The sequence below is a fragment of the Rhineura floridana genome, chromosome 7 (genome assembly GCF_030035675.1).
Source record: "Rhineura floridana isolate rRhiFlo1 chromosome 7, rRhiFlo1.hap2, whole genome shotgun sequence".
NCBI classification, from domain to species: Eukaryota; Metazoa; Chordata; class Lepidosauria; order Squamata; family Rhineuridae; genus Rhineura; species Rhineura floridana.
The window spans coordinates 108,436,225-108,558,120 of record NC_084486.1 but is presented as its reverse complement, the minus strand read 5'-3'; the positions used below and the strand labels follow the sequence as shown (position 1 = coordinate 108,558,120).

The window sequence follows — 121,896 nt, the reverse complement described above, 5'->3', positions numbered from 1 at the left end:
CGGAAAGCCTTTTTTTCTAAAGATAAGCAAGTGATGACTGCTGCTTCACATATGGCAGAGGGAAGGGCATTCCACAGTACAGGGGCAACAGCAGAAAATCCCCATTTCAGGTCACTCCCACACTCATATCTTGGATGTTGCTGTACCTTGAGTAGAATTTCCCTAGATCTACGTGATCTTACAAATCTATACAGGGACAGGAGGTCTTTCAGATAACCTGGTCCTAAGTTGTTAAGGGCTCCTGCTGCTGCTGCTTTATTTATTGTTGTTGTTATTGTTGTTATTATTATTATTATATCCCACCCTTCGTCCCAGTAGGAGCCCAGGGCTCCTGTAAAAAATGATATGTTAATGATACCTTCAACACAGCCTAGTAGCTGATCAGCAGTAGGGTTGCCAGGTCTTGGAGGCCGGGCCTGGCAACCAAGAGGTCTTCTGTATCTTTAAAAGTTGTGCAGGGGGAAGGGAGGATTCCACCTTGTGGTTTTCCCCATTACAGAGTTGCAAGAACACCTGCACTTGGCTGACTTTCTCTTCTCCTAAAGATACAGGATCAGTCTCAGGCCATGAACCTGCCAACCCTAATCAGCAGCCAGTGAAATTACCTCAGTCAGCACAGGCATAATATGTGCATGTCCAAGTGCTCCACTCATCAACCTGGCCACAGCATTCTGCACCAGCTGCAGCTTCTGGACCAGAGATTACTAGCGGCAATAATGCTCTCTCCTTTCCCTGGTCTCCTTTTAACATGTAAGTTTTTACCTGGAAGTTTTGATTATTTATTTCCCCATCTTGATTCTTGTTTTACTGTTCTTTCTTGTTTTAATGTTTTATTTGCACTTTTACCCACTTTGTGGATGTTTATTTATTGCCTTGGGTGTGAATTGAGGGAGAGTTTAGACTCAGATACAACCCCCATAATTTACATGCCATTTTTGTGGTTATAGATGCCATTGCTAAGTCATCATTGCAATGCACTGATAACATCTAGATCACTTATGGGCACTGATAACATCTAGATCACTGCTCTCTGAGGCTCTTAACGCAGAGTTTATGGATGCCCAAGCTGCCCCTGTTGCCAAATTTCTCTCCTGCTGAATTTTGTTGTCTCCCTGTCGAGCATAATTGCAATGAGGGGTCATCCCCATATGCCATCACCTCCATGTAAACTGTGCTCGCCCAGCTGAGCCACTCCATTGATTGGGATGACTGTGTGTGAGAAGTATGTAAATGAGAGCAAATGTGTGTGTGAATAGCCCAGGCCCCAAGAATCACTGGCTCTGGCCACAACCAGCCCCAATAGTCCAACCCACCTGGTATGGATCGCATACATAGTCAGGATTATGTGGGCACTTGCCATGCCAGAATCAGTAATCCAGATGGAATAGGGAAACTGGTAGCACCACACAGTTAATGTACAAATAGATGTATGTGTTCCTCTGTGCCAACCTATATGCAACTTTTCAGTTATGCATAGTTTGACCCACATGTATCTTTCAAAATTGTTAGTAATTATGAACTGGGAACTTAAAAAATATATAAATAAAAGAACCTCTGTCTGTCCAGCCTTCTCTCTGTTCTCTATTGTTTCTCACATTCTCAAAATTTGAATTCTATACTGGAGGAAGAGTGTGCTTTGCTTTGTCTTACATGGCTCGTAAATTGCTATCTACATTGATGGCACTTTATACTTCACTTTCAGAATTCTGTCGAGCTCATGAACTGCACAAAAATACTGTTCTTATTTATTTATTTATACCCCACCTTATGGCCAAAAGGACCTCTTGACCATATGTTGCTCACTACCCTTTAAAGACTTGATGGTTAAATGCAGATTATGTCTACAAATATCAAAGTGTTTATCCTGGAACAGTCTCTCTGATTGTGTAGTAACACTACTCTGGAGTGAGAGGTGTGATTACTGCTGTTAGAAAAATCTTGCTATTATAGTTCAAGGATATGCAGAAGCCCCAAAATAGTTGTTCTGCTTTGACATAGGCTGAAAACTTCCTGTGAGTCATTTACGTTTAGTTTGGACAGGAGTCCACAATTTATAGTCACATTAGCTTGCAAAATTTGTTATTCACAAAAAGTTCTTATTATAGTGATAGGCATATTGGTGTGACCTGTACTCAACCTCTTAAAGTGAAGGGATTGCCTCTAGCAGCATCCTCATAATCAAGCATGCTTTTTGGCAGATTGAAAACAATTTTTTTTAAAAAAATTGAAAACTTGCAACATAAATCTTGCGAAAAGCAGAACATCTATTAGCATATAATTCACTGTGCCAGAAAGTCTCTGAAAAAGGTTGTGTGTTTAACGTGCACCAGCCTCCTGATTGTGCAAATTTCTCCTTCACCCTTTGGTCACCAGAAAGCCTTGTGTAAGCAGCCATGTTTGCGACTAGGTACACCACCAAAGTGTCAGGCTATGGTCTGAAGGCGTATGAGGTCACCACCTTGCTGAAGTTAAGCAGGTCTTGGTATGCTCAGTGTCTGGATAGGACACCACCTGGGAACCACAATGCATGCTGCCTTGAGTTCTATGATGAAAGAAAGGTGGGATATAAATACATGAAATAAATAATAAAATAGCAAAAATGAAGCTCTCTTTGTGGTCCCTATGCAAGATGAAGTTTGTGATGTGGCAGCTCCTTGCATGTAGAATTTCCCCGCTATTGAGGTACATCTGACCTCTTCTATTTATAGTTTTAGGCACCTTTTTTGGTGAGCGTTTGATCTCATAAATGGTTTAGTTGCTGTTGCTATTAGTAAATTGCTATTTAATGAATTGTTGAGTTGTTGTGTATTCTAAAGATACTTTATGTAGTCTTTTTATATTATTTGACTTTGTCCTACAAAGACCATCTTGTCTTACCTTTAATTAGGTCCAATGAACACACCCATCTATATATTTTATATATTACGCAGCTCCTTTATCAGTTTTTTTCTATTTTATTAAGTATGATAAATCAGGTGGATTTATAAGGCAGTATACAAATATCTTAAAGAACTGTAATAAAATAGACTTTCCTATTTTCGGGAACTTTGGGTTTTTGTTTCGTTACCAAACGTAGCTGTATTATGTCTCCTTTGGCCTGGGAAACAAGGGTGGGCAAACTGTGGACCTCCAGATGGTGCGTTTCTCATCATCCCTGACCATGCTGACTAAAGGTGACGGGAGTTGGGAGTCCAGGATGACTGAAAAACCTCAGCGACACACCCCTAATCTAAGACTGACACAGCAACAACCAAACATGTACGGGTCTGTGTGCGCGAAAGAACGAGCGTGTATTTTACAGGAGGGCTCAGTACAAGGTGTCTCATTTTCGTCCTCTGCCAACCGAACACCATTGGCCTGATCCTGAAGGAGAACGTCTGAGTCGTTTTTAAGAGATGCGTACTGGCAAAAGTGCACCTTCGAACACATGTTAACCACAAGCGGGTTTAACCGAAACAATTGACTAGAAGCGCTACGTGAGAACTTTTGTCGCTCTCGCTTCTACGCTTCTACCACGTGACAACGAAATTATCTCCTCCTCCTCCAATCACTAGCCCCCCTCGCCTGCCCCCCTCCCCTTCCTACCTCCCCCTAGAGGGTCAGCGGGAAGAAAGACAACACTCTTTCCCCCTTCCTTCTATTATCGCGGGAGCCGTTTGGAGCTCTCACGAGATTTGCGGACCCCCCTCCCCCCGCTAGCGTGTCGTCTCCTCTCCACTGCCCTCTCATCCCTCCTCCCCGCCGGCTGTGCTCCTCCCCTTTCCTCCTTCCTCCCCTTCTCTCTCGCGCTGCCGCCCCCGCCGGATCTGTCTGTGTGTGGGGAGGAGGAGAGGGGGGGCTGCTTGGCCCTGCGCACTGAGCGATGTTTGGCCGCCATCGCGGCGGAGGAGGAGGAGGCTGAGGGAGCCGCCGCCGCAACTGAGAACAGACCGCCGCCTGGGCCTGCCTCGCCTGGGCTCTTCGCCCGCCCTCGAAGTGAAGGTCGCCGCCGCCTGAGGGGGCTGCTCCCCGGGCCCTTTTCCCTTTCCCCGCCCCTCAGGAAGGGGGCTCCGCTCCCGCCTGGCCCGAAGATGTCGAACCTGAGCAAGGGGACGGGCAGCCGGAAGGACACCAAGATGAGGATCCGAGCTTTCCCGGTGAGTGAGCGAGCGAGAGTATGTTGCCGGGCCGGGCCTGGCGGGGAGACGGGACGCCAGCCTCGGCCTTGCCTAGAAGAAGCCCCGTCTCTTTCTCCCCCTATCTGGCGTGTCACAGGGTATAGGAAGCGGCGAAGGGAGGGGGAAGTCGGCACTGAGGAGAGGCCCGCTTGGGAGCCCCTCGAGAAGGGCTGTCACTGCTGGGAAGGGGGTGGGGAGCTCACGTTCCCGTCCCAGGAAAGGAAGTGGGTGGTTAAAGGGCCTGCCATTGGGCCCTCAGCGAAGGGGATGTGGGGAGATCTGGGTTGCTCTCAAAGCCTTTGGCAAAGGCCTGCCTAGTACTACTCTTGTTTTTAAACAATAATAAGATAACAGATTGTGTCACAGTCTTGAAGTGCGCGTACGCGTACTCGAAGAGTCCAGCGACGTAGTTGTTTAGGCTCGACCTGAAACTTGCTTTTTGGTCTGACCAGTGTCAATAAATTAAACTGTATATTGTAGGGATTTTGACATTAGAGATTTTGATTTTCTGACACTCTGAAAACACAGCAAATTTTCTCTCCCCGCCGCCCCCGACTGTTTTGAATGTTTCCCTGTGGGGTTAGTTGTCATGTTGGGGGCATTCTGTGGTGATTTTTACCTTAAGTTGCCTCATATCTTTTCTGACAGTTTTCAGCTGAAGATTGAAAACAAACAGATGCACAGCTCAAGACCTGGGGGGGGTGTTGTAGTATATGAAGGTTTTGTTTTAAAAAGATGTTTGAATCCATCTCACTGGTTGCTAAAGTTCTAGAGTGAATATACATATATATTTGCTTGGAAGGAGATGCTTAGTTGCACTTTTTTTAGGCCTGAGCAAAAGTTTTTCTTATGTTTGATACAGAAAACTAGTGGCAAATAATTGTTGCCTTCACAAAGAAACTGGCTATACCTGTTTATGTGAATGAATTAACAACTGTCACTGTCAGCATTTGATCAACCTGCAGCTCCATCCTTGAAATTAACTTTTCTTTATATCTGTAAGGTTTAAACTTATTACTGCCCAATCCTGTTTACTCAGAAGCCCAATTGAAACCATTAGTGTTTACTTCCAAGTAGGCATAGTTAAGATTAGGCAAATCAACTCTGCTTAAAGACAGCAACACCTCTCTATTGTATATATGTACCCTGCTTTTCAGCTAAGAGTGGCTATGGCATTTTAATAGATGCTGAAGACAATAAGCACTCCATATTTGAGTGATCTGTGTTTTTAAATAAAGTGGTGCATTCTTGGGAGCCGTTGAATATATTTAGTATTTAAATAAGCTAGTTAAGCTAATTTTGAAATGTCTAGTGGAGTTGACTGCCTGAACAGCAATGAAATGCTATCATAATGTATACTACAAGTGTTTCTTGGATAATTAGATCTATGCTTCAAACATTTCAGTATATGTGGGGCAGATGAGCCTATAAAATTTTAGTGTATGAAGAATCTTCACAGTCTTCTCACATAAAACATATCATTATTGTTCCCACCATAAAACTGGTTTTTGTTAGCAATTGTTATAGTTTTGTCCCTATTTATATAAATATGTTAAATATAACTATACTTAGAGTTTTTCATAGACTTACTTAGTGGGGAGGTTACATAGACAGCATAAACTGAAGATCACTAAATAACTATTATCACTGTAGGCTACCAGTAGTCCACCTTTTCAGACTTGGGACCCACCTTTAACCCAACTGTGCATTTGGGAACCCATTTCTTATTTTTCTACATTATATACAATACGGTGCAGTTGTAACTCACCTTAGATCAAGATGCAACCTGGTGTGGGCCCTGGGTTGTTTTCTGTATATATGCTGCCGTTTTTTACCCTCCGAGTTCTGCCTACATTTATACTATGTGTTTTTAAAGATTATTTTACGGTCTATGTCATAAATGCAACAAAAGAACATGGCTAGCATCTAAAACCGAAAATATGAGGGGGAGAAACCAAGATGCTAGAAAAATATGTTTTATTCGTGATTCAAACCCGACGCGTTTCAGCCATGTATATTTAGGCTTTCATCAGGGGCTGTAGGTAAAAAGGCAGGGACAAATTTCACTCAGTGAACATATGAACATATAAAATCACAACATACATATAAAATCTATCTATAAAACATCTTTTCACTATGTCATAAATGGCCAACTGGTAGGCCACTCTAATCCTGTCGTGATTCTTTGTGGCCAGTGCCAAGGAAGCAATATTTGGGAGCTCCTGATGTGGTAAGTACCTATGTGCAACAAAACAAACCCTTCATGTTTCAACCTGGGGGTGGAGGTGTCTTCCTAGTCTCAGAATATCATGGGGAAGGGATGCTCCTAAGTAATTTGACTGGTGAGGGCTGACCAGCAGGCAAAGGTTTCCTGTCATTGAGCTACATATTCAAGGAAAGATCTTCATGCACATGGTCAAATGAGCCATGGGCACCAAGTGTGGTGAAACTTAATCAGCAAAACAAACAAACAAACAAACCAGTGTTAGAAAACCAAGAGGAATAACAAAAGGATGTTCTAGATGCTCACTATTCAAAGGTGAATTATGGATATAATTAACCATGATCCACTAGTTTATACATAAAGTATGTACAATGTAGTACATGAAAAATGTAGTAGTTATGAAATAACCTTATTTATTCCATATTAATTATTCCTTGGATTGCGTTGATTAAAGTTTTGAATTTGTGCTATTGGGATGTAAAAGTTCTGTGGACAGAATTCAGCATTGCATTAGTAGACATTCATTTGTGCAGTGGAACTTCATATTTTTTCCCTTCCTCCTGCATACTCCCAAAGTCTGCTGTAGAGGGTCTTCCAGCCTTCTGTTCCACTTGTGTACAAACAGCATACAGTCCTGTGATACACATAATAAAGTTTGATGGATTCATAGAATAGTAGATTTGGAAGGAGCCTGTAAGGCCAACAAGTTAACCCAAGTTAAAAAATTAAATGTACTGCCTTCAAGTCGATTCTAGTTGATTCTGACTTATGGTGACCCTATCAATAGGGTTTTCATGAGGCTGAGAGGCAGTGACTGGCCCAAGGTCACCCAGTGAGCTTCATGGCTGTATGGGGATTCGAACCCTAGTCTCCCAGATCGTAGTCCAGCACCTTAACCACTACACCACACTGGCCCCACAACCCAAGTTAAAGCTAGGGTTACACCTAATGACTTATAAAGTGCTTTCAAATTGACTGTAGCATTCATACAGGAGTTCACTGGGAGAGCTAAGGGATCAACTGTTCCAAGTTCAATATGGTAATAAAGCCAGAAAGATTTCATTTTAAAATAATTTCCCCCCATATAATTTCTGTACATTTTTGGAACGGTTTGTGTGTCCTTGTACCGAACAATGTTGCAATTTTAAATTGGACAATTTGAGCATGAGATCATTGTTTTGACAAATGTGCGCCAAACTATGTTCTGAGTTAAGGGCCTCTAAGGCTGAGAGTCTAAATCTAGTTTAAGTGGACTTATGAACACCCAACTATGCATAGAATTGATTTGCAAGTCCTTATACAGTATTGATGACATACAGGTGTGTATTAACCCAATACCTGCTTATTAGTTCAGCGCCCATTATATAATCTAATGTCCATCACGTGTCAAATGAAGCAGATATAAATATAATGAATAAATGCTCTTCTGCTCCAACAGAAATTGGGTAGATGGTGAAAGTCTCTCTATCCCATAAAGCAAAGGAGTAAACAGTGCCGGCTCCAGGAATGCCAGGGCCCTTGGGCATCAGCTTGCCCTGGGCCCCAGTGTGTGTATGTGTGTGCGCACGCGGCCCCCCACGCCCCCTACCTGTCTGCTGTCTTTTACCATTGCCCTTAACGAAGATGGAGGCCGTGGTTTCCCTAAGGGGATGACGCCTCTGCCACCATCTGTGTTGATGGCACGCGTGCGTGCTACACATGCGCATCTCTGCCATCAACTAAGATGGTGGCAGGGGCTTCAGTACCTTAGGGAAACCGCGGCCGCCAACTTCGTTAAGGGCAATGGTAAAAGACAGCAGACAGGTAAGTGGGGGGGGCTGTGGATCACGGAAGGGGAGCAGAGGGGTGGCTGAGGGACCCCCTGTAGCTCCAGGGGCCGTCGGGCCAGTGCCCAACCTGGCTGCCCTTTAGAACCGGCCCTGGGAGTAAACCTCAGAAAGGATAAGTAATGGTTGGGGTGGCAGCAGAGATCCAACTTTGCTCCTATCCAGAATGATAATTGTGCCCCCTAGTGTTTCATTCCCAGTGTCCCAGCTGTGGTTAAGCCCAACCATACTTGCTTCTCTTTCCCCTTGCTTGATTCAGCATTGGGACTAGTACAGATAGCCAGGCATAGGCCTCCTGTGTTGTTCAATGACCTGGTGGGTACAAGCTTTTCTCCTCCTTCCTCCACCCCAGACAGGGATTCCAGGGACAAGGATAGCCTTTCTTTGTAGGGAGTGGCCAAGTCAAGCAACAATAGAAGATACACTGCTCCAGGCATATTGATCATTCCGGTATGTACCACAAGTAGACATGCACAGTGAAAGTTTAACATGTGAGAGAAATGGTAGTGCCACTCTGTCTCTAATTGCTTGGGATTGGAACACACACACGGCAAATGCACTTACATACATTGTGATAAATTTTCAGATTCTTTTGAATCGTACCTGATAAGAATTCTGTAGCTTGTCTTTCCATTTAGCTAGATTTGTAACCACATCAGTTGGCTGTATAATTCTTGTAGATCAAGAGGCCAAATGTTTAGGCTAGTTCATGTGTTTGAATAATCTTCACCACCCTCAGCAAAAAACAAGCAGGCAAACAAAAATCATAGAACTGCGACTGTGTGAGTGAGAGTGGGACAGATGAAGGATGAGAATTCCTTTTCTGTCATAGTGTAGTATAAAAAAGTCCACAGTGCCTTACAGTCTAGATAGTAAATTGTATCACAAAAAAGGAAGTGTTTTGGACTGGCTGGCTTTTCCAGTTCTTGTCATCCTAAAAATTCTAAAGTTTATATTTAGGAACCCATATCACCCAGTGCTGCATTCTATCATTGTTTAAGTTGAAGCCTGTCTGTGTCTTATTTAAATATTTTATCTATTAAAAGGTGAAATTTTTGTTCCTGGCTGTGACTCATTAGTTCAATTCCAAATCCTTTTCCGCTCTTACTTCATGAGGTGTCCTGCATCCCACTACAGGGATTAGTATACTTGATAGTTTCACTGTTTCAGTTTGAATGCAGAGAGCTAGGAAGGAATAGAGTTGTCTGTCCAGTAGCAAAAGAGCTTCGCCAGCTGAGAAGCTAGTCTGCCTTGGAGGAACCCCGCTATGGCTGTGGATAGCTCTGTGAGTATAGAAATACCACTGGTGGTTTTTCTACCAGTGGTAGCCAGCATTAGCCCCTGAAATGGAGTGTTCCTGGGGCAGGACAGAAGCAGTCCCTGGATCCAAGGTCCCATCATGCGTTGGAGAGGCTCTGGGATTGGGCCCTCCCTTTGTGTCTGGAGCTGGTGTAACTATCCCCCCCCCGATATTTGAATCACTGGGGGGATTAGAAAACAGGATCCACACAGCAAAAAAGAGGTAAATTTGTCTCCCTGCCGTTCTGTCCTGGTTGGCATGAGTTGACAGGGATTTTGAAGTGGTGATAAATCTGCCACTTTGCACACATGCCAATCTCACTTAGGGTTGCACTCTTTAGAACTTACCTCTCGCTTGATGTGGTGGGGGCAAGACTTGAGTGTGCAATATTCAGTGCTGAACTCAGCCTAGTGTTTTCCTCCAGTGTATTTTGTCCAATTAAATAATTTCCAATTTTGGCCTAAAAGAGCCTTGTCCTATATATAAAAATCTGTGAATTTGTTTCTGACAAAGGACCCAGCCAAAATGTAGTACCCAGTCAAAGTTTAGCTTCTTAATTACCACGTACAGTAGGGCCCCACTCATACGGCAGGTTAGGTTACAAACCCCTGCCGAAAAGCGAAAAATGCCAAAAAGTGGATCAACTGTAGCGTGGGGGTCTGGAACCTAACCCTCTGATCGTGCCAGAGGAGGAAATCTTCCTCTCCTCCGGCAGGATCAGTTGTAGTGCGGGGGTCTGATCACGCAGGAAGAGGAGAAGACCAGCTGGAGCGCACTACAGCTGATCTTCCCCTCCTCTGGTGAGATCAGCTGGAGCGTGGGAGTCTGATCACGCAGGAAGAGAAGATCAGCTGGAGCATGCTGCAGCTGAACTTCCCCTCCTCTGGGGAGGTTAGCTGGAGCACAGGGAGCTCCAGCCTGATTGCCCTGCTGGTGCCATATTAGCTGAACGCCGAAAAGCAGGGCACTGAGAAGTGGGGCCCTACTGTATGTATTGAGAAAATTAAGTTTTCTAATTTGTGTAAATTATACTTTATCCCCTACTAAAATGAAGTATGTATTTATTTATTTGCTTTTATCCCTTGTCTTTCCTTCCCTTCCCTTCCTTCCCTCTCTTTTCTCTTCCCTCTCCATAATCTAAATTTTAGTTTGTAAGCTCTTTGAGACAACAACCTGTGTTTTACTTATGAAGTTCTGTAAAGCACCAGGCATGCTGCTGATGCTGTAGAAATAATACAGTAATACCTCAGTAAACAAATCCTCCAGGAAAGAAGCTTCTTTTAACAAAGTCTTTTTGAGGTGTGGAGGGGGTGCGCACTCTGACATTGCATAGTCAGAATGTGGCTCCTTGTCTGTTGGATTGCAGCTGCTGCCCTCTCACACATGGCTGGAATTTATTTATTTATTTAGTTTAATTTATATACCGCCCTAAGCCCGAAGGCTCTCTGGGCGGTGTACAAAAAGATAAAAACAAGCACAATATATAAATACAATAAATAATAAAAACCAACAAACAAACAATAACGAACCAAACAACATCCAAAATACGGAAATGCTGTTTAAAATACACTTTAAAATGCCTGGGAGTATAAAAAGGTTTTCACCTGGCGCCGAAAAGATAGTAGCGTCGGCGCCAGGCGCACCTCATCAGGGAGACTGTTCCACAGTTCGGGGGCCACTACTGAAAAGGCCCTGGTTCTAGTCATCACCCTCCGAGCCTCTCGATGGGATGGTACTCGGAGGAGGGCCTTAGATGTTGAGCGTGGTGTACGGGTAGGTTCATATTGGGAGAGGCGTTCCATCAGGTATTGCGGTCCCATGCCATGTAGGGCTTTATAGGTCAAAACCAGCACTTTGAATCTAGCCCGGAAACAAATAGGAAGCCAGTGCAGACGGGCCAGAACAGGTGTTATATGAGCGGACCTTCTGGTCCGCGTCAACAATCTGGCCGCTGCATTCTGGACTAGCTGTAGTTTCCGAACAGTCTTCAAGGGCAGCCCCATGTAGAGCGCGTTGCAGTAGTCCAATCTAGAAGTTACCAGAGCATGAACAACTGAAGCGAGGTCGTCACTGTCCAGATAGGGACGTAGCTGGGCTACCAATCGAAGATGGTAAAAAGCATTCCGTGCCACCGAGGCCACCTGGGCCTCAAGAGACAGGGAAGGATCGAAAAGAACTCCCAAGCTACGAACCTGTTCCTTCAAGGGGAGTGTAACCCCATCAAGAACAGGATGAACATCCACCATCTGAGCAGAGAAGGCACTCACCAACAGCGTCTCAGTCTTGTCTGGATTGAGCTTCAGTCTGTTAGCTCCCATCCAGTCCATTATCGCGGCCAGGCAACGGTTTAGCACGTTAACAGCCTCACCTGAGGAGGATGAAAAGGAGAAATAGAGCTGCGTGTCATGGTGCTCCTTGCCAGGTGGCGAACACACCTCTGAAGTAAACAGTGCTTTGGGTGCCCTGAAAGTACTGTTTACTGCAGACATATGTGCTTGAGTGTAGGGGACAATGGCAGAGAGAGAGAGACCAAGCACAGGGTGGTGGGTGCACCTTTCTCCCTGCTCGAGTTTATAGAGAGAACTGTGCTCAAAGCTTTAGATTTATCATGTAGCACCTTGCAGTAGCAAAGTAAAAAAGTATCCCTGGATGCATTTTGGAAGAAGCTTTCAAGTGGTATGTATGCAAGGCTTACGTGTCCTGGTTGTTTCATTTAAGACATGTGTATTATTATTTTTGAATGAAAAGTTTGCTCAGATATGTTGAACTGCTCTTCTTTTTTGTGGTGTAGGAACCTATCCTATTTTTCCATATAATTCCTACCTCTGGTACCAAAGTTTCTGTTAAAGAAGAAATGTCCAGGAACGCATGTACTTTAAGTGAGATATTACTGTGCATCTATAATAAGGTTTGACAGAAGCCACTTTTCAGCTGCTTTCAAAAATCTCCATTATGATTCTATAAAAATCCATTACTGTTTTGTGTGAGACTTGTGTGTTTCTCAAGATTCTAAACTACTTCCTGTTTTTTAATTTTGAGACTACAAAATGCATTTTTTTGTTCTAAAATATACATGGTGAGGTAGCCAGGGATTGTTTGTTTGCATGTCTGCCCCATTCACAGGAAGGTCTACTTTTTACCCCCAAAGGCTGGGGCTTGTGGATGACAAGAGTTGAACTTCCTGCATCTCATCTCCTTGCTTCCTGCTGTTATAAGAATCTTTGTCCCTGGCCTAGCTCAGTTCTGGCATTAGAACCAAGCTTAGAGAAAAGAGCCTGAAGCAATGTAGAGTTTGGGATGTAAGATATAGGAGAAAGGAGGTTTCAGCTGCTTTCAGCCGTACACCCCCTTTTTTGCTGTAACATGTAGATTCTTACCACCACTTGATAAGTGAAGACAACAGATGTAAGAAAAACCGTGACTATCACTGCCATGTCTAGTTTGGCACTTAGCAGGAGCCCACAAATTCTGGTTCACCTTGGTAGATAAGGAAGTGGGGGTCTAAATCCTTGACATTGCACTCTACCCCTGAAACCAGGGCTGTGGAGTCGGTACGCCAAACCTTCGACTCCGACTCCTCTATTTTTCTACTGTCTGACTCTGACTCCACCCAAAATTGCTTCCGACTCCACGACTCCGACTCCACAGCCCTGGATACAGCTGACTTCATGGGATACTTCTTTGACATTGTGAATTTATATTTTTAAAAAATTGTCAAATCAAAATTACAAATATTTTTCCTGAAAAATAAAAAAGTATAAAATATAAGTATAAAATGATATATTTACCATATATTGTTATATTATTATAAGTTTTTATTTTAAAGTCGGAGTCGGTACATTTCTACTGACTTTGGCTCCACCCAAAATTGCTTCTGACTCCGACTCCACAACTCAGACTCTGACTCCACAGCCCTGCCTGAAACACACTTAGGTTGGGAACAATTCTCTGCTACCCAGTCAAGCTCAAAATATCTCACCATTAAGGAGGGAGTTATTCCCACTTTGGGGTCTGTGATGTCCCTGTATTTTAATATCTGTAAATATGGTAAGTGCGGGTTTATTAAGCGATATATGGTAAGTGACTGAGTGAGAGGGGGGAGTACATGGGCTAGAATGCTGGAGAATGATGTATGATGATTGGCTGAGTGTTTGAATGGCTGAAGGTATAAATGAGAGGATGACAGTTGAGTCGGGGGGAGTTGTTGGGGGGAGTTGTGAGTGTGGTTAGTGGAGAGTTATTTGGATGAGTTGGTTGGCAGAGTTCTGAGGGAGGCTTGGATTGTATTTGGCTGATATTTAGGCAAATTATATATGACCAGAAACAAAGAGTGACACTGTATGAAACCATACGCTTGTTAAATCTACCTTACATAATCTTGTTATTTCCTGGTGTTTATAAATAAATATTTTATTGGTTTACCAAAAACCTGATCCTTGGCTGGGGTTGATACAGACCAGAAGGGTGGGCAGCGTAATACCAAAGGCTGGAGAGAAACAGTATCAAATGGTGGCAGCGGTGAAGAGAGAGATATTGTAACATTGTCAAGCATATAGAGCAGTGTTTCCCAAAGTGTGGTACTCGTACCCCTGGTGGTACACGAAAGGGTTTCAAGGGGTATGCAGCTGAATGGGTTTTTTTGTACTTTATCATTGGGTTTTAGTGGCAAAAAATGTATGTGTGTGTTCTTTTAAGAGAAAATACAGTTCTTGTGATTCTTCCAGTTTCTCACACAATCATGTGAGGGAAGATCAATATAATAACAGTGATTTGTCCCGATGTTATTCAACGCACAGTCTCTTTCGCTCTCAATGCATTCCTTGTCTTTCCATGCACCCCTCCAGTTTCTCATAAGACTTGGACTCCCTCGCAATGACTTTGGCCACCAAAAAATGCTTCTACAAACAGACAGATGGCGCCACAAAGATATTTATGCGTATGCTTGACTACAAAAATGTTCACACCGGGAAGCGGGGAAGTGGGTTTTTTCTCTATCTTCAGCCCTGCAGCGGCCATCTCGCCAGCCACTTCCCTCTTGGGGAATCTCCTGCTCTTTGGCTGCAGAGTGGTTTTTCCCCCCATCCTGCCTGGCCTGCCCGCTCATCAGCTGTGAATTTTAGGCGGGAGGTTTGAATCCCCTGCCTGCTCTTGGGCTGCGTGCCTGAGTGGCTTCCCAGGCAGGATGGGGGGAAAACCGCTCTGCAGCCAAAGAGCGGGAGATTGAAACCTCCAGCCCAGGCAAGCGCTGCCTCTGTAAACCCGCTGCATGCTGCATGATTTTCGGCTGGAGTTTCCGGTTTTGGGGGGTCCCCTCCGAGTCTTTATTTCCAGAATGTTTTTTTTTTTGTTTGAATAATAGTTATTTTAATTATTAGTATATGAATTATTTCTATATTTTGAATATATATTTTTGTTATATAAATATTATTTCTATTATAAAAATGTTTAATACTTACTTTGTATTAATTTTTTTACAAACATTTCATATAAAATTATAGGAATTATGGATGTGTTATAATATCTTACCCCTCTCCCAATTATTTTTGTGAAAGTTGTGTACGCCGGTAAAATCAATGTCTCAAAAGGGGTACGCGCATGTTGAAAGTTTGGGAAACACTGATATAGAGCAACCCAGGGCTGTATACTTTATAGACAAAGTACAGGGGGGTTGTGGATGGCAAGGGCACTCAGACACATAGTAACAAGAAGCCAGAAGGAGACTAAAGGCGAAGTCTCAGGCAGTATTGTTTACAGGAAGTGGCTGGTAGTGCTGCCTAGCAGTGGGATCTTGTGAGATCTGTGCTAGAGTGTGTGAGAGAACAAATAAAAACCGAGATCCTGACAGGTGGTGGCCTTGGTGGGAGTATCACAGGTAGAGCCAGCTGTGGGATCGTCACAGGGTCCTTTGGTAGCACAATATAACAAGCATGAGTCCCAGCACTCCTCTTGAGATTGGAATTGGAATTGAATTGGGGATGTCCTTGCATTTTCATTGTGTTTCGGAGGGCTTGTGGCATAGAGCAAATGAGGAATTGACCCATCACCCCTCCCCTCCAAAAAAACAAGAGAAGGGCTGGGTCTTGTCTGTGTTGCATTGTGCTTTCAAGATCTCACAGTAGTAATTCTGGACTCTTGGTCCTTAGCAAGCCACAGATGTGAATATGGCTTGTTAGTTGTCATCACCACCATTATTAATCCATTATTAATAAACCTAAAACATTTGACAAAAATTAACAAAAATAGAATTGTGCTTTTTGGGTGGAAGAGGTTTTATGAAGTGTAACTTGGATAAGTTGTACTCAAACACACTCTTCCCGACTCCTGTTGTGGAAGTACAGATATTTCTTTTGCTCACATCCTAATGTTTGGTTTATATCTCTTGCTCTAGTGAGAAGCAGGAAAAGACTTTACATGTGTTTCTTTTAATCACAAATGTCAAAAGAGTGTACTTGCGAAGCCAAGATGCAAACTTTGCTTCCTGGAAATATTTCTTCTTGCTATGAGTTGTTCCCAGAGTGTGATTTGGAACCACCAGTGGTCCATAAGCTTCATCTAAATCGTCCATGGCAGTGTGACTCTGGAGCAGTGTAATTACTTGTGTTTGAAGAATGGTGTGTGTGTGTGTGTGTGTGTGTGTGTGTGAGAGAGAGAGAGAGAGAGAGAGAGAGAGAGAGAGAGAGAGAGAGAGAGAGAGGTAGAGGAATGGCAGACTCAGGGGTTATGTGTATATGAAGAACAATGGGCTCAGCGACTGCTTGTCATTCCTACAACCTAGTGGTCCACCTGGAGCATGAGCTACACAGACCGGAAATGATGGGGAAGAGGCTCTGCCTTCCTCAGAGGAATTAAGCCACGGCTGGCAGCAAGATGGGGGGAAGGCCCCAAATGAGGAAAAGAGACTTACAGGCACTTACAAGGAATGGAGAGTCAATACATCAGAATGTAGAAAGCAGCTAGAAAGGGGGTAGAGAAAGCACATGGAACAAAAAGAGTGACAGTGGGAGTTGTCAGTTTATATAAAAAGATGGACTCAAGCTGACAAATATTACACTGAACATCAAATAACAGACGCATCCATCAGTCATATTAAAATATTCATATTGATTTTTAATTGTATTTTTATTGCTGCTTTTTATTTATTTATTTTAAATTCCTGTGGGTTTTACACCTTCCCACATGGACTTGATGTTGACCTTGCCACTAGTGAATGCATAGTAAAGTGACATATGCACAGGGTCATGGTTTGGAGGCATTTGAGGGTGTCTGCCATTGAATTGTCACATGTTGGTCATGTTATGTTGGTCACAGGTCATTTGCCAGAAAACCTTCTTTTCAGTTTCCAATAAATATTACCATAAGTTTGACACGCCCATGAAACATAATGGAATTGGTTTTTTATTAATAATTTTAGAGAACATAGTTGTCTAAGTTGCATACAAATTCTTCAGGTTGCAAAACTGTTATGTTGGTCATATCTTTTAAAATACAATAAAAAGAAATATGTAAACTACCAATGGCATACTTCATGATTTCCTTCTGTAGGGAATCAATCAAGTTAACCAGTTTAATGTTAATTGGAGTTCAAATAATATTAGCTACAACACAAAATATTATGTAAAGAAGCTTATGAATGTTACGTTGGTCACTACAGGATTACTGTATTAGAGGAGTTCATCAGCAGTTTAGCAAGTTGCATTAAGAAGTTACAGAAGTTTCCTTCCATGAGGGTTTCAAAGGAAAAACCTAGGACCTGCAAAAATGTTACAATGTCGAGTGTTCCTGTTCAGAGTACCAGCTGTGTCTTCTAGGATGCTCCATTCTTCTCCCCCCCTCCAAGTTTCACATTCCTCCCCTCCACCACTAGTCAGTCTGCATTCTGTGTCCACTGATCATGCTCAGTCATGATTGGGCTATGTTGGGGGGTCCCCACCACCATAGAGGATTTTTTCCTAAGCATTTTTAGTATTTTTGCAAGCCACGGGGTTTCCCTAATCATGTGAGTGTGGATGCTGCCATTTTGAATACCTAAGGATTGGCACTTAGACAATAATATATTATTAGTAGGGCACTGTAACAAAATGTTGCAGTTTATCCCTAGGGTGTGTGTTACCTGAGCCTGTGACTGAGACGGTTGAAAAAGCAAAAGTTAACATCAAAGGTTGCTCTAGCTTGAATTGTGCAAATTGTATTTAATTTTTAAACAGTAAAATTATAACCATTCTGCATACATGTCAGTGGAGCTGGAGCATGAAAATTCTGTGTGCCACAGAGTGCTTGATTTTGGCCTGGGAGGAAATTGGAGGAGGAATTGAAGTAGATTCACCTTTGCTGCAACCTGAGAGGTTTAGGGAAATTTTTGACTGGGAATCCAGTTGCTTTTCAGCCTTACCTCTACATTGGACTACATTGCAGGGCTGCTGTAAGCTACTCTCAGCACAGCGATCTAATCTGCAATAGGCTATAATAGTGAACTACGTTGCAAACTACATTGTATATGACTCTTTCAAGCTTGGGGACCGGTGTGAATACAAAAGCAGAAGATAACCCTGCAGTGTTACTGTGCTGTCATGGCTTCAGCCCAACCTGCAATAGTGGTCTAATACTACTGAACAGCACTGTAGGGTTGTTGTAAATCACTCAGAACCTTACTTGCGGTATTCAGTATGAGCTATACTTCAGGCTGTCATAAGTCATTCTCTCCCTGCCACAGCCCTTTCCAACCTGCAATACAGACGTGATGAATACATTTCCTTTGGTAATTACATTAACAGGATTGTTTTTAAAAATGTTTTACACCAAGTAAGGAAGGAGTTATAAATGGCAGAAATGCATTTCTTTGCAGCTCTCTTTTTTTGGGGGGGGGGGAGTTGGTGAGAGGTGGACACACTGGCACCAATCCCTGCTACATTAAAATATTGGATTTCTGTGGGCCACTCCCACATGTGTTCCTGGGAACATTTTAAAAATAGCTTTGGGGGTGTGAAGTAGGAAATACTTAACCAGAAAAATTAAGTGGTCTCTCCCCTTTTTATCTATGTGACTTTTCCTCTGTCTTTGTTTTTTAGTCACTCCATTCCCCTTCCTCTCCCCCAACAGTCAGTCAGCATTCCATGCCCACTGATCTTTTTTTTTTTTTAGGGGAGTTAAGTTTTTTCTTAATATTATTTGTACTTCTACAAACTTCCAATGTTCCCCTGAGTCTGCCGATACCTTCCTCTAGTGCATGGTGCTGCAGGTTTCACTACATGAGTACTCTCCCCCAAAGATTAGAAATAAAACATAGGATGAAAGTGGTGGGCAGGATTCTGCTGGGAATGTTTTGAATTATACACAAGATTACAGTGTTTGAACAGATCTTACATCAGTTCTAGAAACAAGTGGTCTTCTCACAGCTGGGTTAATGTGTGTCTAAACTGGAGCCTGATACTGATAAAATCAAGACAAGGAAAAATCTCATGCTGTGGTTTAAACTGGTTCATCACTCTTTGATGCCATTTCTGTGTCGGAAGCTTAGTCAGTATCAACATAGAATCCAGTTGGTGTCCTTGCATGTGCAGATGGGCTTTTGATCCAGTGGATGCCTCTGCTAACAGAAGAAGAAAAAGTTGGTGATTTTTGCTGATTCCTCCTTACAACCACCAGTGCTCCCTGAATCAGCTCTGGAACAGCATGGAAGGTGGCAGGGGTGGAGGGGAATTGGAGAAAAACATCTCTCCTTCTCTTCTCTTAGTGGAGGTGTCCACTTATTCAATAGTCCATCTCGCCTAGGATTCTATCACCTGGATTGGAGAACTATGGATGTGCCACCTTGCATTCCATGATGGAGGAAAGGTGGGATATGATGGCAAAAAAGCAATAAAAAACAGTAGCAGTTTACTAGATATACCTCAGATGCTCAATTTCAAGACATGTTGGATGTAACATTTCTGTGTTTGTTCCTTGTATTTGTTACTCAGATCATACTGCCTCTAAATATGGAGGCAAATACTAACTTTGGCAATAGATAGAAAAACATTTAGTTTTTGACTGCCTTTGATCAGAATCATCTCCTACAAAAGTGGTTGAATTGTGAGGAGGCAAAACATAGTTCCTTGGCTGCGTACTAATTTACAGAATCCTGTATACTGCTTTGTATGAACTCTAGTGGTCTTTGTCTTTTTAATGCAGCCTTGCTGATGATGAATACACAAAAAATAACAATTGTGTTACAGGGTGTCCTGAACACTGAGTTGTGCAAATTATGTGCTCACAAGGATGTTTATTTTTGCCCTTGCAAAGTAGCCAATTGGATGTAGCTGTTGTGTGCTTTCTCTGTTTCACTCAAAGTAAAAGCATAAACTCCTCCAGTCAAATAGGAAAAAATAGTATTACATTGCATGCTGCATAACAAGCTGTCATATGATTATTTTGTATTTATATATTTACAAGTTTATAAACCACTTCACAGCCTAAAGCCATTAAAGCTGTGTACAACAAGATAAAAATGAGATAAACACATGCTTTAAAAAAAAAATTAAAACCATTTCTACAAACTCTAAAAACCTTGTTAGCATCAGAGCAATAAAATTCATGATGAAGTAAATGATAGCATGTTGGGGCAATTTGCAAGTAATAGATGAGAGAAATCTTTGAAGAGTAAGTATCTGAAATGCGAGTATTTCACACTAATATTAGTTGATTAGTTGTTGTTTATTATTCTTTTCAGCTGCTGAGACTTGGAAACATCCATTGTGGCTGATAAGGACTTAATTGTCCTGGCTTTTGACACCTGAGATATATGCTTTTAAGACCCACACTATTCCTGTGATTGCAATTTGTTTTAAACTGTTTTAAATACTGAATTTTAAATTGTTGTAACCTGCCCCAGGACCTTAGGTTGAAGGGTGGTATTAGGTGGAAAGGCAGCTGCCTGACTAGGGTGAGATTCCTTGTTGATAACTGGAGCTATAGGGCAGAGCTGTCACTGTCCATGACGCGAGAGCTTTCAGAGTCTGGTGTGCCTGTAGGCTCATCACTGGAACCTTAACCCCAATCAGAGTCTTCCACCTCCTAGTTCTTGCTGCTCCACCCCTGTTCTGTGGGGCTCATGACAGCATTTATGGAGCTGCTTACTTTACTCTGCTATGCTGAATATAACCCTATGGGTACAGTGTTCCAAACAGTGGGGAAGGGCCGTAGCTCAGTGGTAGAGCATCTACCTTGCATGCAGAAGGTCCTGAGTTCAGTCTCTGCTGTCTCTGTAGGGCTGGGAGAGACTCCCTGTCTGAAACCCTGGAGAGCCGCTGCCAGTCAGTATAGACAATACTGAGCTAGATGGACCAATGATCTGACTCAGTATAAGGCACCTTCCTATGTTCCAATTATGTAGAGCATTAATATATTGGCACTGAAACAAAGGCCTGCTAATTAGGAACTTTGGAAGCTACCTTATACTGAGTCAGACCATTTGTCTGTCCTGGGCTCAGTATTGCCCTCACTGATATGCAGCGGTTCTCTAGAATTTCAAACAGGGTTCTCTCCCAGCTTTAGCTGGAGATGTCAAAATTTGAACCTGGGGCCTTCTGCATGAAAGGCAGATGCTGTACCACTGAGCAAAAGCATAATGGTTATGAAACAAACTGAATCCTTAAAAATTGTAATAAATTATTATTATTAGCTGTGTTGTGCAAGTTAAATGCACATGAATGTTATTTGAGAATGAAAAGTTTTTGGCGTTTGTTGTCAAACCCCAAGGATAGTTCAAACAATTAGAAACTTTTGAAACAAACTAACATAGCAACTAGCAGAATCTTCTGGCACCTTAAAGACAAATTGATTTAATGTGCATAAGCTTTCAGGGACTAGAGCATACATGCATCTGACTGTGGTCTCTAATTCACAAAAGCTTATATCGCTATAAATCTGTTTAAGGTGCCACAAGAGTCTTTGTTGTGTGTTGCTTTTTCCACTGTGGAATAAAAGGGGGGGGACAACCAGTTTTTATGTTTCGTTTAATTTATAGTGCACAGCTTGGTTGCCTGTTCCTAAATGAAGTGAGTGTGTATGCAGTATATGGCTGTTCTGAACCTGGGGAGAAATACTTTCACTTGAGGCATTGCTATGATATAACATGATATAATACAAGTAAAAAGGCAGACTGCCAACCATGTAAGTGTATTCTTGGCTTCATGAAATAGCTGGCAGTATTTTTCTGTGGTTCAATAATAGATAATTCTGTTAGTGTATAAATTGTGTTCCAGTCCTAGTTTTATCTGTCACTTGGTTCAACCTTCAAATAGTTGTGGTGGTGTATCACTACCCAGATAAGCAAGCAAATCTTGGCCTTTTGCATTTCAGCAAGTAGTTGGGGAGTTCTGAAATCAATGCCACTGACTATAGAGGTGAACCCACCTGCTTTGGCAGCAAGCCACATTCCTTGTTGTAACATGGCAGTTTAGCCAATGTCAACAATGGGTTTGCATAATGTAGCTTTCATATGGGACTTTCTGGGCACCCCCTCCTTTAATTAGGTCAGTTTCCTATCAATTCAGCAGCAGTGTTTTTTATAAGGCACACAATGTTTGTTGATGATGATGAAATTATATTACCTTTTACATTAATGTGTTATAATACCTTTTTGCCTTGCGAGGAAGAAATAATTTTCATCTAGTGATTTCCCCCCTTTGTATTCCAAACTTTTTTTATCCATAAACTCATCATTGGGTGCTAGAGGCAATATTTCTTTTTTTATTATTTTTCTAGAATATGGAGCTACAGCCCCATTAAAATCAGTTCACATTTTAAAATGTGTTTCCCTTAAAAGCCTAACAAAGCAGCAGCATTGACAGGTTCTTACAATTAAAATATACTTCAAATTATAATATCAGACACAAACGTCAAATGTGCCAAAAATCTCTTCATTTAATCTCTAGTGCCTGTCAAGTCATAATCTAAACTTTCTACAAACACAAAGATGTATAATATCACTGTGCAATAACTTTGTAATTTTTTATAATATTAGCTGCTGGTGACCTATGCTTTAACAGGAGCAGGGAACATTTTTCAGCCTCATTCCCACATTGGAAAGCTCTCTGGTGCCACATTCCTGAGGTGGGCATGGCCAAAGTCAAAAGTCAATGGGGATAGTTTCCCCCCCTTCATTTTACACACGTACAGTGCATGTATGCAATCTCCCACCTGCCTGTTGCTCATTTAGTTTGATTGGTGAAGTTTTTTTGCTGGCACTCAGACAAATAGTGGGAATGTGAAAGTACTTTAACACCTATATTTTGTTTGGAATATTTTGTAAAATAGATCCATATTTTCACTTGTCAGTCCTGCCAGGTGATGAACATGATGAGTGACCAGCCTTCTTCCCAATCTTTGATTTGCAGAGGTGTGTGATAGTCATTACAGTTGCTCAGTGATCCCTATCCCCTCCTTAGCTTGGGGAAAAGGCTGAGGGTTGTGAAGTACCTATTGCCATGGATGAACCAAATTAGCAAGTGCCTTGTCAGCCTTTACTATAGTGAAGGCTAGCAGGGCACTATTGGGCAGGACCATCTAGGTCAGCCTTTCCCAACCAGTGTGCCTCCAGATGTTGTTGGACCACAATTCCCATTGTTCCTGACCATTGGCAATGCTGGCTGAGGCTGATGGGAGTTGTGGTCCAACAACATCTGGAGGCACACTGGTTGGGAAATGCTGGTCTAGGTCCTCGACCACAATTTTTGGCTTAACTGGCTGGCTAACCAAAAACTGTGAATCCTTGTTCTTGCATTAAGATAGGCGTCTTGTTCACAACTGGACCTACAAGTGATGGTAGTGCAAATGAGTTGGGGGGAGTCTGGCTAACTCAAAATGATGTATGACTAATATAAATATGATGGATATTAGGTCACAGTTAATACTTTGAATTTCTTACCTGCTTCTGTTTGTATAGTTTCATATTTGACTTTATAAGTGATAACTTGGGAATTTTTCAGAAAATAATGTTGATAGAAAATATTTTGAAAAATGTTGACCCCACCTTTCAGAAAAATGTCTTTGTGGTGTCTTTTAAAAATGTAAAAGGATGTTAACAGCTGCAAAATCAATCTAACCAGCAGTTAAAATTGTTAAAAACAATATTAAGTGACCAAGAGGATAGTGACAAATGATCACTGATCCTACTGACTCCCCCACCCCCAATGTGATCATAGAAAGCTGCCTCATAACAGGTTGGGGTAGGCCAGTATGTTCAGCTGTTTAGGTTCTCAGGCAGAAAGGTTTTCTCATCACTTGCTACCTGATCCCTTTTAATTGAAGGCATCAGGAATTGAATCTGGGATCTTTTGCATAAGCTATGATCCCTCCCCAAGAGGGCAGATTCCTCAAGAGTGTGCTTGGAGTTGAGATATTTTTTATTTCCTTCCATGCCATACAAAGTTATGTGAAGACTTTGTATGGCATGGAAGGAAATAAAAAATATCAGCATGAACTTAAAAAAAAATGAACATAACATTTGAGTGATGCTGGCACTTCCCTTGTTTGATCTTTATAACAGTAGTTATATTAGTTGCTGCCCTGGGGTCCTTCTGGGAGGAAGGGTGGGATATAAATTTAATAAATAAACAGTGTGTCCTTACATCAAGGTTCATCAGAGACTTGCTCAAATACAACAGCTGAAATGTTCAGACTTTGAGGAAAGCTGCCAAAATATGCAGGGTTTTGGAGGAGAGTTGTTTAGGTGCTTCACCCCCCCCTTTTTCCTTATTTGCCTGTCATTGAAGTCTCTTATTCAAAAATGGTATTTGGGGTTCTGAGGTTCTTTGTGTACTGGTATAAACTTTATTAACTAGCCATGTCCCAAGTAAATTACCCGTTGTCATGTTCTGGCATACTTAAAAGCCAATGATTCACAATACTAGCTTATTACAGAATAAGTAATAAACTATAGAGGGATTGAGATTAAGTCTTGCTTAAAATTTGGTAAAAAGAATATTTAGACTTTAGTCCTGCACCCACTTACCTGGGAGTAAACTGTATTGAACTTAATGGGACTTACGTCTTAGTAGACTTCTAGGAAGGCAGTGTTAAAAGCAACTTCTAAAATGCTGATAAGGATAAAATGATGCAGGGGTGGATAATTCTTACTGAAATAAATCCATAGGGTTGTATTCAACACTGCTGTTCCACTAGCACAGCAGACTTCCACTTGTGCAAGAGAACCTTTTCTGCTTCCTCTGCAGGCTGCTCTGCACTCTCATCTGCTCCAGAGGTTTGGAAGACCCTCCAGAGCAAAATATGGAAATGCATGGGAAGAGGAGAGGAGCTCCATGTACACAGCATTGCATACAACCATATATATTTGTTTTTTTATTTTTCAGTGGGGAAATAATAATAATAATAATAATTTATTAAATTTCCATGCTGCTCTTCATCCCAGAAGGAGCCCAGGGCAGCAAACAAGGGACAAAACACTTAACACATTCCAAAAAACAAAACATCTTAAAAATAAAACATCTTAAAAACATTTTTTTTAAAATCTTGAACATATTAAAAAGCAATTCCAATATAGACACAGACTGGGATAAGGTCTCTACTTAAAAGGCTTGTTAAAAGAGGAAGATCTTCAGTAGGTACCGAAAAGATAACAGAGATGACCTCAGGGGAAGGGCCTTAGCTCAGTGGTAGAGTGAGTTGCGTGCAGAAGGTCCCAGGCTCTATCTCCGGCATCTCCAGGTAGGACTGAGAGGGACTCCTGCCTGAAACCATGGAAAGCTGCTGCCAGTCAATACTGAGCCAGATGGACTACTGCTCTGACTCAGTATAAGGCATCTTCCTATATTCCTATGTCACCTGTCTAATATTTAAGGTAAGGGAATTCCAAAGGGTAGGTGCCACAATGTTAAAGGTCTGTTTCCTATGTTGTGCAGAATGGACCTGATAAGATGGTATCTGCAGGAGGCCCTCACCTGCAGAATGCAGTTATTGACTGGGTATATAAGGGGTAAGACAATCTTTCATGTTTCAATAAGGAATGCTTCCAAGTAAACTCAATATAAATTGTAGACACTTGCATTTTTAATGTCAGTTCAAGCCTCTTTGAAACAAACATATAAGCAATTATAAATTGTAAAAATCAAACGGATCAGAGTCTAAGCACCCAGTTTCTCTGCTGTCTTGGAGAAACAAAGTACAAGTTCTTTTCCCCCCATTTTCCCAACAATCTGTTGAGGTGGCTTAGACTGAGAAACAGTTAAACTGTTTGTAGTGGCTTTGTTGTGTTTGAAATTGTGACTAAATTGGCTGATCTTCCACTTCTATTACCTAAAACATTATTCTCCACAGTGCACTGAAATGAGCAGAGCGTGTGTGACAAAACCTTTTGGTACAATCTGATTGTGAGAAATAGCCATGTGTAATTTTTCTTTAAGAGATAGCTGAACATTCTAATGACATCACAGACTATTCTTGTACCCCCCTTGGTAACCATATTAGAATGTTGAGCTTGTATATATGTGGTGAATACATGTTTAATAAAGCTAGTTTTTGTAAAACTATCTAAAATACTTGAAAATAATCCTTTTAAAGGATTCATAGGAAAGCTTTATAAAGAAAATACTTCAGAGGTAACAGTTTATTGCAGATCTTTGACTACAGAAAGAAACTTGTAATTAATGTGTGAGGTGTTACATGTTGCCTACAGAGCTAAACAAAATTTTACAAAAGTGCCCCATGACTTGTTCACTGTTATGATGTATTCCCATTGTACCAGCATGCCTTGAGCTTTCTGAGATGGAGTTCCAGTTGAAGCCTTTGAACTTCGTTTTTGTGATGGTATTGTTTTCCAAGTTCCTTGCATGTTTTTCAGCAGTAGTGATGTTAGGATGTTCTGTATGTAGCTCCTGGGCTCCTGAAGGTAATGTTTGGCTATGGGAAGAATTCAGCTAAAAACTCGTATTTGGCAGGACTTGATGAGAATGCAGAGAGTGTAGGTTTAGTCATGATATGTAAGTGCTGATGTCAGACTGATAACAAACTCCACTTGTCAGTGGGGCAAGCCTCTGCATCTTTTTTCTCCTCCCTATTTCAGCCACCATCACTGTAGTAGCTAGGAAATTTGTACCAGGAAGTCCTAGCATACCTGTGGAAATCCTGCTTGTGGGCAGACTTGCTACTTACTGGACTTCGAATCTTTTTTTTTTTTTTTTTGTAAAAGGAATGATGGTTCCTGGAAAAACGTTGTCAGTAAAGCTTTTCCTATCCAAGTATTTTAAAGGTGAGTAGCTTATATCTATGCAGCTTCAGTCCCAGTTAGCACAAGCACCCCTCCTACCTTTCTACTGTTATTGTCTTATTGTCTGATTCCAAACAGCTGTCTACAGATGGGAATTTGTAAGTTAAACATTTGATCGGTCAAAACGGTCTTTCAGTTGGCTAGTTAAATATTGACCAAAGCTATTTCCTTGGCTTCTAATTTAGGATAGGCATGCATGCTGCTACTGAATTCTGAAATACTTGATATTTAACTCTAATCATGAAATAAAACTGGAAAAGTAGGGTTCAAATACAGTTGATGGACATGTGTCAAGTAATATGTTCGGTACTAGATGGAGCAGGTAATCTTTTGCTAGATTGTTATGAGAAGGAATTCTCTTCGTATTAGGGTGCATTATTCTGCTCTAGATCTCTTAAGAGGATGTAGGGAACAAAGTGTAGTTACAGGCAACATGACAGCAAACAAAGTATAATGACAGCTCTGATCTGAGGGAACATTTGGGGGGGGGATCCTATCCCCAACTTCCTGAGCTTGAACCCAGTGTATCTTAGGGAACAATTTTAGATTATAACTTACCTTCCTGTTAAAATCAGCCGGTGAAATTCTGCTGGATCTCATATCCTCCAGAAGTTAAATTGTGGATGTACAGAATAGGGCCTCTTTTGTGATAAGGTCACAACTATGGAACTTTTCTGTATAAAGATATGCTTAGACCCTTCATTGTGTACTTTTAGGCAAACTGAAAATATGTTTTCATTCTGACTCATTTGGAAGCTAGTATGATTTGCTTCTTTAGTTTTTGGTATGCATTTTAGTTTTTAGTTTTTGGTATGCATTTCATTGTAGGATTTTGATTTTGTCAATATAACTTTGTCGTGACTTGTAAACTTCCTTGAATTGGATTTTGGATTTTGAATGAATAACTAAAAAGGGGGGAAATGAAAACAAAACCTAAATCTATTCAGAATGATGATGTGGCCCAGTTTGGATTATTGTATTGCTGCTGAACAAGTTGTGATATAAAAAAGCCTTTTGCCCATTCAAGTAGTTACTATGTCCTAGTTTTCATGCAGTGGAAGCCATGGTTAATTGCTTCCTGGTTTGTTTACCCAGTTGTGCAAATGGAAGAGCAAAGCGGTGATGTGCAGGTGTATGAAACTCTTGCATATTCTGGCCTATTAAAGCCAGGATTTGATTGTGTGAACTAGGTCCACAGGTTGAGGTTAATCTAGAATTTTGCCTTGTTCTGAAGCTGGAAACGGCTCCCATTTTGCATAAAATGAGATTTATTAGACTTCTGGTTCAAACATAGCTTACACAAAGGGCCTGTGTATGCAGGCAAAAGGCTTGATTATATCTCAGCTTATTAAGATGAAATATAATTGTCCAAGCATGGCCTATATCTAGCTAAACTTTAAAAGTCTATAACTGAAACCTGTATTCTGCATGTTTTTAAAATCTGTTAGCCTTTTTGCAGTCCTAACACTTAACTGTAAGAGTCTTTTTGAGAATAGCATTATTTTTGCAAAATGATCAGGGATGTGGACTCATACTGGATTGTGGATTCATATTGGAGATTAAACTATTAGGCAACGCCATAATATAGCGATGAGACATCCATTGGGATATAGTTTTGAAGAGTCATGTTATGAGAAGATTGTCTATTAATCTTTTTTGTAACACAAAGTAATCAACTCCAGTAAAATTAATTGGAAGTATGCCCAAGAACAGCAGGCAAGGTAGTATTTCTCAAAAAGCATTTGAAATTCATTGTGGATATGGGTGATCACTAGCATACACATATTACTGGAGCATGAATGATTCCCATGATTGGAATATAGCCATTCAAAGATATAAACTCTACAGAAAGAATAGAAGCAACAGAAAAGGAGGGGGAGTAGCGTTATACGTCAAAGACAAATACACCTCTATGGAAATCCAAGAGAGTGAACAAAGTGGTCCGATAGAGACCATTTGGGTAAAAATAAATGGAGAAACAAATAAAACCGACATGGTAGTAGGTGTCTACTACAGACCCCCTGGCCAAGAAGAGGTGGTAGACGAGGCCTTTCTCAAACAAATCTCTGAAATCTCAAGGAGGCAAGAAGTAGTAGTGATGGGGGACTTCAACTACCCGGATATCTTCTGGGAGACAAACTCTGCAAAGCACAAAGCCTCCAACAAATTCCTGATGGGCCTTGCTGATAATTTCCTCTTTCAAAAAGTAGAAGAAGAAACAAGGGGATCGGCAATCCTGGACTTGATCTTAACTAACACGGACAAATTGGTCACGGGAATTAAAGCGGTCGGTACCTTGGGGGAAAGTGACCACGTAATGCTGGAATTCGAGATTCTGGGGAAAGCCAAAGAAGAATATAGTCAAACATGGACCTTGGATTTCAGGAAAGCCGATTTTAGCAAGCTCAGGGAAATGATGGGTAGGATCTCGTGGCTAGATAGACTAAAGAAAAAAGGAGCCCAAGAAGCGTGGGAGTTCATGAAGAACGTATTACAAAAAGCACAATCGCAAACAATTCCAAAGAGGAAGAAAAATGGAAGACATCGAAAAAAGCCAGTGTGGCTACACGGAAGACTGGTGGAGGAGGTAAAAGTAAAAAAGAGAATGTATAAAGAATGGAAGAAAGGACGCATCACCAAGGAAGAGTACCGACGAGCGGCTCGGGCTTGCAGGAATAGCGTAAGGAAAGCTAAAACCCAGAATGAGCTGAGGCTGGCGAGGGAAGCAAGGAACAACAAAAAGGGGTTTTTCAGATATGTTCGAAGCAAGAGAAAGACCAAGCAAACGGTGGGACTGCTGCTCAATGAGGATGGCAAAATGTTGACAGATAACGAGGAAAAGGCAGAACTGCTCAACACCTATTTTGCCTCCATTTTCTCCCAAAAAGGGAACAGTGTGCAACCTTGCATCGGTAGCAATCTTAGTAAGGGGTCGGGACTGCAGTTTGAGATTGATAAGGAGATAGTCAGGAAATACCTAGTTAACCTAAATGAGTTCAAATCTCCAGGGCCTGATGAACTGCATCCCAGAGTATTGAAGGAACTTGCGGATGTACTCTCGGAACCTCTTGCCATCATCTTTGAGAAATCCTGGAGAATGGGAGAGGTGCCGAAGGATTGGAGACGGGCAAACGTCGTCCCGCTCTTTAAAAAGGGTAAAAAAGAAGATCCGGGGAATTACAGGCCGGTCTGTCTGACTTCAATACCGGGAAAGATATTAGAACAGATAATAAAAGAGTCCATTGGCAACTATCTAGATGACAATGCTGTGATTAGAAGGAGCCAGCATGGGTTTGTCAAGAAAAAATCCTGTCAAATTAATCTCATCTCTTTTTTTGATCGGGTCACTAGCTTAGTAGATGGTGGAAATGCTGTAGATGTCATCTATCTAGATTTCAGCAAGGCGTTTGACAAAGTCCCCCACGACCTTTTGATTAGCAAACTCATCAAATGCGGACTACATGGAAATACTGTCAGGTGGATTCACAACTGGTTGGAAAACCGTACTCAAAGAGTGGTTGTCGGTGGCTCTGCTTCGGACTGGAAGGAGGTCTCGAGTGGAGTGCCACAGGGTTCTGTCGTGGGGCCGATACTCTTCAACATTTTTATCAATGACTTAGATGATGGGGTGGAGGGAAGCCTTATGAAGTTTGCAGATGATACGAAACTGGGAGGGATAGCTAACACAATGGAAGACAGGAATAAAATCCAAAGGGACCTGGATAGACTAGAAAATTGGGCTGAAATTAATACAATGACATTCAATAAAGACAAATGCAGGATTCTGCATGTAGGCCACATAAACAAAATGCACGGGTACAGGATGGGAAATACCCGGCTTAGCAGTAGTGCGTGTGAGAAGGACCTTGGAATTGTAGTGGATCGCAAGTTGAACATGACCCAGCAGTGTGATGCTGCAGCAAAAAAGGCAAATGCATGGGCTGCATAAACAGAGCTATAGTTTCCAGGTCGAGGGAAGTAATTGTCCCACTATATTCTGCATTGGTCAGGCCTCATCTGGAATACTGCGTTCAGTTCTGGGCGCCTCATTTTAAGAAAGATATAGACAAGTTAGAGCGGGTTCAGAAGAGGGCGACAAGGATGATAGCCGGTATGGAGAACAAGTCTTATGAGGAAACGTTGAAGGAACTTGGCATGTTCAGTCTGGTGAAGAGAAGGCTGAGGGGGGATATGATTGCACTCTTTAAGTACCTGAAGGGCTGTCACATAGAGGAGGGTACAGATTTGTTCTCTGCTGCCCCAGAGGGTAGGACTAGGTCTAATGGTTTTAAGTTGCAGGAGCGTAGATTCAGATTGGACATTAGAAGGAACTTCTTGACAGTAAGGGCGGTTCGGCAATGGAACCGACTGCCTAGGGAGGTGGTGGGATCCCCTTCACTGGATGTCTTCAAGCAGAGGCTGGACAGCTATCTGTGGGAGATGCTCTAGCTGTGGATTTCCTGCTGTGAGCAGGGGGTTGGACTCGATGGCCTACAAGGCCCCTTCCAACTCTATGATTCTATGATACTATTAATTGAGGTAGCTGAGGATTGCCATCTTAATCCTGGGGTTATCATTAAACAGGAAAGTGGGTTACTTTCATAGGATGAATAAACAAATTTCCCCCCTGTTGATTTTACTTACTAAAGTATCAGTACAGAATTACATTAACTATTTGACCAGGGTTGCACCTTTATGTCCAACACCAGATTTACTACTAGTTTTGCAATGTGCAACTTATTTAACATATCCTTTTTTTACTTGGATAATTTATTTATACTGTACTTCTCAGCTTACTCCCAGATGAATACAGTTGTTGAAACTGTAAAAGTGTTTCGTTTAGCTTCTCTTTAAGTGTATTTGAGACATTTCTATGGCCCATAGGCATGTTTCAGTAAACAAAAAACAAATGATTCACTCATGACTCAGATCAGTAGCTTTTGTTATACATTGGGCTGCAGTTAGAATATGCTGAACATTTGATAATATCAGTGAGCCTTACATTACTGCTGGTATGTATGATTGGGGGAGGGGGAATGGAGTGGTACCTAAATATATTTCTGGGATTCCAGTGAGAACCTACAGCAGTGATTCTCAAATGGTGCGCCGCGGGTGCGCCGCAAGAGGTGGCTAGGTGTGCCGCGAATATTATGAAAGTATATTTTAAAAATGAGGAAAAGCCCATTTGCATAGAGATTTATTACATCCATGATCAATTAATAGCTAGGCTAGGCCCTAAAATATATTAATATATTTTTAATTTTGTACACGAAGTGCGCCAGAATTTTTTTATATGTTTTACAGTGCGCCGCGAACCAAAACAGTTTGAGAACCACTGACCTACAGTCTGGAATTATATCTAGTGAAACAGGTGGCTTACACTTGGTTTTGCATCCTAATTGCTTGATAGCTTGCAGCTGAATATGTGAAGTGATTCCATTGGAAAGGGTTGTTTTTGAAGTAATTAAAAAATTATTGGTGGTGTTTTTGATGTGATGGCTTACTTCCAGGTGCAAGTCAACAACAGTCACCCGGTGATAACAAAGCACATGTGAATCAGTGTTGTGAAGAAGAAATGCCTGGTATCTCAGTAATTTTTGTGCAGTGTAAAAATCTGTGGGTACAAAATGCTGGAGTCATGTATATCAGGCTTGATTCCCTGTCAGTCTGCAGCACAGCTTCTGAAAATTAGGTAAAATTGGGGTTATGAGTGATGCAACAGTTTTGAAAGGGAAATGATTTTGAAATACCCTAATATAAGTGGTTTCTGAATTAGTATTTTTCTTTGCCTTTACAGATGACTATGGATGAAAAATACGTAAACAGCATTTGGGATCTTCTGAAAAATGCAATTCAAGAAATTCAGCGTAAAAACAACAGTGGTCTCAGCTTTGAGGAACTGTATAGGAATGCATATACTATGGTATTACATAAACATGGAGAGAAACTATACACTGGACTACGAGAAGTGGTTACTGAGCATCTCATAAACAAGGTATCTACATTCAATCAACATCATATGCAAGTTGGAAGCAAATAGCTAAGCTTATAGAAGGAACTCATATCTACTTAAGGCATATGCCTGCCCTTAGAGAATTATACACAAAGTTCTGGTTAATGTGAATTATGATCGCTTTTCAGCATGTTAGCAAGTGCTAGGGGAAAAAAGCAAAATTTAGCACTTCTCACTAGGACCTTCTTTTCACGCATGTTGAAACTGTTACTAGTACAAACTATCTATAAAGCACCTTTAATTTGCAGAGTATTTTTACAGTCTTTCTGGTATTTACATGCACAATTATGTTATTATCAAGGTAAGTAGTATTCCAGTTTTACAGGTGAAACTGAAACTGTGGTTTCATTCAGATGAAACACCACAAGTGGTCTCTGGCTTCAAATTCACATGCTTCTTCCTCCATGGACAAGAGAGGAAATTGAAAGCTTGTGTTTTCTGTTTTGTGGCAAATCATTGTTCGCCATTTCATCCAAATCCCCCAAAATGTAGTTTGCCCACAAACCAGGTTTGATCCTGGTTTGTGGGCAAACTATAGTTTGCCAGGTTTGTATGAAATGGTGAATGGTGATTTACTGCAAACCAGAAATGAATGCTTCTGATTTTGTTTCTTGTTTAAGGGAGTGCATCAGCCTGAGGCTTGCAACACCAAACAGTGATTTGGCATAATGTTTGAATGCAGCCATTGGCATGGTTCAGATGTCACAACAAACCATGGTTTGTTGTTGTGAAGGTGAGTGGTTGCAAACCTTTGGCTGGGGCTCACCCCCTCCCTTTCACTTCACATTCACATGCAAATGAGGAGTTTAAAGGTTGTCATAGTTTTCAACACATTTTTGGAAATATAAGGAATTGTGATTCATTCTAAATGCAATTACTGCAAACAATCAAGGATCTGAAACCTGGTTTAGTGTTCATATTAGTACTGGGCCATTGACTTGCTCAAGACCGCATACTGAGTTCATAGTTTTACCAACACCTACTTTACAAACTAACACTCACTTTAGAAAAAAATAATATAAGAACATAAGAAGAGCTCTGCTGCATTAGGCTAAAAGCCAGCTAATCAGTGTTCTGTACTCATAGTGGCCAACCAGATGACAGTGGGAAGCTCACAAACAAGGCCTGAGTGTAACAGCACTCTCCCAACTTTGATTCCCAGCTGCTGATATTCAGAGGCATACCACTTCTGATTATGGAGGAAGAACATAACCATTGCAACTAGTAGCAATTTGTCTTTATCACCTTTTAAAGCCTTCCAGGTTGGTGGACATCACTACATCTTGTGGGAGTGAATGCCATAGTTTAACTATGTGCTTTGTAAATAAGTGCTTCCTCTTGTCTGTCTAAATTTGCCAACATTCAGCTTCATTGGATGTCCCTGAGTTCTAGTTATTATGAGAGGCCTATCTACTTCTTTCACACCATGCATAATTTTATACACCTCTGTTGTCTCCTTTTACTCCCCTTGTCTCTTAACTGAGGCCACAAGTGTTATCTTTCCTAACGGGAGTGGTCTAAACCTTTCATTATTTTGAATGTTCTTTTTTGATCTTGTTCCAGCTGTACAATATCCTTTTTGAGGTGAGATGACTATAACTGTAGGCAGTATACATGCTTGATGATATTGGCAGTTTGATTTTATTTTCAATCCCTTTTCCTATTGGAAGTCACCTTTCTCACAACTGATGCATACTGAGATGACATACTCATCAAGCTGTATGCTGCAACCCAAGTTTTGATTCCTGATCAGTCACTGCCAGTTAAGACCTATGACTATTGTGCAGTCATAAGCACTTTTTGGTTGTTAAACACCAAAACAAGTAACAAGGGACAAATAATTAAATAGTAACAGGTTAACAGTAGCCCAATATGGGCCATTGATAGGTATCTTTTATGTTTAGAGCTGTTCTGTTGCAAACCCAGTTATTGTTCTGCTGGTGACACATGGAGACCAATGTTCTACTGTAATAAAAATCATATTTAGAAGTAAAGCCACAAACTAAATGCTGAGTATATCCTGCAATTGTGAATCTGGTGGTAGTTTTGCAGCAAAGGATGAATTGATCATTCAGTAGGACTTATGGCTTGATCATGAGACCTTCTTGGTCAGCAAGTTCATGAGCCTGACCAAGGTTGCTGTCAATATATAAGAGAGTGGGATGGAGAAAAAAAATGATTTACATTCCATCATAATCCTCAAATTACTTTGGGGAATTTGTTGCTGAATGTAGCTCCGTCAGGATTGTTATAATCTTTTCTTGGAACTGAAAGACGATGTGCCTCTAAGGGGCCATGCTACCCTTTAGGAGGCTGTCTACAGGAGGCTTCAGAAAGCAAATATCAAAGGGCACTGGCCTTTGTTGGTGGGTTAGGACAGTGATTTTGTGTATATATATATTTTTTGAACGGGGTGGTTTGCTTGACATGAAATGATAGAACCAGGTATCATAAGAACATAAGAAGAGCCTGGGGGATCAGGCCAGTGGCCCATCTAGTCCAGCATCCTGTTCACACAGTGGCCAACCAGATGCCAGTGGGTAGCCTACGAATAGGACCTGAGCATAAGAGCACTCTCCCCTCCTGTGGTTTCCAGCAGCTGATATTCAGAAGCATACTGCCTCCGACTCCAAGACAGAGCATACCCCTCATAGCTAGTAGTCACTGATAGCCTTATCCTCCATGAGTTTGTCTAATCTTTTAAAGACATCCAGGTTGGTGGCCATCACTGCCTCATCCCTCAGAAGGGAATCCCTCAGAAGGGAGAAGCTAAGGTCATGCCCCATATGTGTGGAGGATAGGCTGTGGACAAAGCTAAAGTTGGGTGCAAGAGATATCAGGAGGGTGGACATGGATGGATTGAGTTGGTTCTCTTTTGTCATGGAGACAAAAGGAGAAAGAAACATTGCAAGAAAGGGGTAAGATTTTACCTAGCCTTGATTTTTTTCCCCAGTTTATCTTTATCAATAGTGCTGTGGGAAATTAGGCAAACATCCAGCCCAGGGTGCATACATCTTTTGTTAGAGCTGGAAGGGAAGGGTAAGCAAAAGCGAATGGGAATCAAGAGGCTAGGGAGGTTGTAATGGAACTAGTGTAGAAGGAAGTGGCTGTGGGAGGATTCTGCTAGCGCACTGGGCAGGGTTGTGGTGACTGTTTTGTCTCCCATCTCAGAAGGTACTGAGTTCAGTGAAGCCAGTCATCTTTCATGAATGTTGGTTAACACCACAAAGGACTCCCAAAACTTTTGGTTCAGTGAGTACATTTTGGAATTATAAAATGGCCACCACATCTGAAAGAGCAAAAAATGAGACAGGACCACAGAATGATACAGGCATTGTCCTGCCGCCTCTGCCCCCCAGTCAATCTCCCTGTCAGTGAGGGAAAAAGGCACCTACGTCAGCCACTGACACGCAGGCTCATAGAAAGAAGCTATGTAAACCTTTGCTCTGTTCAGAACAGGTGAAAGGATGGGGGTCTAATCGTGTCATCTAATGAAATGTGGGCATGTTTAAGGAGATATATAGATGGGTGGAGAGGCCGAATCAGTGTGGATTTTTGAGGAGATATTTACTGAGACATACCATGGTTGCCCTACATGATACAGACACGCATACTAGTGCCCATGGATACTGTGTTGGTGTCCCTGGAATAAAGACTATGTCACAGAAGCAGCAATAGTGAAAAAATACGGTGTTCTGCCATTGGGTCTGAACAGTGTTATCTACTACAGTTGATTTTGTGGCCCATTTGAGCTGTCTTTGCCTGTGGTGATTGTGCTACCTATTGCTATTGACTCAACTTTGAGACTGCTGCTATTAGTGTGAACATAGCATTCAGGATTATGGGGGTCTTAAGTCCTGCTGCTGGAGAAGCATGGTTGATCTGGCTCCATATCTGGATCTCATGCCACTGTAACTGTGGTAGTAGGAAGCAAGCATGAAGAATGGATGGCTAACATAACTATTTCCTCTGCTAACATTGCAGCCATCAAAAACTGGCAAGCACACTTCACTTGTATTATTTGGACATTAGGGGTTTGCCTTGTTTGGGTTGATTTCATTCAGTCTTTCGAGCAAATGACAAAATTGTTTGAGGATACAGGAGTAGTTTTTGCGTGTGACCCAGATCATTGTGTATAAAATGCACACACTTCACATCAGTTGAGCATGATTCAAATGTGTTTAGGTTGCTGCTATTGTCAGCCAAAAATACACAGAATCAAGAACATGAGACAATTCAGAAGCACACCAGGCCGTCTCTTAGAAGCATTATAAACCTTTCTTGTTTAGGCCAACTTTCAGAGGTCAGGGCTAAACTGACAGTGGGTTAGATAGTTTTAACAAATTGTGTTTGAATTATAGTGCTTTCATCGCTTTAGATGCATCGTCTTGGATGAGACCGATGATCTGGATCCATTTCAGTCAGGTTTCAGGCCTAGTTTTGGCATGGAAACAGCCTTGGTAGCTCTGTATGATGCCCTCTGTCGGGAGAGAGACGGGGGGATGTGACTCGGTTGATTCTCGTTGATCTCTCAGAGGCTTTCAATACTATCGACCATGGTATCCTTCTGGGACGACTGGCTGAGTTGGGAGCGGGAGAGACTGCATGGCTGTGGTTCTGCTCCTACTTGGTGGGTTGGCTCCAGAAGGTGGTGCTTGGAGAGCATTGCTCGGCACCCTGACTCTCCAGTATGGGGTTCCGCAGGGGTCAGTTCTGTACCCCCTGCTGTTCAACATCTACATGAAACCGTTGGGCACGGTCATCCGGAGCTTTGGAATGCGTTGTCATCAGTATGCTGATGACACACAGCTTTATTTCTCCTTTTCATCTTCATCAGGTGAGGCTGTCAATGTGCTGAACCAGTGCCTGGCTACAACAATGGACTGGATGAAGGCTAATAAACTGAGGCTCAATCCAGACAAGACTGAGATATTGCTAGTGGGTGGTTCTTCTGACCGGATGGTGGATGTCCAACCTGTCCTGGATGGGGTTGCATTCCCTCTGAAGGAGCAGGTTCGTAGCTTGGGGGTTCTCCTAGAACCATCTCTGTCACCTGAGGCTCAGGTAGCCTCGGTGGCACGGAGTGCCTTCTACCAACTTTGGTTGGTGGCCCAGCTACGCCCCTATCTGGACAGGGATAACCTGGCTTCAGTTGTCCATGCTCTGGTAACCTCCGAGTTAGATTACTACAATGCACTCTGCCTTTGAAGACGGTTCAGAAACTGCAGCTTGTGCAAAATGCAGCAGCCAGAATGGTAACAGGGACCAGACGGTTCGAACATACAAAACTGATTCTGGCCCGCTCGATTCAAAGTGCTGGTTTTAACCTATAAAGCCTTACATGGCTTAGGACCACAATACCTGATGAAACGCCTCTCCCGACACGAATCCACCCATACACTACGCTCAACATCCAAGGCCCTCCTCCAAGTGCCTACTAGGAGGGAAGCTGGGAGTCTGGCAACAAGAGAGATGGCTTTCTCAGTGGTGGCCCCCAAATTATGGAATGATTTTGTTGACGAGGTGCGCCTAGCACCAACACTGTTATCTTTTCAGTGACAGGTCAACACTTTCCTCTTCTCCCAGGCATTTTAGGATGTGTTTTTAAATTGTTTTTTTTTTAGTGTTTTTAAGTTTGTATATTTGTATATTTGTTTTTAATGTTTTTAATTGTTGTAAACCACCCAGAGAGCTTCGGCTATGGGGTGGTATACAAATGTTAATAATAATAATGATAATGATAATAATAATAGTTTGGGCAGGTTATTTAAAAAATTACTTGGGTCTCTATCATAAACAGCTGCTGCTGTTGCCAGATGCAGTACAAATGTATTGCAGCCATGACACATAATTTGCCGGGGCGAAGGGCAGAAATATATTGGCGTGGGGATTTGGAGAGACTGTATGGTATCATAAGACTGTTTCAGGTGCTACAAAACAGACTATATTAATGCAGCCATATGCATTTAATATTTGCTGCTTTCCCCTTTATATTGGGATGGGTATGCCGGGCATAGAATGATCCTTTAGCTACATTGCTGTATCCTTGTCAGTCTAAATAATTGGTATACACATCACCCATGGGGAAATCATAAATATATTGTTACAAAGATATTGTACCTAAACAATTTTAAGTGTTCCAACTGTACTGGCAATATACTGTAACACAAGAGTTCAGTTAAGGATATTCAATTCAGGATATAGTCTGAAGATTAATAAACTGCTACATGCTAATATCTGTATACAATTTTAAATGGTGGCATTCATGTTTGGAATACCAAGTTATTGTTTGGGGTGGGATTTTTTTACACTGGCACAGATAGGAAGTATTCCTTTTAGTTTATCCTTGTTTGCTGAATGATGCTTTTCTCAGACACAAATTATGCAGCATAGTAAGAAACTGAGCCACTTTCCAAAAAACTTTTCTTTTTGCAAACTGGTTACCCGTTGTTAAAAACCATTCATGATTGTACCTGCTACTTGTAATCATCACCTGTAAGCAAGCTCAAAACTGAAATAAACAAATTAAAGCATGCATTTTTTAACAGAAGTATGAAGTATTGAAACACATTTTATGTTTCTTGAGTAGTCCAATTATATGAAGATAGAAGAGCTTCTAATGTATGACTGGTATCTAGTATGTGCAGGGGTATAGCCATCCAGGGTCTTAGGAGGTCTTAGAGCCTTTACTTTTTTGGGGAGCAGGGTCTCAGCAGGATCCCTGTGTCTCCAGTATCCTGTGAACCAATCAGCATGAAAAGGGAGTGTCTTAGCCACTGAGAAGAATCTTCTAACATGCTTCCTTTACCTTTCCTGCTGATTGGAGCCAATCAGAGTGAAAGGAGATGAGTCAGCCACTGAGAAAAGTCTTCTCATTAGCTAACACTCTCCTCTTCCATGCGTATTGGTGCCTAGAGATATCTATTATGGGAGAAGGCATTAACGAGAATCTCAGTCTCAACTCCGCAGTAAAAAAGGGGAAGGGGTGTGGCTATGGCTACTATGAAGGGACCCTGCGCTTCTCAATTTGCTATTACTGAGTATGTGCTAAGAATAGGAGTCATTTTTCTATTTCATATAATTTGCTATGTAATCTGTAGGGTGCTGTGTTAAACACTTGGTTTTCATGAAGCCTTTTTGCCTTGGAAAGAGGAATTGAAGAGGTGGTGTATGATATATGTGAAGTAGCTTGTGAGCAGGGTGATCACTTCATAGTCTCTTCCTGTTATTCCCTGCATACAGCAGGTTGCAGTATGTCCACAAGGATCAAATGCATGGTCAGAAATAGCTGCATCAAGTCAGTCCCTGTGTTTTATGAAGGAGAACCTAGACTTTTTACAGATGCAAAAGGAATGAAGCATACGAGGTCTTCCACACAAATGCCTGACTGATTCATTTTTTTTTGTCCCAAAGTGTGTTCTTGTGAATCAGGAGCAGAAAGACCTTTCCACTGGGCCTCCTGAACAGTACATATTCCCCAAGATATCCTGAACTGTTTGTTCAAGTGAATGTTGGGAGAAAGACTTGCTCTTCTCTTTCCCCAGATCAGATCTAGGGCTATTTGTACAGCAGGAAACGGGCAAGACGTACTCTGGGATAATACCATGTGATTTCACTAAATAATGAAGCTCTTGGTTGAAAAGTCATGTTAAATGTGCCTGTTCTTAAAACATTTATAAACAGGGTTGATTTGATTTAAATCACTTCTTTGAAGGACTCATTTTTAATAATTTAAATCACAGTTTAAATTACTAGTGAGAGAGATTCTATTTAATCATAATTTTTAGTAGAAGTACATTGGTTAATATAACCTTAATACATATTCAGAGATGTAGGTTTCATTAGAAGGTAGGTACACACTAAGCAATTATTCTGAATTGTTTTTCAGATTAATTTTCATCAAAAATGGGATTATAAATTGTTTTTAGTACTAAAGCAGAATGAATTTGTGAAGTCATTCAGGAGATAGGCCAGCTACAGTTGTTCATTTAAGATGTTCAGATGACTGGAGGAGACCTAATGTTGTCCCTATCTTCAAAAAGGGCAAAAAGGAGGAACCTGGGAATTACAGACCAGTCAGCCTGGCATCAATCCCTGGGAAAATTCTGGAGCACATTATAAAACAGTCAGACTGTGAGCACCTTGAAAGCAATGCAGTGTACTAGAAGCCAACGTGGGTTTATCAAGAACAAATCCTGCCAGACTAATTTTACCTAATTGTTTGATCAGGTAACCTCCCTGCTAGACTGTAGGAATGCTGTGGACATAATATATCTCATCTTCAGCAAAGCTTTTGACAAAGTTCCCCATGGTATTCTGATTAGCAGACTAACTAAATGTGGTCTGGATGGAACTTTTAGGTGGATCCACAGTTGGCTACAGAATTGTACTCAAAGAGTGCTTATCAATAGTTTCTTCTCAAACTGGGGGGAGGTAATGAGTGGGGTACCACAGGGCTCGGTCCTCGGCCCAGCGCTCTTCAGCTTAATGACTTGGATGAGGAGGTGCAGGAAACAGTAATTACATTTGTAGATGCTACAAAATTGGGAGAAGTAGCTAATACCTTGGAAGACAGAAACAAAATTCAAAGGGATCTGGAGCATTGGCCTGAAAACACAAAATGAAATTTAACAGGGGTAAGTTCTACACCTAGGAAAAAGAAACCAAATGCACAGATATAAGATGGGGAATGCTTGGCATAGCAATACTACATGCAAGAAAGATCTTGGAATTGTTGTTGATCACAAGCTGAATATGAGCCAGCAGTGTGATGTGGCTGCAAAAAAGGCAAATGCTATTTTAGGCAGCATTAACAGAAGCATAGTTCCCAAATTGCAGGAAGTAATAGTTTCCCTCTATTCAGCACTAGTTAGGCCTCATCTTGAGTACTGCATCTAGTTCTGGACACCACACTTTAAGAAGAATGCAGACAAACTGGAACAGGTTCAGAGGAGGGCAATGAGGATGATTGGGGGACTGGAAACAAGGAGAGATTGAAAGAACTGGGCATATTTAGCCTTGAGAAGAGAAGTACTTAAAAGGTTCTCATAAGAGGAAAGCCAGGATTTCTTCTCAAGCATCCTAGAGTGCAGGGCACGGAAGAATGGGCTCAAGTTACAGGAAGCCAGATTTTGTCTGAACATCAGGAAAACTTCTTAACTGTTAGAGCAGTGTGACAATGGAACCAATTACCTAGGGATGTGGTGGGCATTTCAACACTGGAAGCATTCAGGAGGCAGCTGGACAGCCACCTGTCGGGTATGCTTTAAATTGGATTTCTGCATTGAACAGGAGGTTGGACTAAATAGCCTTGTAGGCCCATTCCACCTCTACTATGATTCTAATCATAGTATTTTTGTCATGTGCCAGAAGCACCACCATCAAACAGGCTTTTAAATTGTACTAATACTGTAAGATTGTTTATTCTTCTGCTTAGTTTTTTCTTTAACAAACAACAACATTAACCAAGTATGCACATGGATTTTTGAATGGTTAAGTGTTTCTGTTTTTAGATAAATGTAAAGCTCTTAAAAGAATAAAATTTAGGCAATTTCAACCTGAGAAACTTAAAATATTGGGTGGTATAGTTAACTCAATCTTCTTTTTCACCTTTGTTTTCCTTGTACATTGTTTGGAAAAGAAATACAAGTTTTCCTGCTTTTTCAGTTCCCAACTTATTTCTCAATTTAGAATGAATTAGTCTTAAGGAAGAAAAAAGTGTGTCACCACCTGCAGAAGAGGCTACTGCTGTTAAGAGCTGGATTACCACTTCAGTGGTCTCCTCTTTATTCAGATCTGCTCCATCTCCCCAAATTCTCTATTCATTGACCTTCTCTATCTTTGCACAGAGAGAGAGAGAGAGTGTATGTCAACATATTCATGGAATATAATTAGAAGTTTTATAATTAGTATTCATGATGATTATCTTTGACCTAGGCTCTTTTTTTACTAATTGTTTAAAGAAAAGTTTGAAATCCAATTTAAAATTTTAAAAATCTGATTTAAAATTTAAGAAATCAGTTTTTTTTAAAAAAAATTGTTAATTTTTATCAACCCTGTTTGGAAATAGTACATTTTATTTTAGTGTGAATGCTGCCACCTGAGTATTTGAAGTTGAAACGCTGTAGAAACCCATTTTATCTCCCATACCCAATTTGTCTATATATTGTATAAACCTTGAACTTGAAGCCTGGTTGAAATGTAGTATCTAAGAGTTTCAGCTGTGATGAACTAGCAAGTGTTACATTTTTTGATTGGTGGAACAACTGAAAGGCGAAAACAGATTAAAACTACATGCTATTTTGTCCACGGCTAGAAATATACCAAATATGGCAAAGCCCAGAAAAGGTGTAGTGTGGCAATTAAGAGTGAAATGAGTTTGTCAGTTTTCCAAAGTCAAAACTTTCCCCAATACTAAATATGGATATACACAGCAACATTTAAGAATAGCCTGCTTGATCAGGCCAGTGACCTATCTAGTCCAGCAACCAGATGCCAGTGGGAAGCCTATAATCAGGAGTACCTGAGCATACCAGTGCTTGTGGCTTCTATCTAACAAAGGAACAAAGTACCTCATTCCTCACATTTCTTTTAAGATAAGAAAATGTGATCTTCAACTGCTACTCACAGCTACTTCTAAACAACAACAGCAACAACAAAAACCCAGTTATACCCTGAACCTTCCATAGACCACTGTAGAAATCCAAGAACTAACATGCTTCTAACACAAAAAAGTAAACTGCAGCAGAGATTTGAAGAATAATGAACAGCTTTAAAATATCTTGAACCTGATATCTTGTTAAAACTCCAAATGTTTACTACTTCACACAGACCATTGGCCATTGTTAAACTATAGAATTCACTCCCACAGGAGGCAGTGATGGCTACCAACTTGGATGGCTTTAAAAGAGGATAAAACTGTTCTTGTGCTCAGGTCCTGCTTGTGGGCTTCCCATGGGCATCTGGTTGGCCACTGTGAGAACAAGATGCTGGATTAGATGAGCCATTGGCTTGATCCAACAGGTAGTTCTTATGTTCTTACTAGCCTGCAAAGTGTTTTTGCTAGTCTGCTGGGGAGGGATGGAGAGCTTGGTCCCACCTCCAAGAGTTCACAGCATTTCCATGAGGGGCACAGAGAAGGGTTGGTGCACTCAATCGCTTCTCCAGCGAACTGCTCGCTCTTCTGCATGCTATTCCTTGTCGCCTATGGTTACCAGGCAAGTGCTTAAATACAAAGTTGTCATACTTTCTCTTGGTAGCTGGGACTTTGCTCAGTTTTCAGAAGGCAAGAGAAAGTGCCTATATATATATATAAACATATTAACATAATTGTGATTAACAAAACAGGTTTTTATTGTATTAACAAAATGTTTCAGCTTCTGCCTTCATCATTTGCTAACGTACAAATGCTGTTACCAAGGTGGCAGTTATAGAGCTTTGAGGATGGAATGCTCAGAGGGGCTTCATTTGCAGAAGCTAAGTAGTGGTGGTACTGTCCTCCAGGTTCAGGCCATGTGGTGCCAATGTGTCCAGAGAGTATATCCAAAGGTTCTCCCTTTTAGTCAGTGCTGCTGGATCTGTTGGCATCTCTATCGCTGTTACAGAAAAATCCAACAGGCTATGACCCTCAATGTTGAAATGTTTTGCAACTGGTTGCTCCACTTTTTTTGTTAAGATTGCCAATTTGTGGTTTCTGAAGCGAGTGTGTAGGTCAGTTGTGTTTTTCCTACGTATTGGATATGACATCCAATATGATTATATATATATATAATGCCATGCTCTACACACACCTAGCTCTAATGTTTTTATAAGGGCACTCCACCCTTTCTTAATCCAAGGAAATGACCCACCTCCACACACAAAAATACATTGTAGCTAATCCAAGGAAGGTGTTTAATTTGAATTAGGGCTTCCCAGTGTTTAGCACCTGAACCATGAATACCATGGCTTAGCCATAGAAATATTATTTATGAGCATGAGCAGTCTTCCTTACTTTCAGCACCAATGACCCATAAACAACCTCCATATTTTGATGATCAGGGAAAAGAGAGGTGATGGTGGAACAGAGCCATCAGAAACTGTGAGGCAGTACAAAAGAAGACACCATGTTATTATTCCCTTCCATTCCAGTTTTGTGATAAAATGCATGCAATTCTAGTTTAAACTCACAATTCCAGACAGGGAAGGTTGGGTGCCAATACAAAGGAATGTAGGAAGCTGCCTTATACTGGCTCACATAATCTAGTTTAGTTTTGTTTACGGTGACTGTCTGTGGCTCTCCAAACATGAGCCTTTTCCAGCCCTACCTGAGATGGAAGGGATTGAACCTGGGGTGTTTTAGACCAACATGGTCAGAACACAAGGTTAACAATGGGGATAGAAAGAGGAGAGAGAAATCCAGGACAGCCAGGCACAAAAAAATAAACAGAAGCAGGCTGCAAGAACCAGCCGAGAAGAATGCTACTCAAGAAATCCACAAGAAATGCATACGCCAAGGTAGCAGACAGTGTTGGATTGGTCAGTCACCTCTTAATAAGTACACGATTACTCTACATTTTGCAATGTAACATGCAAACATCGAGGCAGGTCTCCGAAGTGCAACTATACAGGTGATTGACCAGGGCTGTTTCCTGTAGGACAGCAGTGTAAATGGCTGGGAGTAATGCAACTCACTGTAAGCATAGGTAAGACAATTTGGGGATGCTTCTTCAGTTGAAAACTTTAATGAATATACCTTTTGAATTGTTAGGCTCCCAAGAACTGGAGATAAACTACCACATTGCAGGTACAATTTCAGTAACGATTCCTGGTAGATCTGATGAATTCTATGTGTCATATCTTTTGTCTGCTCAGATTTCCCAGGTTACAGTTAAAGTGGCGAGTTTCTGTGCAGCTACCATCATCTGCCTCAGAGTGTTGATAAAATAATATTTTAATGTTCTAGCAAGGTTTCTATATTGGGGGCTGCATATTTTTATACAACAGTATTGTACTGTATTTTATACTATTTTGGTCTGTATTTTCTATGTGGAGGTCCTTGAGTGAAATAAAGAAATTAAATTTCAACATATAGAGAGAAGCAGCACACACTGAGATATAGAGTGTAGCGCTTGTATATGTCAGCTTTATGCCAGATGAGGGCTGGAAGCCAATGGTCCCATGACATTCATACTTACTGGCCCAGACTTGTAGACGTTTGTTTTTGTACCCATGTGCAGTCGGTATATCTTGCTTCTGTAGGGCACTAGCCAATAATATTAAATTGTCCAAGTAGATATATATGGATTTGAATGAAGTCTACTTGGGCAATTTAATTATAAAATGTTATCATTAAAGGTTAAGTATGCATTCTAAGCTGCTATTTACCATTGCTTTGAGAGGGGTTTTGGGCACAGTAGTTCCGAAGTTTAAAAAGCTGCTGTATACAAATGCTATGCATGCATAGCACATTTTGGATCCTGGCTTATATGATTTCCTGAAGAAGAAGAAGAAGAAGAAAAGTCCCTGTACCTGAAACCTGCTAACAAAGCATTATAAACTAACAGGTTTCATTTATATATTTGATTTATATGCTCACAAGTCAGACTTCATCTGCTGATAATGCTAGTCAGTCTCCTTTTCTTTTAAAAATGTATTGAGCTTCTGAAACATGTATGATCTGAACTGGTAGTGTGGTTATTCACCAAGTCTTTTTTGGCATTCTTGTGATAGTAGCCAGAGCTTGGAAGATTACTTTTAAAAAGTAATAAATTACAGTTACAGTTACATGGCCAAAAAAGTAGTAATCACCGTTACAATTACAATTGCTCTGAAAGTAACTGATTACTTTACTTTTCCTCCAAAGTAATCACTACAATTACATTTCAGTTACTTTTAAAAAAAGCCTACAAGGTGCTGGCCTTGGCTGCTGCACATCTAAGTAGCCTAAAACAACATTAAAAATAAACAAACGCATACAGAGGTAGTAGAGTAATTCTTTTAATTCATAAGATAGCAATGGTGGTGGGGAGGGATCCCCTGAGATGCAAACAAGTTAAAATACTGCAAGTGCAGCACAGTAGCCAGAGAGGGTGGTGGAGGCCACTTTGTGTGCCAAGTGCAAACACAGTATTCACACACACACACACACACACAAACAAACACAAGTGTTGTCATCTTTCACCTCCACGGTTCTTTATCTCCATTCTGCTGCTGCCTCCTTCTCTTCCTTTATCCATGTTCTTGACCTCTGGATCCTTTTTCCCTCCACTCTATTCTTCACCACTACTATCTGTTTTTTAAAATAATTGTTTTTTCCACTCCACCCCGTCTCACTCTCTGCCTCCTCCCTCGTCGCCTCCTACCCATCCACAGAGCATGAGGAAAGAGCGACACTGCATAGAAGCCCAGTTTGAGGAACATGATTTTAATCCACAAATCAGAGGAGCAGAAGACTTCCCCTGCTCCCCCCAAGTAATGCCCAAAAGTAATTCTGGAAACATTACAATTACTCCACAAAAGTAGTAAAATTACTCCTAGTTCTATTACAATCAAAATGTAAAGGAATTACCCACTCGTTACCCAAAAAATTAATGAATTACAAGTAATTCGTTACTTGTGACTAGTTACTTCCTTCCAAGCTCTGATAGTAGCATAGCAGTGCATATGGAGTTACTTTCAATAACCCGTATTAAAGAATTTGACTTGGTGATATTGAAATGTTCTGTTCTGTTGCAGGTGCGAGAAGATGTGCTAAATTCATTAAATAACAACTTCCTCCAAACATTAAACCAAGCATGGAATGATCATCAGACAGCTATGGTGATGATTAGAGACATTCTGATGTATATGGTGGGTAATGTCTGATGTTCTATTTACTCTATAACTAGAAGTAGTTAGTCTTAAGAAAAAACGTCTACACCTTCATACCAATGGAAGAATTGGATATGTGAAGTTGAAATTATTAATTGATATGAATGTAGAACACACACACAAACTCTGAAGTCCACTTTTTCTCTTGGGAATTATTTTGTTGGGAAGCTGAGACTGGAAAAAAGGGTTACAAGATGTTCTTGAATATTGGATTCCTTCTTTCCTCAGAAAGAGAAAGGTTCATACATAGGCCTCTGCATGGGGTACCAGCATAATACGTTGTTTTAGATATGTGGTTATGGAGTGTCAACATCATTCGTCCTCCATGTGAAATTTGTTGCTGTCATCTCTTCTGAACTAGGCTGAAAACTATTAATGAAATATCAATCAGGATGCATGTTTCTTGTGTTGCTATTTGCCATTTATCTGGTGTGTGCTTTTTCTTTATTCAAATACTGTTTGAACTGCACACAAAGTTGTTCTGACTTCCTAGATTTCCTGTTTTCTATGAAAACATATATCTTCTGCCAGGCTTTTTGAGTGAACAGCATGGGCTATTCTGAAATGAGGCAGAAAAAGGATTGGTTTTACTGAACTGTAATTGTTATTGATTGGGGTTTTTATATTGTATTGTGACCTTATGATCATTTTACAATGAAGGGAAGGATATATATATTTGTTGAAAGCAATTGCACAAACCTGTCTATTGACCAGTGCACTTAGCTTTGAACGCTGAGGGATGATACTTTTATTCCCAAAATTGGGCCTTAATTCTGAAATGGTATAAATAATTGTATAACTCAGGTTGCTTTGAAATCATTTTTCTATAAAAACAGGAATAATGAGTGACAGCATCATTAACTTTCAGATGACACATTTAAAACTAAGCAAGATTATGTTGGAATAAGAACAATGAGTTTGTAAAAGACTGCCTATGTAGGAGGAGACACCTCAGCATTCTGTTTCAAGTGGCATGCTGGTGTGCCTTCTTGTAAGTAAATCTGTTTGGAAATAAGCACTTCAGATTGTCATATCCAGTGGCCAGCTTGAAAGTGTTTTACGATGTCCTCTATAGCCACTGGAAGGAAGGGTGCAAAAAAAGTTAATAGCTCTTTTAAAGTACAAATTTTTCTAGAACAAAATCAAGAAGTGGAGCCCTTAATTAGGAATACATCTCAAGATAAGGTGCAGATTGCATCATTGGGTCTTAATATGCCTTGGACTATATTCCATGAAAAGCAGCTAGTGATGTGTCTTAAATCACTGATGCTCCTCACACAACAAGGTAGGTCAAGAGTTGTTATAACTGGTGTTGAATGTTACAGTGTTAGAAAAACTTTGGCCAAGCAGTACATACTGCGGTAGAAGTGAAGACTGAAATGGTAGGAGCACAGACGCTGTTGTAATACTGGCATACCATCCTAACATTCATTGTCATCTCTCTATCCCCATGTAACTCTTCCTGGCTACTGTCAGCCATGACATTATTTGGTAGGTTCATCAGATTCCCCATGCCCTGAATCCTTTGGACTATAGTTTTGTGTTTTCTCTTGTTCCTTGTGATCCCCATTACATACAGTTTTGCTATTCATAAATGTTTTGGAGGTGGTTTTGTTTGTGTATAATTTTGTCATTGGGATTAAGGAACACCTGAAACATTATTCCAGCTGTGCCACTGACTTATTATGCAACTAGGACAATACTAGTGTTTCTACTTTTATCACTAAATCCCTCATCCATGATTTAATTATGGATGAGGCGGCCGATCTGGCATGTATTACCGAAACCTGGGTGAGCGATCTGGGAGGTATTAATCTCTCCCAGTTGTGCCCACCTGGATATTCGGTCCAGCATCTGGGTAGATCCGAGGGTCAGGGAGGGGGAATCGCTGTGGTCTATAGAAGTTCCATCCCTCTCGTTAGGCACCCTATCCAGGTGGCTAATGGCCTGGAGTGTCTGCACATTGCGTTGGGTCAGCGAGACAGACTGGGAATACTGTTGGTGTACCGTCCACCCTGCTGCCCAACAGCTTCCCTAACTGAGCTGACGGAGGTGGTCTCGGATTTGGTGTTGCGATCCCCCAAGCTTTTGGTATTGGGGGATCTCAACATCCATGCCGAGGCCGCTTTGTCTGGAGCGGCTCAGGACTTCATGACCTCCATGACAGCCATGGGGCTGTCTCAATTTGTTACTGGCCCTACGCATGTGTCAGGACATACTCTAGACTTGATTTTTGCCACTGGGTTAGGGGATGGTGATCTGGGAGTGAGGAATCTTACATCTATTCCTTTGTCATGGACAGATCACCGCCTATTGAGATTTAGACTCACATTGTCTTCTCCCCTCTGCAAGGGTGGAGGACTGATTAAGATGGTCCGTCCCCGGAGACTAATGAATCCTGAGGGATTTCAAAGGGCTCTAGGGAATTTTCCGGCTGATAAAACTGATGATTCTGTTGAAACCCTGGTCACTCTGTGGAATACGGAAATGACCCGGGCAGTTGACACAATCGCCCCGGTGTGCCCTCTCCGTTGCAGAGCTCAATTGGCTCCTTGGTTTACCTCAGAGCTAAGAGTGATGAAGCAAGAAAGGAGACGGCTTGAGTGCAAATGGAGGCGAACTCCCGACAGCTGTAATTATGCTCTTGTGAAGGCCTCTACCAGACGTTATGTGAAGGCGGTGAGGGCAGCAAAGAAGCAGTACTTTGCTGCCTCTATTCAGTCATCTTGTAACCGCCCAGCGGAACTTTATAAAGTTGTCCGGGGACTTCTACACTCTGGTCCTCCGGATGCAATACAACCATCGATAGCCCGCTGTAATGAGTTTGCGAGGCACTTCCAAGATAAGATCATTAACATCCGCCGGGACCTTGACTCCAATATTGTAGCAGTTGAATCTAATGAGGTGTCCAGAACACAGTCTTGTCCGGTTTTATTGGATGAGTTTCAGTTGGTACAGCTCGAGGATGTGGACAAGGTGCTCAGACAGGTGCGGGCGACCACTTCTGCTCTGGACCCTTGCCCCTCATGGCTAATAAAAGCTAGCAGGAATGGAACAGCCGGTTGGGCCAAGGAGGTGATTAATGCCTCTTTACAAGAGGGAGTGGTCCCACTCTGCCTGAAACAGGCAGTGGTGAGACCGCTCCTTAAAAAGCCCTCCTTGGACCCTGATAATTTTAACAACTATAGACCGGTAGCAAATGTTCCATTCCTGGGCAAGGTTCTAGAGCGCGTGGTCGCTCACCAACTCCAGGCTCTCTTGGATGAAACTGATTATCTGGACCCATTTCAATCGGGCTTTCGGCCGGGGTTTGGTACAGAAACGGCCTTGGTCGCCCTGTATGATGACCTCTGTCGGGAGAAAGACAGAGGGAGTGTAACTCTGTTGGTTCTCCTTGATCTCTCGGCGGCTTTTGATACCATCGACCATGGTATCCTTCTGGGGCGACTCACGGACTTGGGAATTGGAGGCACTGCTTGGCAGTGGCTGCACTCCTATCTTGGGAATCGCCTCCAGAAGGTGATGCTTGGGGAGCATTACTCGAGTCCCTGGGTACTCCAATATGGGGTCCCGCAGGGTTCAGTTCTGTCCCCCATGCTCTTTAATATCTATATGAAGCCGCTGGGTGAGGTCATCAGGAGTTTTGGAGTGCGTTCTCAGCAATATGCTGATGATACGCAGCTCTACTTCTCCTTTTCATCTTCTTCAGGTGAGGCTGTCAATGTACTGAACCGCTGCCTGGCCGTGATAATGGACTGGATGAGAGCTAATAAACTGAAACTCAATCCTGACAAGACTGAGATGCTGTTGGTGGGGGGGTACTCTGCCCAGGTGGTTGATGTCAGACCTGCTCTGGATGGGGTTACACTCCCCCTAAAGGAGCAGGTCCGTAGTTTGGGGGTCTTATTAGATCCGCTCCTGTCACTTGAGGCTCAGGTAGCCTCGGTGGCACGGAATGCGTTCTACCAGCTTCGGCTGGTAGCCCAACTACGACCCTATCTGGACAGGGAGAACCTCGCCTCAGTTATTCACGCTCTGGTAACCTCTAGATTGGATTACTGTAATGCACTCTACGTAGGGTTACCTTTGAAGACGATTCGGAAACTTCAGCTAGTGCAGAATGCTGCGGCCAGAGTTCTTACTGGGACGAAGAAATTCGACCATATAACACCTATTCTGGCCCAACTGCACTGGCTACCTATATGTTTCCGGGCCAGATTCAAAGTGTTGGTTCTTACATATAAAGCCCTTAACGGCATCGGACCGCAATATCTGATGGAACGCCTCTCTCGCTATATACCTACCCGTTCACTGCGCTCGACATCTAAGGCCCTTCTCCGGGTCCCAACCCATAGGGAGGCCCGGAGAACAACAATTAGATCTAGGGCCTTTTCAGTGGTGGCCCCCGAATTATGGAATGCCCTCCCAGATGAGATACGCCTGGCACCTTCTTTGTTATCTTTTTGGCGCCAGGTAAAAACCTACCTCTTCGCCCAGGCATTTTAAACTTAAATTTAATTTTATTTTAAACTTAACTGTAACTGTATTTTTATTTTATTCGTATTTTAATTTTGTTTTTAAATATGTTTTGTATTGTATGTTTTAATCCACACTTGTTTGTTTTTAAATGTGGTTTTATTTTGCTGTACACCGCCCTGAGAGCTTGTTGCTATAGGGCGGTTTAAAAGCGTAATTAAATAAATAAATAAATAAAATAAATAAATAAACATAAATAGTAACTTTTCCATAGGAGGACTGTCATCAAGCGGGTTATAGCTCCACCTATCGTCTGAAGGCAAGAATGTTTTGAAGTCAAGACTAGGGGCGTCAGGCCCCTCCCACTCTCCAGTTCATTCTTGCCTTCGTCCGTGCAAGTTCGAATTTATTGATAGCGTAGCTTCTAGATAAGTTTTTGTGTATCTGTGTGACAGGGTGGGAGGTTTGTGTGTGTATTCCTGTGCATTTCCTTCCCTCTGTCTTTACTTAGACTGTTTGTTTATTCTTCCTGGGGAATTTCTTTGGGGGGTTGTTCCTTCCCCGTGTTTTTCCTCAGTCCCTAGCTTAATGACGACTTAGGGAGACCACGGCTGCGGTTCTCCCTTCCTTAGGCAGCGGACGCAACCTTAAAGCAGGAGCTTGCGGCTGCAGCTTCCTGGTCTGCGCCGCCGCTTTTTTTGTGCCTTTACGGCTTGCCGCCTACCCCAGGAGCCTGCTGCTGTGGCTCCTTTTGTTTTCAACGTCCCTTTGTTGGGTTGCCGCCTTCCCAGCTCCTGTCGCAGCATTTGACTTCGCGGTGGTTCCTTTAAATTTTCCCCTCCAGGAGCCTGCGGCTGCGGCTCTCTCTCTTTTCCTCTCAGCGGCTCTTATTAGTTGGGCTGCTCTGCCTCCCCCAACTCGTTCCGCGGCATTAAAAACAAATCTTGCCGCGACGGTCTTCAGGAGCCTGCGGCTGCGTCTTCTCCCCACTGCAACGGTTCCAGCGGCTGCTGGGATTTTGCTGGCCATTCGGCCTCCTTGGCGGAGAATTTTTACCTGGCCTTTTAAGCTGCAATTGCGTCTCTCAGCCCCGCGGCTGTAGAGCTTATTTGCAGCCGTTTTTGAGGCCATTCTGTTGCACATAATTTTTTCTGGCCAGCCCCATTTCAGCTCACTGGTGCTCCTCAGTGTCCGCCAATGCTTCTTCTTCGTCTCTACGCCCTTTTTGATTGAATTTTTTCCCGCTCTTTTAACGGGCGCCATTTTGTTTGTCCCTCTTTTCCCGCTCTTTCTGTTTAGCCTGTTCTATACTGAAAAGGGGTCTAACTGACAAGGGCTGTGGATAACAGAGCCAAAGGCTGCAAGTCAGCTCCCACAACGAGATCTACTTTTTTGTGTGTGTGCTGCAAGATAGGATACCTATAATCCTACACAGGTTCCTCTACTCAATCCGCTACTGATGCTGACTACTGAAACTATTTGAACCTGTACATTCTGCCCCATCTGTGGCCGTGTACCAAGGCTATTGATACTGTACATTCTGCCCCATCCGTGGCCGTGTACCAAGGCTGTTCATACTGTACAAAGGCTGTTTGAACTGTACATTCTGCCCCATCTGTGGCCGTGTACCAAGGCTGTTCATACTGTACAAAGGCTGTTTGAACTGTACATTCTGCCCTATCCGTGGCCGTGTACCAAGGCTGTTGATACTGTACATTCTGCCCCATCCGTGGCCGTGTACCAAGGCTGTTCATACTGTACAAAGGCTGTTTGAACTGTACATTCTGCCCCATCTGTGGCCGTGTACCAAGGCTGTTCATACTGTACAAAGGCTGTTTGAACTGTACATTCTGCCCTATCCGTGGCCGTGTACCAAGGCTGTTGATACTGTACATTCTGCCCCATCCATGGCCGTGTACCAAGGCTGTTCATACTGTGCAAAGGCTGTTTGAACTGTACATTGTGCCCCATCCGTTGCCGTGTACCAAGGCTGTTTGAACTGTACATTGTGCCCCATCCGTTGCCGTGTACCAAGGCTGTTGATACTGTACATTCTGCCCCATCCGTGGCTGTGTACTTAGCCATCTGAGCCGGTGCATTCTGCCCCATCCGTGGCCATGTACTGAGCCTGTTTGGGTCTGTACATTCTGCCCCATCCGTGGCTGTGTACTGAACCCCCTCGAAAATATATGATGGCGGAACAGCCAGTGACAGCTCAGGCAACCAAGCCTAAACAGTCTAAGGCAACCAAGCACAAACACGTCAAAGCGGTTGCCAAAACCAAGCATATATCCAGCCACAACACAACCAAGCGGGCACGCTACGTTTCTGTACCGGTTTCTGAGGAGGCGGGCCAGGAACCATTAACAAATCTCTTTAATTCTCCGGCCGCATCCTCCGAGGAGGACTTTCCAGGGTTTCCTGACCAACCAGCAGCCAGCTATCCTCCTCCCATAGTACCACCTAGGGCTCATTCCTCTTCTCAGCCTGCTGAGCCGCCCATATCTTTGCCTTTACATGTGCAGCCATCTCCCACACCGGGGCTGCAGCTGTCTCAGGAGTTCATATCGCAACTACAAGACATGCTGTCATTCTTCTCTCAAACACAGTCACAGTCACAGGTCACTGCCATGCCTCAGCGGTGTGTTTGTAGACAACCCGATGATCTGGGCCACTATGTCCGCAATGAGGCAGATCCATCATGTTCTCCAAACCCTTTTGACATTGCCAGGGGCAGGTTTGTCGATGACGTCTCTTGTGGGGAGGACCTGCCATATGCTATGCAAGCCGAAGGTGACGACTGGAGTGACCAGTCGGAGCAAGAGGAGGATACATCTTATCGTCTGTTTGATGCCTCCGATTATCAGTCCCTTGCTCGCAGAGTACTGAACACCCTTGGTCTACAATCTACACAACCTGCCGCTGCCACTCCTGCTATTAAAGGGTCCAGGGTTCTGAAATCCCCCACGCCAGCAGAGCACTACCTTCCTGTGCCAGATCCTATTGCTAAGCTGGCCAAGGACGAATGGTCTCACCCATTACAAACACGCCGTTTTAACGCCCTTGCGGACAAGCTTTACTCTTTGGCTCCGGAATTTGCAAGCAGACTGGCCGTCCCTGGCATAGACGAGCCGATTTCTAGTCTAGTCTCTAGATCCCTTTTGCCGAGGGAAGGAGATTCACATTTAAAGGACGCCACTGAGAGGAGGCTGGACTTTGCCTTACGCAAAAACCATGAGGCCACCGCTTTCTCCATGCGAGCCTCTGCATCAGCTTCCATCTTTTCCAGGGCAGCAATGATGTGGTTGGATGACCTCTTAGATGATCCTAATCCCGATCCTGTCTCTCTGAGGAGGTCACTGATGAAATTGCGCAAGACAGCGGTGTTTGTGGCTGATGCCACCTTGGACGCAAATCAGCTGGGAGCAAGAGCTATGGCAGCTCAGGTACTCGCTCGGCGGACCCTCTGGCTTCGTCACTGGCAAGCGGACTCTACAGCCAGAGTTAATTTATCAAGGGCACCTTATTCCGGCTCATTACTCTTCGGCGAGGAAGCCCTAAAGGCAGTGCTTGTTGACCCCAAGGATGCTCGAAAGCCTGTCTTGGCCACTGTCAGGAACGTTGATCGCAGGCCCTCAGACGTTTCACCTCATACCGCACGACCCAGCCCTTTCGAGAAACGCGGGCCGAGGGACGAGGCCGCGATTTCTGAACCTATGATTTCCGTCCCTCCAGGGGAGTCTGGAACAGACGTTTCCCAGGCAGAGGTCAGTACCAGGGGTGCAGAGGTACCTCAATGTCCTCATATAGGGGAGGGTCTTGCCAGCACAGACAGTACTGACGCAATACTGGTTGGGGGGAGACTGCTTCTGTTTGGAGACCATTGGCTGCGTCTAACTCAGGTCGCCTGGATCAGAGATCTTTTTTGTTATGGCTATGCACTAGAGTTTTCGGCAATCCCTCTGGATAGATTTCATCCCTCCCCTTGTCCCAGGGCACCAGCCAGGCACTGCATCATGCAGACAGCCATACATCACCTCTTGGACACAGCGGTGATAGAGCCAGTCCCTACAACAGAGAGGTCGGAAGGGGTGTATTCCCTCCTATTTGCTGTGCCCAAATGAGATCTGTCATGGAGGGCGGTGTTGGACCTCAAGTTCATCAACCGTTTCGTAAAGTATCACAGGTTCAAAATGGAATCCCTCCACTCCATTACAGAAAGCCTTCACGAAGGAGACTTCCTGGCTTCTATCGACCTAAAGGAAGCATATCTCCATGTGCCTATTTGCATAGCCCACAGAAAATTTCTTCGGTTTGCTTTCGGCCCCCAGCATTTTCAATATCGAGCAATGCCGTTCGGCCTGTCATCTGCCCCAAGAGTATTTACCAAGGTGCTACTCATACTAGTGGCTTACCTCCGGCTTCAAGGGGTGCATATCTACCCCTACTTGGACAATCTTTTAATACGGGCAAGTTCCAGGGAGCTGGCTCATCACCATCTAACGCTCACGCTCCATGTCTTGCAGGCCTACGGCTGGCTAGTCAGTTTCGACAAAAGCCATCTCCAACCAACCCAATGCCTACAACATCTAGGGGCGATATTGGACACCCTGCAGGCGACGGTGTTCCTGTCTCCAGACCGCATAACTGCTATCACAGACATCGCACGGTCTCTGATTCACCACGCAACCGCAGACGTCATGCTTCTAGCCAGGGCTCTCGGAATGTTGGTGTCCACCATCCATATTGTGCCATGGGCTCGAGCTCATACTCACCAACTCCAGTGGGCCTTGTTGCCGTTTCAGCAGGACATTGCCAGGTCAAATCATCGAGCAATTCCCTTGAGCCCTGCGCTGCGTCTTTCATTCCGCTGGTGGACGAGGGTCCAACATCTCACCCAGGGCACTCCGTTCAGAGAACCCCGCAGGACTGTTATCACCACAGATGCCAGTCTCCTCGGCTGGGGAGCCCACTGCAACTCCCAGTACGTTCAAGGGGTTTGGACCACAGCAGAGCAGACTCAGAGCATCAATTGGCTGGAACTGAAGGATGTCCACTTAGCTCTGCTCCATTTTCAGTCTCTGTTCCACTTGGACCATGTTCTCATTCGAACGGACAACACGTGTGCCAAATCTCATTTAAACAGACAAGGGGGGACCAGGTCCCGTCCTCTGCAGAACCTAGCTTCCCTTATATTTGACTGGGCAGAGCAACATCGGCAATCCTTAAAAGCAGAACATCTCAGAGGAATTTGGAATGTGACAGCAGACTGGCTCAGCAGACAACAGGTCTTTCCGGGAGAATGGAAACTTCATCCGACCATTTTCCATCTTCTCCAGTGTCGGTTCGGCGTCTTCTCAGTCGATCTGGACACGACAGCGGAAGCGGTGGATGCCCTGTCGCTACTGTGGTCGGATGGCCTATTGTACGCCTTCCCTCCAATACCACTGTTAGCCAGAACCTTGAGGAAGGCGCGACGCGAGAGGGCCAAACTGGTTCTGATAGCTCCATATTGGCCCCGTCAACAGTGGTTCTCGGATCTCCTTGCCATGTCAGTGACGGACCCTTGGACGCTCCCAGTCAGGCCAGACCTCTTATCCCAGGGCCCAATATTGCATCAGGATCCCAATTGGCTCAAACTAACAGCGTGGCTTTTGAACGGGGACATTTAAGGTCTGCTGGCCTGTCTGATGCTGTTATTGACATTATTTTGGCCTTGAGACAACCATCCACCACCCGTATATATCAACATACTTGGGTGGCATTCTCCAGGTGGTGTCAGTCCCAGCACCTCGATCCTTCCCAGGCCACAATACAACAGGTGCTGCAATTCCTTCATAGGGGCCTCCTGATGGGACTGAGACCCGACACCTTACGTAGACATGCATCCACTCTGTCGTCCATTCTCTCAGTGTCCTCCGCTGGTGCTCCTATTGCCTTGCACCCGTTCATCAAACATTTTCTGAGGGGAACCGCGCTACGCTCGCTAGCTGTATTCCACCGTTTTCCCACATGGAGTTTGTCGAAGGTCCTACAGGCTTTACAACGCCCTCCGTTCGAGCCCCTTAGGACTGTGCCTTTACGTCTGTTGTCATTCAAGGTCCTGTTGCTGATCGCGATCACCTCTGCGAGACGAGTTTCGGAACTGGGCGCATTGTCTTCTGCCCACCATCTCTGTGTCTTTCACAAGGACTCTGTTGTGCTGAAGACTGATCCTTCCTTCCGTCCCAAGGTCAATTCAGTTTTCCATTGCAACCAGGACATTGTTCTTCATTTTGTCCGAATCCTACCCATCCTCTAGAGAAGGCTTGGCATTCATGGGATGTTCGGAGGGCTCTCAAGACCTACCTGTCTAGGACCCAGGATATACGACGAACTGAGTCTTTGTTTGTATCCTTTCATCCACGTTCTATGGGGCATAAAGTAGCTAATTCCACCTTATCCCGCTGGTTGCGTGCATGTATTACCTTAGCTTATGAGTCCCTTAAGCTTCCAGTTCCAGCTAGTATAACAGCTCATTCCACTAGGTCAGCGGCCACTACGGCTGCTTTTGCTACCAACGCTCCTGTTGCTGATATTTGCAGAGCTGCTGTTTGGTCTACCCCACACTTGTTTATAAGGCATTACAAAATAGATCATTATGCCTCTGCCGATGCCTCTTTTGGCAGATGAGTGTTGCAACAGGTTCTTAATGATGATTAGGATGTGGGTGGTCCCTCCCTGTTATGGGCTGCTTTGGTACATCCCGCTTGATGGCAGTCCTCCTATGGAAAATAGACCATTGGTCTCACCTGAAGGGTGATTTTCATAGGAGGACTGCCATCATGACCCTCCCTGTTGGAAGATACCTAGATATTTTTTGGGGTTTTTCATATATTCCTGTTACGCTATTATATTTTGATTTACTAGTGAAGTCAAGACTGCTATTACTGTTATATCTCTATGTTAGAGTCATATTATTATGAATATTGCTATTGTGTTATGTTCTTGCTGGTAGGCCCATTGGCCTTTTTTCCTGCATTTTTAGATATCTCTCTTTGGACTCGCTGCAAATGAACTGGAGAGTGGGAGGGGCCTGATGCCCCTAGTCTTGACTTCAAAACATTCTTGCCTTCGGACGATAGGTGGAGCTATAACCCGCTTGATGGCAGTTCTCCTATGAAAATCACCCTTCAGGTGAGACCAATGGTCCAATTTGTGCCACTTGGTCTGTCTGACTATATAGCAAACGTGTGCCACCCAGTTTAATTATTCATGTCTTCGAAGGTCTAAAGTATTAGGATATGTGAAGTATTGCTTTCATTATTCATCTAATAATATATTGGATTATTAAATGTAGTTAATATAATTAGCATGCAGCATTACTTTATGGAGTGTTCCTTGCATAGTTTGTGTCTGCTCAGTGCAGGTTGTGTCTAATATTTATTTAAAGCATATTTATGCCATTTGTAGGCAAAAATTATCCTAGAGTGGTCTACAGATCAGTAAAAAAACAAGACAGGTCTTGCTCCCAAGCTTTTACAATCTAAAACACACAAGAGAAAAGGGATGAGGAGGGAGGATGAAAAAAATTAACTCTGGCACCAGTTATTAAAAGTTTCAGTTGGGATAGAAACAGTTCAGGTATCCTGATGGAATGACTGCTGCTAAGTGACAGACAAGGGGGGAAGCAGAGCTGATGGATAATACTTACTTGTTGTGATTTTATGCCAACTTTCATTCAAAGAGCAGTGAGCGTTTCTATATTGACTTATGGTCATTCCTATTTAGCATCAGGTACCCTGAAGCCATTTGTGCTCTCCATTTCCCTGTAATAAGTGTTCTCTACAACATGAGTACATAGAGATGTAAAATTTTTGGACATTTTGGACTGGTTTTTCCCCATCTTTTTTCAGGGAAAAAATGGAACTTTTTGGAAAAATTGAAAAAATGCAATATTAGCACTTTACAGATTGAAAGTCACTTTGTTACTTTAGGAACATCGAATGTAATTATGTACAAGTTGATTTGGCATACAATTATCACATTTGGTATATTAAAAGTACATTTTATTCAAACAATTATTACAAATTGAATTTACTTTTTTAAATATTTACTTTTTTTGTAACAAATGGATCTACAAGATCCTGAACTGTAAGGAACCTCTTTATGAGGAACCAGTTTATGAGGAGTAGGCAAAAGCAATTAAAAAAAAAAACACAGAGGAAACCATCAGCATTAATAAGAAAGAACATTACTCATGTCTCCGCTAGTCCTCCACAGTGTCAAGCAGACATAAAGCATCCATTCCCACAAAAAGAACTAAGAAAAAGGGGGGGACCAAGATTCAATGAAATATTTTATTTACCATGCTAAAATAAAATATTCCATAATCCGTTTTTTTCTTTTGTTTCCAATTTTTCAGGAAAAAAAGGGCTTTGGGAAAAAATAGAAAAAATAAGTTTTTCTCTTATTTTTTCTGGGGGGTTTCCGGGCTTTCACATCTCTGAGTATATCTGTCATAACTCACAAAATAGTTTTTATGGTATGGAGTCTGAGCTCTGTTGTATCTGTCAGGTCTACTGTCTTTCAAATTGTAAAGTTAGATTGTATATATTTAGGGGCATGTGTGATCAATGATAGTGTGTTCTGATCTATTAATTTTGCCTTAATTTTAAGACAATTGTTTTATGTAAACAGTAACCATTTATACAGTTATTGTGATACCAATTTGATAAAAATGTTGGCAGGGAAAGTGCATTGAAGGTTGTTTTGGGGAGTGGTGTCTTTCTCAGAAGCAGCTCTAAGAACAAAAAGGGGTGTGTTCATGTACTTCTAAGCACTCCCTTTGGATAAACTGTATAGTAGTTGTATTGAATATAAATCTTTGCATTCATTTTAATTTTAGGACCGTGTATATGTACAACAAAATAATGTGGAAAATGTCTACAATTTGGGATTAATCATTTTTCGAGATCAAGTTGTACGTTATGGATGTATTAGAGATCATCTGCGACAGACTTTGTTGGACATGATTGCAAGGGAACGGAAAGGAGAAGTTGTAGACAGGTACACCTGCAAAAAAGTGCTATCTTTGAGATTATTCTTGTGAGATCTCTGGGTTTTGTGTGCCTGAATTAAGTTTGCTGCTATTGTGCTTTTGTTTGCATTTTCTAAATATCATGTTTTTTATTAATAAATTTATGTGTAGCATGCCATCAATAAATATTCCATGGATTACTAAAAAGTAAAATAGATAATCAGATTCAATATTATAGTTGAAACATTTGTTTAAAAAAGTCATCAATATATTCACTATCCATTTCTTCTCTGCCATTTTAATTATTTGCCAATTTTCATTCCTTACCATTTTCAAACCAAATTGAAACTCGATTCTTTTTTGGCTACAGGTTGCCTATTGATAGCTTATGGAAAGGCAGCAGGCATTAGTTACACTTTGGTTTCTTCCTTGGAGCGCTTGGGAACTTCATTCTCAAAAGCCCTTTGCTTCTAAACAAATTGTCTTTCTTTAAACAAATTGTCCTCCTATTTGCAGAGTGTTACTGTGTCAGAGCACTAGTAGCTATTGCAATTTCATTAGTAATTTACACAATATTTTAACTTGTCCAACTCCACATTGCAACATAACGCTGAGTGCATATCAACATGTTGGTATCTATCAGTTTATATGGATAAGTTATTGTGTAGTTCCTATTCAAGTTTCCTGTTTTATAATTCACATCGTTCCTGAGCAGAATTGCACACTACTTGGTTGCTATGGCTATTAAATTATTGTGGAGAAGTTGTGAAATTAGTGGATTGTTGTGTGTACCTGGGTGCACTTGAGGGGCACTAAGCAAGATCAGTGACTTAAAGATGAAGTGCCTGAAATTTTCCAGAAGAGCCAGTAGCCACTGAACAGATCAGTTTTTTTCTGAGATAAAAATTACATCTCAGCTGCCTGCCTGGTATGTCACATCATTTCATAAATATCCATAATTGAACCTGAGCACATTGCAAACCTCAGGTCATTATAAGGCATAAAATAGGAATATAAGATCACCCAGTTGTGTTCAGTGAGCAATCTTGATACATTACAGGATAATGCCTTTGGACTCAAAGTCTGTGATTATTTACTAGGCTCTTTGATGAAAACCATGACAATGAATATAGCACTTGACCTCAAAAGTCAGATCCCCTCACTCCTCAATACTTTACATGGGAGTGGATGAAATTTGTAGGCATAGGAGCTCCTTTAGGGTGGATATAGTATGCTTTTATGCAGGGCAATTTAATATGTCCTTTTTTAAAAAAAGAAAGTGTCTAACATTTATTTTAGAGCAGAAGTGGATGAAATTTGCACGCAAGGTCATCCTGTCTGAGTGCATGAATCCTGCCAAAGTTCAGAAGGATAGCTACAGTGGTTTCCCTGCAAGGGCTTCTATTACAGTGGGTAAAAAAGGATCACTTAATCTCCCCCTAGTGTTTTTTTAATTCATTTGATAATGCAAAAATGAGAAAGATGTTCCAGGTTGTCAAACTGCAGACAAATATTACAGGGGCTTTTGTGCTAGGTACCTTTTAAAAAGTTGATATGATAGGGAAGGAGGCTAAAAGAGATTTGCTTTCTGGGCACTCATTCTCTCAGACTACATGCTTGATCTGTCAGTCACAATGGGGCTCTTCCTCCACCCTCTCCCCACTCTGGCGTTTGCCCTTGGCATTTTTCCTTATATGATTAGCTTAAAGGATTGCTTTTGCTTTTAGAAGATGCTTGTCTGCAGCATTTTTTTGATATTTAAATCATTGAAGTGCCATGAAATGCTTCATGGCTCTTTCTTACCTGTGTTGCCTCATATAGATTGTACTGTACCTCTGACAAGCCCAAAATCCCTCCAAGACACCCCAATTTGCTTTGGAATTCATCCAGTGTACACCCCCTAATGATATTGTGACATAGATGCTCATCTGCTTCTTTGTTAGCTGCATACATGAAAGCCTGCTTCTCTCTCACTGGATCAGGGTTCTGTGTTTCTGGATAATTACACCTCTTGGAAATACAGATTTGTATGATCGTTGCTAGAACCCTTCCCTCAGTTTTGGTCCAATTTGATTTATGTAGAGTGAAACTTCTATAGCAACAATACATCAAGATTATGGATTCACTTTTAATAATTTATAAATATAGGTATTATGTTTTATATTAAATTTCAGTTTCATTTTGAATGAGATTTTTAGAAAAAAAGACACAGCTTTTAAAATCTGATTTAAAATAACTGATTTTTAAAAAATCTGATTCATAATAATACTTAGCACTTTCTGAAAGTACACAGCATTTTGCATTCATGCTCCGTAATTCTCTTACTGTGTAAGACAGGCCAGTATTATTACCCCCATATCGCTGATTTCTTTTGGGGGTGGGGGTGGTAAGGAATGGTAACTTATCTCTAATGCCACCTAAAGAATTAATGGCAGCTGGAATGATTGAACTGAGAGCTTCAAAGTTCATAGTTCATCTTCTTCAGCTGCTATAATGGTGACAACCAGAAATCGCTATAGCCATGAAATCCAGTTTAGTAGCCAGCACTATATAGTCTTCACATTGTGTTACAACAATCTCGAAAACGCCCACCCAAAGAGCCTTGCCTTAAAATGCCTCCTGAAGAACAGCAGCAATGCACATTTTTTAAATCTCAGCATAGGTTATATACTATAGTCTCAAAATAAGATCAGAAAAGTCTCTTCTTTGTGCTATTCTAGCTCTTCTTTCATCAATTTATTTATTTATTAAATTTATTAGGCGTCCATCTGGCTGGCTGTTCAGCCACTCTGGGCGACGTACAAAATAAAAACATATAAATACATTAAAACATTAAAAAATCTCAACAATAATAATAAAACCTAACCCACCCCAAAAGCCTGCCTGAAGAGCCAGTTGAAAGCACCTTGTCCACTTCATCGGAGGGAAGAAGTTGGAACCGATCCCACACTACCGGAGCACCACAGGCTGCCTCTGGCTCGCTCACTGTGTCCACAGTGCACGGAATAGCACTCTTAATACAATCAATTTTCTCTGTAAAGTGCTTTGCAAACTCATCACAGGAGGCCTTAGCATGTTCCATCGGTTCCGGGGCAACTGGACTGACCAGGCTCCGGACCACTTGGAACAGCCTCCTGGGACAGCACTCTGTGGACGCAATAGAGGCAGCATAAAAATCCACATGGTAGGCTGCTGCAGCCGCTCTAACCCGTATGTGATCGTCGTCAGAGTGAGATTTCCACACCGGCGCTCTAGCCGTCTCACCTCCCGCCTCAGAGTTTGCAACCGTGAAGTATACCACGGTGCTGTCTGAGCTCTATTCAGGGGGAGAGTGAGTTTCAGAGCCACCCGGTCTAATGCCCCGGTGATTGCAACATTCCACCCCTCCACCAGGGTCTCAACCGAGTGCCCGTGTGCATGCGCCAAAGAATCCCCAAGCGCATTCAGGAATCCATCTGGATCCATCAGACGTCTGGGGCGGACCATCCTAATGGGTCCTCCATCCCAACAGAGAGTTTGTGGCACCAAGAAGTCCACCCTCACCAAGTAGTGATCTGACCATGACGAGGCGATGGATGTATCCCCAATTTTCTGATCACTTCCCTCCTCTCCCGAGACAAACACAAGGTCGAGTGCATGGCCAGCTACATGGGTGGGCCCTGTTGGAATAAGGTGCAGCTCCCAGGAAGCCATGGTATCCATGAAGTCCTATGGTGCCTCTGTGAGGATGGCCTCCGAATGTACATTAAAGTCTCCCAATACTAACAAGTTTGGGGACTGCACACGCACATCCGAGACCACCTCCAGTACCTCGGCCAGGGAGTCTGTCGTGCAGCGGGGTGGACGGTACAAGAGCAGAATCCCTAGACTGCCCTTTGGGCCCAACCTCCAGTACATGCAGTCAACAACCTTGGTCTCATGGAGAGGAGGCCTGGTGAGAACCAGGGACCTTCAGTAAATCGAAGGCCAGAGTATGGAGTCAAGCATCCCCCAGCTATCTTTCAGCTCTGGACAGACCCAGAACAGGAGACAGATATTACGCATCTCTCCTTAGTTCCTCTTACTTGACGTGGCCTGCCCCTAGCACTCCACCACCATCTGTCTCCCAGCTTCGTTAGATATTGGCCTCCCACCCTCCCCCAATCACTCCCCTCTGATTGACACATGCCCCTGACACTAGCTTCCACAACTCAGGCAGGCCACCCACCCTTAAAACCACCAAAAAACCCTCAAAAAACCCACCAAAAAAACCCCCTCCTTCCCCCCACCAACAATTAATTTAAAATCATTACTTATCGACCAGGCCCCCACACCTCTGTGGGTCTGCAGCCTCCTTCCCTCTTCTGGGTAGCAGGACAAGCCCTTGCCCTTGTGTTCCCCCGACGTGGATCCCCCAAAGGGGCGACCCCACCGGCGGCGGACCCGCCCTACAGGAGTCCTGCTTTTATCTGCCAGCCCCTCTCAACTGCTGCAGCTGGGGTAGGTGGTACTTGCTGGCAGAAACTGCTGAGTCACAGCTGATGGGGCCTGGGTCTGCAAGGAGGCAGGTCTCTCACAGAAGTCCCACAAGTGGAGTCAACCCAGCAAGAGCAGCAACAGCAGCTAGATGGTACACTTGCCTGGCGTCGTCTCTCCTGTAGAGATGTTCTTGGGGGGACTTCCTCTCCCTGTAGAGTATGCTGGAATGATGAGGGTCACTTGTGTTGATCTGGGAATGGGGTGGAAATTATATGAGGATGTGCTGAATGGTTTTGAAAATTCTGTTTCTGCTAAAATTAATCTGTATTAATATTTTCACAGAGGAGCAATAAGAAATGCTTGTCAGATGTTAATGATTCTAGGCCTTGAGGGAAGATCAGTCTATGAAGAAGACTTTGAAGCTCCATTTTTAGAGATGTCAGCAGAATTCTTTCAGGTACAATACAGTTTTCAAGTGTATGTGGGATGTTAACTTCACTGTTTTCTATTGTATTTATCTGATTAATGAATTTGTTTGACAGTACTTGCAACTGTACATTGCAAAAATCTCTCCAGTTAAATTTTTCCAGTTAAGGTTTATAATTGTACTGGTAGATACTGACTTATTTATATTGCTTAAAGATTTACTGTCCCAAAGACCAAAATAAAACGATTCCCTCCCCCGCCCTGAAAATGTGAACATGCTTGGTTGTTTCCAGTGATGCTTATGAGCAGAACAGACTTCCACTCGTGCAATGCAACTTTGCCTTCCTCTCCTCCCTGAGACCTCTGTGTTTTTTCAAAATCTGCTCTGGATGGTTGGGGGACACTCAGGAGCAGAATTTGGGCTGCAGAGGGAAAGAGAGGGATGTGACATTTTATTGTGCGAGTGGAAATTCTCTCGTACAACATTGGATTCCACTCTTTATATAAATTGTACAAGCAGCGTTCTGCTCATGTGTGGGGTCTTTTCACTTCCATCCCTTTATCGTGGGAGCCCTTCCTCTCCATGCATGTACTCAGATTCAGTAGATCCACATAAAGTGCAAGATGCTGCCACTAGATAGAAATACCTGTTTATCCTCTCCCCCGCCCCACCGCCAATTCATGTACACACTAGTTTACAGATGGTGTAGACATTTATCCCAGCAAATATGTGCAAGTCTATATTGTTGGGTTCTAAATTAGCAGGTATCACTGCTACACTATGCCAGCTCTGAACATCCCCTTAAATTAGCAGTTAGCAGTTTTTCAGAGCTGGTGTAGTATTGCAGCTGAGAGACTGAGTTACAAACTGGGAAGTTTCTACTTTGATTTGTGCTTGTTTTGTGTGCATGAGGCGAGCCCCAGCCTCTCAGCCCCACCCATATAGTGTAATATGTGAATAATAATAAAGGGCTGTATGGGTTACAACAAGGTAAAGGTTATAGAGACTGATTAGGTGTATAGGAAGGGAGGAAGTGTGTTTGTAATAATTCTGTCATAAGGTTTTAATATCACATGGTGTGCCTCTGCTTTGTTCTGTTCAGATGGAAAGCCAGAAGTTTTTAGCAGAAAATAGTGCTTCAGTTTATATAAAGAAAGTAGAAGCTAGAATTAATGAAGAAATAGAACGTGTGATGCACTGCCTTGATAAATCAACTGAAGAGCCAATTGTAAAAGTTGTTGAGAGAGAGCTTATTTCCAAACATATGAAGACTATAGTGGAAATGGAGAATTCTGGTCTAGTTCATATGCTGAAAAATGGAAAAACAGAAGGTAAGTCCAGGATTATGCCACTTACAGACACTTCACTAGGTTGTTTCGATTGTGTACAGAGACTATTAGCAAGTATATAAGTATAATGTTATGTATTTCTTAACATTGATTCCTTTTTGTTAGGATATGTAAACTGCTTAGAGATTTCTATTGAAATATGAAGTGATATGTAAACTAAATTAACTAACTGAGAACCAGAAGAACTATGGATTGAAGTCAGAGACATTATCAGGGAAGAATGCAAAAATACCTCTAGTTAAAAAGAGAGAAAGACCTCAATGGATGACTGACGAAACTCTTAAAATGGTTAAAGAAAGAAGGGAAGCAAAAGCAAAAGGAGATAGAAACACGGTTAGAACCCTAAATGCAATAATACAGTAACTAGTACGTAGGGACAAAGAGAACTATTCAAATAGTTATTGTACAGAAATAGAAGAGGACAACAAAAAAGGTAGAATAAGAATCCTATTCCAAAAGATTAGCTAAATTAAAGCAGAATTCAAACCAAGAGTAGGGATGTTAAATAATCAACAGGGGCACACACTGACTGACAGAAATAAAATAAAAGGAAAATGGAAGCAGAACTGTATAAAAGAGATGCAAGGTTGACATTCATTCACGGAGGAACCATATGATGAAGAACCAGAAATTTTAGAATGTGAGGTGGAAGCTGCTCTTAAAATACTAGGAAGAAACAAATCACCAGGAACAGATGGCATACCAATAGAGTTGCTACAAGTTACTGAGACTGAATCTGTCCAAATTTTGACAAAAATTCATCAAGAAATATGGAAAACTAAACAATGACTCACAGCCTTTAAGCATTCAGTATACATCCCAATTCCAAAGAAAGGGGATCCCAGGGAATGCAGTAATTATCGAACTATTGCCTTAATATCCCATGCAAGTAAAGTAATGCTCAAGATTCTACAACAAAGGCTCTTACCATATATGGAGCGAGAAATGTCAGATGTCCAAGCTGGATTTAGAAAAGGAAGAGGTACCAGAGATCATATCGCAAACATACGTTGGATAATGGAAGGGACCAAGGAATTTCAGAAGAAAATCACCCTGTGCTTTATAGATTACAGCTAATCTTTGATTGTGTAGATCATGAAAAAATGTGGAATGCTTTAAAAGCAATGGGAGTGCCACAGCATCTGATTGTCCTGATGCGCAACCTATACTCTGGACAAAAGGCTACTGTAAGGACAGAATATGGAGAAACCGATTGGCTCCCAATCGGAAAGGGTGTGAGACGGGTGTATTTTATCACCCTATTTGTTTAATTTATACACTGAACATATCATACAGAAAGCAGGATTGGACCAAGATGAAGGAGGTGTGAAAATTGGAGAGAGAAATATCAATAATTTAAGATATGCAGATGATAGCATTCTACTAGCAGAGATCAGTAATAATTTGAAATGAATGCTGTTGAAAGTGAAAGAGGAAAGTACAAAAGCAGGACTACAGCGGAACGTCAAGAAGACTAAAGTAATGACAACAGAAGACTTATGTAGCTTTAAAGTTGACAATGAGGACATTGAACTTGCAAGGATGATCAATACCTTGGCATAGTCATTAACCAAAATGGAGACAACAGTCAAGAAATTAGAAGAAGGCTAGGACTGGGGAGGGCAGCTACGAGGGAACTAGAAAAGGTCCTCAAATGCAAAGATGTATCACTGAACACTAAAGTCAGGATCATTCAGACCATGGAATTCCCGATCTCTATTTATGGATGTGAAAGTTGGACAGTGAAAAAAGTGGATAAGAGAAAAATCAACTCATTTGAAATAGGTGATGGAGAAGAGCTTTACACATGGTATCATGGAGTGCGAAAAAGACAAATAATTGGGTCGTAGATCAAACCAGAACTATCACTAGAAGCTAAAATGATGAAACTGAGGTTATCGTACTTTGGACACATAATAAGACATGATTCACTAGAAAAGACCATAATGCTGGGAAAAACAGAAGGGAATAGAAAAAGAGGAAGACCAAACAAGAGATGGATTAATTCCATAAAGGAAGCCACAGACCTGAACTTACAAGATATGAACACGATGGTTTATAACAGATACTATTGGAGTTTGCCGATTCATAGGGTCGTCATAAGTCGTAATTGACTTGAAGGCACATAACAGCAAAAAGTGTGTGTGTAAATTTTATTTATTTATTGCATTTGTATACCACCCCATAGGCCAAAGCTCTCTGGGTGGTTTACAACAATTAAAAACAAATATGGAAATTAAAAAAAAACACTTTTAAAAAAAAGCAATTTGAAAACACATGCTAAAATGCCTGGGAGAAGAGGAAAGTCTTGACCAGGCGCTGAAAAGATAACAGTGTTGGCACCAGACGCACCTTGTCACAAACATCATTCCATAATTTGGGGCCACCACTGAGAAGGCCCTCTCCCTTGTGCTATCCTCCAAGCTTCCCTCAGAGTAGGTACCCAGAAGAGGGCCTTTGATGTTGAGCGTAGTGTACGGGTGGGTTCGTGTCGGGAGAGGCGTTCCATCAGGTATTGTGGTCCTAAGCTGTGTAAGGGTTTATAGGTTAAAACCAGCATCTTGAATCGAGCTCGGAAACATACAGGCAGCCAATGCAAGCAGGCCAGAATAGGTTTTATATGTTTGAACCATCTGGTCCCTGTTACCAATCTGGCCGCTGCATTTTGCACAAGCTGCAGTTTCCGAACCATCTTCAAAGGCAGCTCCACGTAGAGTGCATTGCAGTAATCCAACTTGGGGGTTACCAGAGCATGGACAACTGAATTTGTAACCTTGCCCTCAATTTTATGGTAATTTGGTCTTTAAGTGGACACTTCACATTGACAATTCTTAAAAATGTTTTTATTGTAAACTTTTCTATCCTATTCACCAAAGAGACTCAAGGGTGCATACTACTCTAGCATACCTAATTATTATGTTGTGATAGAAATACCATATTGTTGGTAGTTAATAAGCTTTCTACCTTGTTGCAGATCTTGCTTGTATGTACAAGTTGTTCAGTCGTGTGCCGAATGGTCTTAAGACGATGTGCGAGTGTATGAGCTCTTACCTGCGGGAGCAAGGTAAAGCACTTGTATCTGAAGAAGGAGAAGGAAAGAATCCAGTTGACTATATTCAGGTAACTAAAATTCTTAAATTTCATTATACTGAGAGCAGTTCAAGTGCTGTTCTAAATGTTCCATACCAGGACGGAACAAAGAGAAATTGCTGAGAATCTTGTTCCCTGAAGTGTTTTTTAAACTTATTTCAAATGTGTTGATCATCTCACTTAACAGTGTCATTTAACAGACTTTTTCAAACAAACTGATTTTTTTTTCTTCAAGTGGAAAAGGACAGCTAGAATAGGAAAAGGCACCTCCTTCATGGTCAGGAATGCAATATCCTGATCTTGTTTCTAGATAAGGAAGCACCTCTCCGATCAGTCCCCAGATAAATTCCTGCTTTTGTTTTCAAGTAGGCCCCCTAACATGCTCCCCTAACATGACCAGTGTTGTCAGGTCACTGCCCAAATCTACACACTCCCAACAAAACATTTTTCTTATCTACCACAGGCACTGCTTCACCAGGGAGTGGTACTCAAACACTGATACGCAGGAGGGAGTGCAGACTACTGCGCACACACATTGAAAGATTTTATGAGGGGGCTTGTGGAGCCATGCAGGCTAGCCCTGCTCCTACCAGTGCATCTGGCAGCCATGTCCCCACATCTGGCAGCCATGTCCCCACCTTCTGCACATTCGGAGCCACCTTTCAAGCCCTTAGCTATTTGTCTCCTTCAAAAGTATCTCGATCAGTTTCCATGGCTTCCCTAGTCTTGCTGAGATGGTATACTACAGCTCAAGAAACGTTCAAATCCTTGAAGAGGGGCCACCACTATAGCAACTTTCTGGAAAAGATGTCTTTGAAGGAGATACATAGTGCAGCTACATGATCGTTGCTGGATAGTTTCAGTAAGCTGTAAGATAAACACTTCTCACCTCATATGAAGGTACCTTTGTTTTGCATCCTTAGAGAGTCAACTCTGGAAGGTTGTTAGCCTTGGGTTTACTGTCCAGGGATGCACAGCTTTTTGATACCCGCATGCTAGCTGTCCTCTGCACTTGAGGAGTGAAACAGAATCTGTACTTAACAGTAAATTTGTCTTCCTCTTAAGCAGGGGTGGGAAACCTTTCTGGTTACACAGGCTAGATCCTTATCTCTCTCCCACCCCTACAGGCCAGCTTTTACAGGTGAGCTGGACAACCCACCTGTCATCTGATGTTACAACAATGTCAGGGGATTGACCACTTTCAAAGTCCCTTCCACAGAGCTTTCCAGCAAATCCCCTTTCAGCCAGGCCCTGCCTTTATGTGTGCCACACCTGGCATCATATATGACATCAAGTGTCAGGCAAGTGCATGTGGCTTGCCCAAAACAGCTTCACAGGCCAAATGGGGAGGCCTGGAAAGCTAGAGGTTCCCCACCCTGCTCTTAAGGGAGAGAAGATAACTTGACCTGTGCTTTGTAGGGGAGTTATATTCTTTTTCTCTTCCCGTTTAACGGGAGGAGTTGTCTGCTTAAAGAATTGAGAGCAATAGACTTTCTCTGTTCTTTTTTATGTTCTTTGCTGTCCCACAAGTACCGTTGGTGCCTCCCCTGACCTCAGGAAAAGGGGAGTTCAAACTGCTTTGTCCCTTTTTCCATTCCTGGATAATTTCTGTTAGAAGCTCCTATTCAATTCTGGTTAGAGTGTCTGTGGATTACATGTTCTTGGGTTATTTCAGTTTTCTTTTTATGCCACTTTGGATTGAAGTGTCTAAAAGTGAAGGGAGAGGCTTCTCCTCCAGAAATAAGCTTGCCTCCCTGGCCCTGAAGATGGGGCCCTTTTCCCATGCTAACTGAGATCCTCTTCTTGAAAAACAGAAAATCACAATTAAATACAGAATTTCTAGAATCTGTTTTTCTTACCTTAACCAGATGTTAAATAGTGTTCTAAATATTTTACGGCAATTTTATTTATCATTAATTATTATTTATTTATTAAATTTATATCCCACCCCTCTTCCCAAAATGAGCCCAGGGCAGCAAACAGGCAATAAAAGACTAAAAACATTTATAAAACATCTTAAAAACAAAACACTTTAAAAAAAGACTATAAAAACATCTTAAACATGCAGTGTGTGAAGATGTCCTTTTTTCTGTCCAGAATCTCCGATCATTCAGCTTTACTGGATGACCCCAGGCAAACCTTTTCCCCATATTATCCCCGCTTACTTGCCTTTTTTAAAAAAAAAGAATTAAAAGCCCCAAATGTTGTAACCTTTGCTCATGTGGGAATCACTCCAGCCCCTTGATCATTTTGGTCACCCTTTTCTGTACCTTTCCCAGCTCTACAATAGCCTTCTTGAGGTTTGGTGACTAGAACTCCACCTGCTGAAATCTTCTTTTTCTACACAACCATTAAAGGTGCAGGAGCCCAATCCTCTTTGCACCTGGCCACCAAACCTGTTCCCCAGCCCTTATACCAGCAGCAGCAACAACATGATAAGGCCTTCTGCTGGCTACTTCCTGTACTCCACAAAGCAGCCTGCATGCTCTCCTCCTTCTGTTAACAACATGGAAATGGACTGCCTTCAAGTCGATTCCGACTTATGGCAACCCTATGAATAGGGTTTTCAAGGTAAGCGGTATTCAAAGGTGGTTTACCATTGCTATCCTTTGAGGCTGAGAGGCAGTGACTGGCCCAAGGTCACCCAGTGAGCTTCATGGCTGTATGGGGATTCAAACCCTGGTCTCCCAGGTGAAAAATACAATGCAAAACCAGGTGGTACAAAGTCTTTTTTAAAAGGAGCACAGTTCTTTACATTCTTCCTGCTGAGGCTGAGCTCGAGCAACCACCACCCACTTTTCTTCAAATACACTTCAGTTGCCAGAAAAAAAGCACCCTGAAAATGTCTTGAATATCCACCATGTGATGCCATCAGTTTGGATTTTAGAGATTCTTCCTTATAGAGCAAGTAGTTGTCAGTCCTATAACCTCACAATCGATGTGATTTTCATACAGCATATAGTAGAAAAAATAAAAATAGGCTTTGTTTTTCTAAGGGTTTACTGGATTTGAAGAGTAGGTTTGACCGCTTCCTTCAAGAATCTTTCAATAACGACAGGCTCTTCAAGCAAACCATTGCGGGTGACTTTGAGTATTTCCTCAACCTTAACTCTAGATCTCCAGAGTATCTCTCATTATTTATTGATGACAAATTAAAAAAAGGAGTCAAGGGGGTAAGTATATTTTCAGTTACATCTATGCTAATTTGTGGCAAAACAGCAGTTTAAGCTTGTTTTTCTGTGAACTATTGTGCTCTTATAAAGCATTTTAATGTAGCTGTTTTAACTTTCAAAATGCAATAAATAGTGCAGTTGAATGAACAAATTCTATATACTTATCATAAATTTGTTTGCAGTCTCATAAACTGTATGTGTGTAAATAAAAACAGAAAAGATTGGAAATTGTCAAACAATTAAAAATGCTATGGGATTTTTAAATGTTTCTGATGTCTTGAGACTTCTGCAAGAAACAAGAAATAGTTATATGTTAGTCCAATTTGTATTAGATGGCAAATGTCAGTCTCCAACCAAGTACATTTTTGAGCTATATATACATATGACATCACACAGCATGATGTTGGGGGCAGGGCAGCAAGGACAGCTGGGCAAATTGATGGGCTACGTAGTGGTGGCCTCAGCAGGTGAGTGGGTGGGAGGCAAGCAGTTTAAGTGGGGAGTGTGGGTCTCTGGGGGATGGCGGCAGGGAGGGGGAGGTTTTGGGCAGTGTGTGTACCTGTTCCAGCTTCCTGTCCGTTGTGTAAAGTGGTTCTCTGGTGTTGCTCAAAGCCAAACGAAATGAGCTACAAGGTTGACCAAATAGTCTTTGGTCACTTTTTGGTTCCTTAGAGGCATTTAACACTTTGCAAGGAAGAGAACCAGCTTTCTGATCTGAGCCTTGTGTCCAAATATGATATAGGCAATAGTATCACATAAAGCCCTTAGAAAACGGTTCATATGAAGCAGTTACTGCAGTTAAACTTTTAGTATTGTAAATGAAGTATTTAATACCTCTGACTTGCTCTTCATTTGTCATCCTGTTAGTCTTCACATTTTGAGAAGCAGTTTAGACAGCAGCCATGTTTGACGCTCCACTGCCCATAGTAACATGAAATATAGAATAGAGACACCCTCCAAACATTTGGAGTTATGTGAGATAAGTGAACTAAGGATCTGTGGCTGCAGCTCCATCCCATGTATCCACTGTATTTTTGAAGACGTGTCTCCTTTTAACATGGAATGTTTTTATCACAGTGGATCACAGAAAATGGGGTGGTTGCATAAAGTGTGAAGCTGTCTTAAGAATGCTGTGGCTGCTATTCTACACATTACCTAGGAGTAAGCCCCAATGGGACTTATTTCTGAGTAAACATGGATGGATTGTGCTGTCATTGTTATTTCTTAATTATAGTATTTTGTGGGCACAATCTAGCAATAAAGATTGGCAGCATCTGATTAAAAATAATGTTGTTTTTGTCTTTACAGCTAACTGAACAAGAAGTAGAGACTATATTGGACAAGGCAATGGTTTTGTTTCGGTTTATGCAAGAGAAAGATGTATTTGAACGATACTATAAACAGCACTTGGCGAGGAGGCTTCTGACAAACAAAAGTGTTTCAGATGACTCTGAGAAAAACATGATATCTAAGTTAAAGGTAAAGTCAGTCCCCACAATCTTCTACTTCATAGTGACCAAAGTTTCCCTTTGTTTCTGGTTTCAGCCCAACATTCAGGTGTAATAATTACAGCTATGGTGGGATCATTGTGGTGTGCTACTTGCCAGTGTACTTCAATTCTTTTTAAATTCTGAAAAATGCTAACTTTCTGTATTTTTAAATATTAAAGGCAAGGCACTAAATTTTTATTTATTATTAACAAAAATTGTTTTCTAGGTCTGTCTATACCATTTTAAAACATAAAATTGCAATGTTTGGAACAGCAGTTGGCTTCCTGCCAGAAAGCTCAGTAAGTGAGGGTGGGAAATAGAAGGGGAGAGGAAAGCAGGCCTTGTCATTCTTCCATATCTTCATAGAAAGTGAATAAGTAATGCTTTCTCTGTTTGTTCTTGGAGAAGGATTATGGCTTATGAGAAGTGTCTGGATGCATGTGGCTCAGCATCTTAATGGTTCTCACAAAGATATTGTCAGACCGGAAAGCACCCCACCTTGTCCTTCCAAGTGGTTATCTCTTCCTCTTTTTCTCCACCTCCCCCCCCCCAAAAAAAAACCTTCATAGAATTTTTGGATCATTGAAAAGGAATCTTTCTTTTCATTTTTGCAGACTGAATGTGGATGTCAATTCACATCGAAACTGGAAGGAATGTTCAGGGATATGAGCATCTCAAACACAACAATGGATGAATTTAGGCAACATCTACAGGCAACAGGGGTAAGAAGCAAACTGCTGAGTCTGAACACTACTTTCAGTTCTTCTGATTGTTTTTGAGTAAAACATTCTGAATGAAAGATTGCTGTTTTATTAATTTTTTTAAAAAAAATTGTGTCGCTTTTTTGAAAACCAGCACACACAGCAGCTTAACAATAAAAAAAAATTCAACATTGTAGAATGTAAAGCAGCAACAAGAGAAAAAACTGAACACCAATATTTCTAGAATGAAGTTTGAGATAAAAGGAATAGCAAATGAGAAAGGGCAGAGTCATTTGAGAGAGCAAGAGGTTATTGGACAGCTAGTGGTGGGGGAATAAAAGTAATGTGAAGGGATATATCTAGATATGATGGCAGAAAGATAAGGAATGGGGGAAACCACAGAAACTTTGAAGCAGACAGGAAGCTGGTGTAGGAATTTGAAGCGGCATTATGTGGTCTGTACAATGAGAGAGAAGAATGCTTGGGCAACAGAGTTCTAGACAGAAATGAAAGGGGTCAGTTTTGACAGTGGAAGATCAGTGAGAAGAAAATTGCAGTAGTCAAGACTGAAGATGGACAAACTATGGATTTTGTTGAGAGGGCAGTGAGAAAGGTGTGTATTGTTATAGTGTTGTAAAAAGAGAAGAGCCATGACTTGGCAACACACTACTTTTGCGGAGCAAAGGAAAGGGAAGAATCAAAGATAAACCATAGCTTTATGCCTGATTCACAGGGTGGATGTTGATGTTGTCAGCTGATAAGAGAAGATTGGAAAAAGAAGTTTAGTCTTGGACACACTGAGTTTGAAATTGTTATTAAATATCTAAGTAAATATATCAGTCAGGAGTTAGAGGAGGAACATCTGGAGCACAGAGTGGGACAGAGCTGCCTGTCATCAGCACATAGATACTACTAAAAGTTGTAGGATTTTGAGGTTATCCAAAATAGCAGAGGGCTGAGAACAGATCCCTATGAGCCCGTGGAGAGAGGGAAGGCAGAGGAAAAGCCTTCCATCCCTGGAAATGTTGTATAAGCTGTTGGGTAGGGAGAGAACTATTTGTTTATTTATTATTTGATTTATATCCCACCCTTCCTCCCAGCAGGAGCCCAGCTAAGCACTAGCTTAAGACAGATGGTATTTAGAGAAGCAGGGAATGTGGGTAATGGTAGCATGTTTCCAGAGGAGAGGCCAAAGTTGATTTATGTGATGATGAAGAATCAGTGGCAGGCCAGAAGGGATGTGATAGCATCAAGGGGACCTGTGGAGGGATTATTTTAATCTGAATTTTTTTTTAGATCACTTAGCATTAAAAATATCCAATCAGTGTACAAGGAAGAGGATGCATATTATAAAAACAATAACACATCATAAAGCAGAATGAAACATGTTACGACATGATCACAGTGCCAGTTGTGGACAATTTACGAATAACAATCCTAAACTAGGAAAGACTGAGTGAATAAAAAGGAATTCGGTATACATTGAAAACCCAAGATTGAGAGGGAGTTCCAGAAAATGACTAGGCAAGAACAACACAAATATAGGCTGGGGAAAAGGAAAGGTTTGGGGAGGGAGGGAGATAAGGGAGATCAAGTTAAGGGAGGAATAGTTTATTGGGAGAGCAGGAGAAACTCATTAAGAATTCATAGCATGAGTGAATTAAATTGAATTTAAAGAATTAACCAAAGAGAAGCCATAGTATCAGTTGACCGCATACCACAGAAAGGAGCAAGAGGGAGGGCATGGGCATGGTGCATGATAAGTATGAATGGTGGGGAGTGTGTGTCTGTGTGTGTGTGGGGGGGGGAGAATTGAGATAAGCTGAGAGAGAACAGATGGGATGGAATAATGTTAGGTAGCCACCAAAAGACTGAGCATAATACACAACTAAATAGGATGGAATATGAGATAATTCGGAACCCAAATTCTGCGGCCAGTCCTTTATTCTGCTTCCCACTGAATCATGGTGCATCCAGTTTGAAGCTTACTAGCTTGTTAAGGCAAAAGGCAAACTGAAACACAGTGCACAGGGCTTTCTCCCATCACCACCATGACCCTGCACCTTGTAACTTTGGGGGCCTTGTATACTGAAAGGGAGAAGAAGATGTTCTGATCCCAGCAAGAGAAGCACCCTTCAGCACAGTTGCGTTTTCATTGTGCAGTGCTAGTGGGAGTGTTGCCTTCTAAGCTACACAAGAGAAGTAAATAGTTTTAGCATTGCATGGTAGTAATTATAATATTTATTAAGGCAGGAAATTGGTGGGCAGTTAGGTCCTATTCCAGAGTAAGTGTTCACTTTTGGATTGAATGAGCATTTTAGATCTTAAAAACGAAATCTTCTAAATGAACTGCTTCACCAGCAGGTGGCACACACTTACTTTATGTGATTGGCAATAATAAAATATAGTTAAGCATCTGGCAGTATTTTAGTGAGTACTGTGCACCATTTAAATCCTTTTGTGTTATGTGCATGTAAAAAAAGAATCAAAGTCTCTAGGTTATCAGAGTTGCATTTGTAGGACTCATAACTGATTAGTTCATTTTATCAAATGGACTTTTAAGCTTTTGATACTTTACTTTAGGACCTATTGAGACCTAAGGCTACTTGGCTAAATCCCAAAATAAATGAGACCTGTATAATGGAGCAAATAGCTGAGGGGGCATATTGACATTGGAAAAATGGTACTGGGGGAAAGGTTGAACTGCCTCCGCTCCTCCAGCACCAGGATCGTGATGAAGTTCCCGTCTCTATCCCCATATCTTATTTCTATAGTAATTGAAGATTGATTACATTTCCTGCCTTTAAATGTCTCATTTCCTTTGACCTTCAACTGACAGTTTTGTAGTGTATCAAACAAATACTGGAATTGTTCCCTCTACATTTTGTTACATGTTTCATATAAGAATGTGATCCAGGTTTGTTTGTTTTTTGTTCCTTGATAGCTTTGATGAGAATGTATTGTTAATTACAATTTGGCTATGTGTAGATTAGAATTGTGACAGAATACTGACATTCTTACATTAGCAAAAGCTTAATATAAAGAACCCTACTGGATCAGACTACGGATTCAGCTGGTCTAGCAAGCTGTTTCCAATAGTGGCCACCCAAATGTTTCCAAAGGGGCCCTCAAGCATGAAGGCATTAGACTTCCTCTGTTATTTATCCTCAGCTTCTTGAGTTCAAATGTCTACTGTCTAAGTTTAACTATCCTGGCTAATAAGTTTTGATAGAGCTATCTAATGCACTACAAGCAGTTGGGGTTTAGCACGTGGTGCTGTTGTCAGCTCTGGATCTGGGTGAAGTACAAAGCTAAAGTATGCACTTGAGACAAGAGCAAGGAAATGCGACATTGAGAAATGCAGTGAAAACACAGAAGCATCAGGTCTTTTATGATAACCAATATTAGAAGTCAGTATCTCTACCAAATTATAGATCTCTATTAAAATCAAATGTCATGCATGGAAAATCGGGGAGGAAGAATGTAAAATACACTGCCTTTTTGAATGCAAAAAATTTTTTCACTTAAAATTGTTGCATGATAAAGAAAATTCAACAAAATGAAATAGCAAGTTAGTCCTCTCTTTCATCCCATGTTCAGTTTGTGCTTTGGTAGTAGTATATAATTCAAAGATTTATACTGTCACCTTGACTATTCAACTTGCATATATTTCTGGCCTCTGACTGTTTTAAGACTTGTTTGAGAATTGTTCACTTTGGATCTATAGAGGGTAGTTGATACCTTTACTGAACTGCTGAAATTAAACTCTTACCTAAGATTGAAAGTGCAAATGGCTTAACTCCAATTAGTGGTTTGACTTTCTAGATCGTCATCTTTTAATCAACATTGTTTAATTTGGATGCTGTTTTTTTCACATACAAAAAATAGTACCCAAAGCAGTTTACAATACGTAAGAATGAAGCAATAATAAACAGCAACACATAGCAAAAGTGACATTGGTGTATCAAACAATTAACTAATTTAAGTAACTATTTCAGGAATATTTCATTTCAATAGTATTTCAAACACTCAACAATGAGCCAGAAGCTGAAAGCGACTGCAGAAAGAGTTCATAGGTGTAAACAGTAAATAAAATTAGTCAGTCTTCAGAAATGGCAGAAGTAATATAAAATACATAAATATTGAAGGGCAGACATGCGAAAATACGATTCTGGTAACTCCAGCCAACATAGGACCAGCATAAGATACCCTCAGATCATCTTCCCGTGCAAACAGTCCATGTCAAGAGTTTCTATATGCTTAATAAATAATTGTCCAAAAGTCCACCTCTCACATAAGTGAACTTGCAGACTCTCACATAGGGCATGCTTCTTAATGGTCTCTTCCTTGTTTTGGGTGGAAGGCCCCAAGAACTTCCCTCCTCAAACATGGGTCAAGTGGAGTTGCACTCTCCTCTTTCTATCTCCTGCTCTCGGCTTGATGTTCCAAGTGACTACAGTGATCGTTGCTGCTGGCTTTGAGTCTCTCGACTGCTCTATGAGGCTACACTGAGTTTGGGGAAGTTAGATGGCAACAGGCAGATACTCTGTACTCTCCAGTTCTCCTAGAATTCTCTCAATCTGCTGCTGTTGCAATTCAAAATAGCCACTTCTTTTTTATCCTTCCACCCATTGGCAGGGATGCTCCTTCAGATAGGCAGTCTCTTTCTGTTTTGGCCCTTCAGCCTAGCCCAGTTAAATTCTATAGTTAAATACCTATGCAATGTTGGAAAAGAATCCATAGTAGCTTCTGCAATTTCAATCACTGTGCTCCCCAGCAGGACAGACAGTACTTCCACATTTCCTGTGCTGTGCTAAGGTGACTTGCACAAGTGCTCTCTACCGAAAGTTGTACTAGGAACTACCACCAGAATTTTCCAGAGAGTTCTGAGTTGCCATGGATTTTAGATTTATTAAAGCTTGCACCTTCATTTTATTCTCTCATCTAGTCCGGCCCTTTTGGGGATTATTTATTTATTTATTTTATTACATTTCTAGACCGCCCTATAGCAACAAGCTCTCAGGGCAGTGTACAACAGGGTAAAAACAGATTAAAATACATGTGGGTATGAGTACAATACAATAGAAAACATTTTTAAAAACAAAATTAAGACAAAAGATTAAAATTAAAATAAATGAAAATTAAATTTAAAATGCCTGGGCAAAGAGGTAGGTCTTTACCTGGCGCCGAAAAGATAACAAAGAAGGCGCCAGGCGTATCTCGTCAAGGAGGGCGTTCCATAATTCGGGGGCCACCACTGAGAAGGCCCTAGCTCTAGTTATTGCTCTCCGGGCCTCCCTATGCGTTGGAACCCGGAGAAGGGCCTTCGACGTCGAGCGCAGTGACCGGGTAGGTACATAGCGGGAGAGGCGTTCCGCCAGGTATTGCGGTCCGATGCCGTTAAGGGCTTTATAGGTAAGAACCAACACTTTAAATCTGGCCCAGAAACATATTGGTAGCCAGTGCAGCTGGGCCAGGACAGGTGTTATATGATCAGATTTTTTAGTCCAAGTAAGAACTCTGGCCGCAGCATTCTGCACCAGCTGAAGTTTCCGAACCGTCTTCAAAGGTAACCCCACGTAGAGTGCATTACAGTAGTCCAATCTAGAGGTTACCAGAGCATGGATAACTGTGGCGAGGTTCTCCCTGTCCAGATAGGGTCGTAGTTGGGCTACCAGCCGAAGCTGGTAGAACGCATTCCGTGCCACCGAGGCTACTTGAGCCTCCAGTGACAGGAGCGGATCTAATAAGCCCCCCAAACTACGGACCTGCTCGTTTAGGGGGAGTGTAACCCCATCTAGGGCAGGTCGGATAGATTCATTGGGATAGATAACACGTCCTCTTTTTTTCAGGGCTGTACCATACATTTGTTTTTGCTTTCTCTCCCCCCTCCTATGTTAGTTAGTTATTTAGTTCATTCATACCATGTTTACAAAGGTCATCAAATTCATATCACCAGCAATAATAAAACAGTACAACACCTATACACACTTGAGGTCACCGTGTTGCTTGGCTTTGTTAGTCCATCTCTTAACATTCCATTACATGTTGTACATGTCTTTGCCACCCTCCTCCCACCAGAAAACCTGTCTCTCTAAATCTCCACATGTCTGAATTTGTGCTGCTACACACTCCTGTTTTGTTTACATACTTGATGAAGCTAGCCCACATTTCATAGAAAGTATCTATACTCCTGCTTCCACTTAAGGTTCTCTTGGCACATGTACATTTTTCTGTCAGTGATGTACTCTACACCCTTGGATACTAGCCTTCTAATGATTTTGCTTTAATGAAGTTAAGGCAGCCATGTCTGTCCTGAATAGCAAGCTATATATTTCCTGGTATGTGGAAGACATAAACATAAAAGGTTTGTTTGTTTGGTATTTGTTACTGTTGCTTTCTTTGTATATGTGTGAAACCCAATGATTTTTTTTAAAATAAAAAAGTGAATGACAAGGGTACACAGAATATTTCTCTTTATATTTCTGCAGGTCTCATTAGGTGGTGTTGATCTGACAGTGCGGGTTCTCACAACAGGCTACTGGCCCACTCAGTCAGCCACACCAAAATGCAACATTCCCCCAGCTCCCAGGCATGCTTTTGAAATATTTAGGAGGTGAGGAATTGTTAAAATTTCTTTGTGTGAATACTTAGTGGAATGTTTTTTAAAAATAAGCTATGTATGCATATAGCTAATGGACAGAAAATGTGCATTTATTAAATGCTTCTGTATGTGCACCCAACTGATGCTTGCTTGCCATGTTATCAGTCACAAAATAATAAACCTGTGTTGACATGTAAGAAGTTCTTGCATCTGTATTTTAAAATATAGATGGTCAAATGGCAATTCAACTTCTTGTGTTTTGTAGATTTTATTTAGCCAAGCATAGTGGAAGGCAGTTGACACTCCAGCATCACATGGGTTCTGCAGATCTCAATGCCACCTTCTATGGTCCTGTTAAAAAGGTATGTGGTGTGCCCATAAATTTATTATTACTTTGAATTGTGCCTTCAGTTATTATGAACATAGAAATAGAATTTATTTGCACATATATTTCAGTTCTTCATATATAAGCTGATTATAACAATATGTATCAATGTTCAGCAGTGTTAAACATTTTAATATATTTATACACACACACACACATACTCAGAGTGACACTCTGGGAACAGTACAATGCTATAAAGTATTGTACAGGTGAATATGATGTATTCAGTGTTGTAATGCAGGGGTCTGAAATCTTTTTGCCAAGTATTTCCCTCTTCTTAAAGTTCAGGGTCTATGCAGATTTGTTTCTCATTTCCCTGTCCTACCTATTCCCCTTCACAATACCATTGATTGAAATTCTATACCTATAGTCTGTCCAGGATCTTCTCATGGCCTTTGCTTTCTGTATCTGCTATTCTGGTTTGTCACACTCATACCTTCAGCCAAGGCTGGAAGTAATGCCGCCGTGGGCTCCTACTGGAAGGAATGGTGGGATATAAATAAAATAATAAATAAAATAAATAAATAATACCTCTTGGCTACTATGAGAGAACTGAACATCTGTCTGTCAACCTGTCTTTGTGTCTCATGCTTCTGGCAGGCTTCCTCTACTTCTGGCGCTCAGTGGGATTATAGCTACTTTGAGAACTTGTGGGGTAATGCAAGCTGTGATTGTCATGTGTAAAGTTTGACATTTAAAAAGTCTCCAATTTATCTATGCTGAAAAACAGTGCAGTCTTCTCTCAGTAATGTGAAAGCCTGATTTTTTAGATACAGTGGTACCTTGGGTCATCAGTTGTCTTATTAAAAAGCAAAATTGAGGCTTCAATAAGCTGATTTGCTTTTTAATAGCAAAACTAAGTATTTAAACTCTGGGATAAGAAAATGATACAAATACATCGAAATAAAAAGCTTTGTTTTGAATTTATGAGTCAGATGACGACTTACACTTTATAGTAAGTACATAGAAAACTTAAACAAGGAGCATAACTTGATGTTCCCAAAATGATTTTTGAGGGTTTTTTTTTTTAATTTAAAACAGGAAGATGGCTCAGAGGTTGGTGTAGGAGGTGCCCAAGTAACTGGCTCTAACACACGGAAGCACATATTGCAAGTTTCCACTTTCCAGATGACGATATTGATGCTCTTTAACAACAGAGAAAAATACACTTTTGAGGTATGAGCTGTGACTTTCTGTGCTAGCTATAAAAACTGCAACTATTTCCTGAATATGTGTTTATCTTCTTCTGCCGTATAGAGAAGAGGAATTACTCATTCCTTTGAGGCATTCATACAGGAAGTTCCTGAACTTTTGATATAAAAGGCTGCTAACACTTTCGGAATCTTACTGGTCCTCATCCAGGGAGCTTGAAAATATATTATCCATTATATACTTAAATATATAATGGGTTCACCTTTAAAAATATGTTATATGATTCAACGTCCTTTGATTCAAGGACGATTTTAAAATTCCATTGAACTGTCTTGGGTGAAATTAAAGTGCTGTAAATCAAAATAAATATTTTTATTTATTATACTTATTGTTGGTGGTAACCATATCTTTTTCATGATGTTTATTTTTCCTAATGAACATTTATTTTTACTTGCTGTGTAGTGATATGGTAAATAGATATAGGTGTCACCTGTGTATATAGTACTTTAGTGTAGAATATATGGTGAAATGATACTGGAATTCAATGTGAAATTAAACAAAATCAAGCCTGTATGTTCACTTTGTCATGCCATATAATGTTGTGGAATATAGATGCTTAGTTACCATCTTGATAATATGTGTGACACAGTAGTACTTAAGTGTAGAATATTACCTTTAAGTGTCACCGCATATGGTGAAATGGTATTGGAATTCAATGTGAAATTAAACAGGATCAAGCAGCCTGAATGTTAGCAGTTTGTGGATAGGTAATCTAGTTGCTACTTCCCCTTAAAAATTATATTTAAATCAAAGGAAATCCAATCCTGTAATCAAGCAATTACAATACTTTTCTAGTTTGATGTTTTAATATATTTTGTAAAAAATCTTGTTCTTATATAGACACTAATTGCTGAGCACCATGTTCAAGTGACAAGAGTATTTCCTGGACGGGAACGCTTGAGTCTGCAGGTGCAGGAATTGCATTTTTGAATGCTCCCCCACATTTTTTTAAAAAATCCTTACATGTAGAGAATGAGGGAATCTGGGAAGGGTTTCTAGCAGCTTTCTCTGAGTGATTTTTATACTAAGGAAGGTCTTTGAGGAATTCTGTCCACTTCCTGCCTCCCACCTTGGGTCTGAAGTGGTATAGTCCAGAGGGACAATCTAGCCAAACTGTGCTGAGAGAGAAAGGCCATGGCTCAGTGGTAGAGCATGTGTTTTTCATGCAAAAGGTCCCCGGTTCAATCCCCAGTATCTCCTGATAGGGTTGGGAGTGACCCTTGTCCTAAACCCTGGAGAACCATTGCCAGTTAGTGTAGACAGTACTGAGCCAGATGGACCACTAGTTTCAATTGGTATAAGTAAATTTTCCTATGTTTTTGTGCTGAACATATAGATCATCCAACTCCTGTACAGATTTGTGAAAAGGGTCCTGTGCTACAGTAATGTGCACAGTTGATGTTTATATACGTTACTATGTTAAGTCATAAGATTAAGTACTAAAACACACTGCTGTCAACTTACACAGTCTAGATTCACTTTCATTTTTTTTTTTGGTAAATAGTCTTTTCAACTATGAAACACATATAGAGTTACCACCAGATGTTTTCTGAACTTCTCAACAAAACAATTGATAGTCTTGGACTAGTTTGATTAGAGGGGGAAGACATCTTCAGAGCTGTTCAGAATTTTGTTTTCTTCAGAACCTCCTTGCTATATAAAAATCAAATGTTAAACTTAATATAGGAAATTCAACAAGAGACGGATATCCCTGAACGAGAGCTTGTACGAGCGCTACAGTCCCTTGCATGTGGAAAACCAACACAACGGGTTCTCACGAAAGAGCCGAAATCAAAAGAAATAGAAAATGGACATATATTTACAGTGAATGACCAGTTCACATCCAAACTACACAGAGTCAAGATTCAAACAGGTACATTCCCTTTCATTTTTAACTATCCAGTATGGATCGTATCCGACTCCTGAATGTTGTCTGCCCCTTATTATTATCCCTCATCTCCATCATATAATCGACCTCTCCCCTCCCTCCTTCTCTGTTGTTTTCAAACATGCCACTGTCTCTTCAAACATCCATCCTTTGACCCATCTTCCCTCTCCAACTACCACCCAGTCTCCCTTCTGTGGCTTGCTTCCAAACTCCTGGAGCAGACTATACGCTACCACTGTCTCAACTTTCTCTCCCTCAACTCTGTTTTTGAGTCCCTATCAGGTTTCTACCCCCTGCAATCCACTGCAACTGCCTTTGCAAAAATCCCTTCCTCACTGTCAAATCTCACAGTCTCTTCAGTCCTCATTCTTCTTGATATCTCTGCTATCTTTGATACTGGCTGGCTGGACTTCCTCCACGTGACCTAGGTCTCTGTTATTTTGCCCTAAGATAATTCTCTTCGTACTTGTCTTAATTGTTCCATTGGGGGGGGGACGCTTTCCCCCCCTCTCTCCTGGTGTCCCCTTGGACTCTCTGTTCTTGGTACTCTGCTCTTCTTTTTCTACACGCTGTCCTTGGATGACCTCATCAAATCCCATACCTTTGTGGTGCCTGTACAGTGAGGACACCTACCCTCTGCCTTTCTACCCCAAGACTTGCTTTCGCCAAGCACACATCTCCAACTGCCTCCCTGATATTTCTGCTTGGATGCTGCCTCATCATTAACTAACTGAGCCTAAGCAAGTCTGACTGAAACAAACATTCTTCTCCTGTTTACCCTGCCTCCACTTCCTGTTTTTCTCTTTGTGGAATGAGATATAAGCAGGGGTCTGACCTCTGATATTCGGCAAGATTTACTAATGGAACTTGCTTGCTTAATAGTTAGGGCTATGCCTGAATGCATTCCCCCCTATCAGCACTTTGGATTGACCAGGATCTGGCCCTGAATCATTTGGGGGGGAGGGGGGACAGTTTAAATCTAAAGTTTAATTAGGGCTTTGAACCCTAAACAAACATGCAGTCGGGAGGGTGGTGGGGGAAGAAGGAGATGATGCATTCAGTCCTGATGGATGCTGCTTTGCCAGCGCATTCTCTGTGGGGAAGCACAGGCAAAGCAGAGGTTGCCTGCCTCTCCTCCTTCCCCCCACCACCCAACTGTCCCACTTATTTGACAGGCCCATATCACTCCAGGCGGACCAAACCAACGTGAGGCTATCCAGGGCTGTCTCAGCCTGATCCAGCCAAAGCCTGGATTGAGCCAATTTGGTTTGGGATCCAGCCTTGGGCTGGAGACCTGGTGCACAGCCCTCATGATAATGAAGATAATAGATGTGCTACAATATAGGAATCATACACTCTAGTACAGAAATCAAACAGATAACTAGTGCAAACTAGCTGAGATCCTGTGATTTATCTTCCATTTGTTGTCATTTCATGCCAGGTACTGTGGATAATAAAATATTTATAAATCCATATTATCATTCCAGATAGGTGTTTAACTTAAAATAAACCATGCATATGTTTTATAAGCTTTACATCAGTACCTGCTTAAAGGCTTTATTCACTTAAAACATAAGAGCCCTGCTGAATCAGACCAGAGGCCTCTCTAGGCCAACATCCTGTTCTCCCAGTGGCCAACTAGATGCCTACAGGACGCCTGCAAGCAGGACCTGAGTACAACAGTGCTCTCCCCACTTGTCAGTCCCAGACACTGGCATTCAGAGGCATATTGCCTCTGACAGTGAAGGGAGAACATAACAAGTGTGGCTGGTAGACATTCATAGCCTTATCCTTCATTCTTGAAAGTAAATGCTTAAACTGACACCCAGGATATCCGTACAAAGTGAAAATGGAGGTGGATCAGGATTGGGAATGGGAAAGAGAAGCTAAGGTGAAAAGGTAGGGAAAAGATCCACAAGAGCAATGACAGAGATATGTGAATACAAGAAATGTGTTTTGACAGAAAATGCTGCAATTTTAGATTTTGTGAACTACCTAGGTAAGTAAAGCTTTGAGGACTGTAGCAAATAAGACCCAATTTTAACCTAGTAGAAAGCAGAATTTTGACAAAGCAAAAAAACTTGCCCCAAAGCTTGTATTATATAATTCTTTATATTCATATGTGACTGAATATATGAAATGCCATGTTATCCAGAATTGCAGTTTAACAAATATGTAGCAGCTTTCTAAATATATTTGATTATACTCTAAACAGTACTAACTCCTACAAGAAGTGTCCGTTTTGGTTTAAAAGTTGTTGTTTTAAGTTTAATAAATGAAAGTGAAACATGTTCCATTCTTGCACTTTGGTTGGTTATCCTTTTGTACCATATTATATTTCCAGCATTTCTTGAGCTTGCCAAAGAAAAACCTTTTGGCTGTATTTCCAAACAGCCAAAAGGTTAGCATCTTTAGAATTAAATAATTAAGGTATTTCTAACTTGAGGCATTTCTCCTATTCTTTCAGTTGCTGCCAAACAAGGAGAATCGGACCCTGAAAGAAAAGAAACAAGACAGAAAGTAGATGATGACAGAAAACATGAGATAGAGGCTGCTATAGTCCGGATAATGAAATCTAGGAAGAAGATGCAGCATAATGTTCTAGTAGCAGAGGTAATCTCACTCACTTAATGGAAATGGGTTAAGGGAATAAATTCTGTCATCTTACAGGAACAGAGGAAGCTATCTTATACTGAGTCACATCACTGGTTCATCTAGCTCAGTATTGTCTACACTGACTGACAGCAGCTTTCCAGGATTTCAGACTGTCTCCAGCACTGCTTGGAGATACTGAGGACTGAACCTGCAACTTTTTGCACACAACGCATATGCTCTGCCACTGAGACAGGGCTCCCAAGTCTTCATGTAGGATTGCTTTGACTAACTGCCTTAGTTGGACTACTTTTAATAGTCATTTTTTTTTCTCCAGAGGTTCCTTTGAACCGTAGTAATGCAATCCTTAGTACCCTCATTAGAATACAGTTCCTAGGATTATTTGGGAGAAGCCATGAGAGTTAAACTTCTGTAAGATCAATATACATTTTGTAGTATAGGTATGTTTTCAGTTCTTCAGAATTTTGAGTATGTGATGGCATCCACTACAGTGATATGCAGAAGGTAAAGGAAATGCCCATCTCTAAATTAGGATGTTTTTCACAACATAGCTATGTCCATTGGTTAAATGTTAACTAGGTGAATCATCTCAAAGAAACAGATAAGAAACTTAGTGATAATTTTAGAGCCAGGTGGCTAATCCCCAGCTCAGTTACTTGATTCAGCCTTCCAAGCAAATTTTTCTGGTCCCTGATTTTGGTGGAAGCAAAAAGAAAAAAAAAGACATAGTGCTGGAGTGGATGGAAAAGTTTAAACATCTCCACTCAGTCTCCTGGCTGGGCTGCAAGTCATTCCCTTCCCACTGATCATTTTGATAAGTCTTCATGGATTATCTGAAGGTAGGGGGCTACGTATGTGTATGCATGTGCGGGAATATGGGGTGGCCATACCCACTACTGGCAGGTGGCCCTTAGAGGGTTGGCCAAAGGTGAATGTAGCCCTCAGACCAAAAAGACCTCTGTTTTAGAGCAGTGCCAGCGGTGTAATAAAAATAAATTGCTGGTAAATTCTGAGGATGCTAGTTGTACCTTTTGGTATTGATGGTTGGTTGCTCTATAGAATTTTGATCAAATTTCAGTGGCCTTTTGTGGCATAATACATTCACCGTTGTTGCTTTAAAGCCAGTGTTAAGTCTGGTGTGTGCAGTCTTGATGTGCTAGTATCATAAACAATATTTAAATAAATTTTCTTACATTCCAGGTAACTCAACAACTGAAGGCACGATTCCTACCAAGTCCAGTTGTTATTAAAAAGCGTATTGAAGGACTTATTGAGCGAGAATATTTGGCACGAACACCTGAGGACCGCAAAGTATACACTTACGTAGCATAAAATGTGTTCCGCAAATATGATTTATTCTTGGACTATACTCTTCGCATGAACTGGGAAGTTCTTTTAAATCATTAAATATTAAGACGACCATCTCTTCTATTAAATTACAATACATGTTCTAGACCATTCAGATCAAGCCTTTTCTCCTCCGGAGAGTTTTTCAACATCAAAATGATTGAGCTTCAAGCTTCTCAGGGTTTATCCCTGTAGAGATCATCCTTACAGTTCCTCGGGAAAATGTGAATGTGGTGCGTTTTTCTTTTCAATACTGTATGAAAACAGGAAAAAAATAAAAACAAATTTAGAAAATACAGCTCATTTAAAAAATAAAATTGTTGGAATTTCATTTCCCCGGATCTTCAGTGTTGATGTAAATGTGTTTTTTGTAGTGTTGCTTAGCACTTTGCGCATTGTATACGTTGGGTTACAAGAAAAACACAGCTGGTAAGACTGAATTTCCAAAAATATTGCTCTGCTTTGGACATTTCTTTAAAGAGCCATGTTTAATTTAAATATTTGGTGAATTTATAAAGATTTGAGAACACAGTTTTAGCATGCTTTACTTCTCCACCTGCATTCATTCATGTTCTAGTTAATATGATCAGGAATCTTCTTTATTTTTGGGCACAGTTATGGGCTGTAATTTTTGGCCTTCCCTTTTGTAATTTGAATTCTACCAAATTAAATTACATGCTGATTAGGTTTGCTCTGGTTCCTTTATAGGAGAAATGGGAAAAATTTAGTGTGTATAAACTGTATGATACTTTTGCTGTTGTACTCACTGCTCATAGTGGACTGTACAGAGCGATGTTTTTATTTCACTCAATGTAGACAAAACAAATTTAAAATAAATGGATTTAGTGTACATGGAGCACTAATTCAAATGTATTAGAGCACAGGGATGGCAATTTATTAAACTAAATACTGCCCCTTGGAGAAGCACATTAGCCTACAATCTATTCATGAGGTAGAGAGGGGGTTAGGGCTTTTGATCTCCCACTTTTCAGAAGGTTCAAGTGAAGCCATTGTGCACTATTAATTTACTGTTTTAAAATGCAATCTAAAATGCAATAAATATTGTTACTTTGATCTTAATGAAATCTCCAGTTCTTATAGCAAATATTTTCTCCCTTCTCAGCATCGTGTTTGCTCCAGTGCTTTCAAAAGCAGGGTATTTCTTTAGAGGACGTTCATAAATGTTACTTTATATAGTTCCTGTACTGTATAACATACTTTTTTTTTAACCCAGATCATTCTTAGGTTTCTGTCTTCCTCAGAGATCCAGCAGACTTCATTGTGGATTTATGTAAGCAAACCCTGAAGTGCCACTGATGAATTAAATTTAGCTTAAGTTCATGCATACTAATAGATAGCTTTAAATTTTCAGTTTATATAACAGAGTCTGGTTGTTTTTTCTTTGATATGTGAACATAAATAACCTGTCTGACTTGCAGCATGAAGAATTTGAGTTTTCTGTGTGGGATATTAATCCCTTTCTATCTAATATGTATTGGTCTAATATGTAAAGGGTCTGTTTTGGAGCACTCTTCATCTACCAAGCCATGTTATTTTTTCTGAGGGTGATCTATTCAGCTAGTGCAAGTGAGAAGGGAAATACTGCTTCAAGAACTGAGTTGAGCATGTTGATAAAGTATATTTCTATGCCTACTGCTGCAAGGTAAGCATAGCTTCTCTCTGTGAAAATCAATGCCAGATCCTGTCTGCTCTATCTTTCAATAACCACTGGTTGACAGGAAGGAAGCAATGTTGTGTTATTGCACTGCTATTTCAGGCTCTAGTCTAAGGGCAAGATATCACTCAGCTGTTACTACCATGTCCCATTGAAGAAGATATTTACAAAATGTGTATGTTGTGCACAGGAGGAATGCTGGCATAGCATTTGTTACAAGGACTGAGATAAGGCTGTCTGCTGGTACAAGATGACAGGTCTACCCCTCTGCAAGTGTATAACTGGGACCAACGTACATGATCCTATGTTCCAGTGCCTGAATGCAGATGGCGCCAGATGTTTATGCATTTGAAAAATTTAACTTTTTTTTTAAAATCTGGGCAGGAAAAGAGAGTAGTTTGCCCTTTCTCTGTGTCATTTCTCTAACTAAAATCTCCCTCCCCAACTGTTTGTCCTGCTGAGGAAAATAAATGGGTCCAATCCCAAAGCAATATGCTGCTTTAAAAAAAGTGGGGAATGAGAGGGGGATCTGGTTATAGATCTCCTGCATGCCATCTAGCTTGGTCTTTAAATAGTTGCTAATTTACATTAGGGCTGAACAACGTTGTGTAATAAACATTGTTGCTGGAGGCTTTTGGAGGTGGGTGAAAGAGTTCATGAAAGTTTCCCTTGTTGTACCTATTTGCTTTGATTCCCATTTACAGCCTTGACAGCAACTGCACATTCTGCTGCTTTTTGGGTTTCCCCATTTTCCCCATTCTTCTGTGTCAGATGTCGCTTCATGATGATTCCATATATCATTTCAGATTTTGCTATTGAGTAGCACAGGTGTGGGGAAACTGTGACCCTCCAGATGTTGCTGAACTACAACTCTCATTAAACCTAGCAAGCATGGACAGTGGCCAGGGATGATGGGTGTTGTAGTTCAGCAATGTCTGGAGGGCCAAAAGTTTCCCATGCCTGGAGGAGCAGAAGGGAGCATATTAGTTTTTTCCCATCATCCATTATCCACGACATAATGTTTGCGTACCATTCGATGACGCTATAGTTCTATTTGCTTACACAGAGCCAGCAAAGGGAACCCACTACCTCTCAAGAGGAATGGATGGCCATTGTGGATAGAATTGTGTAAAACAGCTCAAATTATTGAGATAAAAGGTTTTCAGTCCTATACGACCCAATTACAATTGCAAAAAACAAACTAGCAACTTGAACTATATGAAAGACCTTCAGTGAAAGAGGACCCCTCCATAGTGTAGTAGGACAATTCTTTGAATACCATTTACTGTGATCCCAACACAGTAAGGATTTATGACAGCTAATACTGTAAACAAGCCCACATAAGAGTTGTGATTGTGCTAATGTGCAACTTTAGAGCAAAGATCCTTTTCTTCATTTAGTTTTTTATCATGTTTACAAGCTGCTAATCCTTATTGTGCTTTGTTTTGTGGCACAACTTGAGAGATTTTCCTTTAAAATTGCTGCTGCATATTTATATTAAGGCAGTGATTGACATGCTCTGCTTAAAAGTGGGATGTTTTAGAAGGCAGTAACACCATTAACTTTCCACGAAAGTCCTTGATAAAGCTACTTGACAATGTCATTTGAGGCAGCCAGTACTCTGTCGTCAATAGTATTGTGATGAGAAACCACTATCATTTGGTGATGTAGGTTGATTTATTGGAAGAGTGATCTGCTGAGAACACCTAAATTACACTGTAGAGCAATCTGCTGACACTGATTTTGTAAAGAGGTATTGGGGGAAATATAGGGCTACTTAAATGTATATTAAATTCAGGTTTTGCTTTCTTGCCATGGAGCTGATTTGCAGATAGAATATTGAGATGTACTGGGTGAAAGTTACAGATGAGACGCAGGTAACAGGAAGGCAACATGGTTGTTCTGTCCAGCCCAGTCTTATAAGTACAAACATCTTACCAGCAAGCCTGCCTGTTTGGCCTTATACACAATAGGGACATATGGCCGATGGCTCTGGTAAAGCAGTTTCTAATTTTTTTGGTAACTTTATTTCGTTTCTAACATGTATAGCCCCCTTTTTATATATATAAATCTGCTTTCATAGCACCTCACAATATGATAAAAAAAATCACAATCATATTATCAATGTTAAGGCCAAACTACGCATTACATGTGATGGTGTGTTTCTCCAACTAGAGCAGATGTGGGGAAACTTTGGTCCTCCAGATGTTGCTGAACTGCATCTCCCATCAGCCTTAACAAGCATGGCCAATGGCCAGGGATGATGGGAGTTGCAGTTCAGCAACATTAAGGGCCAAACGTTTCCCACACCTTAACTAGAGGCTGAAAGGGGGAAGATTGCAGATGCAAAGGGATGCTTAAACCTATCCCTTCCTGTTGTTTTCCCTTCTCATTGACATGGGGCAAAATCTGGTTTTAATTCATTTAAAACGCTGTAGACTCCTGCCTTTGCATGACAAAGGACCTTCAAGAATACCAAAAATTAAAGCAAGTCTACAATGAAATCCCACAAAACCGCTACTGAAAACAGAGTAGCAGCAATAACTACAATTGATTATCAAAAATCTAGGCAGAAGCACACAACTATTTTTACCTAGCTGCCTAAAAGCCATAAGGATAGCAAAGGAGCCCTCATGACCAGACCAAAGGTCTGTCAAACTATTCTAGTTTCCCAGAGTGGCCAACTAGATGCTTCTAGGAAATCCCCAATAATGTACCCCATAACTGGTATTTAGAGACATTCTGTCTCTGGGCATTTGACATCCCAATATATTTAATGATTAATTTTTGTCCTGCCCTTCATCATTCTTGACTCCAGATTGGGCTACATATGTATAATACATGCTTAATGTCATTGCCTCCATCCAGAATCCCAATTCAATTGCCAAAATGAGTTACAATTTGTAGATTTCTTTGCAATCCCAACATTTTTGAAGCAGGGGCATATTGTGTATTTTGAAATGTGCATATCCTAATTTTAGCATTAGTTACTGCCATGTCTATGTTTGGAAAATAGGCATGTAAAATGCACAAGAATTCTGCATGTGATGGTAGGTCTATAGATCTTTGTCTATACTTCAAGATGATAACCATCTGTTAAACAGATCAATAAGTCATTCATAATTCTTACAAACTGAGCTATATCAGCTTAATACCAAGCAGACAGAGTACATTTTTGTGTTTACACAGCAACCTGTCATGCATGTTACAGATTTATTTACAGTCTGCACTTAGTGCTGTCCTGTGAATGCTGTCTTAACTGCTGTAGAAGATATTTTACTGTGCTTCAGCCCAGTTTTACTACTAAAAGTAGCCTCTACTGAAGTTATGTTTTAGCGTACATTAAGTCATATTGAGCTTGTTTGGAGGTTCTAGCAGGGGAGCACAGCTATCATATACCCTTGACCAAAGAATGGTACACTCCTATCAGGGATGGCCATCCTCTTCTACCAAGCGCAGAGCTTCAGAAGGGATGCACATGCAGCAGTGAGAGAGGAAGGGGACACCTGCCTAGCCAGCCAGATCAGCCTAATCAACCCTGGCGATCAATAGGGTGACAGATGTTGCAGCCAGATCACCCTCACATCTATTTCTCTGAAGGAAAATAATTTCTTACCAGCACTGATGTAGTAAACCAGGATTCAGCTGACATGCCATCATTGCATGGGACTTCCACACAGCTGCTAAGATCTCCAATCAAATTTTCCATGAGCACTATACCTGTCCAAGTCTTGTACCTCATCCTCAGGAGCCTGTCTTTGCTGCCCAGACAAATAGCAACTACATAGCTTTGTTTTCTAGCCTGTGACCCTACAGAATCAACAAGAAGAGATACGAAGGGCAGAAGGTTGAAAGGTTTGAAGGATTAAGTCATATTATGAAACCTTCATTTTCAATAGTGTCAGCATATGTAGGAGGTTAGAATCTGGCACAAAGAAGCATAGTCTGGGCAAGTTTACAAATGCATAGTCATAGCTAAGTATGGTATCAGCTGATGGCTGATATAGTTGAAACAACAGAAACAAAAAAAACTTGTAAAAACACCTTTGTAAAAAAAATATTTCTGTAAAAATAAGACAATTTGCCTACTCAGCAAGTAATTCCATGGTGAGAGCCAGAGTGGCACGTTATTGGATGAAATGCACAGATGAATAAGTGAGCCATAACTGAACTATCAGATACGGGTATGAAAATATGAATTCTACCAATGGTCTTGGGAGCCTTATGGTCCAGACAAACCTGTGCAATTAAGGGTTGGGAACCTCAGGCTTTGGAGCCAAAAGCAGGCCTCTGTATGACCTTTAGGCCTCCCCCTAGGCCATACCTCCTCCCTAGGTCAAACATTTTTGCCTGGCCGGAATGTGATAATGGTTGTTGCTTTTCTAGATGGAGGATAAATGTGTATGTGTGTCAAATCAGATGCTCTGTTCACTTTTTGCCTCTGCTCCTGCCCACTATGGATATGTGGCCCTTAGAAGGTGTCCCACAAGGGACCGTTGTCCTCTGGTAAGTTTCCCCACCCCTGCACACTCTATTCTGAGTTTGTGTGTGCTTGTAGAATAACAATGTCTGCAGAATAGGCTAGTTGGAGGGAGACCAGAGTTCAGTTAAGCTGTGCTACCAATTGAAAGAGAATCATCTACTTTAAAGTCAACTGACTTCAGTTCCAGGTTGTTTTTAGCTGAGGCTATCAATCTTCACTTTTGCAATATTACAAATAAATGTGATTTAAAAAAAAACAACCCCTAAGAACTTGCTGATATTGGCAAGTTGTGGCACATTTACGATCTGACAAGAAAGCCCACTCTTTTTAATTTACAAAACTATCTCTACTGGGGGGACCATCTAAGCAATAGTCTTTATACAAGCCTGTGAATGGGTACCATAGCAGCTGCCTTTACCAGGCTTAGCTCCAGAGACGCTTGGTAAAGTACACGTCACGCCTCTTTGTAGCTTTTTATTGTAGTGGCTTCTGGGGCATCGAATACTTAGTTACTATGTAGACGAAGAGACTTGGTCTTAGAGACTTAGGCTGCAATCCAGTACACTCTTACCTGGAAGTGAGTCCCACTGAACCTAATGGAGTTTCTGAGTAGACATTGGATTGCAGCCTTAGACTAGGTAGACTTCTGATGGGGAACTCCCTAGTGCAATCATTCCCAGTGGAGCTTGCAATCGGCAAGCCCTGCTCGCAAAGGAACAATTGGGCACTCACTTTAGCTCCCAATTGTTCCTTTGTAGCTGTCTTTACCTGCCATCACGTATGACATCAGATGTAGGGCAGGGTAGCATGGTTTGAAGGAAATGGTCTCACAGGCCAAACTGAGAACCATGCTGAGCCTAACTGGGCCCACAGGGAGGAGGTTCCTCATCCCATAGTGGGCTAAGCCAAACAAAAATGTTATTTGCAAATATGATACTTGTAGATGCTTTAACACACGGACTTTGAGGCTGCTGTGTGGTAATATGTAGAAAAGAAAAGATGCCATTTCTTTAAAGTGCAGTCTTACAGTCTAGGTCCAAAGCAGAAGGTATGTAGGTATGTATGGATTGATTGCACTTGTATACTGCCCCATAGCCGAAGCTCTCTGGGCGGTTTACAGCAATCAAAAACATTACAACAAACATACAATTTAAAAAACATATTTTAAAAACAATTTAAAACACTATTTTAAAATTTAAAACAATATAAAAACAATTTAAAAGATATCTCTTACAACTGGGGAGAAGACTGAGCCTGAAAGTGGAAAGGAGGGGGAACCTACAGTCTGCCAATTGTTGGACTCCCAAATCCCACCAGTTGTAGCTAACTGACCTAATGGTCAAGCATGATGAGAGATGCAGTCCCCCAAAATCGGGAGGGTCAGATTCCCTATTCCTGAGGTTACCAGGACTGTTCATAGCTGAGCTGACATTTGAAGCAGGGTCTTCTGCTTCCTACTCTTAACTGCTGTGCCCTGCTGCCAGTCCCTCTGCCACTTCAAAGGAAGATTGATGATGGCAGGAAGCAGGGCCTTCTCTGTAGTGACCCCGATCTTTGAAATGCCTTTTCTAGGGAGGCTTGCTTTACCTCCTCTATTTTCCTTATGGCACCAGGTTAAAATATTTTTATTTCTTTTCCCCAGGCCTCTTAGATGTTTTAGTCTGAGGCTAGCATTTTGTTTTATGCTGCTCTGCAATCTCTTGTTTTAGTGTGATTTTATTATTTTGTGTCATAATTGTGTAAGTTATGGCTGAAGAACAAATAAACACTTTAAGGCTGCAAGCCTATTCCTGCTTACCTGGAATGAAGTTCCATTGAAGGGGGGGCCTTACATTTAAGTAAACATGCATAGGATTGCACTGTTAATAAAATTAATTCTACAGTCCAAACAGCATTAAAATGAAAGTCGTCTTTAAATTATTGGTTGAAGACACTTTGAAGGCTCAGAATGAAATTCAGAGAGTAGGCTCTCTGGGTTCTCCTCCAGTATTGTCTACATCAGCATTGAAACCTGTGGTCCTCTAGCTGTTGCTGGACATCCAGCTCCCATGGTTCAGACCGCTGGCCGTGCCAACCTCCCACAGCTAGTCTACATGCCTGGTGGTGGGTCTCTGTGGTGTCCGATACAGGTTTTCCTCTGGAATACAGTGGGAAATCTGAAGCCTGGGGGATAAAGGCATCTATCCAGGCCTCTCTGTCTGGCACTTGGCACTCTCCCCAGGCCACATCCCTCACCAGCTGTCCTTCACAGGCGGCGTGTGTGTGTGGCTGCCTAGGTGGAATGTATCCTTGCATTCTGACAATGCCTCTTAATGGTCTTCATGGACGTTACAGAGGGGTGCGCATAGAAACTAGGCTGCTATAGGAAGGTAAAATTTGCATTTATTGCTCCGCCCACTTTTGCTCCTGGCACGTGGCCCTCAGAAGGTTGTCAAGAAGGGCTTGCGGCCCCGGCTGAAAAGGGTTCCCCGCTCTGTATAATAGGGATTAAACCTAGCACCATCCATATACAATCATGCGCGCTTCCACTGAACTAAGTCCTTCTGTCCCACCCCTATTTAAACCCAAGCTAAATAATTGCATTGGCTGGTCGTCGCTTTGCGTTCCCGGGCAAAACTCAGGACGGAATCACATGAGAAGAGGGAGAGTGGCCCCGCCCAGCGTGACGTATGTAGGGGCGGGGCCTGAATAATGGTGCTGGGCGGGCGAAGCCGAGTTCTTGACTCACTTGTTGCAGGATGGGATCGAGTAAGTGCTGGAACAGCAGCCGGAGGATGCTCCGCCGCCGCCGCCGCTTCTCGATAAGGGCGTCATGGAGTCGAGGGCTGACTCTGCCAGGTAGGCGCGGCGCTGCTGGAGTAAGCAGGAAGCCGGTCGCTAAAGCGTTTGTTGTTTGGTATCCAGGCTGCGGCGGAGCTGCTTTTCGGCGTCCCACGCTGCTCTTCCCTGTTCCCTTATCCTTACTCCCCTTCCTTGCAGCGGGGGTGGGTGGATGTGTTTCAGCAGAAACAAGGGTAATAGGCGTCGGTTTGTTTGTGCTCTTTCCTACGGTTCAGGGTCTGCTCCTTTAACCCGCCACCCCGAAGGCCACTTTCCAAACTCTTTTGCCCAAGCTGCGAAAACGAAGGCTCCTCTCTCCTCCAGCCCACCCCTTTCCAAGTCTCTCCGTCACCTGCAGATGACCGTGTTCTTTCACTGGAGCGGAGGCTGGAAACAGGAGTGATGTAGCTTTCAATATTTCATCAGGTGAGGTGAAAGTGGTGTAAGTCAATCGACTCCAACTTCTTCAGACTTGGAACCCACCACTTTAAACCCAAACGTACATTCGGGAACCCTTTTTTGTTTAACCATACGTTTTGTATGATGGTAACGCCGCTTTTGATTCCATAAAGGAAACCACAGACCTGAACTTGCAAGATCTGAACAGGGTGCTTCATGACAGATGCTTTTGGAGGTCACTGATTCATAGGGTCGCCATAAGTCGTAATCGACTTGAAGGCACGTAACAACAACACAACGCCGCTTTTGCAACCACCTTAAATCTGTGACTGGGTTGTGGGTCCTGACCCACTAGTTGAAGACCATTGGTATAAGTCATCTGATGGGGCTGAGAACGGGAGGAGCGTACAAAGAGCATTGCAGGATCCAACCAAAGGTCGGTCTAGTGCAGCATTGTGTTTCGCACAGCGGCTGCCTAAGTTGCCCCTGAGAAGCCCAGAAAGCAGGATATGAGGGGGAAATAGCTGCTCCTCTCTGTGCCCCCCCCCCCCGCAACTGGTATTCAGAGGTGCACTGCTTCTAACCTAAACATAATACCCTTCTGATTGTAAATTGTTTTAACCAATTTTAATATTTATATATAAAACTATTTCTATACTGCCATAACATTAAAATACCAGGGTTCTGTACAACAATAAAACAGCATTAAAAACAATACAAATTATCAACAGTGGATATGAAATGAAATGAATCTTTATTTTTCAGAGCCTTTTACATATGTGCTACCACAATTAAACATGTAAAAGGAAAATACATATTAAAATACAGGTCATATTACAACAAAACACAGTTGAACAACATAGAGTAGAAGAATAACAGTACATTTCAAATAAAATTTCCTCTCCTGAGCGAAAGATACCCTGACCCCACCCCATGTCTTAGTGTATAGATACTACAGTCATAATAGCGCTGGGGATGATTAAAGTGGATCATTAAACAGATGTAAAAGCCTGTCTGCATAGAGCCTGAAAGGCAGAAGTGAGCATGGCTGCTGAATCTCTGCTGGAAGAGTATTCTACAGCATGGGACCAGCGACACTAATTATAATAATTAGATATATTAAAAATGCCATCATGACTAGTAGCTCTTGATAGTCTTTTTCTCTGTGAATTTGTTTATACGAGTCTTTCCTTTGCAGATCAACTTTTAGTTGCAAATAGTGAACTATTTCCAGTTTTCCTTTTAATGTTTTAAGAAGGGCATGTTTATTCAGAAGTAAATCCCAATGATTTCAGAGAGACTTGCGTCCATGAGAGAATTGTAGCACTAGGCTTACCTCAGAAAGGCACCTCTGAGTAAATTCTGTTGAATTCATTGGGGCTAGTTTCTGAGTAGACCTGCCCAGGATTGCGCCATTAAGCTTGTAACACAATGTACACATTATTGGTTCTGTCCCCAAAGAGATTTATCAAGCGTTTGTGAGATATGCAGTTCTTTTCATTCTCTCTCCTCCTCCCATTGTATTCACATAATAGATAGTTTATATCTGCTTTGTTTTTTCCTTCTACTTGCGCACACATCCTTCGCTCTCCAAAAATATGGATGTATTAAGTGTGTATTGCAAGGAGCCTTTCACTGTCTATTTAACTCTTGGCTTACATTTGGTGCAAAGTAGATTTACGGTACTATTCTGTTGTTGAATAAGGAGCATGTAAAGGGTCATATGATGGAACCCTTTGTAGTATCTATTTTTTAAATTTTATTTAGACATACATAAATGTTTTTACAGCTAAATCAAGAAAAAATCTTCACAAAGTAGTATATGTAAAAGCAAAAGTAAAAGCAAAAAAAGCAATTCCAGTTTGCAAAGAAATATAGCACGAGGTTGCCATGGTAGCTTGCACTTAGTCATCCTCCTGGCTTGGTTATTTGAGAAATATGACCTTTTGACTTAGGTTTCGCTTTGGTCTGTGGCTTCTCTTCTTGCATTTCACTCAGAACTGCTATGGGAACAGTTCTGTAGTCTCCAAGAAAATGAGGTGATGTCTTGGGGGAGGGGTGAAGAAAGAAGAGAGTTGATATGGCTCTTAATAGATTGTTTTAGCATTGTGGTGGTAAACAGTGACCTATCTGTGGGAGCAAATAAAATCATTATTAATGTAGCACTATCAGCGTATGTAGCATGTTAGAAAGCAACATAAGCAAAATATAAGTACAATCTCTGACTTTAGATCAAGACGCTGGAGAGGCAACAAGGGATAAATGCAAGAAAATGCAGTTGCTCATTTAACCTTCAATCTTATACACACTTAACCTTGGAATAATTCTCAAATGAACTGGCATTTTCTTATATTTTAGGATTGTCCTGTTAGTTTTGTTTAAGTTGTGGATGAGGACTAAGGCTGCAATCCTAACCCCATTTACCCAGGAGTAAGCCCCACTGAATTCAATAGAATTCATGGTTAGAGTTGCACTGGAAGGATCTAAGCCAGTGGCTTCAGAGAAGTATGTTTTGAGCTGGGGTTTGGAGGCGGAGTGTGAGGTAGCAATGCTACTTTTGATCTTTAGAGCTAATCTAGTGCAATGGCTAAGAGACTGGGACATGAAATACCAAGTATTATAATCAGCATAAAACTTGCTCCTCCTTTTAAGGAAAGGCAAATCTGCTTAGAAAGTTTCTATCAGTCCTTAACCTCACAAAGCAGCAGTGGACGAACTTCAGCCTTGCATTCCCTACTTATTTTGTTTACTAGAATCCCTATGGTCCCACTATGTTTCTAGTTCATAAAGCAAGAATGCTTAACCGGGATCCCTTTAACAGTCGAGGCATAGCTGATGTAAGTAACTAGCACTGAGCAAGCACTACAGCTTAATAAGGTCATTATCTTACTAAATCAGACCATGTTTGATATAGTCCAACATTCTTTGCAAGAATCCCAGCAACCTACAGTGTTTGATGGTCCACCTGAAATTGCTCCACCATGGTCTCTCTTCCTCTCGGTCCTCATACAACAGACCACCTTTTGCTCAAGAGTATGAAAAGTGTGAAACTCCCCTTTACTAGTTCAAAATTGGGATACTGTTGTCCTGTAGCAGTATGATGTCCACCGTGCACTATATTGACAAGACACCTCGAAAACAAAACAATTAAGCACTTATCTTTTCGGCGCCAGGTCAAGACTTTCCTCTTCTCCCAGCCATTTTAGCATGTGTTTTTAAATTTGTGTATTTGTTTTTAATGTTTTTAATTGTTGTAAACCACCCAGAGAGTTTCGGCGATGGGGTGGTATACAAATGTAATTAATAATAATAATAGAGCTGAAAATAAGCCTGCACAGCTTTTGTTGCCTTTTATTCACTAATATTTTGAAGCTTAGAATCTGGCAGATGGCAGGAGTGGGGGTGGGGAGGTCCATCCTTATGGAATGACTACTGAGAATGACTCTCCTGCACACTTGGAACACAAGAAGGTGCTGTTAAGGGGGTGCTCTCCAGGGGCCTTGCAATGGGGCAGGATATGCAGAGGCCGTAGGCTCTGAGGAGTATTGGTTGAGTCTGTTTGGCTATAGATAAAGGTTAAAATTACTAACCTATGGGGAGTTAAAATAATAGATTTTTAGAATTAGAAAGGGCTTTGAAAGTAATTTAGTCATTATCTACAGCGTTGCATAGTAATCCTGAGCCTCACCTAGAGGCTCCTCCAATAGCCGCGCCAGGGAGTCTCCATTCCACTGCTGGGACTCTGCTCCCTCGGCAACAGAGGCTTTGGACTGTGATGCTTTATTTGGGGGGGGGGTGTCAGCCAAGGGTCCCATCGGCTTCTTTGGTCAGTCCTCTGGGAGTTAGGTGGACGTGGCCCAGACAAAACACTCTCCCCTCCTAAGTTAGGTTTTAATAAAACATTTCTGCTTTCTTCAAGCCCAATTGTCAGAGGGCGTGAGATCATCCTTGAGACTGCTGCTTGGGGGGGGGGTTAACTCTCCCCTCCCCGGCAGCACTCTCAGAAAGACTTCCCCGCCTCCCTTGCAACAATTATTGAATTGGGCTTTATGGAGTGAAGGGCTTTTTTGGATGGGTCACAGTGTACCCAGCCCATCTGGCTTTCTTGAAGCAGCCCTGCCATCAGTTGGCAACAACACCAAAGGAGGAGTGCCATTTGAAAGCACCCTAAATGAAATGAGAGGTCTTGGATGAACCAGATTATCCAAAGTACCCCATAAGAATAATAATTTCTTTTTTTTTTTCAGGTTACACTGCTGTGGATTGATAGCATTTGCCACAAGTAAGTAATCTGATTCTTATAGTATATATGCTTTGATTTAAGAAGGAATGCTAGAGATTTGAAGTCCAGAGTCTTTTGAAAACTAGTCCACAAACTTTAGTTTGTTGGGTTCTTTCCATTCTCTTTGAAGAATGCAAAGAACAGAAGCCTTGTTTTGAGCTGTAATTCTAGCGGCTGTCTGAATACCAATGAGGTTTTCTGCTTTATGAGAACTGGTGCTGCTCATCCTCCCCAACTGCAATTCTTATGACAGACTGGCATGAATTAGCATTACTTTCTTACAGATAGATGTGTATCAGCCTTCCTCCACCTAGTGCCTTCAAGATACTTTGGACCACAGCTCCTATCAGCCTCAGTCAGCATTACTGTTCCAGTGAGGACTGATGGGAGTTGTAGCTGAAAACATCTGGAGCACACTAGGTTGGGGGAGGCTGATACATACATAAGTCTTCACCCGACAGAGGTTGCAAAGGGGGATCATAAAGACTCTACTTGAGGAATTGGCCAAAAGTGAAATTGCTGCTCATTCAGATGTGCTTTGTAAAGTACTAGAGATCACTTCTGTAATGCAGTGCTATATTTTAGTGTGTGTTTAAAAAAACCTTATCAACTTTTAAAACCAATTTTTCAAAACTACCAAGAAAAACATACTTCACGTACGTTGTTTGATTACAGCAGTGTGTGATGTTGCTTTTACCTATACAATATGTATGCATACTGTTATAAATAAGGTATATTCCTATTTCATGAGAATGTGATTGATGTTGAGAGCAACAAAATAAGCAGAATTTCTTGACAGTGGGAGATTCACAAGGTTGTCTTTTCCCATATGAATCTCACACTCTATGGGGTTCCCATTGGGCTTGGCCTGGAAGCTCCAGCTGGTGCAAAATGCTGTTGCTAGACTGTTGATGGGGACAGACTCTCCCCCACCCCCCCGGCACATAACACCAGTGCTTTAAAACTTGCACTAGTTGCCCATCTATTACCAGGCCAAGTTCAAGGTTCTTGAATTAATTCAAGTCCCTTAACAACTTGGGTTCTGCATACCTTAAGTACAGCCTGATTCCTTATATCCCTGCCTAATCACTGAGTCACTGTTAGTGTTCTCCCATGGCTCAGACGCATAGCTCGTTTCCACCAGGAACCGTGCATTCAGTATTGTGGGCCCAATTCTGTGGAACTCACTCCCAGCTGAGATCAGACAGGCCCCCCTCGGTGTTGAACTTCCAGTGCCTTGTGAAAACCTTTTTATTTCACAAGTCATTTCAAGTAAGTTTTCTGACTTTATTGTGTCTTTTTAACCTTACTGTACACCGCTTAGAGAATATGGTGTTAAGCAATATATAAATTATTCAAATAAATAAAACAAACTGTTATGTGATAGCCAGTTTATTTAAAAAAAAATTGATTGTTGACTTCTTCCATTATAGCCTTTTCATCATCATATAACTCATGACCACTTGCTTTTAAAATAGGTGAATGGTCATCTTCTGTGGAATAGCTGAAACTGTTCTGAAACGGCTAGTAGCTGTGCTTCAACACTAACTACAAATGAGTGGTTTTCACACATGATGAATGAATTACACATGAGAGTAGAAAGCAATGCTTTAGGCTGCAGTCCTAACCCACCACCCTCAGGCTTTGCAGAGCCATTGCCGCAGTCCAGCCACTCATGGCAACAGTAGCAGAAGGTGTGTGAAATGATTAGACATTATCTCTCTGGCAGCTCCAGGCTGGGGCAGCAGTGAGGCCTGATGTCAGGCAGCAATGGCTGTGAGACCAGCTTGGGATCCAGGGCATCACACGCTGCTTCCCACCCTCGGAACGTCCCATTTCAGGGCTTTTTGCTAGCATGGAAACCATCAGCCGCCCACATAATCTGCAGATGGAAGAGGAAAGTCGGCATTGACAGAGTGACCCTTGTATCACTCCTTCACTGGTGGCCAGCAGGAGGTTGGCTGAGCCAGGAGAGCCAAGCGGAGAGGTGCCTCCACTCAATCCCAATCCCCCACAGTCCCATGTAAGGGGGTTTGGATTGCTCTGCCCATTTCACTTACATTTTTTATACTTTCCATACAAGAGCAGTATCTTTCTTTGTTGGCATTAGAGAGACACCATAGGAGTTGCATCTGGCCTTGATTGGGATAACATTGGCTAAGACAGGGACAGTCAAACTTCATTCTTTGGGAATCTAACTCTCAGCTATTATATTTACCATTCCAATGAAATTTATTCAGGAGGGACTTTTTTCTCCTTTTCTCTCTCTGGTTCCCACCCCCCCCCTTTGGTGGAGTTACAGAATTTGAAAAGACCAAATTTTTGAGGCTTCATGAACAATTCAAACGGAGCTGCCTAGAGAGGCAGAAGTGACAATGTAATGCCAGCTACAATATAAATTACCAATTAGAAAAGCTGTCAAGGGCTTGTTTCATGGGAGGACAAAATGTGGGCTATTTAAAGCCAAAAGACAAATTTAAGGCCGGCGGTGCCTGCTGCTTGCATAAAGGTAAGCTTTATCTTTTCTAAACTGGAGAATAACACAAACTTTCCTTAAAAGGTTAATTTTACTTTTTTATAGAAAGAATGAAATGAATATGGTAGCATAGCAGCCAATAGTACAGGAAAAGATAGCTTAAAGGAATATCTAATAATATTCCTCTTATAATTATAAAAAAAATAAGCCAAACCACTGCGTTACTCAGAGGAACCATAAAGGTTATATTCACATGTAACATATATCATTATCATCAACAACATCATCCTTTTTATTTGTATGCCACCTTCCCACAAAAATTTTCAGCTTACAACAAAGTAAGCAACAATTACAAAACAATTTCATAATAACAAAAATAATAAAGCCCCAATAGAACGATAACATAACAAATATCACAGCAAACACAACCCCCTTTTTAACACTATGAATATAACATTACATCCGTTAGCAGGCAACATTATGCTACTTGGCAATACAGCAAAAATAAAAGGAAATTGGACAGTTTCAACTTTGCTCCTAGAGACACCCCACCCATAATGTTACAGTCCCATTCGTGCAGCAGTTTTGTACAAGCCCCCCAAAGGCAGGAGGTGGTGCGGCAGCCTGGGGAAACACCCCACCCATGATGATATTCATCATCATATATGAGAATGAAATAACAATTATGTTTATACTTACGTGGGATCTATTGAACTGCACCTTCTGAAAAATATTGCCTTAACCTATTTGGTATGCTCAGTATTGTAATTTGCCTTAATTGTATAAGGGAGCAGTTCTGACTCCCAGCCGGGAGTGGTGGAGCTACTGCTGTTTTCAGAGCCCTGCTGTCCAAGCCAGTCAGGGCCAATGTGTGGGTGGGTTCTTCCTGATTTTGCAGAGGGACCGGGTTCAGGCCCATCACTGGAAGCTGGACCAGCTTAGGACCCAACTGGTCTTTGGTCAGCCCAGCTCTGCAACAGAGCCACCATATTTTGTGGATTTATACATTTTGTGCCCACCTCTGCTTTGACAGGTACAGTTAGGACATCTATAGCCATAAAGGTCCCTGATATTATTAGTTAATTAAATTAAATTTATTTCCTGCCCTTCCTTCCAGAAGGAGTCCAGCGCAGCAAACAAAAACACTACGAACCACTCAAAAACATCTTAAAAACGAAAGATTTAAAAACTTGTTAAAACAAAACTTCTTTAAAACCATAGTAAAACAAAGTATCTTTTAAAAAAGATTTTAAAATATCTAAAAAAGTAATTCCAACACAGATGCTGACTGGGATAAGGTCTATTAATACATATTGGTGGAATCCAGAAAAGGGATACCTCCACTGCTTCCTGACCCCTTCCAGCACTGTGGATTGGAGGTTAGGATTGCTCTGTGAGGCTGAAATCCTATGCATACTTAACCTGGGAGTAAACCCTTGAGCCCTATTGGACATGGTGGGACTTGTATCTGAGCAAACAGAGTTGGGGTTGTGTTGTAAAGCAAGTAGGGATGGAAGGAGCCATTTATTTCCGTATCAATTTGGTGTGTTCATTCATAAGCCTGTTCTGTCCCATTTCTGCATTGGCCAGACAATTATTATTTGTATTTAAATAAATATTTTTTCTCAGTGTGTGCATTTCTAAGCATAGGTTATCCTAAACTATGCATTTTAAACCTATTTTAGTATGTTTTCTATTTTAGTATGTTTCCTAAAATTGGCTATATAGGGTTATGTCATGTCCTGTTGTATGACTGAGACACAGAGAAAGACAGGTATGAACTTATGGCTTGCACCTCCCTACCTCTTTGTTCTCATAGAAGAATATGTTACTCCATCTTAGGATTCACTGGATGGTTTTTTAAAAGTATTTTGAAAGTAGCTGAGAAATCAGAAGAGTGAGAAGCAAGTGTAGAGATGTATCCATAGAATCGTATAGAATAGCACCGTTTTAAGGGGCCTATAAGGCCATTGAGTCCAATCCCCTCCTCAGTGCAAGAATCCAACTTAAAGCATACCCGACAGGCGGCTGTTCAGCTGCCTCTTGAATGCCTCCAGTGTTGGAGAGCCCACTACCTCCCTAGTAATTGGTTCCATTGTTGTACTGCTCTAACAGGAAGTTTTTCCTGATGTTATGTCGAAATCTAGCTTCCTGTAATTTCACCCATTATTTTGTGTCCTGCACTCTGGGACGATCGAGACGAAATCCTGGCCCTCGTTCCTCTCTCCAAACGCCCTCCTCTCAACTGAAGTAGACAGTGACTATGCTGGTTGGGATATTGATGGTCTAACCTTTGCCCAGAAGATATTTTACATTTCAAGAGCAATATGATAATTAAAAATATATTGCAAGATTAGGGTATATAGTGATCTGCATGATGACTGAAGCTCCTTAGCCTAGTATTTTTCACCATGAGAGGTACAGGTATCCCAGTCCTTCTACTGCAGTCTTTTAACCTAGAGATGTTTGGAGTTGAATCTGATGTGTGCAAAGCCATTGTGTTTTAAAGGTTGACTATGACCCGTGTTACCTCAGAAATATCTCTTAAAATATGCACTCCCCTTTTTTCCAGCTCAATATGGGTGTCACAAAGTCTTCACACACAGAACAAAACAAAAAGTGGGTGGGTGAAGAGAAGAATAAATCTGTGTATGCCAAAGCATGGGATATTGTTAGTGAAACCTATCTAAGTAACAGCTGGGGAAACAGGGCAACATCCACACTTAGGAAAATTAGGGTTTTCAGTAAGATAGAGTATTAGCATACTCCCACACAGGAAGGTTGTGCAGGAAAACAGGAAACAAGTGGCAATTACTGATAATAGGATAATTGCTGTATTGTGTGATGTCTTCTCCCCCCCCCCCCCTTGCTTTAGAAGCTCCCGAGAAAGATAGTTTTAAGCATGTGGTATCCAAGCAACACTGCAAGTGGAGCCATCTTTTGTTTGCTCTTTGCAGTGTCTTGAGTATGGGTTTTGCGTTTGCTGCAATCTGGAGTCTGCTTTACTTGCAGCTATGAAATCCCCAAAATGGCAGGCAATGATTCTGTCACTGTTATTCCTGCCTTGTTTAAACAAAATACAGTTAATAATATAGCATTTCTGCATATGGCACTCTTGATTTACATAAAATTTGCATTCCACTGCTATGCTCATTTTACAGTTGGGGAATAGAGTCTTTTGAGAGAGAAGCCACAGATTTCTAACCCAGATCTCCCTGACTGAAGTCAAATTTCTTATCCATTGGGCTATACTGGTTCTGGAACACATGAATAGGTATATCTTGGAACAAGAAAACGGTATTCCAAAAACTTTGTGGTAAAGAGAGGGAACTTTTTCCTTATGCCCTTCGTCCTTACTAAGGATACTCTGGATTAGTTTTAGAATAATGTCCTGGATCAGTTATGCATGTTAATTGGTTTAATTCTGTGCTAGTTTTATAGAAGCCAAACTGATTTCTTTTAAAAAGAGATCAATCCCTTTAAAACTATCAATCTTTCATCTGTGGTTAGAAGTGTGGCCCGTGAAGTGTTTGGGGCCTTAGCAGATGCCTAATTATGCTGACCCCTTGTGCCAGCCCTTCACCACTGGTAGGGTTATGGTTGGCAAACTTTGATAATTACGAGCTGCAGGGATCCTATCAATACTACCATAACTGCACAGGAAACTGCTTTTCTCTGAGTGCTTCCTATGCAGCCAGGGAAGCATTTCAATTGTTCATATGTAACAGTTAGCTGGTGATCTGTTTTAAATTTTTATGGTTTTTATTGTGTACATCTAGTTAAAATGAAATTGCAGTCTACAAGTATTTTTATAAATAAATTTTGAATGAATAATAAATAAACTGCATGGGTGTGGGGAATCGCATTGATCTGTCCCTTGGAATTGGGGTTCCCCAGGGCTGCCTGTTGTATGATTAGATCTCACTTGATCAGCCTTGGTCAGGTCACTGAGTTATTAAATGTTAACACCGCTATGTGGAATTTGCTTCCATGTGGCCTGGGCTGTAGTGGTCAGAAATCCAGACTAAGACTGGGGAGAACCTGGTCCAAATCTCCAGTGAGCCATGATGCTCAGTAGGTGACCTTGGGACAGTTATAGTCTTGCACTCCCCATCTCACAGAGTGGTTGGGGGGAGGGAGGGAGGGATGGGCAGACAGACTTGTAAGTCATCCTGAGGCCTTTGAAGGAGAGGTGGGATAAAAAATTGAGTGTGCTTAAATGTTCTAAAGGATTGAATCAAAGAACTTTATGCTTGCAGGATTGATTCCAAATCCATGACTTTGGTAAGTATGCAACAAATAAACAGGAAACATTTCTAGCAAATTTTCTCTTGCATGTGCACGTGCACACTTGGAGGTTACCATGAGGAAATAAGGCCTCTGGAACAACTGGAGCAGAGCCAAATGGCTGAGTGTGAAATAGCCATGCATAAAAGCCGGCATTTAGAAGCTATTTCCCTGAAGTCTTGTCTTTCCTGAAATTGCGTCTAGGAGATAGACATCTGTTATCTGTTGTATCCACATTGACGTCTCTTCAGTTGTCCTTTGTTCTTTAGAAAGAAGGGGGGGTTATCAGCACAGCACAGGAGGGTGTTGTCTCAGGAAGACTGCAAGTTTTGTAGAAATATACACACAAACCCCAACACTTGGCACAGGGATTGAAAGAAGAAAACAGTGCCGAGCCTTTAAAATATAACCATCACCTTGCATTTGCCCAGAGACGGCAACAGGGTCTGAGGAGCTCCCAGGGCTAATTTACAACTAACAATTTTATATTCTGTGTTTTATAGTGTTGGAAAGGAGCGGTTTTTCCATAACTAGAAATCTTGACAATTGGTCATTGCTCTGTACCAGGTTGCGTAAAGTCTTGCAGTAAAATAAAATTTGGAGTAGATCTTGGGGATTTGGAAGTGTGGCATAGTCTGCTTAAGCAGAGAAAATAAAACTCAGGCTGGGGAGTTGGGAGATGCAAGACTTCCCCCTCTCCTGTCTTATTAAATTTCTATGCATAACTTTAACATCCAATAGGCTGGTAATAAAAACAAGATTAATCTCTGTGTTGGTGCCATTCTGAGGTTTGTAAAGCATATAGAAGTGCTTAAATGAGAATTGGCTAAGTGCAAGTTTTAATTGTTTTACTTTTTTGTGTGTTATATGTGGGTCATATACCTGAATCTGTAGACACTGAGGCAGCAGTGGTATTATTACTTGTATTTTCAAGGTCACTATACAATGGATGGAAGGGCAGACTCCTTGGTGATGACTGTGCACCTGCTTGCCAAATCTGGACATGCAATACCCTTGCAGCAAGCCCTCAGCCAGCTTCAAGAATGGATTTGCCTAGATGTGTGCCTCTTCCTTGTATCAGAACGCACTTCTCCCATTAAGTATTATGAGACATACCGCCAGAAAAGCTTCAGGTTCCCTGGGACTTCTGTTCTCTTTTTTTTGCATGAGGACTTGGGGGAAGAACGGATTTTCCAAGTCCGTGACTTTTTCCAGCGCCCACCATGGCAACGTGTCCACATCAAAAGTGCCAGTGGGAAGCTGTCGTCCCATGTCCTTGATAACCAGGATTTCTATGGTCTGGATGAGCATATGCCGGTGTGGGGACTAAGACAAGTTCATTATGGCACGGAAATCCTGCGTGTTACGCTCTACTGTAGCTTTGATAACTACGACGATGCAGTGAGGCTCTATGAAACAATCCTGCAGAAGGAAGCAACCGTGCAGAAAAGCAGCTTTTGTGCCTTTGTACTGTACACGACAGAAAGCATTGCGGTCCAGCTCTGCTTGAAGCAGCTGCCTCTGGGAATGTGTGTTGACTCGAAGGAGTCTTCAGTGTTGCAGTTCAAGGTGCATGAAATCGGACAGCTGGTTCCACTTCTGCCTAATTCCTGTGTTCCTATCAGCAGCACTAGGTGGCAAACTGAAGACTATGAAGGAAACAAGATCCTGCTTCAGGTATTCTTCTGTTTATAAATGGTGGGCACAGTCAGCAAGGCATGGGGGAATGGCTATAGCTCTGGGGTAGAGCAGTCACTTCATTCCCCAGCATCAGTGATCTGATTTGGTGTAAGGCAGGTTCCTGGGTATGTTCCTATGCAATCTTCTCCAAACTGAATATCAGCATTGGGTCTTTAAATGGGCCATGAATAGGACAAAGCTGTAGTGTTAGGGCAAAACAAGAATGCTGTCTTCATGGATGATGATGATGATGATGATGATGCAAATATTTTGTACTAGTGGGAACTGCCCAGCGTTGCTCAGGAATTCTTAGAAAGAACCAAAAAATAGTGCAGTTTTGAAATCAATGGTTAGAATCAATTCAGAGCTAGATGGACCAATGGTTTGACTTGGTGTCAAGCAGTTTTCTATGTACTCCCAATCAACTTCTATTTATTACAAAGCAGTATCAGCATAGCATTTTTAAAATTATTATCCTTTGAACAGACACTGAGCAGACTCTACTTACCTTAATGTTCTCCAAATTTACATTTAGCTCTTTTTTCTTTTGCATTTATTTAAACAAACGTTGGGGAGGTTCACGTATTTGTGTTCAACTTTTTTACCTGCCTCCATCCTGAGTCACAATATTAAAAGAGCATTTTCACTTTTACAAAACAAAGCCAACAAAGAAGTCTAATATGGATTAAAATGTCTTGTACTTGCTTAGTCTTCAGCCATTGAAAGACAAAATGTTAAATGATCCTGGTAAGTGTCTAGACTTCAGCATGTTTCTGATAAGCCAGACACTAGTAGCAAAAAAGAGTCTCCCAGGCAGGGATATATTAGAAAACATCTTTTGAAAAATAAAAGCCGTAAATTATTATTACAGGTATATGTCAACAAGCAGGCTAGTAAAAGGTTTTGTGGACTTAACTGGATGGACCAGCTGGTCTCCAGGGAGTAAAGGGAGGGGTTTTTTTGGGGGGGGGGTAGCAGCAAGAACATCTTTCATGTTCAGCCTTGATGCATGGTTTGTATAACTTCTCAGTAACTGTGTTATGTATTGTATCTTTGAACAGTAGAATCTATATTCAGAAGTGACTTTAAATCAGGCGTGGGGAACCTGTGGCCTTCTGTACATTGTAGGACTGCTGCTCTCATCAGCCCCAGCATGGCCAGTGGTCAAGGGTGATGGGACTTGAGAGTCCAACATCTGGAGGGCCGGAGGTTTCACATCCATGTTCTAAATGCTTTTGTAACACAAAACACTTCAATCCACAATCATACCCAGTGTTAAGGTAATGCACCAGGCTGCAAGTGTTGCTCATGGCTTGCCATCTCATAGCTACAGTTTGTTGTGTTCCATTGGCCAATAGAGATATCTCACTGTGAGGGGAATGTGGCAGGTGCTGGCTGCTTCTATGCAATGTCCCGGTCAGTCTGATGGGATGCAGAAGTATCCAGATCAGAAGGGGGAGTGCATGAGGGCACCCTCATGCCACAGTGCAAGTGCAGCTACTGGAAAAAATACTATGTCTGGAGGTTTTAGGGGCAGGTTCCAGTCGGGAGAAGAGGGGATGACAGACACAGACATAAAGAAAGCACAAGTAAAGATTTTAATGAGGTGGAGGAAGGAAGTGTGTAGAGTGGAAGAAAAAATAAAGGAAGGGGGTTGCATTACCTCAGTGAAGGCTGAGGAACTGGGAAGAGAAGAGAGACAGGAAGAAAGAGGGAAGGGCTTGGGTCTGTTGAACCCAGTGGCGAGCCAAGAGAAAAGAAAAGAGGAGAGAACATAGGGAAACTGTATATTCACATGGAAGGAGATCCCATGATGAAACAGGGTCACCAAGCTCTCTGAGCAAGGGTCTTACCAGAGAGTCTCTGAAGATATGAGACCACCTTGGGACCTTAGGCAGGGCAAACTTGACATATATATTTTAAAGTATGAATACTTCAGCTTAATTAAAAACTGCACAAGGGCCCGTAGAATAGCTATAAATAGAATAGCTAAAACTTGATCAAAGATGATCAAGTTGGTGGATCAAGACTGAGAGACCTGAGGGAATTTTCTGTGATTCCAGTTAGGGTGCTCAGTGTATCAAGCCTGAATCTGCCATGTAGATGTGCCTGCAGTAATACTGAGTATGAACCTAGGTCTATCACTCAGCTCTAGTGTGGATTTGTTCATATCACCTTCATGTTTTCCTCTATTCAGTCTTTTCCTGTATTCATTCAGGGAATAATAATATGTTTTGGAGGGTGGTGGATGTTCAGACATATTATATTCCTCACTGATTAATAAAGATTGCCATAAAGGCAAGAAATGCTTTCACTGAAAAGACTGAAGGCTTTAGAAAGAGGATTGTCATGGCCCTCAATAAACACTGTTTTCAAACAATGCCCTAATGATAATTCTTCCATTTGTTTGAATTAATAGTCCTTCAAGGTAATTGCAAGGTGCAAATGAAATGTTTTTTCATGACATCACATTTTGTAATATCAGTGTTGTATTGATTATATATATTTGATTATGTGTATTTCATACGAAAAATACAAATAATATAATACATCACTTTACATCTCTTCAATGAGTTTTCAGCAGGATCTGAATGTCTTCGTAAAATGGTTATAATTTAAAAATTCTTAGTAGAACCCTCTTTAATTTTTGACTTGCAGGTGACAATTCCACAGGATCATGTGGAGACCTGATCACATGACTGATATCAGGCCATGCTTAACTTCAGTTTTTGTTTCATAGGTTCAAGGCAACTCAAAGCACAATGGGAATCAAGACCTATCTTCCAATATGCATGAGGAAGGCCTCCCCCACTACCACGCCAGTCCTTCCCCGTTGGCCATCAGAAGAGCTATTGTGCAGCCTAAAAATCGGACACTTCGAGCCATGAAGAATAAAAATAAGTCCATGTGGAGAGTAACATGTAGTCCGGGAAATCTTTGCAGTCGCTCACAAAGTAACTTGTGCTCTTCATCCCAGTCATGTAGTCCAGTAGATTCTTCTCTGCAGGATTTAGGCTCTTCCCACACAAACTTAGGCACCAAATGGAGACATTCCAGCCATGAACTCTGGCTTTGTCAAAAGGAGGAGGAGACTAATGTTGACACTGGCAATAGAGTGGTACCTCCTGAATGCAGTGACTCGCCACTAGGTAGGTTTTCGAAAGACTTACAAAATGGGCTTCTTCAGTCCCAAGCACCTTGCTGTTCATTCACAGGAGCTGGCTCCAGGATCAGCTTGCACTCTGAGGGCAGGAGCAATCTGTCATTGCCATATATTACCAAACGGAAGAATGGATCAGGACAGATACAGCTGGGTTTTCCCTTGGGAGCATCAAGAACAAGCCATGGAAATGCACAGGATGAGGAGGAAGAATTCTTTATATGACTTTTAAATATAAATCTCTTGAGGTTGATTTTTTTCAGTGCCTTATTTTTGAAATAACACAGAACAATCTGTATACTGCACAATGACTCTGTCCTTGTGTAGATACCCCAGCTGTCTATACTACCTTTTTATGTTAGTGTTAAAGGGAAAGCTTAAAAAGTAGTTTGCAAAATAGCAAATATGTTTATGGCCTAGTGGCTAATGCTAGGAGTTTAAAAAGAAGAAGATGGTTGTAAAAAACTTCATGCACTGGAGGATTATTGTGCAATAGATTGAAACAAGCCATTCATTTTAATGCTCCACAAGCTGACTAAATTTCATTAAGAACCTAGGAGAGATGAGCCTGTTCTGTTCCTAAAAGCTTTTAGCATCTCTGTGCTGCCACCAGCTGGTTGCACGATATGTTCACATTCTAGAGAGATGTGCTTTGCTATGTAAAATATCGACACACTGATGTGATCAGAGCTCTAAATTTCTACAACAGCATTGTATTGGGTCATATTGCTGTATTCCAACTATTATAGTTCTTCTCTATGAACCTTCCAGTAATCATATTGCTATAGTTTCCTAAAGTATAGATGTTTAATAGGTTTAGATTAAGAGGTGTATATAAACTTCATGCTGCACAATGCAAACCAAATGCTTTGGCTTAACAGCTGGGATTGCTAGTTAATGTGAATTTAAATGACCTAGCTTGTGAAATACCTTTTTCCTGTGTGTTTTCTTTGTCCGTGTTAAAATCTGAAAGTATGGGGCTTCTTATTGGGAGAGGTGCACTTGGTAGCAAGAGCCAGTGTGGCGTAGTGGTTAGAGTGTTGGACTAGGACCTGGGAGACCAGGGTTCGAATCCCCACACAGCCATGAAGCTCACTGGGTGACCTTGGGCCAGGCCCTGCCTCTCAACCTCAGAGGAAGGCAATGGTAAAAATGGAAATGGACTGCCTTCAAGTCGATTCTGACATGGCAACCCTATGAATAGGGTTTTCATGGTAAATGGTATTAAGAGGGGGTTTACCATTGCCTTCCTCTGAGGCTGAGAGGCAGTGACTGGCCCAAGGTCACCCAGTCAGCTTCATGGCTGTGTGGGGATTTGAACCCTGGTCTCCCAGGTCGTAGTATACGGCTTACCATGAAAACCCTATTCATAGGGTCGCCATAAGTCGGGATCGACTTGAAGGTAGTCCAAGGAAGGTACTTGGTAGCATTCTAGAGCTGGTTCTTGCTTCACGTTGTGACTAGTGATGGAATAGACTCGTCAGATTGAGTTTGGGGCTCTTCTTATTGGTACAACTGTCCTCATTTCCTTTCCACCCCACCCCCATTGCAGCTTATTTTCATAGGCTGTACAGAACTGCTGCTGCTGTGTGTCTCTTGCAGCATATACCCTCTTGTTATTTCTTTGCCCCAGTTGAACGCTAGAAGCACAATCCCTCTCCACTCTATTGCTGTGGCTGCTGAATGAATCCTGGTTGAACAAAAGGTTTATTTCTCCTTTTTTCTGGGTTACCTGATGATACTTGATAGCCAGATCAACAGCACAGTGAAATGTATACCAGTCCTCTTGCAAGTTCTATGCCCCTATCACGTTTCCAGCATGTGTGCCAGAGCAGGAATCGGCTATGCTCTGTAGAGGTTGAGCTCAGGAATATTAAGGTGTGCCAGATAAATGATGGTGTGTTTGGGTATGGTTGTGTTCATCTGTCTGAATTGGTGAGGTAAGGTTCGGGTAGGTACTTGCACAATCATCCCTTTGGGTAGGTACCAGTGTTGGCTGTTTAGAAACAGCTGGTGGCTTCACTGGATTCATCTCTGTTTAAAAGATCGCCGTAGTACATCTGAAGATGTGTGCCCAAGATTTTAGTGAGCTGCTGCCAACTGGAGTAAGCAATATTGGGCTAGACAGAGCAGTGGTTCAGCTTTAGTGTTAAGCAGCTTGCTTGCAGCAGCAAAGTGAAAGAATGTGTGTTTCATCTGTCTAATTACACAGCAATCCCTGGCATTGTTTACATCGCCTTCCCTAGCTGCGCCACACAGAAAATGCATTGTTGTCCTGTACTGTCACCTCCTATGGAATGTACGGTTCAGCATGCAGCATTGTTATTGGTGAGAAAAGGGCCTTTTCCAGAAATAAACCATATTTAAAAAATGAGATCTATATATTTTTTAAACCTTTCATCTTCTGCTCTTTCACTTCTATTTTCTTCCCCAACTCACAATTAAAGCATTGTTCAAACCAGAGTATTATAAGAGTCTCTTTATGAGGTAGAGGTTAAACCAGTGAGAGAGATGTCTCCAACTTTGCAATGTCCCTTGTCTGCTTCAAGGCCTTGATCTCTGTGGATGCGGAAAACTGGAGAGCACTAAGGGAAAACTTAGCTAAAGGAGGACAGTAGAAGGAAGGCAGCTAAATTACATGGGGTTACAATTACTATAATTACAATTACTACTACAGTTACTATTAAATTACAATTACATGGGGATGGGGACAGTTGTAAATCGCCATTATCCCCTGAGCCTAGGACCAGGAGGGATGAGAATACCTTTGTAGAAGTCCTTGCAGGGTAGTGTTAACAGAGGATGTTCTTTTAGAGGGCGAGCCCAGTGGCACAAATAAACCTCACCTGAATGGGTGCTAGAAAGGGAGGAATTTCTGGTCACCTTACCACCATTTTCAGGCAACATTATTCTGGAGCGCTTTGATCTTTGTCTGGTTATCTCCAAACCAGGGGTTCCCAAACTGGTCTGCAAGCTTCATTCAAGTTGTCCATGGCATGTAAAAATACAATTTAAAAAATACAGCATCTAGTACAGCACATTACAATTACTAGAACAGGCAAAAAAATCCCATTAAGTGGTCTGCCAAGATCATCAGCAACTCTCAAATCATCCATGGGGATTAAAAGTTTGGGAAACACTGCTCTAAACCAGGGGTTCTGAAACTGTGGCTCATGGACCAGCAGTGGTCTGTGAGCTTCATTTAGGTGGTCCATGGCATGTCCACGTTAAATATTCAGATTGATTTTTATTGTATTTCTATTCCCTTTATTTCCAGTATTGTATTTTATTGTAGACCTCTGGTCTAGCACACAGGAGAGGAGAGCCTGGCTGGGAGTCCAGAGTCTGTGAGTTCAAATCCCCGCTCGTGTCTCCTGGGTGTCAAAGGCCAGCTAAAGATCATCCCCACAGTGAGTGGCTCAGGGGTTACGTGCCCTGCCACCTGTGCAGCCGTGGGCAAGCTGCATAGTCCCAAGGAGGCCATTTGCCCCCCAGCTGGCAGTTGCAGACAAGGAAGGGGCTGGCTTGTGCAGCTGAGGAGGCCCTAGCCAGCTGGGGAGCACTAGCCTCAGAGGGAGGCAATGGTAAATCCCCTCTGAACACCGCTTACCACGAAATCCCTATTCACAGGGTCACCATAAGTCAGGATCGACTTGAAGGCAGTCCATTTTATTGTGTTACAATTTGAATTTTATGGAATGCAAATTGTAATAACGTAAAATACAATACTAGAAGGAATACAAATACAACTAAAAATCAGCACAGTGAATTACAATACTATAACAGGCAAAAAAAACCCCACTAAGTGGTCCGCCTAGACCAGCAGCAATTTTCAAGTGGTCTATGGAGGAAAAATGGTTCGGGAACTCTTGCTCTGCAATACAAACAACTAAAGAAAATGTAGTTTCAGGAGAAACTACAGCAAAAAAAGAAAAATTCAGTGTGTATTTTAACTTGGACAAATTCACAAATAGCCCTTTGAACTTTGCTATGAGCTTTATGACACTCCTTGAGACGTGACACCCCCATTTCTGATAACTCGAAACAATGGAGGAGGATATAGCTGTATAGAGGAGAAATAGAAAGTTCCAGGGGTCTATCCTAATCTGCATCCTTTCCTCTTCACAGCATGGCCCTTTGCTTACTTCTTTGATTCCACCTTTCCCCCATTCAGCCCTTTGAGCCACTGTTCCAGAGGACAACTCATTCCTGGAGGCCACTAATGCTTCCAGTTAACAAATAAGGCCAGTATTAAACTGTAGGGCAGGACTGGGAAACCTTTTGCCTTCCATGTTTGCTGGATGGCCACTCCCAACATCCCTGACCATTGGCCATGCTACTTGGGACTGAAGAGGGTATTATTTTATCATAATCTTTATTTCATGCATCTATGCCCTGCCACCGCTGTTGCACACTCCTCCTTCATTGGCTGCATGTACAGTTTGAGCATCTGCATAATAAGGATGCCTTTGTGTATGTTTTCGTAGCTGTGACGTTGTCCTTGGAATCTGCAACCCCTGAGGAGAAGGCTGATAGATAGTAGGGTTGACAGGCATAGGATTTTTTAAAACCATAACATAAGTTGCCTTCTGGCTCAGGTCAGTAGCCTATCTACATCCTGTTCTCACAGTGGCTGGCCAGATGCCTATGGGAAACCCGCAAGCAGGACATGAGTACAACAGCACTCATGCCACTTGTGGTCCCCAGCAAGTGGTCGCTTCATGTGTGACCTTTTATATATGATCTCAAGACTCTCTGCAATTCAGCATTAAGTATCACTGGCAAAGGAGCGGAATTCTGGCATCCAGCTAAATAACTCTTAATAGTTAAAATCTACATTCTAAAGACCCGTTTGAGCCAACAGTATGTCTGTCTCTGAAGTTTGAGTGCACGCACATTTATGGACTTTCTCTTCCCCATGAGGTTTGTTGATGACATATTTCGTTGCTCCCAGCGAAATCAGCCAATTAGTATGCAAAACATCCACCTCTACCTATTGAACTAATTCAACAAATATCTTGATAGTGTTTGTCTGATTTTTATTTTGCTGTTGTAATTTTCAACATGAAGGTGTTTTTGTTTTGTTGGGGGGGGGGGTGTTTTTGCTTTTCATGAGCCTCTGGATCTGGCTCCAGAGAGCACTGCAAAGAAAGAAGCATGGCATTTGTCAGCAATCAGGCATGCAAAACTGCTGCAGTTAATGATCAGGTGCCATGTGGTTGGTCAGGAGGAGCAGGGAGGCAAAAAGGGCATTGGGAGGAGGATGTAAGGAAGTCTCAAAGTTTGGAGACACTGCTGAACGTTATGTTAGGCCTTGGGCTACAATAACATCTTTTGTCTACCCTGAAAATAGCAGCGCAGTACTTTTTGCTTTTCTTTTTTGAGCTTCAGCTAACTAGTTGCCAAGGAGCAGGAACAGCATTATGTAGCATCTTGGAGACAAAATGGGGGGAAAGCACTGGGATTTCTGCCTAATGTGCCCTGGTCCAAGAGCTAAGAATAAGTCTTTGGGCTAACTAAATCTCTGTGGAAACTCTGTTAATGTAGAGAAATAGTTGGGATAGATTTGATTCTTTGTATTACAGAAAGCCCTTCTTTTTCTAATGTTAATATGCAATGTAAACTGCAGGTATATATTATGAAGTGGTGTATATAAATGTCCTAAATGAAATATTTGCAGTGACCAGCTTTCACCAACCTGGTGCCCTTTGGATGTTTTGGACTACAGCTCCCATCAGCCCTTGCCAGTAGGCTGGCATAGACCCTTGCAACAAATATTGAAGCTATATTGCAGGGGACAGCTAAACTCTGACCAATGTGTCTGATCCAGCCTCCCAAGCAACTTTTTCTGGCCTCCCAAGACACCACCAATTTTGGCAGTGGTGGCAAAAGGTGGTGGTGGGAGGATAAAGTAGGTGCCCAGTCCAACAACCTGATGGGAGTGCAAATTGCTCTCTCACCAGTAAACAGACTGATCGCTTGATGAGCAGTAAGTGCTCATAGCCTCCTCCTTTTAGCTGATATGGACAGGAGGGGAGCTGTGTGTCTTGTGCATACATGTGTGTCTGTGTGTACATGTACAAACGAGTTTGAGGCAGCCACAGTCAATTTTGGTCATACCCACCACTGACATGTGGCCCACAGAGAATTAGCCAAGGGTATATGTGGCCATTCGGCCAAAAAAGTTATCCCCTTTCTGCTATATAGGAACTAGGGCAGCAACATTTATAGAGTAATCCTGCCTTACATTGACTGCAGATGGGTGAGTGGAGGAAGAGAGATCCTAAAGCAGACCAACTCCTGCAGCTTATGCCCTGCTATTTTGCTATGGGTGAAGGGGGGGTGTCGCTCTTTCTTTTATTCTCCCATTAACTACAATATGAGTGAATTAACTTCTGTAATTCCAGGGCTGGTAAAGAGTCAAGCCAATTCCTGGGGCACGATTATTCTGGGTTCCATCCAGTGTAATGGCCTTTAATACAAGTTTGTTTCTGCCATTTCAACATATGTACCTGAGACAGTATAAGCAACGTACCTCAGATAAATAACCTATATCATTAAGTTACTCATATCAGAAAGGTTTCTTAAATGTATGTTCAAGTGTGCTTTTGAAAAGTGCACGATGGAGTATTTTGTTACAAAAAATCCCTGATATGGTCACATGTGGCAAGCAGCATTGTGTAAATGTTTGGAGAGGCACAATATGTATATATTCAGTTTGTGATTTATTTATATTGTTTAGGTTGTTTTTAACTGTTTATGTGTTTTAAAA

The 121,896-nt window shown here is 41.7% G+C and overlaps 2 protein-coding genes across 8 annotated transcripts; both read left to right on the top strand.

Annotated features, from left to right (window-relative positions):
- Positions 1-668: 668 nt before the first annotated feature.
- CUL3 (cullin 3) lies at positions 669-90,735 on the top strand. Of its 3 annotated transcripts, none has more exons than XM_061636803.1 (17): positions 669-750; positions 32,565-32,762; positions 47,496-47,609; positions 60,994-61,154; positions 65,926-66,040; positions 67,113-67,341; positions 70,334-70,479; positions 73,446-73,622; positions 74,931-75,101; positions 75,727-75,834; positions 82,305-82,429; positions 82,683-82,779; positions 83,844-83,978; positions 84,855-84,923; positions 85,701-85,887; positions 88,370-88,515; positions 89,716-90,735. In XM_061636803.1, the coding sequence occupies exons 2-17, from the start codon at positions 32,565-32,567 to the stop codon at positions 89,845-89,847; spliced, it is 2,310 nt and encodes a 769-aa protein (XP_061492787.1). In that variant the 5' UTR covers positions 669-750; the 3' UTR covers positions 89,848-90,735. The 3 variants fall into 3 exon arrangements, with proteins under 3 accessions (XP_061492787.1, XP_061492786.1, XP_061492788.1); XM_061636802.1 differs by lacking the exon at positions 669-750 and adding an exon at positions 3,625-4,136; XM_061636804.1 differs by lacking the exons at positions 669-750; positions 84,855-84,923 and adding an exon at positions 3,627-4,136.
- Positions 90,736-98,619: 7,884 nt separating this feature from the next.
- FAM124B (family with sequence similarity 124 member B) lies at positions 98,620-116,051 on the top strand. Of its 5 annotated transcripts, XM_061634448.1 has the most exons (6): positions 98,620-98,858; positions 99,077-99,266; positions 103,487-103,521; positions 105,824-106,030; positions 111,219-111,961; positions 114,705-116,051. In XM_061634448.1, the coding sequence occupies exons 4-6, from the start codon at positions 105,955-105,957 to the stop codon at positions 115,347-115,349; spliced, it is 1,464 nt and encodes a 487-aa protein (XP_061490432.1). In that variant the 5' UTR covers positions 98,620-98,858; positions 99,077-99,266; positions 103,487-103,521; positions 105,824-105,954; the 3' UTR covers positions 115,350-116,051. The 5 variants fall into 5 exon arrangements, with proteins under 5 accessions (XP_061490432.1, XP_061490436.1, XP_061490435.1 ...); XM_061634452.1 differs by lacking the exon at positions 105,824-106,030 and having other exon boundaries at positions 98,621-98,858; XM_061634450.1 differs by lacking the exon at positions 99,077-99,266 and having other exon boundaries at positions 98,831-98,858.
- Positions 116,052-121,896: the final 5,845 nt, after the last annotated feature.

Excerpts from the sequence above, each read along its gene's own strand:
- CUL3 (XM_061636802.1), top strand. The coding sequence starts at position 4,071 with ATGTCGAACCTGAGCAAGGGGACGGGCAGCCGGAAGGACACCAAGATG. Across the intron at positions 75,835-82,304 it reads AACATCTACAGGCAACAGGG|GTCTCATTAGGTGGTGTTGA; the intron begins GTAAGAAGCAAA and ends ATATTTCTGCAG. Across the intron at positions 83,979-84,854 it reads GAGAAAAATACACTTTTGAG|ACACTAATTGCTGAGCACCA; the intron begins GTATGAGCTGTG and ends GTTCTTATATAG.
- FAM124B (XM_061634448.1), top strand. The coding sequence starts at position 105,955 with ATGGGAGGACAAAATGTGGGCTATTTAAAGCCAAAAGACAAATTTAAG. Across the intron at positions 106,031-111,218 it reads TGCCTGCTGCTTGCATAAAG|GTCACTATACAATGGATGGA; the intron begins GTAAGCTTTATC and ends TGTATTTTCAAG. Across the intron at positions 111,962-114,704 it reads GAAACAAGATCCTGCTTCAG|GTTCAAGGCAACTCAAAGCA; the intron begins GTATTCTTCTGT and ends TTTGTTTCATAG.